Here is a 144,179-nt window from a genome sequence, read left to right on the forward strand (position 1 = left end):
CGTTCGTTAGGGAAACTGAAACACAGAACCAACCAAGAGTTTGCCAAGGAAGAACGTAAAGGGCCTCCCTTAAACACACGTGTCCACATTGCAACGGACTATTATCGTGTTAAGATACGGAAACTAAGCTTTGTTGAATGATGACTCACTGAAATAGACCTTTGGATATAGGCGCATGTCATCTGCACGCGCGTCAGAAATGCGAGACTGCATATACTACAATACACTTAACACTACTTGGTTGCGCCTGAACTGTGATGCAGTTCAATTTACTTGGTAGCCCTTCCAAAGCCTTCCTTTTGAAAAACTTAGAGACTTCCCGGAAATTCTGCGCGTTAGCTCTTCGCTGACAGCTTCGAATGCTGTCAATAGACTCTTTTTTAGAGCCTTATCTGTACTTTACTCTCTTACCTCGGTTCTACGGCATAAGTATAACGCGAAGATAAAAGGACCTTGGAACCCCGCAGGGACTATCACAACATATCTCGAGAGCCTACGTCTTTAAACTAAGCCCAGTTTTTACACCCTCCGTTTGAAATTTCCAGCCAAAAGGATTACTTTTCAACTAACGCTGAATGTTCGCGCCGCTTACGCGTAACTGCCATCTGATTTTGTTTTAAATACTGCCGTGCCAGTTGTGCAAGTGCTACCACGCAAAAAAAAAAAAAAAAGAAAAAATGAGGAAAATTTTTAACTCCTCCAAATTTGCCTTCCGAGTAGTGCTCTGGGTGTAGCAAAAGGCTGAATAAATGTGGTACGCAAGGCCCATGACCAGAAGACGACTCAGCGCCATGCGGCATGCTCCCTCGCGCAGATCCCTGCCCCCGTTGTAATTGTAAGCAGAGCCCCCGGCAAAGGAGCACCATGGACACCAGCGACGAGGCCATCCTCGAGATGCTGCGGCAGCGGATGCTCGCCAACAGCAACTTCCTCCAGTACATGGAGATCGTCATCGAGAGCCTCCGCTCCGGGGCGGAGTTCGAGCGCATGCCACGCCTCATGGCACACACCGGTAATGCTCTACGAAGTATTCAGCATTAAGAACACGTATTCGAGACATGTGATGCTCGTTAGAGACACGGCAGTGGTTTACGCAAGTTATGCTGGCCAGTCCAACTGTACAATTAAGCCCTCTGAGTATGAAAAAATATGGGCGTCGCCTAGTCGACTATATGCTGATGCCATAACTTCTGTAACAATTATGTTCTCCAGACTCTGAGTTTAGATTTCGGCAGTGAAACACGCAAAGTAGCGTTATCGTAAAAGCGTATTTACAGTAAATTTAATAATAATATCGATAATAATGGCCGAGAAGGCGATGGTGAATTTTAATCGCACAAGGACTACTTTGACCAAACAGCAGCATGCCGCAAACTGATTTTCTTTAAGTAAGGTAGGGCCAAAAACCCATTTTCCAAGCACTTAGCACACCAGAGATTCCGAGCGCCAGGCCAGGGCTAAACTTGTGCCCACAAGACAGCCGGTGGGGGCCTGGCGGCAATGGGAATCGAACCGCGCACCTCCAGCATACGACGCCGATAGATGTTCATGCCTGAAGGGCACAGCCGCGGTCTTCAAACATTAAAAGGGAGAAAAAAAAAGCCGTAGCCTATACGGAGAGTTTCTCAGAAGCATTTTGTTTAGTTTCAATTAAAGCAGCTAGAACAGTTACTGAGCGCCGGGAATATGAGAGATCTGCAAAGAAAGACGAGAAGAAAGAAGAATAGGGAACCCCTTCTCGAGGTGCGCAGTAGCTTATGTGAGAACGTACGCTACGGAACAACCAGGCATCGGGAAAATAGCAATGAGTGACACTACTCTCAAACGGCCTTTCGCTGCTTTGGTCTGTCGCAGGCGGAACTAACCCTCTGCAGGTGAAGACGCTCGACTACCACATCCCGGCCAACACCCGCCACCACCGCACCGACAAGTTCCTGCTCACCCAGAGCAGCGATGCCACGCTCGTGGTGCGCCGTGGTTCTCCAGTCACCATCAGCATCCAGTTCGACCGGCAATACGACGGGAGCAGGGACCAGGTCTTCCTCATCCTCAACACAGGTGCCAGCATTCACTTAATTGTAGGAAAAGCCAGCGGAACAAGAACGAAAGACATTTTTTGGAGGGAAGGCGGTTTTAGAGACATTTTTGTTTCTTTTCTGCATTCGTCTCCCTCTCAACTGCGCTGTCAGTTTTACACTCAACGTGGAGCACCAGCAGTAGTCGAATTCTCGCTTTCGATCAGCAGAACTTCCACTGGCGCTTTCAAGAAAGAGGGATAGGTAGGACGGTTTATAAAGCATGCCGATCCTTCGCTTCTTCACGGTCTGGTGGCCGTTAATGAGCATTTAGCAGGTACGGCTTTCGTATTTTACTGTCGCTAGATATTCTTCAGATCTCTCGCTGCATCCGCCTGTGCTGTACGCTGCTGGTCGACGCACCTATATCATGATATAAGTGACAGTACGCACTGAACGAGAAGAATGTGTCGCCTAAAGCGACTGCGAAAACTGCACACGTTAAGCAGTTATGACACGAATTCATGCGACTGTTAAAAGCTGATTTCCGGTGCATCATTTTGTTTGGGGAGAAATAAGTTGAATACCTTGGGAAGAAGTCACTACCGGTTCTACTTTTTTTCATAATTGAATGTTTCCGCTGCGTCCTGATTTCCCCCCGAGGCCCGGGAATGCGCGCGTTTAGACGTTTGCCGAAATCGCTTCACGAGTGAATGCATGATGTATTTTGAAGCGAATAAGACAGGGCGCATCATATGTGGCTCCAACAGTTGCGCCTGCGCGCAGGTCTGGAGCCAACCGAGTCGGACGGCAGCCGTGTGCGCCTCGAGGTGCCCACCACCCGCGGCTCGTTTTTCTCCATCGACAACTCACCGTACAGCATCTGCCTGGTGCTTACCGAGAAGAACAGCGTCACAGTCAAGGTGATGCTGCCACCGTGCGCCGCGGTGGGCCTCTGGCGCCTCGAGGTCGAGACACGGCTGCGAGGCTCCAGCGACCCGTCAGACAAGTGCCTCTTCAAGGTCAAGGAGACCTTCTACGTGCTCTTCAACCCCTGGTGCCCGGGTAAGTGACCGTACCAACACTGTTCTTGCCAATGTCTTCCTGTGCGCAATTAAGCCATCGACCAAGAGAAGCGTACCTCACATGGGAAAAACGTAGAAAGAGAAGACGGCAACATTTGAATGTGAAAGTTGAAATGAGTCGCATGTACGGAACAAATGACAACGAGCTTTCGATATTAACATCGAGACCTTATATTAACATCGGAGATCGATATTAACATCGGAGTAAGTCAGTGAAGCAGCAATTAAAACGTATCCGAGCAGAGGCCGGCCAAAAAGAGGCAGCTTCGTCGTTATTAATTTCAGTAACGAATGTACGGCCTTAGCAGGAAGGGCGTATCCGCGGCAAAGCCTGCAATAAAAAAAAAAAAAAAAAAAAAACTGACGTATGAGGGGTGTCCTGCTGGACGCGCCTTTGCTGAGACCAGTCACTTTATAGGGAGGCAGAGCTTGCTTTGTCATTACATGTCTACATAATTGGCATTGAGAGAGACATTCTGTTGTGAGCGTTTTCTTAGAAGACAGAAACTAGTGAGCTGGCGCGGCTCGGCGAAGAAGCTCAAATCATTCTCTACTTTTTGAGCCCTAGTTTGTCAGTAGGAGCATCAAGCTATTTGAACACTTTGGTCCTTGTCTTAAAACTAAGCAGCAAACTTTCATATGGGCGGAAATTCTGAAAAAAGAGTATTGCATATCATGGAGGCACTACGTATTTTAAATAAATGAACCGTCTTTCTGCCCAGTGAGTCGGCGTAGCGAATTTTCAGGAAACGGCCAGTAGATAGAGGCGCACATTTCCCGTACCGCATTACAGCTGGACCTTGTTTTATATGTAGAGTCGCACAGTTCTAGAAAATGAGCCCCTTTGTAGACGAGACCTTTCTGTTCTCTCTTCTTTTTCAGAGGACCTTGTGTACATGCCACAGGAAGAACTCCTCAAGGAATATATCTTTAACGAAACAGGAAAGCTATATCAGGGCAATTACGACTACCCTACTGGAAAACGATGGTTCTTCGGGCAGGTAAGAAAAATATTCATGGATCTATATTTCCCTTCCGGGCACACGTGCGTCTAAAAAAAAAAAAAAAAGTGGGAAGGCCAAAGTGGGGCATCAGTCTAGTCTCGCTCTCACCTCTCAAATCCTTTGTGCTTGTCTCAGTTTACCGACGTCGTCCTGCCTACGTGCAACTACCTGTTCGAGCTTGGAAATGTGAGCGTCAGCGACCGCAGCTCTCCCATCAAGGTCGCCAGAGCACTTGCAGCGCTGGTAAGAAATGACCACTTGCGGAATGCGCACAAAGATTCAGATAACCGACAACGGAGGCTGAGGTTAAAGAAAAAAAAAATAAGTGTACGGTTACCTTCGGCGCACAGACTTGCTACTGCAGACTTGAGAAAACTAAGTTCTGTACTAAACTCTGCTTTTTCATCTTGGCAAGGCCTGTATAAAGGATAATTTGTCGCAGCTAATTTTCCTAAATCTAAGAATAATGATCCCCACTGCCTTATGCTACCCGAAATGGTCAATATATTCGACCTCACATTTTCGCAGTGTAGTTGTGAATATCAAGTATCCTTGGCGGAAAACAGTCTGGCTCTGTCAGCATTTACTGTAAATGTACGCGTTTATCGTTGGGCTATTGTGCATTTATTCCCCGTCTGCATTTATTTTCTTGTTTAATACATAATTCAAGGTAGACTTTGTGCAGTAAACTGGTGCGGTCGACGTTCTTAACTATCCAGCCCTTCTCGGGGTGGGCGCTCTCAGTCAGCACGAACAAGGTGTCATGGTAAGGTTATTATTATGTCACTTAGAGAGTAACTGGCCCACGCTTCCGCTATTAAATTCTTTTGTATGGTATGTGCCGGATGTATAAACGGTTACTGTCTTTGTGTGCAAGGAAGAAAGTAAACATTGCTACGTGAAAGTAGGCGAAGGTTTGCTATCTGTTTCTGAAAGGCGGTTGTGCACTCGTTCCCCGTGGCGTACCAGGTTGACTCGAAAGACGAGAACGGCGTCCTGGTCGGCTCATGGGACAACAACTACGGCGACGGTGTGTCCCCTACTGCGTGGACTTCGAGCGTGACCATCCTCGAGCAGTACATGCACACCGGCGGTGCGCCCGTCAAGTACGGCCAATGCTGGGTCTACTCTGGGCTGGTGACAACACGTACGTGCAGCTCTCTGGAACAAGTTGAAAAGTATACGCAATTCAGAAAGCTCCCATGACTTCACGAAAGAGTTACTGTAGACATGTTGCATTTCAGCTAGTTGGAGATCACACCGCTAATTTATCGCTTAACGCTATTACTTTTGCGACTAGTAGCTAGTACTGTTACACAAAAACAAACCACTTGATGAATACAAAGTACGCCTAACCATGGCCACATGTAGTTTTGCCAGGTTCAGTAGACGTATTATCCATGCTGTCCTCTTTCTGAATGAAAGAGTGATAGGACATTGTCTCCTCTCACAACCAGCACATCGTGCATGAAGCCAATGCAGTGCAATGACGCTCTAGTTAAAAGACGCTTAGTCATTTCATTTGCATGGTACAAGGTGAAAGAAAAGTCTAAGAAATGATTCATATTTATACGCCGGTTCTTAACTGCGACGCGAGTAAGGTAAAACTCGCTTGTTCCGCTGTGACAACAATGAGAAGCAGAAAACTTCTCACCCGTGCAAAGACAGACTGGTGAATGTTTCAAAGGCTCAGGTCCCAACAGCTTGGCAGTACATTTCTGTTTACCGCCACGCCAGTGTGCAGAGCCCTGGGCATCCCTTGCCGGTCCATCACGAATTTCTCCTCGGCCCACGACACCGACGGCAACCTGCTCATCGAGCGCTTCTTCGACGAAAATGACAACATCATAGCCGGGAAAAGCGAGGATTCAATCTGGTATGACTACGAACATTAGCATTCAGGCTTTGCGAGTTGCCCCTGTTACGAGCAGTTATCTTTTTCTTTTTTTTTTCTTTTTTTTTTTGAAATGTATAAGCTCTTGGTCATTGTCAATGATGAGATCAGACGAGTCTGCAAACAGAATGCAGATGTGACTGAGTAACGACTGCACGTTTCAAGGTTCCCTTTGGCAGTTAATTTGGTCAAAAGTGTTGCTACAGCCATAGCAATATATCGATTAAAATTTACCTTTTATATAGCTAATATTTAAATACGCTTCAAGAACCAACTGCACCCCTTTTGCCCTGGTCTCTCTGTCTCTTCCTCTCTTTCTTTTTTTTTTATATTTCAAAGCCTGTCTTCTAGAATGAGCCTGAATGGTTTGGATTTGAAAATTCTTCCTTAGGAACTTCCACTTGTGGAACGAACTCTGGATGATGCGCCCTGATCTTCCCGGGGACTACGGTGGCTGGCAAGTCATTGACGCTACGCCACAGACAATCAGCGATGGTAAGCAGGATGGTTTCGCTTGCCAAAGAGTTTTACCTTGGCGTACCCGCAGTGTGTACACAGCATACAGCTACCGCATGCCGCGCATGAACAGATGGTGGCTGGCGGCAGCAGTGTACACCACGTGGTGCGTGATAACGCTACATTATCTAATATCCCTAAGAGACCATACAGTGCGATCAAATTGGTTACTCTACACCTTTTTAATTCTGGAGTTCAACTTCGTAAATCTGAGCTGCGTACTGCGACAAAAAAAAAAAAAAAAAAAAAAAAAAGAACAGCTTCACCATTGCGAAACGACGCCACTGACCTGGCATTGCTGCTAGCTTGCGCAGAATCAGACTGGAACAAATGCGTAGTGCTGTAAAGAGTCCTTTTACGCTGGTTCTCTCTTCGCCCAGGGCTATTCCGGGTGGGACCGTGCCCTGTCTCCGCAATCTACAACGGGCATCTAGAGCTGGATTACGACACCCGCTTTGTCTACGCCGAGGTTAATGCCGACCTGGTGAGCTGGAAGCGCGACCGGGCTACCGGACAGTTCAGGCAGTCGACAGTCAGGAACTACAACGAGGCTGAAGCGTAAGCAAGCGCACGTGCAGCATGCTCGGCGATGTATGCCTTCATTATTTTGCTACAGTGGCATAGCAGGCGACATTATAAGCTTCGAAGAAAGGAAGAGAGGTTATGGCGATGAAAGATTACCTACAAGAGGACCAAAACTTTTAGGCTGCTATCTGTTGGCTCAAGAAACTTCAATTTAGCATATTTACCTACGCCAGAAGGGAGACGCATGTTAACTGGGGCTTTCGAAGTCATTTAAAAGTTGACTCAAAAATGTATTCATAAATACATTTTTCGTCCAAAGGATACCCTGCATCTAAGCTGGATAAGTTTTGTATATTTTTTCTGAGTACGTTCAATTTGTGACTCGAGAAAGGAAGATAAATAAGGCTGCTTTATGAAAACCTAATTATGAAATCACCAATGACTTCCACTCTTCCTTTATGCCGCATACATGAGCGTGTGAGAGAAGCATAATTCTATAATTTGCGATTTAGTGTGCGCCGAAATGCCTTGACACGAAGAAAAATAATATTTAAACAAAGGGAGTTTGCAAACTGTATTTGTTTATTCTCTCGCAAAGTACTCTCGCACCTAAAAAGCGCTTATAAAAAGGTTGTAATTTGCGTACTCGGCTCTCAAAAATGTTGAGCTTATCTCCGAAAAAATTTGGGGACACTTATAAGCTCCTCTTAAGGCTATGGTGAAATAGCGTTATGGGACTATCAGTGTCCTTGGACTCTCTTTGCATATCACTTCGCAAGTGCGGACACTATTTTACCCTTTTTTTTACCACAAGACAGACAAGGTCGACCTTTAACCCACTCTAACGAAGGTGTCTCAATGGCCTAAAAGTAGTGCGTGTGTCTCGCGACCCGCAGGTCATAGGTGCGATCTCCATGCAATTACCCCAATCTTCTTCTCAGCGCAAATAACTTGCTTCACACACTTACATGATGTCTTAATCACGTTTCAGTCATGTTGCGACCTTATACTTACAATTTATCTGATGTGTTAATCAACTTTGATTCCGTGTGATGTCATGACCCTCTCGACCGCTAAAATGACGCCATAAACTGCTCCGATTTTTCTTCTGCACAGTACCGTCTTTACTCTATCCGGTTAATATTTTATTGGAGTTACGCATGTGGTCTTTGCGCAGCGCGGGAATGCTAATTTACACAAAGAAGATTGGAGAGATGACCGAGCACACAGCTGAGGATGCGGAAGACTTGACCAAGCTTTACAAGGGCGTTAAAGGTAAGGCGACCTGAGCAAAAGTGATTTTCTGTAGTTTCCTAGGAATTGCACCACCTTTCCTCTCGCACACTTTGACTGAAGAAAGGTACTCGCCGAGTCACTAACGCTTATTCTGGTCATTAAAGGTGTACATGCCAATTGTAAGCATATTAAACTTCAATCCGAGCCCACTACAAATACAAAGTACTGCAGAATAACACACAGGGCTGGTAGTGTGTTTGCAAGGGCCGTCGAACACAGGAGTGCAAGTAGGAGCAAAAAAAGCTTGTTGATTTCACAGTCATGTAATCACTTCTGGGCTCACACGAAAGGACTGCATGTTTCATGCTCGCCTCCTCGCCGTGTGTCAGAAATTTTGATCTAGGGCAGTGCCCTTCCAGGACCACTAGACTATTCTCACAGTCGTCTTCTTGGTCAAAATCATCAAAAAGAGATACTGTTTCTATTTTTTTCTCCAAAACCATGCCGAATATTCACTCTAGTAAAGCGTAAAACGATACGTTCTTAAGTAAGTGGTGTTTAGCAACCAAAAAGCTATAATCAGCGTGGAAAAACGTAGGTGCCGAAAGTGTGGCCTGGCGTCTCACTACTTCAAGTAAAGTTTATGTCGAGTTTGTCACGGGAGGAAAGGACACCAACTTCCTGGTTCTGTTTGCCCGCCATCCTATATGCGTATATATACACTCACCTGTGTGAGTGCAAATAAGCTAGGTTTTCCTTGTTGTGAAACAAACGTCTTTCACTCGATTCGCTACAGTGAAGCCGAACAAGTCTTTGATGGGCCTGTCGGGTGCACCGCCTCCGGAGGATGTCGAGCTGAAGATGGAGGAGATCTCTTCGGTGCTGGCCGGTCAGCCGGTACGCCTGGCCGTCACCTGCACCAACCAGTCCAAGGTGCCACGCAAGGTGGCCCTTACGCTGTCCGCCCACTCCGTCTTCTACACCGGCGGAGAGTACAAGCTGCTCAAGAAGCAAGCCTTCAACGTCGAAGTGCCGCCAGGAAAAAGTAAGGCCGCCGGCACTGCCGTCGTTATTCACCTCGCGTTTCAAAGGAAAAATAGGAGAAAACACGTAATCGTACAAGGCGCCTCTAATGTGAAGGAATATAGTTTCATTCGTTCGGGAACTAGCGACGTTTTGGGGCACAAATTCAACATTTAAAAGCATATACATCCGTGCATATTTTCTTTAAAAAATTGACACTGACGAGCTCATCAATGTGACAAATAGTAGACAAGACAGTCAAAGCGATAGGAGCGATCGCGCTTGCTCTTTTAAGTAAAAAAACGCCGAAATCTCGAGCGCTTTTGTGTGTTTGTGTGTGAGTCTGCAAAAAGAGTTGTCAAACAGGTCAGCGCCGATTCAGAAAGAAAGTCAAAGAACAAAACACCTGCTTCCAGCAGCACAATCACACCAAATTGCAAGCCTTCAACGTTAAAAGTTGCATCATGCTTTCAGTAAGACGTGTTATCGGTCCCAAGAATTTCCCATGCATGCAAAACTGTACAAGAGCGAAGGAATTTACCGGAAGTGACGTGAGACAAGCGGCCGTCTTCTGCGCAGCCGAGACGGTGTGCCTGACGGTGACGGCCGACGAATACCAACTCAAGTTGGCTCCTCAGAACGTCGTCAAGCTGTTTGCCCACGGCACGTATGAGGGCAGCGGCCAGGGCACCTGGTACCGCCAGACCAGGATCACCATCGCCAACCCTACCATCAATATCGAGGTGAGCACCTCCTGCGCGCTGTGATCCCCGCAATCATTCCCAACTGATTGATTCTGTTTTTCTGTTCCGACAGGGCTATCCTCAGAACTAGTAGAAAAACAACAAATTGTAGCGCGGCGCAGGCGTAGTTCAATGCAGAAGTGATGTTTTAATCAGTTATCACCTGCGCATCATACTTCCTACTCAGACGAAATGAGCATGTAAAATCAGTTGATTTTAGGACCATGTTGCGAACGACGGTTCCACATGGCGAGCAAAAATTGCCCATTTTTTTGGCGACCTCTTTCAACATGTGTACAACTGCTAGGCAGAACAGCTTTATTCCTGGGTGCTGAGCAAAGATTTCCTGTGCATCTTTTATTCCATGAAAACATGCCTCGGACGGTGACTGGTTCTAAAACATTTGGAAGTAGTATAATGACTGAACTCAGGCAAGAGTAGCTTTCTTGCAAGCGTGCGTTGTTATAGCTACAAATGTTTCCTTAAGATCGATCCTTTATATCCTTCTAGCGAAAGAATTCTTTACAGATCGACAAAAACTTTAAAACAGCAAAAAAAAAAAATACTAACTAAAAAATAAACGGTGGGACGTTTTTAGTTGTAACATTACCTGAGGATACTGTTCCTTCTGCGAAAAGGCACGTTCCTTGTTGCTAAATTGTTGCAGCTGGCGTCTGCGTAGCTGTACTATTACCTGAATCAAACTACAATTTGTGCCCTACCACTGCGTGTCCCAGGTCCACGGACCGACCCATGTGTCCAGACCGATGGAGTACTGCCTGTCGTTCGACAATCCGCTCAATGTGCCCTTGACCGGCTGCAGCGTGACCTTGGACATCCCCGGAATCATGCAAAAGTCCGAGGTCATCCCTGTGCCGTAAGTACAACGTCTCCCTGCATAAGCCTTTCCTTTCTTTATTTCATTCGTCAGCCTACTCTACTCGCATCTACTTGCGGGCATGCTGAAGCAAAACAACACAACGAGAGTAGTATTCCGGCCAAAAAAAAATTAAATAAAGCGCTTGTTTAAGCACTGGCTGCAAGAGACAGAACTTTTGAAAGGCTGGCGACCACTTGTTTCTTGAAACGAACGGTGACGTGCTGAACCTGAACTCTTTTTTTTTTTTTTCTCGCTCCGGGAAAACGAGGGAAGCGCCATTAGGCACTGAACATGTCTATCAAACTAGGGATGATTGTTCCGACTGTTAAGCGTGAACTACCCTGGACAGTCCACTTTTTCATGTTGAGCTCGGTCTCCCCTTTCCCACAACCACAGGTGGAAAGTATAGGCAGGGCTCAAACTGCGAAAACGCGCACAGTACGTTAATAGAAATTATGGTTGTCGTAATTTCCTGTAATATGGAAATGAACGGGCTTTTGAACTAAATGACATTTTTGTTTTTTGTTTTTTTTTTTGTTTTTCCTGCAGGGATGTGCCTGCCAAGGGAAAGTTCGAGCACAAGTGCAGAATAATTCCGAAACGGCCAGGAGAAAAGTCTATCCTCGCTGTGTTTAACAGCAAGGAATTGACCGACATTCGTGGAAACAAGGTGGTTGAAGTGAAGTAGCCTATCGTTAGGTACAAGATCCCATCGACCGAAACAGCAAGTCCTGGAGCAACAAGACGTCCTCTTATCGGCCCGTTAAACTTCGAACACAACAATAAAAGAACCTGGGAGCATCATCAGGTGTCTGTTATTGCGAACTCCTCAGTTGAAACGGCTTACTAAGCTTCTTGCCTGAGGGAGGGTGCACGAATACGTCCGGTCGGATCGAAGACACCTTATAGAACATGAAGCCTACACGTCCAACTGTTTCGCCCAGTGGTCAACCGAAAGATCTTACACCACGCATTCTACTTGTTTGTCTTCTAAAATATACCTTTGGTCTTTTTCTTTACCTTGACAATGCGCATCCCTTGTTTAATTTTCCTGCTAAGCAAACGCTGCCGAAGTGAGTGGTAAGACACGAATCTCAACTTTCGAGAAAACCCTAACACTGACTGCACTTTGTGATCAAAACAGCCACATATCAAATCTGACTCCATCGCGTTCCGCTTCTCTGTTCCGTAGACACTAAATAGTTAGTTCCTCCCATTGGTACGTCATGTCACGTAGCCAGCTTTGCAGACTTCGCGTGTGGCAACATTTCTAACCAACACCGACGCGGTGCAGAGATTCGTGCCTAGCTCTCTGCCTTTTGTTGTCCCCCCTCCCCTAACACTCGTTTGTACGCCGTCTGCGCGCCCTGCAAGAGACCGTAAGACACTTACTCGCACACGGCGGCCGCGGGAGTCATAAATTAATAACCGGCAGCGAGGGGCCCCACTGACATAACCCCCCCCCCCCCCTTTTGCGAACAGCGCCCACGCATCGTGCGTCCTTACCCGTCGTTAATAAACGAAATTAAAATTAATGCCTGTCATCACGCCTGCTGGTCCCCTTCTACGACGCGACGGAGCTACCACAATTATATACACTATTTCGCTTTTTTTTGTTCCGTTTGTGGTATATCGCAGCCGTCTGAATAGGACATCTGCAGGAGCAGCTAAGCTGCATGCCATATAGGCTCAGCAGCACATAATTTCACCCTCCGTGGAGAACAATACCTAGTTTCACTTCTCTTTCTTAAGTATAGTACTCGTTTCGAGTGCTGCAAAAACTTTACTGACAGACGAAGACCTCATTTCGCGTACGTCTACACTTCCTGCACTTAGCTAACCGCATGTCACATAAAAAATTGCTATTGAAAAGTAGCCTATATCTAAGTTTCCTCGTAGTTTGTTCCAAATTACGTCAGCAGCGTGCACATTGCTTCTTTTACTGTACACAATGTTCATAATCGGAAGGCTAAATCGACAGCTGTAAAAATTTCTTGTCGGACAAAGTGAATGGTCAAAGGAGGATGAAGGAAGTCGGATGTTATAATTTATTGCGCGAATTGCCACACAAGCAAGTTTGTAATCCCTCACAGAAAAAAAAAAAAAAAAGAAATGGTGCGATATCTACGTAACGAAACAGTGGAGTAAAGCTACCTATGAGTTGGCTGCGGGTGATTATACGGAGAGCTTTCTTTTCTAACATGAATACTTGATGATACGCATTCAAATCATCAGTCGAGTCAATCGCATAAAAGTACCCCTTGCCAGCTAGTTAACACGACTTTCCTTGCTGCTTTATTTTATTTTTTCTTGCCCATCGCCTCCTACACTTTCATATCTGCTCTCGCCCCTCGCTGCTCCAGTTTCTTCGATTTGATGTTTATTTGTGGTCAGTGAAACACGTGTGTTTTAAAAAAAGGACCCCAAATATAGGGGGTGATTAATTTTAGAGTTCACAGATGTGCGTCTACAATCCTAAGAAAGGGACAACCGTTCACTCTGTGCAGGCGGGTTCTAACAACAAGGCGGGCATAATTAGACGATTAGACGAATATTGACCAACATTTACCCATCCGCATTCCATTTTTTGCCTTAAGGGGCAAATATGTATCGTGAAATTGAATGCCGTCAACACAGTATTTGATTCCTCTTTTTAAATATTCTTAATCGGCAATGTGCGCGAAATATCGAACGTCAAAAACACGCACTTGAAATCTTACTGAGTCGGCTTTCACGCATGGAACATTTGTAAAATGGCGACACCTGCATTTCTTATGCGACAGGTTGGATATTGTAGAAAGAGTTATGGTTTTGGAAGCAATACCACGCGCAGCGAGCCCATTTTATACACGTGCAACACGTAAAAGCTAACTCAACGAGCTTTCATATTTATATTTTCGACGTCCGATATTTCGAACCACACTGCCCATTAAGAAAATTTAAAACGCTGTTTCACCTTTGTTGTGGACGGCCTTTAATCATCGCAGTATAATGCTGCCCCTTCAAATGAAAAAAAAAAAACTAATTAGTTTTAGTTAATTATCCGCCTAATCAATAAATATGCTTTATCCCGGAAATATTATTCGCTTCGCTGTACAATCCACTCGCTCAGACAGCACCGGCGTATCCCTCGCAGGATTTAAAACAAGTGTATTTAAACGTAAAAAAAATAATAAAATAAAAAATTTGGCATGTTAAAACTGGAAAGATAACCAGATTTCAAAGAATTTTGTTGCACACGTTAAAAGCAAAGCTTTCTCTTCCCGTCAAATCCGTTAAACTGCAAGGACATATCAATATTCCTCAGTGCATATCAATACTTGAAGTAAAGAGCTACAGCTGGATCGAGGGGCTTTCACGCTTTCGGCCCGTCATTCCGTTGGATATATAAGAAATGCTCCTTAAGTAACTCGTTAAAGCATGGCACCTGTTTTTCTTTAAGGTTGTTTTGAGAGACAACATCGTCTCAGCGCTATTACTATAAAATTAAGCACAGCAGAATCATGCGATGAAGGCCACGGACCAGTCACGGCTGCAACGATAAAGCAAGCCCTGCCAGATGCCCCTCGCTATTATTTTGATTCGTTACAGGTGATGTGGGGCCCAGTCTTTGCGGTGTGGCTTCAGCCGCAGTTAAAGTGTATTTTCCGCTCTATCTCATTGAATTCCTTGAAGGTGTGCACGCAGCATAAATACATGCGCCGATACGTATATTTCTGGGCATTCTGAATTAAAATCAACGTTTTATTCTAGCACAATCCTTATGCTTGTCATCCTTATGCGAAAAAAGATTCGGGGAGTTACTTAAGCTCCGCCTAAAAATACACTACGCGATAGTACCCTGAGGTCTCCTTTAAATACATCCATTAAGGTACCACTCCGCTTGAAAGGCCACCGGTTATACATATAAACCTCCGCTAGCTCCTAATCCGTACAAGCGAGCCTTGTGTGTCCTAGTCGGTTATGGGCTCCAATCCCACCTGAAAGCTAAGAGTCTTAAAATGTTTGTTTAAGCGAAACAAGTTTCTGTATAACGTTAAGCCATTTAGGACGGGTTGCGACTTTATTTCCGCTTTGAAATTGTCGCGCTAGATAGGGTAACTGTGCTTTCATGACCCTGTCCACCAGTCACGATTTTTGCGACAGGATGATGGATGCCGAAGGAGTAACGCTTTAGAGCCTTGCCGGTGTGGCGCAGTGGTTCGGACGCTCGGCTACTGTTCCCAAAGATGCGGGATCAAATCCCGGCCTTCACGGCCGCATTTCAATTGAAACGGAAAGCAAGGCGCCCGTGTGCTGTGCGATGTCAGCGCACGTTAAAGAACCCCAGGTAGTCGAAATTTCCGGAGTCCTCCACTACGGCGTCTCTTATAGCCTGAGCTGCTTTGGGACGTCAGACCCCACAAACCAAGCCAAACCTATCCGCTCTGGAATACAGACATCAGAGTGAACAATTTGTTACGCCCGTGCGTCAGGTCGCACAGTAAAACAAGGCGATCTGTCGCGAAGGTCGTAATCTCTGTGACCCGTTTTATTCCGCCCCCCCCCCTCTTGTCTTTTTTTTTTTTTTTTTTTTACTGTCTTTACATCGAGAGTTCAAGATATTGTACAATCATTATGTCATCTTAACTGCGCGCCATTATACCCACTGCAGGCCTTCGCCCTGCAGTGGGTATAATCAGGCTGATGATGATGATGATGATGATAATGGCTGAAACCTGTACAGTGAAATATATCGAAAATGGAGGTTCAAGAGCGGGGGCGTTTTAATACATAGCCCCGACTAGGGCGAGCATGTGGTAGGAAACAAGACAATTAATAATGGCTCCCGTAATTATAGCTACCTGCCTTATTTCCTGCACCAGCCTTCGCAAAAACGAGAACAACGCTAAAAAATGCCCTTCGCGCTTACCCGATGCGCATGAACGAGTTTGAAACAAACTACAGAAGACACTATCACGAAAGAGCTGTGGATTAATGAGGCCATATTATAGGACAAATTAGCAACAGCTTGCTAAAAATTATTTATGTTGCACCCGTACTCGTGGCCCGGTCTTTTGCGTTGTCATTTTCTTTTTTCGGCGCAAACGCAATTGCATCAATAACAAGCTTACAAGGTGCCGTTCTCAAGCGGCCTTTATATGCCCCTGTCAATTAGCTCTCAATGATAGCTTTATTGTTAGGGGGCACAAAGGAAAAAGTAAAAGTAATAGCGTAGTTAGCGCACGTGAGGCGGGTGCCGGGGCAAAATAAATGATTCAACTACCGCGACACGAAACTAGAGCGCGAGTAACAGTTCGCCGAAAAATGGGTCGCCGTACGACTTGCTCGCGCACAAGAGAAAGTGCAAGCTCCGTTCGCGACAGGGCGCTCTTTCGACAGGTTGTTACACTGAATGGCGAACGCCTATCGCGGGCCATCCATTGTCTCCGAATTGAGCTGCTGCCGAGCCATAGCGAAGAGGAAGAAAAAAGAGGGAACGAAGGAAAAAGAGTATGTGGAGACGGCCCGCACCAATCAGCGTCCTCGTTGCTTGCCATTTATTGGTGCCCCTTGCGAGTGCAAATGAACAGCTAACACTTTGCCACAGCAAGGTGAGAAATAACAAGCGCGGCTGTTAATAGCGTTAAATAAAAGCATGTTGTCACGTTAAATCTTCGGGTGAAACCCGACCGCCGCTGCACAGTCTGTCTCAGTGCAGGACCAGGTGCGCGGAGCGTGAAGGAAGCTATCCCAGGCCCGCGCCTCTATTGGGTGCGCAGATAGGATGTGTTACAATCTCATGGCCCAGAAAAACAGTTGCTGTCACTTCGCGGGAAGACATGCGAGCTCCGACGCGGCGCGCGTGACGCGCCGCTCTTTGTGGGGCCGTCAGAGTGATCTACGGCCGCCTCGTCGTCTTCAATCAAGTGACGATTCAGCGTCGGCGCGCAGCGCTTCAATGGGCGGCCGAAGAAATTCAATACGGCCAGACACCAATTGAGCGAAGCGCCCGCTGTGGATGCAAAAAATCGCCGCAGAAAATACAAAACTTTGCGTTCCTGCTTCTCGACCTGATATCCTCTCGGAATGAGCATTTTTGAGAATGCAAAAATAAACAAACATGTTTTCGATCAACAGGCCGGCACCCGTAACAGCAGCAGCTGCAGGCGGCCGGCCGCCTCCGCGGAAACAAGAACCGCCGAAAGCGATGCATCCTCCTTTCCCTATAGCGCGCCGAGGCGAAATATATTTCGCCGAAACGTCAACGCCTTCGACGAATTCAGAACGCGAGACGACGCCGATCGACGGCGAATAGATCGTCTCCGGGGGAGCGATCGGAAGGACCCACTGCCGAGACTGCACGGAGGAATGAAACCGACTAGCAGCTGAGAGGCTCCAAACTCTGCGGTGTTACGCGGGCACTGATTCCACCACTAGCCTCGGCTGGACTGTCCACAGCCACTGCCACCATCACCCGCGCTCCGTGCCAATAATGGCCTCGCGATAGACATGATAAACCCTTCCGAAGACACTGTGAGCGAAAGCGTCCTGCGATGCTCCGTGTACCTAGACTGCCTGCCGTGCTTGCGGGCTTCCTGTGCTGGTTGTGGGGGTTCACCGCGGTCTCGGGTACGTATCATGTGTTTGCACCAGACACAGGCCAGACAATCCTGCAATCAGTGATTATCTGGTCGCCACTCCGCTGTGCACGCAGCCGCCGCTCGACCTTCGTTTTCCGACCTTCTTTACCACGAGGCGCGCCACACAAGTAGGACTACTATTATTATTATCGTGTCAAACCAGTGCATAATGCGGGGCATTTGTTTCGCCACTTCCCAACAGCCAGAAAGCAGAGTAACCTATGAACAGCTTACGCTGCCTGACAACCAGGTAAAAGAAAAAAGGGATGAACAGGTCGAAGCAGAAAACAGAGCAGCGAAGTGCGTCATTAAGCTTAATTAGGTGAACACTGCCTTGGTACAAATGAGAAGCGTACTTTGCATTTTCCTTGAATAGCTTCCTGCATAATCAAGCTATGTTTTATGCCTAAGTTGGATGGAAAGGAATAAATGTCGTGTTTCCTCGTACCTGTCTCCTATATGCATGTCAAAGCCGAGTCTTATATTTTCTTGCAGTACATTGCTTATAAGCGCATCCAAGCTCTTGTTTTTGATTGTTAACCGTCCATGCAAGGTGTGCTTGTGGCATAAAAAAAAAAGAAAATTTCCGCCTCTCAGCCATGCTCATCGGTCGCAGATCATGGTACCAGCGCCATAAACGGTAGGGACTTGAATATATCTTTTAGTTACTATTTCCTTTACAGCACTCAGTTTTCTTTTCTTTTTTCTTTTTTTTATACGGACACCGTGCGTTTTTTTTTTTTTTTTTAATAGAAATCGGCACCGTTTTGTTGGCAAGGTGACAAATCACAAAAGCAATCAGACTCGCGCAGTGAAGGGTGGTGTCTGAAAGTAGTTTTCATGAAAACTACACTGTGACATCGCGGTTTCTGCCCGCTTCCACCTGTGTCTTAAATAACTAACGTAACGTCTCAAGGGTCACAAAACGTACTTCGCATTCGTCGCATGCAGAGTTAACCACAGCTGTTTTAAGTACCTTCGTGATAATCTTGCCATCGACCTAGCTTTTGCCAGGACAATACTCGTCACGACGTGGTTCGCGTGGTAGGTCTTGATAACTAAATACAATAAGTGCGGGCAGTAAGGCTACTTCCTCGTCGCGTCGTATGGTCGAACTCTTGCAACCAAGCGCTCTGATGTCGCAGGTATGCTGTCGCTCAACGCAGCGTCCGCCTTCTGGCGAGAATTTGGGAGCATTATAGCTCATTTGCAGCAATGCTAGAGGGGATATTAACGACAAAGAATTTTTTTTTTTATATATATATACGCAAGCGGCTTTCTTGCGTAAACAGCCTTCTGTTCTAGACTATCATGTCTTGGCCTGTCATTTTATTGGCTATCGTGCCCCGTCGCCTCTGAGGCGCCGACAGTAAACCAATTCCTGCAACTAAAGAAAGAAAGAAAGAAAAAAAAAAGAATTGCCTAGCTTTTCGCTCACTTAATGTAAACTTAACCGCATCAATCTATGCATCAAATATGGTGAGGCGACCAAACGTGAAGTATAATAATATGCCTCTGCCCGTGCCACGCCTGTCTATACAAGGAGAATTTCGTGTACTCCGCGTCTCGATGGGATACAAGCTAGTAGTGATTGCGCAGCTAGTTCATGCACAAGTACGTAAATCGCTGGAGCGTGGGGGCCAGATTAAGAGCGAAATAAAAGAACAAAACAAAACAATGACGATTGTAAAGGCGTGCCAGGATACTTACAACCTGTCGCAATCCTTTTGCAGGTCAAGGTGGAGGGAACATCGTGAGTAACCTTAACTTGTTCATGGAGGAAAACGCTGGCGCACACCACACAGAGATGTTCAAGATCCTCCGCGGGAACACGCCGTCGCTCGTGGTGCGACGGGGTTTCAGCTTCCGACTCGCCGTCACCAGTCCGGCTTCAGCACTCACCATCATCCTCAGCCTAGGTATCGTACAGGCAGTCATACGCCATCACCATGAATCTTTCTTTTTTTGTTGTTGTTGCATGTCGTAAAAATTGTTCGAACAGAGCACGCCGCAACTGCTTGCGTTAATGCACGTGCACCGGAAACTTCTACTTCAACGGATATAGCTATTGGCAAATCGCGCCCTACCGGTATGACATTTTGGCCAAAAACGCCTGTCTAAAAAAGCCGCATGTGCAATACCGCACTCGATTTTGTTTTTGTTTTATCTCGTTTTCTGTTTACCTGCCTTGCATCCCCTGAATCCATTTAGTTTCAATACTAGTCCGTGTGCTGGCATTGCAGATAAGCCGGCAAAATTTGTAGCGCATTAATATAGAGCCTTTTTTTTTTTCACCACTCAGTAAGACTCGCTCTTTCTCCGCGGTTTTTACTGGCTGAAAAGGAAAAATAGGCTTCAAAAGCTGGGTTTCAAACATTAACGACGGCTGATCGTGGCCCACCTTACAACAAAATCAGTTTTCCCCCAACAAGCACAAAAAGAATATCGACTCCCACCTTCCTCCCTTCTCTTACGGCGCGGTTCATGTGTCCTCAGAGCAAGTGTGACAGATACTGCGCCTTTCCCTTCCTGTGAACCAATTATTATTGTTAGTAGTAGTAAGCACGGATGGGGCGTCTTTCTCCGGTCGTTCCTACGCTGTATTTAGAAGCCTGTCAACTGAAAAGCCCAGCAGCTAGTATTGCCATGGCACCAGCTTCCAGCGTCACAAGACAGACATCCATTTCTATATTGCTTGCTCGTGCTGCAAACGCGGGCTGCCACTGGGATCTTCAAGGACTTCGGTGAGCACTGCGGCGCCGCTCGAGCGTTCCCCTTGCAACGTGCGCAGGCGATAACCCGCAGGCCGGAGACGGCAGCCTGGTGCAGTTGGCAGTGCCCACGAACCCGGAGGCCGTATCCTCGCACCCCGCTCCGGGACAGATGCAGTGGACGCTGGCGCTCAAGCAACAGGACGGACAGTCGCGCCTTATGGAGATAGGCATTCCGGTCACGGCAGGCGTGGGCCGCTGGCTGCTTACCATTGGAGCTGACGGGCAGCACATCCGGGTCAGAGAGTCCGTCTACATCTTGTTCAACCCCTGGCACAATGGTGAGCGCTCACTCTTCTCGGATACAAGGGCCTGCGAAGCTTCCTTCTGCCGTGTGGAGCACGGCAAACACAATGCAGAAGTATACCACATCCACAGCGCTTCCTCTGTCCTCAGGCCCGGTACTTAGGACGTCCTTTAGTTAGCAGACTGTGAGGCATTATAAGACGCTGTTATGCAGACATTGAGGGGAATGGTATAAGCTTGCGATGCATGGCAGAAATAGTAATGCTGAAATTTGTCTTCCGCTCACAAAGAAATAGGTCAAACAGCCTTTGAAAAGCAATGGGGCGCGTTTTTGAAAAGCAATAGCTAGAAAACTACAAGCCTGCCGAGGGAAAACCTGGAAATATATTGATTGCTATCGCGATGTTAAACAGTATGTGAAAAGGTTTGCATAAAAAACTGTTTCCTAGAAAATGCCCGCAATTTTTGAGTATGATGCGTTTCCTATATACAAAGCACCCGGTCGCTCGTGTATAGAATAGGTGGCTCAGGTGAGAGGCTAATGGGCCTTTTTAGCCTGCGCAGTGAATCCTTAGGTCTCCTGCAGAGATAACGAGCAAGAAGCAGGAGAAAAACGAGGGAAGTACATCAAGCTATGTGCTGTTATCAACGATCGAATGTGCAGCGTCACCTTGCAAGGCTTAAAGGCTACTTATACCTCTCAAAGAAAAAGAAAATCGTGGGGCTTCATTCAGCTTCTTCTAAATATAATCATGGAAATCCCGTTCGCTCCTATTTTTCTCCTTTCCATTTAGTGTAATTCATATTGCTTTTCCTCGCTCAGCGTACGATGCTCTTTATCCAAAATCCCCATCTCTCCGCGTGCTGCCCTTCCACGGGCTCTGCCACCCTCCGTCTGTGCCTCTACGCGCGTTGGGGAGGTGTAAGTCAACGGATAAACTGCTCTCATGTTGTCATTGCTGTCACTACATTACTGCAATTATAATGATTTAGCTTCCCGAGTTTTTGCTGTCATTAGCAGCATTCCTCTCATCCTTATTTGTGATTGTAAACAAATCAGTAAGATTTGTGCATACGGCTTCGCCAAAACGAACCCTGTGAAAACTTCCGGAATTATCTGCTCGATGCTCGTCGGCGCATATGTAGCAGTGTGTGTCGGCTCTCTTTTTCCTTCGCTTATTACCTGATTTAAACATCGGAAGGATATTTCAAGCAGCTGAGAGGGAATTTCAAAGTAAAAAAAAAAATTATAGGGGGCACTTTGGACCGCTAAAGTGCAATGAGGCGAAAGCCTCTATGGCGCGATGGTCCGAAGCCCTCCAATACGGCACCTCTTTCTCCCTTTTTTTTCACTCCCACCTTCCTCCTTTTCCTCACGGCTCGGCTAAGGTGACCGTGGAGAATTGTGACAGGTACTGCGCCTTTTCTTTTCTGTAAACCAATTTGAAACGCCGCTGACGCCTGTATCTGCTTCTGTATGCTGTGTGGTGCGGCGTTCGAGGAAGCGCCAGATGAAAGGCGCCGCACGTACGCTTGGATCAAACGCTCAGCGGAGTCAGCTTCGTATATGCGTGAATCGCCTGGTGTCGTCATTACCAGATGTGACGTCATCATGGCGTCAGTTCTGGCTGTTAGACATGACTGAATGTGACGTCATGAGGGCGTCACATTCGGTCATGACGTCACGACTTGTCATGACGTCAGCAGGTGAGGACGTCGTAGTCAGTCATCTTTGTCATTATCATCATCATTGTCACTATCACTAACTACCACTAACTATCATTAGCGGTCAATATCTACCATTAACTAGCGGCGGCGGTCTCTATGGCGAGCGCGCTGGCATGACGCTAGACAAGGAGCACTAAGATAAGTTTCTCACGTGCCCGGCGCGGCTGTCAGGATGATTGACAGCTTTAGTGAGACGGGACGCCGAACGCTGGCCGTGAGTACGAGGCATTCAAGGTTTTCGCCTTAATAGTAAGACCACGAACGAGTCAGGAATTTTCTCCTGCTCAAGTTAGTAGAACCGTGTAAGATGACCTATGCTATATTGAAAAACAGGTAGCATCTCTGTTTATTCTACAGAAAGTGCAAATTCAGACTTCTATTTCACCTTCATTCTTCAAAAAGCGACTACGTGCTGCAATTCTTTCTTCTGCGAAATGCGTCTGGTCCGTTTGTGCCCACTTCGTCATCGTCCGTGTCACATAGACTGCTGTTCAGTCGCGCGTAACCAATTATATTTTTACTCTTGATTACGTCTAAGATTCACCAGTGATAGGGCATTCGTCGTAAGCAACTAAAAATGCAGCACCTAGTAGAGTGCACATGGTACAGCAATTGAAATAAAACAGCATTGCCTCAATAGTTCGACTCTTCTCAAGGAAACACACACTGCTTGCATGTAGCGTGATTGCGCGACAGGCAGAGAAGTTAACGCATTATGCGTTCCAAATTCAGTAAATGTAACACGTAAACCCGCCTTGTTCAAACCTTAACCGGTGAGCACTAGGGGCGCGCCATAAACATCTATGTTCCGTGCAGCAAGCGCCTCGCATGGAAGATGCCTCTTTCCCCACCCGTCGTACCCAGATTCGAACCAAAGGCGGTTCTAAAGTCCGCCCGCACTGTTGCCAGAGCACGAAGGTGTTCGTTGAAAAACCAAACAGAGCACAGATTCGGAGCTAACCGGCTGCATTTGTATTTATTCACCGTACACCGCCACCCGTAGCTCACTTTTATGGCAAGAAGAGCTTCAAACAACGACAAAACAATTGCATAAGCAGTTTAAGAAACACTTAATTAAAAAAGGAGCGCGCATTCAAAAGAAAAGACGTACAGTTATAAACAAAAGGGCGCAGGTTGCGAGTTTGCAACAAAAAAATTCTTACCGCCGTCAAACAAAGGAAGTTTATGAAAAACATTAAAACTAGAGGTGACAGGCGATCTCCAATATCTGGAATCAGTGTCGACTTATTGGCTAGTGAAGCAATCAAAGAATAAATTCTTTTCCGCAAACCTATATCCCGTAAACTTTTATCCCCGAGTGTACAGCCTCGTCCACTTCTAGCTAGAACACGGTCACTGCTTTCAAGGTGTCATTGCATCCGACCCGGCCACGCAGTAATCTAAAGTGGCTGGCCATGTGAAGCAGCACATCCGTGTCTCTGTGTGCTTGCATCGCTTTGCATCGATATCTGCCTGCGTCAGATACAATGTTGCTTTAAAAGCAGTGACCGTGTTCTAGCTAGAAGTGGACGACCCTGTACCTCCATTACACTCCCGAGTGCTCGGGATTGAAAACAGTGACGCCAAAAGTTGGTGCCGGACATGAATATTGAAGAAAGAGCACTTTGTGAGCATTTTTAAGCACTTAATGGTTAACGCCTATTTAATGATCAATGTTGTAAAACAAATCTGGCGACAACGTTTCCAGGTGGCCCATTTCAGTCAAACGTTCACTACGCGCGAAAGAACTAAGAAAAGGGGTATTTAAACACCTTGGAATTCCACGAAAGCTGCAATTTTCTCTGGCTCTTGATAGAGAGCATGGGTGCTGTTAATATGCTTAGCAAAAGCAGTTCCGTCTTTTTTTTTTTTTTTTTTTTTTTAGTTTGTTTAGCTAAGTTAGAAGATCTGTTGCAATCAACGTCGCGGCTCAAGGGTTTTCAGCTCTGCGTTCGCCTCTGTCGAAAGAGCCCGTTATCATAATTCCGCTTACATTATTAGCGAGTGGCTCAAGTAAACGCACGCGGGCAAGATTAGTTTCACTGTGTAAAACTGCTGCCCTCATCCTACTCACGCCTTTATGATGAGGGCAGTCCTGTAAAGTGGTTTTCGCCATTTTCGCTTGTATATTTTTTTCGAAGGTTGCTTTGAAGCTTTGTTTTGCTTTTGCCTTGTATTCTCAGCTCAGCATTTTGACGGTACTTCAAAAGATGCATTGGCAACGTCTTAAAAAAAAAAAAAGCGAAAACAAAATCATCCGACGTTTTGTCCAGCACGAAAGTGATAAAAGTAAACTTTACAGGAGACATGGTATTCATGGAAAACGATCATCAAAGGAGCTTCTACGTTATGCAAGACCGAGGTATCATTTTTCACGGGCAGTTTAATGGACCAGTGGCGAAGGAATGGTACTACGGGCAGGTGAGCCAAGCCTAGATGCACTTCCGCTCTCATCTGTATATAGTTAGCACTTCAAACTGTGCTCCATTTATTATGATCTTTACAATGCCTTGCAGTAAGCACATGCGTGGTGCGATTGTATTACGGGAAATAGGTTAGCTCATTGCTTCTGGATTTTGTGGACAAAAGACAGGAATTCAAATGTCTAATCATTCATAACTGAGCAAAACTTCTGCATTCAAGTCGCAATGAAAACGTTTGTGTTTGTTCTTACTTTCTGTCGAGGTAAGACTTTAGAGAGTCTTATTTTCACCAGACCTAGGGCGTAGCACTAAAGGGGCACACTCGGATACAATTCAAGAATGAAGCGACAAATGCCCTTCAAAAGAGGCAATAGAGAAAAGGGAGTTGATCTAACGTTACAACGTCGTACTTAATCAGTTTTTCCCGTTAGCTCGACATTGTAAGGTACTGGCAGATGCATGAGAATAAACCACGGATTGACACGATAAACCGCCGCGTCATGGCAATAAGCCGACATAATTGGTTGGAAGGAGAAGCAGGGGGGGGGGGGGGGGTACTCTTTTGAGGGGCATTTGCCGTTTCGTTTCAACAGTGCATAGACCTCTCCCTATTTGCAAAAAAATATGACGTCAGAGCGGCACGTGACGACCGGGGCGCGCCGAAGGAAAACCGGCTTGGTGGGCAAAAGCGTCCTTTTCAGCCGTCGCTCCCTGCTGCAAGGAGCGGAGGGAAGCTGCCCTCTGTTGAGCACTTTTTTGCTTCATAATCGTATGTTAGCCATATTCAGATCAAGCACAATATGCAGCAGTCCTTAGTTACGTACCCAGTAGCAATTTTACCTTGAAAAAGGGGACAGTCTCGGGAAGCATGCATGCAATTATTTTTGTTCCATGAACTGGCATGGCCGCTTGCGGACGACCTGAAGCCCTACCAAACGCTTGAAACTCATAGCATGCTGGAAAACGAGTCAATACAGGCATATTGCAGGCATCAATTTATTTCTTTGTTGTTGTTTTTTTTTCTGAAAATGTTCACAAAAGCGACTGCTGAGCCCCACGAAGCGCGGGCAGTTGTGAGTGAAAACAGCAGCGCACGCGCGAGCTTCGTGCTTCGCTGGATGATTTCGCTCCCAAGTACAGGCACTTTTAGTTTGTGTTAAGTTTGGACAGACAAAGAAAGAAAAATATTTCCGCCTAGTTGTGTAACTTAGTCAGCTAAACTGTGTTACAAGGGAGTTAGCAATACAACGCGAATGAGTCCCGCTGTATAGAAAGTTACAAAGTGCGATTTGTACCACATAATAATATTTATGCAAGGCGTACAAATATTCATAAGTGCTCTTAAATGATTCCAATAAAACACTTTTCGCTTGGAACACGATAGCCTTTGAACGCGATATATATAACGATTCCGTCTAGGGATGCGGTTGTACTTGCGCGATCATGCCGCTGGCATGACCTTGGCAGCCGTCTTTTGAGAGAGCTAGCTCCTTCAACATGGCCTGCTGAACTGGAATAAATTCAATGCCGAGCAAGAATATCTAAAAGAGCTGCCATTGATCGCATGCCGTCCGGAGCTTTAAGAACGCGATTGGTCAGCATTCCGCTTGATTCGTTCAGAAGGGTAATAAAGCAAACTAAGCGGCGCTTGTTCATTTTCCCAGAAATACGTGAACGCACGAGTACACCAAAAAAACGTGCTTACTCTCAAGAACAATATCGATGCCTGCCAGCGCATGACGTTTGTCGCTTCGCTCTTTGCACAGCTGAAAACACATTTGGGCCACTTCTAGAATGGAAAGAACACGTGCCGTTGGTCATCTTCGATCCAATATCGCATCACACCACGCGAGAGCTTGACGGTACTGAGAAAAACACAGCGAGTTGTCCCCAAACAAGACCAAATCCTCCGCACCAGCAGCGGAATGTTTTGCCCACCCGGCCAAGCCACGTGGCGGCCGCCCCCTTCGCCCCTCCTCCGATACGTCATTCGTGACGTAGGCCAGGAGCGATCTATTGTGTACTGCACGTAGCATCCCGGTGGCCAAAATTACGCGCACGACGATTTCTTTGCACGAATGATCCTCTGACGCCACCAATAGTAGAATTTTTTCTTCTTTTTTTTTTTCTTTTCCACGCATGCCGTCGTTAAAACCTGGCGTAGAGAGCTTGAAGAAAAAAAAAAAAAAAACAGACTTTGCTCACCCTGGATCTTGCTCTTGTTCCGTTTCAGTTTGAGAAGTCGTCTCTTCCCACTGCCGAATTTCTTTTCAAAATTGCCGAACTCCCCGCATCGGAGAGGGGTAACCCCATAGCCGTGTCTCGGAAGCTGGCCTCCGGGGTGAGCGCCTTTCCTTTCACCTGGTTACAGTGTGAACGGCGACTTGATATTGCAGTTAACAGCACTTGGAAATCAAACGATACATACGGGCTGCATGCGAGGTTGCACCAACATGGCGCAACCTTGCGTGCAAGGGAGCGCGGTTATACTGGTTCCTTTACCTTGACTGTAACTTAGCCATTTGTACTGCATTCTTCATTTAGCATGCCTTGATTACCACAACTCTTGATTTGTGCTGGTTCGTTTGTTAATGTCAGCAAACATATAAAGACGCGCCGAGAGCAGTAGGTGAGGGTGCTTTCTGGGTGAAATATCGATGTGCACAAACCAGAATGCATGCGCAAAAACGTAAAATGTAAATTTGTTTTGCAAAGTAGACAGACTCTATGCTTAATAACTACCTCTTTGTTATTATTTGTTTTAATAAAGCTATTAATTCTTACTGTTATTTGCCTTCTAAAGAGAAAAATATGCCTCTAGCTTACTTCTATCATCTACACGAAATTTCGATGTGTGTGGATGTGTTCATGGATAGTGTATCACAAGAACGTCATGTAATCGTGGAGATTGGGGAATAAATGCCAGCTATTTTACAAAATTTGCGGCTTCGAGACTTCGAGACTTGCAGTGTTTGTGGTCTCAACTATAGTGATACGAAATGAATATGTTGTACCGATATAGTTAGTGTAATACTAACAGCAGACGAACAAAATCGATTAGCACATAATAATACGTTTAAAGGGATGAAGAGACGAGTTGAAAATTTCGCAAAAAATAATAATAATAAACGGCAGGGAAACCTAGTTGATCGAGTCGCGAGACCGATACTCGGTGCTCTAAGAAGACAAAAGGGACCACTAATGTGCAAACGAAGGCTAAACTACAGTTCGTGAAACGTGAGATGCCATGAGAGGGGTGTCCATTAGCTTATATAATGCATAGACTGCAGGTAATTTGAATATAAATTGGTTAATACGTGATATTGCCGTAAGTCCCGCGATCATTTGGGAGAGCTGCACGGTGTTTTCGCATTGCAGCGATTTCTCTGCACAATCCTTGAGTAGGTGTTTTTCTGCAGGCGCATCTTTAAAACGCAATATAAATATATATATATATATATATATATATATATATATATATATATATATAAGCCGATCAATTAAGGGGAAATGAGGGTGCTCGTTATAATACATGAAGGAGAGAAGCCAACAGTCGGCGAGGCCAAGGAAAGCGTAGGGAATGTTACGTTGTCTTTTTTTTTTTTTTTCCGAACCCACGACCTCCGAATGTCGCGTCCGGTGCTCTGCTACTTTGTGTTCAATTATCTTTCCCCTAAGCAAGATTACATTACTAATTTCTGTGATTATCCAAAGCAAATATTAAAAAAAAAAAAAAGACAACGTAACATCCCCTACGCTTTCCTTGGCCTCGCCGACTGTTGGCTTCTCTCCTTCATATATACATATATATATATATATATATATATATATATATATATATATATATATATATATATATATATATATATATATATATATATATATATATATATATATATATATATATATATATATATTTGCACTGGTCAAGGATGACTACTGCTTCTGCTTCTCCCCTATGTTCAAGACTTCACCCCCCCCCCCCCCCCCCCGTCTCCTCTACGCCGTTAGAAATTTAAACCCTTTCCGTTTTTTCAATTCCTGGGAAATTTCACTAACTGCCGGCGCACACTAAATCAGAAATTATTTCCTGTACGCGGAACATTTGGTTTCGCCTCATACAAGCGCTCTGCAGCATCTGCCTCAGTCATGTCATGGGTTCTGGCGCGACACGAAGATTAGAAAGCGTACTCTTGGAGCGCAGGTCAACTCTAAGGACAACAACGGAGTGGTCCAAGGGAAGTGGAGCCCACCCTACGACAACGGCGTTCATCCGTTCGCCTGGAGTTCAACCTCCGCCATCCTCAACCAATACATGGAAATGGGCGGAAACACGGTGAACTACGGCCAGTGCTTCGTGTTCGCTGCGGTCCTCAACACCCGTAAGGCGGTGCACTTGTCGCCACTCGCAAAATATTCTCTCCACGTGAGAGGATTTCTAAGGCCCTAACAGACGGTCTTCACCGAAAGCTTCTGTGAGATCAGGAGACTGCGGCTCGCTAATTGATAAGAAAAAGAACCATGTTCAATCGTTTTGCGCAGAGACCGCTTGACTTAGCCCAACACTTTTAGCCCCTTCTGCAAACTTTGCGTAATGTATTCGGTAGAGCGCATTGTGCCGAAATAGATATCTGAGATGTCGCTTAACACACTAGTACTGCAAGAACTTGTTTTCACCAGTTCAATGTACAATGCGAGGATTTTGCGCTAGAAGAGAAGGCTCATTGCTCTACTCCGCTGTGTTTACTACCGTTGCCACTGTTACAGTTGTTGGCGCATTTTATACCGTTCCTGCTGTTATTATTGTTTTTTTTTTGTTTCCTGAAATACTATTGCCGTTAACGCCTAAAATATTGTTTTAGACACTCTGCTTTCTGCTCCTTATTGCTTTCATGCTCTTGGTTTGAAATGAAGGACATCATCAATACTTATAAGATATAAATCGTTTGAATATGAATTAATATATTTCAAGAGTCTGGGAAGGTAACATCAGATTACGTTAGGCAGTGAGGTATTGAAACCACTAAGCGAATAGTGTAAATGTAGTGACCGTACATCCCGGCTGTGAGAATCGCTAGGATGAAAATAACCGGATGATCTGCATATCGCAGGTACTGCCTTGATCATGAATAACAGCTTACAAGTATTCCTCAAGAAAAAAAATATAATAGTGTTTGTTCCTATCCAGTAGGATAGCGACATTCACGAAATGAATCCAGAAAACGCATCTGACTAGCAAAAGCAAATTAGTAAAAGACTGGAAGAGAGGAGAGAGAGCCAGGAAACAAACACGACTGAATGATGTCCGAGATAAATAAATTAAGAACGGAAAATGAACATGACAAGGCATGTAATTCGACAGATGATGGTCTACTTGGGCAACAGCGCAATAGATTCTTAGAGAAGGTAAACATAGCAAGGGTTGGCCGCATCAGGAAGGCAGATGAGATTAGGATGTTTGGGGAGATATAGCGAGAGTAACTAATATCATTGGCAGGTACTGCAGTGGATGTAGATAGGCAGATGGTGGTGATGAGAGAGATGAATTTGGCCCCAAATTAGCATCAGATATATGGTTTCTTGGAAGATGGCCGTTTTTCCACTGTGGTCTCGATGCTGATGGTGTTTGCGTGACGCCGTTTCCAGTACTTCGCGCCATGGGGATACCCTCCCGGGTCGTGACTAACTTCCCGTCAGTGCACACGGATAACGGAGGACAGAACCTAGACATCAGGTTCCCGGGGAACGGTGGGAAACCACACTATGCTGGCAGCGTCTGGTGAGTTGAGCTTCCTGTCGTTTTCTCAGGCATCTGACGTAGCGTGAGTGCTCGGCTGCTTTTGCGACTACTTTCTATACGTGACGAAACTTGGCTGAAACGAGCGCAGACGAAGTAAACGTGAAAATCTCACGTGGCGCCAAATTCGTGCGCCGCTGAAACAAGCCAGCGACAGACAAGGCTTGAAGGCGCCCTGAATGTGGCGGGAGAGCTGACTGGCGCTATTTACGCCCTCTCGTCAAAAGAGTTGGCGCGTAACTTATTTTTGCGATAGCCTACATGTGGCGGCGAACAAAACTTTGCACAGAACACGGTTCAATAACACATCGCTGCGCGAGACGTGCCCGGGCATCGCTTGTTCTCAGCTGCGACATTGGGCAGCTGTAACCGAGCAATTCTGTCGGATAAAACTGCTCGTCGTGAAATACTGCGCCCGAAACAGTTTGCGTTTCCAACTTGGCTGCTCTCGATCTCGGTTCCAGCTGTGTTCAAGGGACAGCTAACATATTCTCTCCTCCTCTACCCTCGCCCTTCCCCCCTCCCCTTATTCGCGCTCTTATACAGCCTTACGGAAGGAAGGGCGAAGGAAGAAAAAAGGTGGGGGGTTTACTAAAGCCCACTCGTTCGTTCTCGTTCTTCAGCGACAAAAACGCGTTTTCCGCCCTTATTCGGCCCCGATCTTCGGCTGAAACATCGCTAGCACGTGACTGCTATGCGGTTTCTTGTACCTGCACTGCATAGCACTGCAGCACAAGGCGAGTAGCGAAGCCGCAATCGCGAAAAATAAAAAAAAAGAAGAAAAAGTTTTTTCATGACGCAGCAACGGGCATGCGATTGTCATCTCTTTCATGACTTGCAACATCGGCGGTGGCTTCACTGAGGGTAACACGCTTAGTCAGCGGCACTTTATCTTCATATCAGGACGCTGTCGAGGAATTAAGTGCTTCAGAAATTGCTTTGAAACATCTCGGCGACCGTTTTAGTAAAGTGCTACGTAAGCTCGTTGTTGAGGAGAGCTTTTGCAGACCTAACAGAGGCCAGGGAGCAAATTTCAGCCAGTTACAAAAGGCTCGTCAGAATCGACACGTCTCTCTCTTCCTAACAACTCTCTAGCCTAACTAACGCTCAATGGGAGCGAAGAAGCTAGAGTCACGATATTTTCCTTTTGTTGTTTGTCTCATTTGTGATGGTCTTGCCTCTTGTCTCTAGAAAATGCACCCCGTGATCATCTGCTACTTATTGAGCCCACGTCCAGACGACGTAGCTAGGCTGTTACACTCTGCTCCTTGTGTTGACATGCTGTGCTGAAGTCCGCGCGCTCGACCATGGACGCTTAGGCAAAGGGGGTGCTCTATGACGGCATCCACTGAGCGGTAAAGCTGCTGTATAAAGGAAGGAAAAGTTCATTTGCGACCCATTTGTAAGAACATCTCAATTCTAGGGATGAGTTACGTGGCTGATATATTTGTGCTTTAATCGTTAACGTTCCCATTTCAGGGCTACATTCACAGCCCCATAAATTGCAATGGGTTATTGATGGCAATTCTATTGTGTGCCAAAGCAGCGCACGCGTTATGAGGCATGGCGTAGTGAAGGACACAGATGGATTACAGTGGACAACCCAGTGTTCTTTAACATGCATACGCAGTATTAATATATACACTCGCATTTTTAAACATGAAATGCTGTTATAGATCCATATTCTGGCATTCTCAGTCGTGACCTGTCCAGAAACTGCGTATAAGTTTAAGCTTCGACTGGGGTCTAAATCAATGACAGCAATGACACCCAAGAAATAATAGGAACAATTAATATGAGATTTATGACGCGGTAGCGGCCTGTAGTCCTCTGGGATGCTTCTGCACTGAGAAATTCATTCTGCGAAGCCTGAAGAATAAATTATTCGGAGGAAATTAACTTTATCGGGATGCGAAACTCTGGAAAGTTTTCTTCCCGCGAAGCCCGCGTACGAGCTGAGAACGTTGAAGCCATAAACGTGCGTGCACCCGGACGCAAATTCAGCACTAAAAAATGGATCAAAGACAACGGGCAGTATATACTGCTCGCGCGCCATCTGCTGGGCAAGCGGCTTACATTACATAATAGGGGTTCCAGTGGACGCCTCATGCCGCGCCACTATACAGCAAAGAAAATATGAAACTCCAAAATGCACATTGTTATTCGCCTAATCATTACTTACGTAATAGTAACCTATACAATAACACACATACTCCTTAGCATTCAGTTCAGTTCAGTCGTTCAGTCGTGTCCGACTCTTCGTGACCCTATGGACCATGTCACGCCACGCATACGGATTAGCATACTGTGGTAAATTACAACTTTAGGCAAAAGGCCATACGACACATTCACAGGTGTGCTTTAATTAAGCCTGCTAGTTCCAAAGCCATACAAGCGTACCTTACGTACCCTAGTTGGTATCACGTCTTACTGCAGCACAGGGGTCATGGTCCGAATCCCGCCTAAAGGTCTTCAAGTTTTCTTCGGGGGAATTCAATTGCTTTATAACATTAAGTAATTTCAGACATGCGGCGACTTGTAATTCGCATTACATGTGATGTAATAACCACTTTCATTTCACTCGTGACGTCACATTTAATGAGTGCTGTCGGATGTTTTAAATTCCTGTGCGAGGTCATGTGTCTCACATGTCCCCTTCGTGGATCACTGCCTTGTCGTGGCGGAGGGGCTTGCGAAACTCGATGAAGTCGTGAGCTCTGCTGTGTAGGGCCACCCAAGATAGACAGGTCACGGCAGAGAGTTCTGACAAAATGTGATTCACTGGAGAAGGTAATGGCAACCCACTCCAGCATTTCCTGCCAAGAAAACCCTATGGCCAGTCACAATACCATTAACGATATGGCGCCGGAAGATGAGCCCCCCAGGTTGGAAGGCGTCCCACATGTTACTGGGGATGAACAAAGGGCGATTCCTAGTAGCTCCAGGACGAATGAAGCGGCTGGGCTAAAGCCAAAAGGACGCTCAGTTGTGGATGTGTCGGGAAGCGACCGGAAAGTCCGATGTTGCAAGGAGATGTATCACATAGCAACATGGAATGTAAGATCTATGACGCAAGGTAAACTGGATATCGTCAAGCGAGAAATGGACAGATTGAACATTGATATCTTGGGTATCAGCGAGCTCAAGTGGACCGGAATGGGAGAATTTAACTCCGGCGACCATTATGTCTTTTATTGTGGGCACGAATCCAAGAGAAGGAATGGGGTCGCTCTCATAGTAAACAGAAGAATGGGCAAAGCAGTGCTAGGGTACAACCCCAAAAACGACCGAATGATTTCACTTCGGATCCAAGGTCACCCTTTCAACATAACAGTTATCCAAGTCTATGCACCGACCACTACTGCTGAAGAAGCTGACGTTGAGAGATTTTATGCGGACCTACAATGCCTTTTAGACCGCACCCCATCATCAGACGTCGTTTTTCTCATAGGAGATTGGAATGCCAAGGTAGGGAGTGAAGAAATATCCGGAATTACAGGCAAGTTCGGTCTTGGTGAGCCAAATGAAGCTGGGCAGAGGCTAGTAGGGTTTTGTCAAGAAAACAACCTGAGCATAGCGAATACTCATTTTCAATGGCACAAGAGGCACCTGTACACATGGACTTCACCGGACGGTCTGTACAGAAATCAGATCGATTATATTATTTGCCGGCAGAGATGGAGAAGCGCTATACAAGCAGTAAAAACAAGGCTTGGGGCCGATTGTGGCACCGATCATCAGCTTCTTGTTGCCAAGATTAAGCTTCGATTGAGGAAAACGCAGAAAACTAGAAGGCCTTTCAGGTATAATCTGGATCAAGTTCCATTAGAATATGCTGTGGAAGTGAGGAATCGATTTCAAGAATTAGATCTAGAAGACAAAGAGCCCGAAGAGATGTGGTCTGATGTTCGTGATATACTACAAGAAGTTGCTACTAAGGTAGTTCCAAAGCAAAAGAAATGCAAGAAAGCAAACTGGTTATCTGAAGAGGCTTTGCAAATAGCTGAGGAAAGGAGGATGGCAAAAGTTATGGGGGAAAGAGAAAGATACAAGGTTCTCAATGCGGATTTTCAGAAAATAGCAAGGAGAGATAAGAATGCCTTCCTGAACATACAGTGCCAAGTAGTTGAGGACAACAGCCAATTAAGGAACACAAGAGCTCTGTATAAGACTATCAAAGATATCAAAGGAAGCTTCTGTGCTAAGATGGGCGTGATAAAGGACAAACGAGGCAAGGACCTCACTGAAGCCGCAGAGATAAAGAAGAGGTGGCAGGAATACACAGAAGAACTGTACAAGAAGGACTCGAATGTGCAAACCCAACATAAGACGGTTGTGATAACTGATCTTGAGCCGGGCATCCTGAAGAGTGAAGTTGAATGGGCCTTAACCAGCCTTGCTAAGAACAAAGCTAGCGGAATTGATAGCATTCCAGCTGAGTTGCTTCAAAACCTCAACCATGACGCTGTTAACATTCTGCATACATTATGTCAGAAGATTTGGACAACCCTGCAGTGGCCACAGGATTGGAGGAGGTCAGTTTACATCCCCATTCCAAAGAAAGGCAGTGCCAAGGATTGTTCCAACTACCGCACGATCGCGCTTATTTCGCATGCTAGCAAGGTGATGTTGAAAATCCTCCAAGGTAGGCTGCAGCAGTATGTGGATCGGGAGCTTCCGGACGTGCAAGCTGGGTTTCGCAAGGGCAGAGGAACTAGAGACCAAGTTGCCAACCTTCGCTGGATCATGGAAAAAGCAAGAGAGTTCCAGAAACCCATCTACTTCTGCTTTATTGATTATGCGAAAGCATTTGACTGCGTAGATCACAGCAGATTGTGGCAAGCTCTCCAAGAGAGGGGAGTTCCAATTCACCTCATCTGTCTCCCCAGGAACCTGTATGAAGGGCAAGAGGCCACAGTCAGAACTGGGCATGATCTTACTGATTGGTTTCCGATTGAGAAAGGAATGAGGCAAGGCTGCATACTGTCGCCCTGCCTATTTAACCTATATGCAGAGTGCATCATGAGGAAGGCCGGTCTGGACGAGTCTTCAGCTGGAGTGAAGATTGCTGGAAAACGTATCAACAACCTTAGATATGCGGATGATACCACTTTAATTGCAGAAAGTGAATCGGAACTCAAAAGACTTCTGATGCGCGTACAAGAAGAGAGTGGGAAGTTTGGGCTTAAACTGAACATTAAAAAGACAAAGATCATGGCTTCTTGCCCTATCAAGTCCTGGAGCATCAAGGGACAAGAAGTGGAAGCTGTGACAGATTTTCTCTTCTTGGGCTCCAAGATTACCTCGGAAGGAGACTGCAGCCATGAAATTAGGAGACGCCTGCTTCTGGGAAAGAGAGCAATGGTTAGCCTTGACCGCCTAGTAAAGAGCAGAGACATTAGTCTGCCAACCAAGATCCGTATAACTCGTGCTATGGTCTTTCCAGTTGTGATGTATGGATGCGAGAGTTGGACTGTGAAAAAGGCTGACCGCCGAAGAATTGACGCGTTTGAATTGTGGTGCTGGCGAAGACTCTTGAGAGTTCCTTGGATTGCCAGAAGATCAAATCAGTCAATATTGTCGACCATAAACCCTGACTGCTCATTGGAGGGTCAAATTCTAAAGTTAAAGCTCAGCTTCTTTGGTCATCTGATGAGAAGAGAGGAGTCGCTGGAGAAAGATTTGATGTTGGGAAAGGTTGAGGGTTGCCGGAGAAGGGGTAGGCAGCGAATGCGATGGTTAGATGGCATCCTCGAGGCACTGCAGATGAAGTTATGTGATGTTAGGAAGATAGTGAGAGACCGGAAAGCGTGGCGTGACATGGTCAATAGGGTCACGAAGAGTCGGACACGACTGAACGGCTCAACTGACTGCGAGGTCATGTGGTTGTGACGTTATGGACTTTTGACCGATCAGGATTTTGAGCTCGTGGCCAAATATACGCCATCACCGTGCTTTCTGCGACATGATATCTTAACGCTGTCTCGTTGGAAAGTTACATCACACATACAGGGTGTTTCACATAGCTTGAACCAGGGATTAAAAAAAAGCGCTTAGTGAAACCAACGGCGTATCATTTTACGTTATGTAGCGCTCCTCAGAGTATCTTTTACATTCCGCTCTATTAGTTAAATAATGAAGATAAATTTTAAACTATATATTTTTCATTTTGAGGACAAGCGGGCTTTATCAAGTTGTGGAGGAGATTGGGAAACATTTCCAGTTTTTTTCTACCAACGTGCCTATGACGCGGTCGTTTTTCCCGGCATTTGGTGAAAGCCCGCGAAATACGAAAAACAAATGTTACGTGACTGCGCCAGGGGCAGCAAACTTCCATAAAAGCCAATTGCCCCCATTTTAAGAAGCTAGCGCCAATGCCTTTCATAGCGGCTGGAGGAAAAACTATCGAAGCGTCGAAAAAAAAAAAAAAACTTTGCCTACCAGCGCGATTTGAGCATTTCCTGATGCCGGCATTTCAGTCAACTCGGTCCCCGTTGTATCTTGCCGCGCCGCATGCGTGAACAGGGAGTCATTCCTTGATAAACATCAGTTTCTTTGTGCGCTGAAGTAGACGAAACCGAAACTAGCCGGAGTTCCCTACCCCTGACCAAGGTAGATGGGCCGTACCCTGACTGCGCCCCCAACCACGCGCGTGGTGACCATGGCCAAGTGAGCGACCACCACTCATTTTGCGGGCTGCACCATGCCACAAATATAAAAATAGGCGGGTCTGCCTTGAATTGAGCGACTTGAGCACTTTTTCTTGCTTTTTTGTTTAATCAGTGTGATATAGCTTGATAAAATCGCCGTCCGAGATTAATGTAGTTGGCTCGCCTATCGCTTATCGCTGATTGTGGCTCGGGTTTTCTGTGCTCCGGTAGAATGCGCTGACGCAGTTTTGAAACTGTGTTGGTAGTGGCGTCCGTCGGGGCAGCTCATTTCGAAGCGGGGACCATGAACGCTTCGCTAATTCAAAACACGTTTGGCAGTGCTGCAATACGGAAGCCGAGGACCGCAGTCACGTGGTGTATTTTTTATTATTATTTTGCGGGCTCTCTCTAAATGCTAGAAAAAAAACACGTAGGAGGTAGGTTAATAGAAGAAACTGGGTCGGTACAACTTAATGAAGTTCACTTGGCCTTAAATTAAATAATAAAGGTTTCGCATAATTCATCTGAGTTAATTAGCTAATTGAGCGTAATATAAGAATACTTTGAGGAGCACTACATGTCGGCCAACCTTATGTCTTTGGTCTCAGCCAGCTATAAGCTTGGTTTTTTTTTTAACTCCTTTGTTCGAGTTACGTGAAACCCTGTATATTCTCATGAAGGGTAGGGAAAATGGCTGGTGTGTTGAGGGCGGAGATGGTCGGGTCCTCAGTCCGGGACTCCATTGGCTGAAGCCGCTGCCCGAACTCTCGTAACCAAGTCCTTTGGGTCGCGAGGTCATAACTGGACCCAATTCGGCTATGTTGGGTTTTCTTTGCGCAAATTTTTCCCAAGCGCTATATGTTGGGTTCGAACCAAAAGAGTACCGCAAACGAACAGCTCGTCGATAGCTCGACGATCGCACTTTTTTTGTCTTTATTCCAATGATTAGCGCAGAGTTCAAACAAGCATTAGCAGCATACATTATCCCACGCATTCTATAGGCCACGAGTATACATCCTTCTCTGACAGAGTTTGTCAACGAGCAATCTTGAGTGAGTCAATTGCCATGCTTTTCCTTTGTCCGATAGCACGCGCGCCGCCCCCAGTGCCATGCAGCCTATAGAAGCTACGCATATAGGTGTACTCATGATATTCTGAGGGCGCTCATAGTAACTGCTGAATGAGTTGAAACCTATTGAAGCCACCACTGAAATGGGTGTAAATCATTACCGTCATATAATTTGTCATCAGGCACCTTTTATTAGTGAAATGTCATCCCGGAATCCGCAAGCGTGTTCAAGAACTGAAATATTACGCGGGTTCAACGCCGGAGCGGAGCAGCGCGCGACATATTGACACGGCCGCACGCGTCGTTAAGGTGAAGAATGAAAGCGGCCAAAGCGCACAATATTGCACATTGCCTGGCTGAGACGGATCCAAATATTGCGGCCAGCAGCATTCGGAATGCACATATTCAAGACCTTCAAAACATTTTCCACTGAAAACTACTATTGTCGACGATGTAGATAGCAAATTACACATCTCACCTCCTGCACACAACCTCTGCTACGCAACGTAATGCAGCCTTCGCGGCCGGCATTGAACTGGCGACCCAGGACTCAGTAGCCGAAAATAATATCCCCTGAGACACATTAGCGGATTGTGACAGAGAATGCCAGGCTTTTACCCCTGATAGGACGTTTACAGAGGCACAACATTGAAAATATGAGGGAGGTAGATTGGAATGGAATGAACATGACATACCAATGAACGAGTCTCACACATTGTTCAAGCCATCATGACAACAGCAAAAAAAAAAAAATGAGGCCACCAAATGGCTCCGGGAGGTTGTTAATTTCTATGATGACAACCAAGACAGTCAGCTATGCTAAACCGTACCTCCAGCTTGCACATGCGCGCGCGAAGTCGCTCGCAGTGGCTTAGAACTCTGTCGATGATGCGCCGGGCAAATCTGAGCTCACATTCTTCATTTCACACCAAGATAGCCGTTGATCTCACCGCTTTGCCACTTCTATCCGAGACCTCTATCGATCCATGGCGCTTGCATTGCCCCAGAAAAGGCCTGAAATCATAATTTGTTACCCTTGAGAGCCTTCTTCCGGATGGTAAGCAATCAGGCGCGCACTGTCGACGACTTTCGGTGCCACAGTAATTTGCGTTAGCTGTGCCGACAAACAAACGATCGACTATATGCCCTTCCGAGCACCCACACACACGCGGGAAGCAAAGAGACCCTCCTAAGCACTAGTGTTCTCATCGCATCCGCTAGAAGCCATTTTTCCTGTCGTATTTCAACAACTTTTCACGGCGACTTTCCAGGGAGCTTTGGACGTCTTAGGAGAACAATTCCCTTCTGGAAGAGTAGTGTGATGTGTTTTTTTTTTTTTTTGAGGTTATGCGGATTAATCGGCCACATCATAAATATAAAGCTAACACCACCTGTTCTTACACAATTTTTACTACCGCCCGATCTGGCTAAAGATCCGAAACACAAATAAAAGCGCTGCTTCAAAAGATGCCGCAAAACACAATTAAATCGAAGATTATATGTGAGATTTGCTGTCCTGAACCACGGGCGAGGAGGAAAGAAGCGGTGCACCGAGGGAAGGGTTCCTTCTGCCTCTCACTGGCTGGCGCGGCAGCCAAGCAGCTGGTTGCAATTAATGCAGCACATTTGGTTTGAGAACGAACCAGCTGCATATGCACGTCTAGTGCCCCGAGATGATATTCGATAGCATAGCAGGCTGGGTGCTTTAACGTGAAACAAAGCGCGTGCCTACTTTATCCATCAATCGTAGGGATTTCGTATATTAAACAAGCGCTCACACTTTTTTCTCTTTTCCGTGCAGTTATGCTATATGAGTTTAGGGAAAGCGCTGGCTAAGTGTTTCACGGCATCTCCAATGGTCGTGCGGTCCCGAATGACGAACGTTCAAGCAAGAGCTTGATGCTCCCGTATTTATAAGGTCGTAAGCAAATTATCGGGGGTAGAAATATAAGCCCTATGCTAAAGTTATATGTTATGCTGTAGTTGATAATGTTGGTTTTTGGACGTAAAAACGAGATGTGGAAGCAAAATATCGACAGCACTTACTCATGCTTTGTCGAGCATAGTAAATGCACCTCTTTTCTCACTATTTAATGTATGCACTACAGGTTAAGAATAACAAACAGAGACGCGTTTCCTTACCTTAAATAAATTCTTAATGAATACTTAGTGAAAAATCATCGCTGGTTATGATACATAAAACATGGGCTCAATCATTTCCACGCTCGTGATCAGACGGGAAGCCATAGAACGTACTTAAACTCGGCATTGTATCTGATCGCGAGTGGTATAGACTGCCATTACTACCATTTATGCGCAGCTCTACCTAAAAACTGGAGACCAACAGGTCGGTTATTCACTGATTCCGGTTTTGAGAGTGTGTGAACACAGTGCCATGCAACTCTTGGTTATCATTTCAGGCAGCTGTATGTTTCCAATAAAGAATAATGACGTCAGCCCGCATGCCTGGCCCGAAGTTCACGTCTTTTCCCGTGCTTTCCCACAGGAACTACCACGTTTGGAATGAAGGCTGGATGCGGAGGCCAGATCTGCCTGGTGGCTACGATGGCTGGCAAGTGCTGGATGGCACGCCTCAAGGCCTGAGCATCCGTAAGCACTAGCTGCCTTACCGTGCCTTGAACAGCTGTTCAGAATCAAGGGGGCAGTCCATTGTGCTCCATGCAACTTAAAAAATACTAATGAGGCTGGAAGGGTGGAAGGGTGGAATTTAAAGTACCAGCTCAAGAAATATTGGGAAAAAAAGTTGTAACGCTACTAATTATCTACGACTAGCTGCCTCTCTAGAGGTGGCTTTTATGCTGTTCTTACTTTGCTTGCAGAAAAAAAGCTCGCTCTTCAGTAATGACTTCATTAGGATTTCATTCTGCACTCTAAAATAACGCAAAAGGGAATATATATATATATATATTCCCTCCCGGTGCTCACGTATGGTTCTGCATCCCATCAACACCGCCATTTAGACCAGCAAGTTTACTGTCAAATACCGCGGACCCTATATCTGTGCTCCACCAGACTTCTCCCGTCAATTACCAAGTTGAACCGCTAGCCGCTCCCACCTATCTTCGCCACCGTGGACTTGAGATCGTGGACGTCGACCGTGTGAAGCCTTATTACGATCCCGCTATTCTTTCGTCTCCTTGAGTCGCCTGGATGGCTTCTCTTTTATGCGCGGGCCAGATTGTAAAGAAGTTCCGATTATGCAGACAGATCGCTGAGAAAGAGGAAGCGCTTTCGCCGACTAGCTGTCTACGAGCCTACAAGTTAAGCCACCACCGTTCCGGTCCTGCTCGCTACCAGTGCCTGGATCCTCGCTTAACACTATATATATACAAATTTCGCTATTTATTTATACCACCTGAATAAGCGAATGCAGTTTTATCGTCATTATACGTTGGAAAATCCACGTAATTAGCTTACATTACGTATCGTATGCGCTTACCATCACTTTCGCAATAAACCTAAAACTTTATTGCATTTCTTCGTTGAGGTAGCCAGTAACTATGAAATGTCCCAAGTACGAAACTTTACTGCGACACTTTCATTGCTTAGGCATTACAAGGCCATAACCAAAGGCGCCGAACACGTACAGCCAACGCATCGCAAGTGCGCGGCGAGCGTGGTGTTGCTCTGCGCACGTGATCCACAGCGCATACGAGTACGGCCAGGTAGTTTTCAGCGTTCTGAAATTGCTCCAATCCTCGAAGCCACCGCCATGGATTTCCATCTGCGGTTTAATAGACGCGCTCTGCCAATTATCGTGTTTGGTGCATCGGTCGGTTTTCTGCCAACATGCCGCGCCAATTTTCTCGGACGTGGCAGGTGTTTTAGACTCGTGGCCGGACACCAAGGATTGAAAACTTGCGCCCAGTTACGGCACTATTCGACACCAATCGTATTCCATTGCCCGATGTGGTCGAATAGCTGGCGTATATCGTGGCACCGGTGTCCCGATGATGCAGAGTCCCGGCTCTTCGAGGTGGGCCCCTTTCCGGTGCGTGGCGTGCTCGAGGACAAGATCGACATGCCATACGACGGCAACGTCGCGCGCGCCGCAGTCAAGGCCGTCTATCGCTACTTCGCTGCGGACCCGAGCGATCCCTCTGGCTGGCGTCTCTTCAAAGTGCTGGAAAACCAGTAAGGCGCATGGTGGCTGTAGCCCCGTCCTCTCGTCGTGCAACCACCGGGCAGTTGTCGCAATGCTAATTCTGGTGACGGAATTTCTAAGTTGCATAGGTGTGAGGATTTAGAGAATAGATAAAGTCACCCACACATTCCTCTTCAGAGGGCGAAGACATCAATACAGCAGGCACTGATGTATATCCCGATCGGCGTAGTGCTCCCAGCCGTCACCACCAAGATCTTGGACAAGGCCAGCGCAGCAAAGCAACCTACGTCACGACTGCCTGACAACCCATGAAAGGTCAACATTTAAATGAAGCTGCTAGCGCGGATCTGAGTCGAGTGGCCACTTTACTCGCATCCATGATCGCAGTTTTATCGGTCAACCTTTCATACCCCATTCCACAGTCGTGACGTTCGCTGCTGGGAAAGAAGGTGATGCATCGGCCTTGTTTGCAGTGCCGGGCCCTGCATAGGCCCGTTGCACTTCCAACATAATCCAATTTTGTAGCGATGTTTCATGCTGGCTGGGTAAGAGACCGTAGATGGCGACAAATCTCGAAAACCCCCAAAAGAGAGCGCCGTTTGAGCGGCCTAAAACTATACATGGTGCCTCCATGCCAGCGCTTGAGGTGGACAACCTCGTGGCCGCGAAAGCCGAAGATTCAGCTTTTAGGAATTATACTGCTACGGCGCAAAATTAAGTATATGGAATAAAGTGGAGCTGTTGTAATTATACTAAACACAAAATGTGGACACGGAGCCACCCTATAGGCGCAGACAAGCGAGTGTATCACTGTGCTTGCCATCCAGTGCCCGCCATCCGGTGCCCGCTGCCGAAAAGCGTAGATACATGGGCGCTCCAGTTCTGCATTTAAAGCTTAGTACTCGCGAATGGCCGCAGTGAGAGGCCGCTACGTGGCCTCAATGTTACAAGTAGCTATAGTGTCATAACAGGGCGTTTCACTGCATGGGTACGGTAACTGTGTGTTAAATATACACGGATAATGCTGCTGCTATCGAACAACGGGAGATCATTGGCCAGCGCACGTTTGGAAAATTTTGGCTTCCTTTCCGTACTTCTCGATTTTGCATAGACAGCTTTCATTCTGAAATCTGCATGCTATACTTCTAAAACAAGAAAAACTATTATTTCTAGATTGATTTCACCGAAACTAATCCAGGAGTGTTGCTTTGCTGGGCTCATCGGTCCACTGTGACTTGTGTAGCAGTGCTAAGAGAATACGGAAGGGACGACGTCAGAGACAGAGGGAGTAGAGCAGACTCTTCCCCTCAGCGTCTGCCGTCGTCTCTTCCGTATTCTACTCGCATTGCTGCACAAGTTACAAGTTGATAGTAACTGTTTGAATATTATCAGGCCAGCTAGCGTTAGCACCATTCGCAGCTTAATAAAGGCAACTCTAAGTACATTATTTTTCAAAAAGAAAAGTGCATTTTCCTGGCCTCTGAGTCTTTCCCTCTGTGCTATGCATTTATATAGGGCTGTAAGTTGCGATTAAACGGGCTCGCTTTCTGCGCTGCTCGGCTGACCGCAGTATACCGTGCCCAACCACTTATTTTGGTGCGAAAGCTCTACGCTAATGCAGTCGTTCTACTCCGAGCAAGAAAAAATTGCCGTCGACGCTCTTGTGGCCCAGCCTAGTTACCGTAGCAACAGGGACGTCTAGGCTTAGTCTAAGCCTAACTTGATACGACATAATGTCTCACGCTGTTACCACGGAGAAGGACAATGACGTCAGCTGAATATGGTGGTGCTTGCGAGCGACGTTTTAGGGCGTTAAAGTTTGCGCCCATCCCTGCTTTGCATATCCTAGATGTGATAACTCGGTGTTCGCGCATGATTTCAGGTGCGGCAGGCTAGTCGCCACGGAGGCGATAGGGACGGGCATGATGCAGGACATCACTCACACCTACAAGGCACGACGTAAGTCGATTGCGACGGATGCCTGGCGATGTATACAAAGACGCAAAAACCCCGATCTTTTGAATCCCAATACGCTTACTGCCGCAACTTTCGGCACCTGAACGTTTATTCTTGAGCAAAAACTCTACCACTGCAGAACAGCGCATAGCGAGATAAGCTTACAGCGAGGTCCCGCACACATTAGGAACATTTCAAAGCTACGTTGCATGCCTTTATTTCATGAACTTCGTTGCTTTAATCATGTACCTAACGGTCGTTTTCGAACATTAAGAAAAGCCCACAACGACTTTAAAGCGCCACGAGAATGCGCAGTGCTGAAAGCAATACGCGATGTGACACGACGCACTTAGCTAGGACGTTCCATTCGTGTGACTGGTTTCTTTGCGAGTCATCTAAAGAGGTAGTGAGGGTGAATTATGTTGACCTGTGTCGGTATGCTACAGCATTCTAACGAGAAATCGAGCCTCACTGACGAAAAGTGAGTCTTTAGAGGCTAGAAAGTACAAAAAGAAAACAAAATGCAGCTGTCACCAAAACTGGGCAATTTTGCAAGTAAGCCACGTGCGTAGAATTTTTCGTCATAGTTCCCGGCGGCCACACCACGCAACTGCCATTCACTTTGAAACAGCGGTCGGTGCAGACGTCGTGAGTTTTAATGGAGGGGCGAAAAAAAAAAGCTGAATTTCAATTTTTTCAGCCATGAATAATTCTTTTGCCACCGGACAAGCGTCAACACAGCCAGACAACCCGATAATAAAATTTTACTTATATCAATGATTGGATAGAGTTGTCATCACCCTTTCTTTAATTTTGTGTGTTGATAGCAAGGAGTGCACGTACGTAATATTAATGCACGCATATTTTCTAATGCTTTTACCAAGCTAGTGGCATTCGACTCTTTTATGTTCGAATTATTTTTACGACGATAGATGTATGGCTACACTTCTGAAGTTTCGCGTCGGACTTAAACTCCTTAGGGTCCCGCCATGAATCTCCGAAGGAGAAAAGAACGACGGTTCTAATCTGGTAGCTAATGAACTACTAATAAGGCGTATGCAAATTTAAGAAAGTATGTAGAATGAAATAAGAAAAAAGAGAAACGCAAAGGTTAGACCAGCGTGGCAACCACCATGCCCGCTGAAGCGAGGCCGATGACGTCGGGCGAGTCACCAGCTATTCCTAAGCGGTTCGTCTACAGCAGCATGCATTATTGCAGCACACCACATACTTTCCATCTGCATTTCGTGACAAAGACAAAATTTAAGGACCATGGATTCTTACCGGTGAACACGCTGCATAGTCATTTCACCTTGCATCCGTGCAGCGAAGTGCCTTAAGGACACGTTATTAAGGCCCGATACTTCAGTTGTACACGCATCGCCAGTCGTGGCTAAATCGCAGCGTTACTCGCAAAAATTGCTCGGGACTTCAGCGACTAAAGTAGTGAAAGGCGAAAGCATTCTCTACACAACGTCTAGAAACGTCTAAGTTTAGATCAATAATTAGTCATTATTAGTCATATTTACTCTTTAATTATTTATTTAAAAATTAGTAACTGATCATCGATTGCCATATGGCCATGTAAGGCACGCATTGGCGCATACTGTGGTGGTGCTCTGTGATTGGTCGAGACCTCTATGACGTCATCCCGTCTCGACAAATCAGAGCCGCCGCAAAAGCGGGACACATTTTGTCCATGACAACGATAAGGCATTAAAGGCTTTCGCCTTAAAAAATATGAAGTAGCCTGACATTAAATCCGTTGCTAAGTGATATGCGGCGCGCGTTTCCGCAGCGATCAGTATGGCGCGCCACGCCAAGGAGGAGCCGGTAGCGGTGAAAGTACGCCACGAGAAAAAGGTGCCCGTGGGTCAACCCATCGGCATAAGCTGCGCCGTCACCAACAACCAGCACAAGCCGTGTCATGCCACGCTCACCATCACCGTTACGTCGGTCACCTACAACAACGAGTTTCCGGAGACCATCACCACCGCGGCCTACAACGTCACCCTGCCGGCCGGTGGCCAAGGTGGGCAGAATCGAGCGAGGTCTTATGTCTGCACAGGGACCAACCCCTTTCGCTGAACCCGTGTGGCGGTAGTTGCTGTGCTTACGCCAGCACGGCGACATACATGGGACGTTTACTCAAATTAAGCTAAGTAAATACTTGTATAGATGTCATGTGAGGTAGGAGCTATAGCGGTTATTGACTGTTTACCTGCTGGTGCAGCTTGGTCATTCTGAAGCTCGTGGCTGCGATCCCGAGCGCAGCGGTCAAATTACGGTATGGGCGGAAAGCGAAAATTCCAGCGTATTTGATGCTTGCGCAATACAAACCAACCCCTGAAAACAGACTCTGATATCTGATACGTTACAGCGTTTTCAACTGGCACGAACCAAGCAGCAGTAATATAAAAGCCTCCTCGAGAACTTCCTTTCTGAAACCCCCTTGCTGGCACGTCGTCAATTTTCATTTGCTAACGCTTTTTTCAGAGAAAGCGTTCCACATCACCGTCCGACCGCAAGACTACATTAAGACGCTCCGCGGAGAGTGCATGATCTCGATAGAGGCAACCGTCTCGTACGAAAAGGACATCGCCTATTCGCAAAGCGTCCTGATTGTCCAACTGCCCAAACTCCACGTTGATGTAAGTCTTTCTTCAAAGCTTCTATCGTGGCCCGGTTGTGAACACATAAAAGCAAGAACAACTGAGCGAAGCACGAACTGCATTGAATCATAATAGAACGACCGACACGGAACACCAAGCGAAATCGCACACGGCAGCGTCGACACAGAGCCGACGTGGAAAGTTCAATGCGGGTTCTCATTCTGTTTGGAAAAACCGCGGGAGATTAACTAGTGCATCCCCTTTTTGCAGTTTTTAAACTGCGAGGGAGATCCCAACCATAAGCAGTAGGCAGAACTATTTATACATTAAGACCCGATAACTGAAGGCGCCGATCGCAGGTGCATCCTGCGGTATCATATTTCTGCCGTGCTAACTAAAACATTTCTACTTCCCTTTGTCACTTTTTACTCGGAAGTCACTAGGATTTCTGTAATAGTTCTGTATCGCCAGTGTAATTCTCTGTCAAACTGATCGGATAACCACGCACTTTCGGAAGCGCGGTTTTCTCTTGGAACCTGTTTCGAGACTCCGCACAGGAAATTCCCGATGTGTTAAACTGAATGCTAACCTGAATCCTCATTTGATGTCATGATACCGGTTGCATTTTGAACATATGAAAAACCTTGTTTTACAATAACCTTTCTTTTTGTTTTCAACTCAAATGCGATGCTTCTTGTAAATAAAAATATAGACTCCTTAATTTACTCCATCTCCGGAAGAGCGTAGCGTAAACCAATCGTTCTGGCAGCGCTTCGCTCGCTAGGCGCCACAATTATAACACAGCCGCTGAGCGAGATAAATACTGAAGAAAACTGCACTGACTGGATTTAACTTGTTCATTTTCTTTCGGCAGAGCTGAACTGAAATGCTCAATGCCGTATGTCTCAGCCTGCGTAGTGAAAATGTTAGAAAACATACTTCGTCGAAAAAAAAAAAACAAAAAAAAAACCTATCTTCGCTTATTGGCGACGTTTTTCTTTTTTTTTTAGTAACTCTTTATTCTGACGTGTGCGCCAGCGTTAAATATGTGAGCTTCCTGGTATTCCGTAAGAAGTCGAAGAAGACGACAGCCAGTTTACCCCCTTTCAGCAGGCATATGAGATAGGGACTGAGTGAGGGTGGTTTCAACGTCGGTGCAGCCCCGAAATATATTTATCAGAATAACTGGGGCATCATTATCAGTTGTACATGCTTCCCTGGCTCTGGCGGGTATACACTGGGTTGACGACGAGGTGCACCAGTTGACTTGGCGCTCTCAGTGAGTTGTTCTGACGGGGGACAACACGAGAAGGTGTTTTTCTATGAAGGGTGATGAATCGTGGCTATTGCGGCTGAATGAAACAACAACTGTGCAAACAAGTCGGCCCTTCAGGCAGCTCATTTGGTTCAGCGTGCAACGGCTGTATGCAGCCGTAGAAGCGGCACCTTTTGCACGCATGACCAGATGGTCGACAGTTCAGCCACTCCCGTGGGCCTGTCCGAGCGGAATAATAACGCGTTTGGTGCGCTTTTTCTCTTTCCGCTTGACAGGTGGCGCCAATCGGGCCAAACGGAGAAGTCCACTACAATGTGTCCATGAAGAATCCACTGGCGATTCCGCTCACGAAATGCCAGCTTTCGGTAGAACTGCCAGGTTCTACTCGATTCCTGAAGCCCATTTCTGTCGGGTAAGCATTGACAGGGATTTTCCGACAGGAATTGTCGACAAAATCACGAGCTTACGAAACGCTGCCGAGCACTTCCGCCGAACATGAAACCAACTGCACTGCTACTAGTGGTAATCGTAGTAATGATTGTAGTAATAACTTTGATTCGGCAAAACTTGCAGTACACCTATGATCGGGCCCATTTATGGAGTTATCATATAATAATAATAATAATAATAATAATAATAATAATAATAATAATAATAATAATAATAATAATAATAATAATAATAATAATAATAATAATAATAATAATAATAATAATAATAAGGTAGGACAATGAGTAGACGGGAGATGTTTGGAGCAGAGCACGGCTGTTAAGTTTGGTTTTTACAAATTGTAGGGATATTATCGAGTCACTCAAAGCCCAAATGATGCAATTCATTTGTCCCATACTCCGCAGCAAGTGTGCCGCTGCTGAAGGCACGAGCGGTGACAAGAAGGTTGACGAAGATAGTAAAATAACCTGATATATTTCCTCAACATCTTGACTATTAGCAAGGTCATTCCTCATTATTCACGTGATGTATAATATGCGAAACGTGGCAGGATACTATGTATAGATTAATAGGAGTCATTCCTTCGGCTAAATAGCGTATCTATCTTGTATGTAACCCATAAAAATGACCTAAAACAACTTCGTCCGTGCTTCTATGACCACAGGAGGTCACATCTTGCGGTAGAGAAGACAAAAAATGTTGCTCCTTGTGGATTGAAATCAAGGGCATGCAGGTTATGATGTTTTAAAATTTGTATTCGCGGGGCTTACACAGACAAAAACAAAAAAGAAACAGATCGAGGCAGGTGGCGCATCGCATGTTCTTTTCACTCATTTAACCGGGCTGGTTGGTGCGCCTCGTCGCAGGTCCGTCGGTGCCTACGGTCATTTCTTCAAGAGTGGCAGCATGTTCAAAACCTCGGAGTACACCCACGAGTTCAACGCAGCCTTCACCTGTCACGAGATGCCCGTTGTGAGCGGGTACCGCAGCCTACAAACTCCCTCGTGACCGCGCCTCGCTGGACCGCATCCGACGCAAATAAAACAGCATGTTCAGCGACAAATCCCCGCACTCTTCTTATCTGATTTCCCGCATACGTTCCATCTAGAGCTACGTTTGCGGATAGAATTATGTGTCCGCTCTTCGTGCAATAATTCTTCACACTTAGTGTCAATCCAGGCGCGAACTCAAATTGACAACAATGAAGGATAGCCATGATTTGAAAGGCTTGCAGTGCATGCATGCCTGCATAGGTAGGGGTGGGATAGTCATACACGTTATCCAAACGGAGTTTGGCAGAAACGGAAGAATTATAAATGTGAAAATCATCGATAAAATATCATCTTGAGCTCCGTTGGAGGAAATGCATATCTGTGCCTTGTGTTTCGCGAAGGTATCCGCCTTTTAAAGCGACAACGCCAGGGGCCTCGTTCTCCAGAAAATATGGCGTCGGCGTTGTGAGAGAAAAAACATAAGCATGGCTTTGGCAGGTAGTGGTTGGCAGGTGACACGGCCGTACCCTAAGTGGCCGTCCGGTTGGGGGACGTCACCAGACCCCATGACATGGTCGAGTTGGTAGGTGCTGCTAACTCGGGCTTCGCCTCTGAGATCGAAGGATGAGGTCGCAATCTACCCTTCCAGAACCCTTGGATCCCTAGCTAGGGACACGCTGCCCCAAGGCCACGCAGACACGTCCGTACCGTGTCCTCGTTGGAGGCAGTGGAAGGGGATAGGAGTCATGGGGCCCGATGGAGAAGAGAGTTAGAAGGGGGGAGTAGCACCACAGCGCACTGAACAGAGCGTAGCGGTACTAAGAGAGGAGTGAGAGCAGGAAGGCAAGGAATAGGATAGGCATAGTGTTCTTTTGAAAGATGCGTGAGGGATACAGTAGACCAGCAGATAATGGAAAAAATCGCGTTTATTTTGGCGCCGCTGACATCCCCCGATGCGAAGTGGGTTGGACCAATGGTACAGGGGTTATCCTCTCCGGAAACGCCGTACTTGATGCAGCGGACGATTCTTCATTTTGGCCGGACAGTAAGCGTCATTTCATGTTGTAAAGTTGAAATTGTTCATTCATTCCTATATTTACGTAGGCGTTGGTTGTACGAGAAAGTGTAAAGAGGCAGAATCAATTAACAAGAGAGTAAAATGGGGAGCAGGCAAAAATCGGGATAAAATTCTTGATTCTGTACCTTCAGGTGTCTCCTTAGAAGCTCGCCGTATAGTTTAGTGGAAAAGATGAACAAAGACAGCAAATGAAGCGCCGAGCACTGATGTCATTTTGCTTCGCGCAAAAAAAAAAAGAAAAGAAAAAAAGAAGAAAAGTCAAGCGTAACTCAAGCGCAAGCGTAACTTCTCTAGGTGCCTCATAAACCACTCTTTCATGCGTCCCTAACTCGGGCGTAAAAAACGCGGCATGAATTGGGATGCGATTGCTGGAACAGTGAACTAAGCAACAGATGTGTTCTAGACTATGCCGTCGCGTGCTCAATATCTTAAGCTTTCAGTATCTACGGAAACGCTAGTTCTTGTTTGCTTGCCTCCACGTTTTCTTCGAAGCCGTTTTTCTCTCGTCTTTTCATAAGGTGTCACTTCAGCACTTATAGCAGTCGGGTTTATGATTCCATTCATAAAACTGACCTCGAAAAGCATTGAGCTCACACAAAGATTCGTTTTCGAATCTCGTAATTTACCCCGAGAACAGAATTCGGATCCTGCCTATAAAGGACTACTCTCGGCCCTATCTTGCTTTAACCGGACCTACTGATGCTAGTGGCGCATATACTGACTGGATAGAAGCATCTCAGCCCGGAGTTGAAAGTATTAAATTTTGTAACAAATCATAGAGAGGAATTCTCTAACTGGTGAGTACGCCATCCGAGAATCAAGTTGCCAGAAGAAAAAAAAATCAGTTAATATAAAAGAGTCATGGATTCCGACTGTGAATGCATGCCGATAAAAAACGTACGAAATTCGAAACGAACGAAATTCAGAGTAACGGGGCAACCGAAAATTTCGCTTTGTGAAGCTGTGCCGAGGATACGTACTAGCCGTCAGTTGCATATAGAAGAAGAAAGGGACGCCTTCTACCAGAGTAAGCAGTATTTTTTTTTTAATTTGGGCCGCTAGAAAAATAAGGACTATACTGGAGCGGAAAACATACACGGGTTCCGGTAGACTCCGTTAAATTTATTCTCGAGTTGAATTTTAGTAAAGCGTACAGCGTATGCCACATGGAATGACAATAAGCTACATCTGAAGGAACGTATTATTCAGTGCTTTAAGTATAGGTACCTTCGAAAGGGCTCTCTTGAGCTTCGAGCACATATGCAGAGGAAAATAACGAAGATTGGAGAGAGAGAGAGAGCAGCTGGCGGCCTGTTTTACACATTTTTTTATCCAAACGGGACAAATCAATTTTACATGCGTGTTTTTTTTTTTTTTTTTTTTTTGTACTCTGTAAACACAAAGTGATCCCCAGGCTCTAACAGTTTGCTCGATGATATGTGACGTAAACGAAGCGTCGGCACCTATAAGGTATGTAATATTTTTGGCTGAGGCCAAATGTAGCGTTTATGAACAGTCTGAAAAGGCTGGTGCGACGGATTTTTATGAACGTAAATGAAATGTGAATAAAAAATATGCAAATAAATGTGTTTTAAATGTACTTTTTAGAAGCAGTGCGAGCTTTAGGTGCTTTAAATACACCTTATAAAAGAAGTGTGAAATTTCAATTACGCTTTATACATAAAGTGAACCAAGTGGGGTAAATATGCATTATCTTTGCTCCGCGCATAAACGAAACCAAAATTAACAAATGTAATATAAGAATAACAACGTTGATCTGCTTGATAGGCGAGAAGTATAGCCTCTCAAGTGCTTTATAATATCGCGGGAGCATACCAGGGATTCGGTCAGTGAGCCCCTTAACACGGTGGGAACCGGCGAAATCGGTGAGATTTGGAAAGGGTGCCAAATACACCAGTTCCAGCTTTTGTTTAGAGTTATCAACTCTCTATTTTTCACCTGTGTGGGACTTTAGAAATCATGTTAGTGATGCACAATAACTGTTTCGCCCATCGATGACAAGAATAAAAAACAGTAGCCTCGTTCGTATTCATACCGCCCTTATACATTCGAGCACAAGGGGGTTTCAGATCTCTCCTAAATACTGGTGGAGAGCCTCAGACCACCGAGACCCCCTGACATTAAGTCGTTGTATTAGTACTTTTACAGACTACAGTTCACAAGCGGTTTGAAGCAGTCGGTAAATGGGTGGCACTGGGAGAAAGCAGCACGAAATAATCGCATATTTGGAATGGCTTTAAGTATCTTTAGATCCCCCAGCTGCAGTATTATTCAGATTTGTAATGTAGCCAAGTGGCTGCATTACAAACATTCCCTCTCACCCTACCATCTTATTGGTGGCCCTCCGGATCAGCTCAGGTGGTAGAGCGACTCTCCAGTACAGGTGGTGGTCCTGCTTTCGAACCCCGTGCCAGGACGAAATTTTCTTTAGCTACGAAATGTCTGTGAAAGCTGATAGCTAGCTTATCATTGTGGCCATACGGTTGCGCACGGAAGGCTACTAACCAGTAAATACTCCTCATTATAAATCTACTCCACCTTGCAGGGTTCCCCCAAATCATTGGACGAATCTTATTAAGATTTCGTTTCACAATCTTGCTGAGCAGATCTCGTTACCACCAAACAAAACAAGCAATTTGCTCAATGTATAGGTTTTCAAGCTTTGTTGTTAGCGGCAAATAAATAAATATGACGTTGTACATTCGGCTGAATCAGGGCATGGTGTGTGAAATGGGTCCTTCAAGAGCCTTACCACGGGTTCGTAATGTAAAATTAGACTGAGGACGGCTCCACCCATCTAGTGCTCTCGTTAAAAGCTTACTCCCTGTCCTTTTAATACTCTGTTAATGTTTGTCATGCAGAAAAGGAGAAAAAAGAGGGAATTTATTGTACAGCAAAACTCATGTAACAGCATTTCCACCCTTGGGCTCAGCATCCTTACTGGAATGTTTGGGATGCCACAATTCACTAACAAGTACTGCATGTAAACTACTGGAACACTTAATTTTAAAACATATAACAACATTCCTGGAAGATCAACGCATTATATCACCATTTCAGCACGGCTTCCGTAAAAACCTATCCACCGTCACTCAACTAGTAGAACTAATACATGATGCTTCCCTTAGCATCGACCACCAAAAGCAAATAGACCTGATTTTACTAGATTTCTCTAAAGCATTCGATCGTGTATCGCATAACAAATTAATTCTAAAGTTAGAATCCACACTAGGCAAAGGAACAATCATTAACTGGATCAAAAGCTATTTATCTGACCGGTTACAATTTGTAGAGCTTAACAGTGAAAAGCCCACAATAACTGAAGTCACGTCAGGTGTACCCCAGGGCAGCGTTCTAGCTCCTATTTTATTTCTAATCTTCATAAATGATTTACCTGCTAGCGTTCGTGTTAATATGAGGCTTTTTGCTGATGATTGTATATTATACCATGAAATAAATTCGCCAATTGATCATGTAGCACTTAATGATGCACTAAAATCAGTACGTGAATGGTGCGCTAAATGGCAGATGAGCATTAATACTGAAAAATCAGCCGTGTTACGAATTACCAGGAAACATAGTGTGTCCGAATTTTCATACACACTAAACAACATTCCGCTTCCCACAGTTACACAGCATAAATACCTAGGCCTAATTATATCAAATAATCTTAAATGGGACACTCACGTGAACTTCATTACATCATCAGCACTAAAACGACTTTTTTTTCTTAAGAGGCGCCTCCGAGACGCCCCATCAGACATTAAATTACTTTCGTATAATACTTTTGTCAGACCCGTACTTGAATACGCAAATGTAGCCTGGTTTCCGTTTACAGATAAACTAATAAAAAAACTAGAGGGCGTCCAGAGGAAAGCTGCTAGATTCATCTATAACAAGTACAGACAAACGGACTCACCCACAAAACTAATAAACAAAGCTGGAATACTCACGTTACAAAACCGCGCCAGGCTTGCACGGCAGAAACTGCTTTACCAACTCATTCATTAAATGGTAAACATAGATACTTCGAGGTATATTGCAAAACCAGACACAAGAGCAACACGACATAGACATTCACAAACACTGGAAGAATATCGCTTTAACACAGACTGTTTTAAACATACATTTTTCCCGACAGCAATTAGAGAATGGAACAACCTACCATCATGTATAACACGCTCATCTTTAGAAACTTTTTTGCAGTCTTATGAAGCCCACCTACTCGTTTTACAATGTCAGTTATAATCATAGTTCAAACTCATTCAGTGCTCTATGTTAATGTCAAGTGTGCTTCGTTGTGGTGTGTTTTCAGGCATTTTTTTAGTTACTCTCATATTATTTGTAATCCGTTATTATCAAATACTTGCTATTAACTGTACTACTGTTTCAAACCGTTGTAACGCTGTATATTTTTGTACTTTTGTTGTGTATTTCCAAATTTGTGTGCCCTTCCTGCAATAATCCCGATTGGGATTGGCAGTATTTCCAAATAAATAAATAAATTCGAAAAATAAAAGCGGTATAGTTAATGGCCGCTGAGAATCCTGATAAAATATTTGTGTCGACACGTGACTTTTACTCGCAGAATCGACCGCTAGAACACACTTCTCTTTCAATTTTTTGTCTGTTCTGGTTTTTGAAAGTGCTCTTATCATACAGAATGTTGTGTGTGTGTGTGTGTGTGTGGGGGGGGGGGTGTATATATATATATATATAAATATATATATATATATATATATATATATATATATATATATATATATATATATATATATATATATATATATATATATATATATTCGTTCGCTGTAAGACATTAAAAGCTATGGACACAGTTTGTGTATGCTATTGGCCTCAATTAGGTAGAGTTCTATTTCTGTGTGAGTTCACGTTTCAACATTATAAACTTATTTATGACCGAAAGGACTATCACGTTAGTCTCCACTAGTCTACTGCGAAATATACGCTCATTACAGGCTATTTAGTGTGAACAAAGAAAAGCACCAAAGCCCTAGCAATGAAGAGCAACCCTGGCTAGTTCAGCTAAAATTAGCCACCAGCTGTATCCCCTCTAGGGACCTGCCGTAATGGCTCATTGGTTTGGTGTTCTGCTGCTGATCGGTTGGCCGCGGGTTCGACTCTGTCAGCGGCGGTCATATTTCGATGCAGGCGAAATACAAAAAGACGCGCGTGCTGCGCAGTGTCAGCGCACATTAAACAACCCTAGGTAGTATACTAATTTTCAAACCCTGCACAACATCATCTGTCATAACCCATGTGTCGCTTCGCGACGTTATACGAGTACATTCCACAATCCACGGTTTGCTCTCTACCCTTGGCTGTATTTCTATTTATGATCCTATATGTTCCTGCAGCAAGTATATGAACTTTAATAACTGTTTTGATTTGTTCATGCTTTTAAAAATAAAGGGACATGGCTGCAGTTGGCAACATTGAACCATTCCTTGAGTTTGTGAAGACCAAACTGCACATGCCTGAAGACCTCGAAGCTATGGCGGCTGTCTTGGAATTCATGCGCGGAAGTACCACTCTAATGGGCCATACCACAGGTGAGTGTGAGGACCGTGGTTTTGGGCTGCAGCTATCTGGGGTGAGGATTCTATCAGCTTAAAGGCAGGACGTCATCACAAGAGTAAGGAAAAGGTTATATTCTTTGTAACAATTAACACAAGAACGACAGTGGCTGTAAGAGCAAAGCCAGCAATTCCAGGACAAAGCGCATTGGCAGTTGCATCCCCAGAGACTGAGGTGAAACGAAGCTCTGCGCGCGCGTACGCTAAGAAGCCAAGTAGGGATCCTCGATTTGCGCAGCCCATTTAATCTGCCGCAGGAGCTCTACCTATAAGAAATGAATAAATCTTCAAGTTCTCTTTAAGAGGCTGTAACTATCTCATAACTGGGTTGATTCCCAGTCATGCCACCCAGCAAGAAGTAAAAAAAGACCTTGAAAAAATTAACCATACCGCAATAAGCTTTCGCAGTATTCCTAAACTCAGGTATTTCTTGTTTCCCTAGATTCCAACATTTGAAAGCATCGCGACACGCCTTGAAATGTCGCAACAGCCGCTCTTCACAGCAGTCTCGGACCTTACTGCTATCCTCAGAGGTGGTGCGGTTTCGTGCGAGCACAGATCACCCCTTCTGATCGTCAGCTACTTTGTTATGCATACTGACGTCATATAGGATATCTCGTGAATGGAGGAGACGTTGCTTTGACGCTGTTCTTGGGCGCTACACATCATGTAGAGCAGCCATGACTTCTCTTAGATATCCACGGCCACCTACTGAACATGATAACTTGCCTTTGTTATAGGAAGCCTCAGGTTTCCTCAGATTGTGGGTGGTTAAGGGGTGGAGTGCTGAGTAAAACGATTTGCATGGCTTCCAAGTAGTTGCTGAAGCCCTAACGAAAGAAAAATATTGACGAGCACCTGGGAGCTTGGCAGTGGTGGAAAAAAAAAATAGCTGCGTCGAAAATGTCAGTAGTTGACTCAAATTTACGCAGATAAGCTACAAGTGATAGCTCCACTTTTTTATGGTGAAAAAAAAAATAGCTGCTTTTAAAAATGTCAGTAGTTGACTCAAATTTACGCAGATAGCTATAAGTGATAGCTCCCTTTTTTTTTTTTTTTGCGTTAATAACAGGTGCCCCGTAATGCGTCTTTAGTTACAGGGACACTTATTCTGGTAATCTCATTCTGGGCCATCAAAACAAAACCTGCCTGCGCGCGAATGTGATAAGCTCTCAGTATCAAGCGCAACTGAAAGCAGCGATTGCGCGATCAGAGAGGATCACACGCGCTTCGGTAACAGCTCGGCTAATTATTATGCTTTTACGCCTTTACTTTAAAGGACCCCTTGAAATTGTGGAGATCAACATGCACGAAAAAAGCAACGCAAAGACGAACCACACGGAATCGTACAAGACAGTCCACGGAGAGTTTCCCAGCAACGTCCTGCGACGTGGAAACGTATTCAAAGTTGGAGTTCGCTTCAACCAATTCTTCGAGCTGGGAAGAGTGCCCCTGCGCGCGATCTTCACGCTAGGTAACGAGCATCTAACATCTCACTAACAGCCTTGGAAGTATGCCTTAGAAGTAGGTGCGAGCGAACATTGAAAAGCTATCAATAGCGAACAGAATATTCTCTTACTTGATTATTGGAACGAATCAAATAGTGCATATTGGAAATTATTCGAATCAAATTGTACACTCAGTCACGTTTGGACGTTAAACCCATAAACCAAACAGAATCAAGTCGGAAATGTTATGAACATTTTAATACTATAAAGACTTATACTAAATTCGTCTTACGGTTCCTTGGTGGAGATTAGTGTTGCGTTCTTTAACAGCTATTGACTCCACAAGTTTGCACCGTAACGCAAAACCGCCACTGGCGCTTTATTGTCTCAGACTATTGCTTCGTTTGCACAATTATTCCCAAAACTGACGAATATTAGTCTAGGTATTCCATTCATATTTGAATTTGTCCTATTACTATTCGATTCGTGTCCTATTTGGTAGGGAAGCCCACTATTCGTATTTGATTCGGCAGAAGTGCTATACGTATTAGATTCATTTCGTAGAAAGTATTATCCGTACGTCCCTACATAATTATATAGAATAACCGGTTTCGGTAAATAACAAAAGGTTATTTGCCGCTAAAGATTAATTGATACTTTTATGCCTTTTGCCAGTGTTCACAATTGAATTTACACCCGCGCATTGCGGTAAAATGAACGAAGCATTACAAGAGCTATTTGGAGGCTTGCACCATGCGAAAGCAGCAGGATACTTTAGGCACACAATTTCACTTTTAATCCGTTCAGTGCAGCACCTGAAACAGTCTACAAGATGTGCGACGTGAAACTGCCCCTTTTTATGAGCCCTAACGGAGAAGGTATTTTAATAGACGTTCACGAGAGGCGTACAGAATTAGTATACGGTGTCCTTTTTAGGGTGCACACGAAACGATAACGAGGAAAGTTGGAGATGCCGACGAGACAGAAGAGCGTCAAAACTGTTTCCGAAAAATGTGTTACTCCAATGCGTTTCCGAGACCTATACGTTCTTCTTACGCGTCGTCCAACGTGCGCGTTTTCATTCTCTCTCCAGAGTTCGTCAAATAATGGAGACAAGTGTCTCACGGCGGGCTTTCCTTGATGTGCGCGCGAGAAGCGGTGATTTACAGCTTCGAACGCATCATTTGCGAGGCTTCCACATTTGTTGCAAGCGTGCCGCGTGAATCCAGGAAATGCGAAGCCCTGTCTCTCACTCCTGCCGCAGGAACGAGACCCTCGGAAGGTGACGGCACGCTGGTGACGCTCACCGCTCCCGACGCGGTCGACAAAGAGGGCAGAGCGCACGAGACGGTCGATCGCTGGACCATGTCTGTGAGCTTCCACAACAATGACATAATGCTACTCAAATTTCGAAGCCCGGTCAAGGTGCCCGTTGGGCGTTGGTCGTTATGCTTCAGTCTGGGTGACGGCAACATCTACCCTGCCAAGGCGCCAATATACATCATCTGCAATCCGTGGCTGCCAGGTAGTAACGTTGCATAGTCCCCTTCGAACGCCCTGCTTGCATATTGTGCGAAATTGAGTTGCGCCCTGAATGGTGGCAACGAGGATAAGAATAATCCACTGCAGACACTTGTCCCTACCCATGTGTTTGCTGCTGCTAGGAAGAGTACAGTAGCCCCCCCCCCCCCCTCCCCCCTCCCCTTTTAGCGCATCAGTGATAAAATCTTTATACTTCATCCAGGTTCATCTAAAAATCCGCCGCATAACCGAATGGCAACTTGCACAGAAGCACTTCTTGCAAATAGAATGTTGAACTGAGCGATCAGCAGGAGCAGCGTGTGGCCGGTGCCATTAACTTCAGCCGTTGTTTTAATGGGCTTCATTTGTAACAAGCTAGATCATAAAATGAAGGAAACGAGAAAATTACGGGCGCGCAACTCTAGGCCTCATCGGACCGAGGTGCGTCCTGCGAGACCACAGCTAGTTTCTTTGGGAAAACCGAATGCTTCGAAATGTGAGACTATGGGCTATTATATTATCGCAGTAAGCAGAATCAAATCGGAAAAGCACAGGGGTAATGACTATAAACTAAATATCTTCTTGGACTGCAGGCCAACGATATACTACAAATCCCAATATGCTATAAAAAGCGTGGTCTTTAAAACGAAGGGATAAAATATGAAGCAAAACACCAATAAATTTCAAAGCTCTGAGATTCCTCTTCCAGAGGACCCTGTGTACATGAAAGACGACGCCCAAAGACACTTCTACACCATGAAGGAGACAGGAGCCTACTACTACGGGACTGAAAAGAACTTCGGCCAGCGGCAGTGGAACTACGGCCAGGTACGCAACCTGTCCGGCAAGCTCCTTTCCTTACGTTTGAGATTTCTATAGGAAGGCTTCTAGCGTACAACTATACTCATGAGTGAGGACAATGGTGTTCTGATGAAGCTCCATTGCCGCACAGCCTCGTGGAATTTGGGCTGCATGAAGTGGGTTTTGCTATAACTCCCCTAATCGGAAGCATCCCAAGGCGAAACTTACAATAGATGAAGCTCCATCACGAACGGGAGGCAGCACCGGCACTCCAGTACACCCATTCGTGCTTCCGAGAATATTCGGGCGTTTCTAACAACACGTCCAATTGCATACGCTGTTAAAGCACCCAATCCATTTAAAAGCGTTGTGAAAGTTATGCAAATTGCGATGAGGTTTCATCGCCTGATTTACCAACGCCTGTTTTAGCTTCAAAGATGCTAGGCAGTGGGGTATAAAATGGTGCAGTCTAACATAAATGTCTCAGCAAACGACAACTGATTTCGCCCTTCACGCAGTTTGAGAAAGTGACATTGGCAACCATTGAGTTCCTGCTGAAGGCAGTGGATGCCGACGGAGCACAACGGTCCGACAGCGTGAACTTGGTCCGAGCCCTATGCGCCGCGGTGAGTGGGGTCACACGATGCGCATCTACACGCAGCAGCGGGTCTCAAACCTGGAGGGCTTACTATCCGCCCTCACTTGCGCAGATCAACGTGCAAGATGACCAGGGCCTACTTACAGGCCGCTGGTCGAGCGACTACAGCGGCGGCACCAGTCCCGGCGTCTGGAGCTCTACGATGCCCATACTCAATAAGTACATGGAGAACGGGGGAAACAGCGTTAAGTACGGCCAGTGCTTCGTGTTTGCCTCGGCCCTGGTCACTGGTGAGGATGTGAACGCTCAGTCCGGTTCCGATACTTTCTCATGGGATGAAAAAGTGTGCTAACCAACTTACGAACGGTACACAGGTGCCAGTTGCGCGCTGATATGCAATTTCTTTTAAAACGTGTTACCAGCAGATTTGATTCCCCGGCCACAAGGACGGCGTCATGGGAGGCCGGGGAGGCGGGCGCGGTGAACATGACTTTCGCCTTTTAAGAAGTGGAAAAAAACCCTGGCGCAAAAAGTAACACACACAAGAGAGAGAGAGAGAGAGAGAGAGAGACAAGGGGACAACGGACAGGCGCCTGTCCATTGTCCCCTTGTCTCTCTCGTTTATGTGTGTTACTTTTTGCGCCAGGGTTTTTTTCCACTTCTTAAAAGATGTTAGACCAACTAGCCTGGCAACGTGCTTTATTGAACAACTTTCGCATGACTGCGAAATTCGCGCGCGCAATAAAAAATAATGACCTCCATTGCATAACAAAGGCAGGAACGTTTGCGACGCGTCAGAGAACTACCTTGCACCTTTCGCCGTCTGGCGACAGATGTGATCGATGAGCACGATAACGATGCTTCAGAAAAAAAAAATAATAATCGTAGCGCTTCGTTTGGCAGCCTGTCGAGATTTTTTCCTGCTGCGCGCTGTAGTATATGTATTCGCAGAAGTACGAACGTCTCTCAGAAGTGTGATAAAACTAAAAAAACGAAGCGGTAAACGCCTCTCAAAGGCGGCCGTCCTCTGAGGGGGGTTTGCACTTTGTTCTTGAGTTGCAACCGCCACTTATGATGCGCTGTCCAGCGAGCGCTAGCATGTGGGTGATGGGCGTCATTGTGACTCCCGGAAACTGGCGAAGTAATTACGAGTCACGAAATACTCGCGTCGGCATAGTCGGCTGCACGCGCCCCTTCCACGTGAAAGTGCTCAGTCATCTACAGCATAGCGTAAAGCCTCGGGCTCCTTCATTTCAGAGCCAACTACACACATTGCTTTGCAATGGGCCCCTTTTAAGCGCCTCTGTTTGCTTACCGGTTACGATGTGGTTCTGCTGATCGGAGCGACGCCTTACATTTCAGCGCGAGCTTGACGAGCTTTCACGGCTACCGAACCCGTGTCGCTCGTGTTATCAGAGGGCGAACGTGTCACGTGACATCAGTTCCACCCGAGCAACAGCTCGCCGCTCCAGCAATCCTCGCCAGGCGCTGCATAGATATTCTTGGACAATTGAGCAACCGAGTGGCGTGGGCATTCGGTCGTTCTTTCGCGCGGACCATACCCTCGAGGTTTTCAAATAAGGCGCGAAGTGGCCAGAAAATGTCGCATTACAAAATTTAAAACCAATTACGAAATTTTAAAACCAAATATAGCTAAACGACCAGCTTCTAATTTCTAGTTATAGCGAGGCGCCTAATCGTAATGGTTGAAAAGAAAATTATTAGCCTTTAGCTAACCAGCTTACCAGTCAAGATGCATTGCCTGTCTTCTCACATTAACCTTCACTACTGTTAAGAAGCCGCGAAAGCGCCCTTGAATATTGAAAAAAAAATTATTTTTAAAGATTACTAGCGGGCTTTATTGAAACACGCGGTACATGCATTAATGTATTAACTCTTGCCTTTATGTCGCAGTCTTGCGGGCGTTGGGCATCCCAAGCCGCAGTGTGAGCAACTTCCCTTCGGCTCACGTTGAAGGAGACGATATGTCGCTGGATTACTACTTCGATGAAAAGAACAAGCCCATCGAAGGAGCTGACATGGAATGGTATGCGTTACTACTTTATTTTCCGCCTGCCTCATTCACCCTCACGCCGAGGAAAGCCCTCCGAATATTTGGGTCATTTATATAGGCAGCCGCTCAGCATGCAGGAGACTGATGGAGGGAACGCATGCGCGAACGTTATGAACCGAAATCATTCACTGACCTGTACTTAGCACGAAATTTATTTCAGAGGGAGAAATAGAGGAGGAAAGGAAGCATGCGTTATTCCGGTTAGATGTTTCCATCGCTTCGGAGGGTTGGGTCGCGACAACGATGGCTGAAGTGTCAACTACACCGATACCGACATACAGTTCTTATACAGCGCTAGAGTTTGAGGCACTGTACAATGCTGTTACATGGCCCCCGAACATCTTCCTCGGCACGTGTTTCATCTTTCTCCGAAAGAGAGGCTTGGAAGTTCGAACGTCCAATTCTACATTTTCTAGGAACTTTCACGTTTGGACCGAGGCTTGGATGTCCCGACCAGACCTACCGACGGGATATGACGGATGGCAAGCTGTCGACAGCACGCCCCAAGTGGTCAGTGAAGGTGAGCTTGAATGACAGCGAGAGTTTCCGAAGACGTGAGTATAGCGTTCGCATCGACTCCTCCCAGACTTCTGGGAAGACCCCACTCCACTTTTGAGAGCCCATCTCACGAATTTCGCTTCAGAGCTCGCCGACATTGATACAGCAACGGTAGCGCGGTGCGGACCGCCCTGCCGATTGAATTGGCCAGCGTGGTTTAAGCTACGCATCTTTCACGGCTGCACGAATGGGAACAAAAACAGGCTGCATGCGGGAACTGAAATGAACGGGCAGTAGCGCTTCAAAAGGACGGATTTCCGGCTGCTGAAGGCCGATGTGCTCTAAAGGCTGCATTCACATCCCACAGTGTTGTCATTATACGGAACTATCTGCGCTAATAAGCGAAGTCACGATGCATCGTATACAGACTCCGCGAAATGAGGACGGCGAAGCTTCACTGCCAATGCCAGCGGCTCAGCTTTCTGTGAGCGCTTCATTTCTTGCAAACATATTTTGCCCTTACGTCAACGGCGCCTGCCCTTACTCTCTTTCTATACTTATGAAACATTTAGCTCCCGTTTGCACAGTGTACTTCCTTCGATATGGTGCTTTTCAGGACATAGTAGAGAGTATTTTTAGCATACAATAGCCCGTCACTACCGAAAAGAAATTAGGTTTTGTTGTCAGATTTATTGCGTGCACGCAGTGTCCCTAAATGTTTCCTGCACCAGACAGACAGAAAAGAAAGCGGGTGGGTTCCGGTAATCCCGTTGCTCTGATTGCAGGCGGGCAGCAATTGCGTGTTCTATTAAACTCTAGGGTATAAATCTTCTTATGTATCGAAGTGCATGATGCAAACATTCTAGTGAATAAAGTGACAATAATCGTAACGGAAAAAAGGCATCAAGAGGGCTCTCTGCAACACCCGAAGTATTCGCTGCATAACTGATTATTGACATTTATCCCCCCCCCCCCCCCCAATAAAGAAAAAAAGGAAAAGTAATAATGACGATCAGGGGATCTCTAGTCATAAAACGCACAGCGTTGCACGCGATGCAGAGCTACGCGATGCGAGTCACTTCAAAGTGAATATATAACGTACCACAATGAGGGGACAGAGGAAACAGACAGGCTACCCACGAAGGCTCCACTAGCCGCGTGTTGTGGTTCGCTACGTATTTCCTCGTACTATATCAGTCCATCCAGGTAGGTGATCACTGAGTGAAGCACTGCGTAAATTTAAACCGTAAGTTTACTGTATGAGTGGCAGGAATGTAAAAACAAAATCCGTTGTACATCAGCAGGGGGGGGGGGGGGGGGGGGGGGGCTGAATACCCTGGGCTGAATGTCTTTCAATTCAAGTGGTTATTGCGTAAGATTGTTGCATCTTCCCCAGTTGAAGCAAAAAAAGCTATAAATATAAAGCGAATCTATTTAGGCATGTACCAAGTGGGACCGTACCCGGTGAAGGCTATTCGAGAGAACAGGACCGACTTGAAGCACGATGGCAAGTACCTGAGTGCCAGCGTCAAGGCTGTCTACAGGTACCACAAGAAGGACCCTTCGCACCCCAAGGGATGGAAGCTCGTTTACGAGAAAAACAACATGTAAGCACGCCCTCGTTATAAACTGCAGCACTTCTAAGCTGGTGCTTGCCGCTGTATGGAGAATCAATAACATCACTTTAGTTGGTGTGCAGGAGACAAATCTGTAACAAATCATTATGCAGCAATTCCTTGAGCCAGCAATGGAGGCCTGAAGGAATATAGCCTTTGGCGGGATTCCAAGGTCAGGTTAACGTCAAATTACTCTCATTGAAATTGCAACTGGTTAAGTAGACTAGTGTTATTGCGGGTTCTATGTATACTTTGGAGAATTTTCTGAAAGTACCACTTCATCACTGAGAACAGAATAAAGTCAATATCAGGAAATAGAAAGTCGATGGAATGGACCTCTCGTTCAGGCTGAATTGTATTCAAATTACAGGTGCGGGCGTCTGATTCTGACAGAGAAGTTTAATCCGAGTGGAGGCCGCCTGCAGCCGGATGACATTACCCACACTTACAAGGGACCAGGTAAGGAGCGTCAGGAAAGCAACGCAGTCACCCTCCCTTCCATTCGTTACAGCCGCCAAAGTTCACTGCGACTTCTTCCGCTCGAAAGTAACTCGACGGAGGGTTGGAATGTTTCTCGAGGCATTCTCATTTCTGTTAGTGATTACTTTAGTGTTGCTAGCTAGCTTTAAATGCGCGTATGTTGTATTCCCTTGTTATCCAGCCCAGCAAACAAGGGCGGCAGATTGCAGCCGCTGTGACACGAATGCGGTGCTATGCAAAAGAATATGCGAATGCCACGCATCCCATGGGTCCTGAGCGCCGATAGCTTTGGTCCGCAGGATATATGTACGCAACAGCGCGCAAGGCCTCTCTCCGAGGATATATATACTGCCAGTGTCGCAGCTCAAAAATGAAAAACCTGCAATGAGAAGTCCCATAACCCGCTAAAAACTGCTGAATTCGATGTTTGCACCAAGATGTTAATTTGCGCAATTTATTTTGTTATTTGGTCTGTAAACAGTACCACTAATGTTATAAATATATAATAAAGCACTTTTTTCTCTTTTGACAAGAAACTTCGGATGAGTTCTGTAAATTTAAATTAATGTTGCAAAAGCACTTATTTCTTTCCTGCTAACTGCAGGTACTGGGGCGTTCTTAAAGTTCATATTATTGTCGCGAACGAATGCATATAAGGAAGTGATATTTGGGCGTGATTTTAATATTTTTCTTTATTACACTCTCTTAATATACGTTCAAAGGCAAGAAGACTTTATTGTACCATTCTAGCCTTCGCACGAGTTTAGCCTTCTGGCTTTTAAGGTCCCTGTTTTACTGAACGATGTCTCGAATTTCCTCTTTCAAGGCTTTGAGATCTTCAAAATCTTATCTTGCTACTTTGAGCTCCTCCAGTGCTGATCTAATATCCGTAAGCTCTTCTTTTAATTCACTGCAACATGAACATGGATTCTGCAAGGCCTCCTCAGGAGACTTCGAGTTGCTGCGCGTTTTTGCCATTCTAAGTTCAAGCAGATTTAAAGCAGGAACATGCACACTGAAGAGCAGTCATTTGGCAACAGTGTACATGTATGTCTTGAATTTCCTGCAAAAGCAGATATCTTTAGGTAGTTGCCCTGGGTGCACTGCCGCCGAAATGTTGCCACTGCATGTCCGATCATGGCTTATAAAGCCAGCAGCTGCTGTAATTGCTGGTTCTATGCTAGATTATACAGCACTGCTGCGGACGTACAACTTCATGTGCTATCTTTATGGCTAAATTTGCAAGCCGTTCGTACTTTGAGCAGCATTTACTCTGCCATAGAAGTCCGGCTCGAATAATTAAGATGGAATGGGTCAACCTTGTTCACATTAGGTTCCCTGTTTACATCTGCTGCTGTTTGACTGAACATGCGTTCAACCAGAGCAGCATCAGCACGAGGAGGGGAAACTCGGCCTGCTCGAAGTATTTTTTCTCTAAACCCTCCCCGCTTCTTCACTTAGTCACACAGTGCAGCTGTGCGCCCACAGTTGTTTCATCTGACCAGAGTGGGCTTTTCCATCGCGATTGAATGGCGCCGGTTATTTCTCGTTGCACTCATCGATTCAATAACGGGCACCTAGACTGTGACTACACAAAGAGTGTTTGTTTGCATTTGGGACCTCCAATACCCTGTCTCGAAATATATGGTCCCACACTAAACTCATTCAGGCACTTGAAAGGTCCCGGTCCGCTGGATCGCATGCTTGGCAACAGCGTACTCTACAATTACATGACAAAATGCCGCATAAATCAATAAAAGGAGTATTGTGCGTGCTCCTATATTCGCCACCATGTCACCTTATTGACTGCAAGCGCTCACGGGGAATTTATTTTGCAGAAATGAAAATGATTTTAAAGAACTTATGCTATTCTTAACGAAATATGTAGGCCCACCGAAAACTGCCAGAAAACAAAAAACAAAGCCAAAAGGACCTAAAAACAGCTAAATAACCCGTTTCCCGCGAAACAACATTTTCGTTCCAATGTAAAAACCCGCCAAATTTAGCTCGAAAGCCGCTAACATGGCAACACTGCTTACTACTTGGCCGGAGAATTTGGAAGCTCTACAGGCGATGCGGGCTTTTTCTCGCTTCTTAAGCGGCACGGGACTTGACTGGCGTTTGTGATGCATGTTACCGTGCCTCCGTACATTTTCATACGTCTTCTCTCCACATCATTACCCTCACAATCCCCTTTCTTGTCCTCTTCTTTTTCCCGAGTGCCGAGTAGCAAGCGAGATCTTCAACTTACCGACCTATCTGCCTTTCCAAGCATAGACTCATCTATCTATCTGTCTCTCTATACCAGCGCGCAAACACCTACAGCCTCTGTGAAGCGCGCATCGTAATGTCTCTGGCGCGGCTCGCAGCGGCCCAGCCACGTGGCGCGACCATGGACGTGGTGCAGGTGCGACTGGAGCACGACAAGCAGGTGGCAGCCGGTCAGCCTGCGCGAGTCCTTTGCGTGCTTACCAACAACGACATGGAGGACCATCGAGTTGGCCTCGTGCTCACCGCCTACTCTGCACCATACAGCAACTCCAGTCCCAGCGTTCTGATCAACATGCAGCGGGACTTCTGCTTGCAGCCGACAGCATGTGAGACTTGTGTAATATGCAACAAGTAAAATGGCGGCGACTGTATAGCCCAGAATGTTTACTGTGCGTCTACTGGTGGTCGCTTCGTGAACATGAGCGCACGCGCGAGAGCTTTAAAGAAGTCGAATATAGTCCTCGCGTGCTTTTCTTTTTTCTTTTTTTTTTTTACAAAAATGGTTAGATTTATTTTTTTCGTCTTTCGCATTTCTCGGCCCGACGACGCTGGTTCGAGTGCCACTGACGCTGCTCGCACAGTTAGCAGGTCAATACGAAGGAAGAACAAAATTTAATTCCCACCCGCAAGGCCCGTTTAACCGACGCCACTATGCCTTAAGATATAGCAGAATATTTGCACTTGACTGAGCTGATCATGCGAGCACACAGCAAGGTTTGCACAGTTGCAAGTGGCTGACGAATCCGCATCAATATCTAAATGAATGATCATTCATATAGCCGGTAAACAAGGGATAGTTTTACCATTTATGGGGTTAATAAATGAGCCTTTTCGCCACAACCACGATCAGAACAACTAACATCAGACTATGCAGACGCAATCACTCTTCGGCAAGTTCACCTTGGCACAAACTTTCGCCCATAGCGTAAAATTAGCCTCGATGTGCTAACACGCTTGGAACGGGTGGCTTCCTCGTTGCGTGCCCAAGCATTTTATTGAATGCCAAATGGTACTTTATCGCATTTTCCTCCCTTTGCTCGGAACGCAGCTGACACGCTGGAAATGCTAATCTCCCCCGAGGCATATGTGTCCAAGTTGTGCCCGGAGGGCATCATTCTCCTGGAGGCAATCGCTACCTACGGGGATGATTTCACCACTGCTAGAAGCAACGTGACCATTCAGATGCCGCAGCTTGACATACAGGTGAGCGCTGACCGGACGCTGAAAATAATTCAATTCGCAGGAGTGCGAAAGTTGGATGAATTGGATGTATCGTCCACTCGTCTGTTGTTTTTCCTCTCACCAATTTCTTACATGTGACGGCAGAGGGTAAATCTTCTGTTTATTGTTTTGTACGAACTCGCAGATAATTTAAATTCATTAGCATTAGAGTACCCAGTGTCGCAAAAGCTGCCCAGTGGGAAGGATGCTAAAAGCAGGTAAGATGACAGTCTCCCCACGTTTGCGGGAGAGGAGGAGACAGTTGGAACGTCATGAAAGAAGAAGAGAGAAAGAGGGTACGAGGCAACAGATAATGAGAAGGTCACTTCGGTCTCTGTGGGACATTTTGCTTTTGCGTTTTTGAGCTCTACCTGAGTGTAGTTACCCCTGACGGTAACATCTAATTCTTCCTTTGAAGCAGACCGAAAGAAAATTTCCCACGTCTCCGATTCGACTTGTATTGGTATTTATGCCTGGTTTGTATCGAAGTGCTTCCACGAGGGTTCGCGGTTAAGAAAGCCAGGAAAGTTCTGCGAGCAGTGGACTATGTGTCGTGCAAACAAATGATGTGCTAGATGAAAATGAAGTGTTGCGGCACTTGGTTTGGTTATTCCTAACAGATCGTACGCCAGGAGGCCCCCATTGGCTCCTTGACATACAAGCTGACAATGAAGAACCCACTCAATCTAGCCCTCACCGGCTGCGAATTGACCGTTGAGCTGCCGGGGTCCACCGCTTTCTTGGAAAAAATTGCACTAAAGTAAGTACGCGCGCACGACTGGAGCGCGTAAAGTTTGCGGGATTTACAACATTATGATCAAACGAAGCCAAACTTTAAGCAACGGAATGTTTTATGCTTATTGCGCTCTTCCTGCTCCGGAAGTTAAAGAAAGATCCTATTTAAGATTGCGAACAGCACACCAAAATGAACACGGCATAAGACTATATGCTCGGTTCTTCGCGCTATAACGCACTGTCCCATAAATGAAGGGTTTGTACTGGCTGCCCAAGTTCCTTCTGGGTATGTAATCTCACAGCTCCATTTCGTGGTGTCACATTGACCACGCAAGCGGAGTGACAGCAAGGCGATATATGCAAGCAACCTCTCTTTTTGTTAAAAAGTACAATGAGCTGAACCCCTCGATTCAGTCGCACGTTCTAGGTTCAATAGAAATTGTCTCCCAATTCCTAGCATAAAAATCACAGCAGATGACACGACGACCTCGGACTGACATTGGGTCGGATTGAGTCAAGAAAGCGACATTATTCAACCATGCAAGCCATTTGCTTACGGCCAACCACGATCTTGCAAGTCGCCCTGTCGATTATAATATATGTGCAAAGAGTATCAAGCGAAAACAAAAGCGAATATACAATGAGATTTCGCATAATTGACAATGGCACCGACGTCAGCGGTGGCACAATAAACGTTTCACAATACTTTAAAAAAAGCCGCTGCGTAACTGAGAATAGACACGGAAATGGCTAAACTTTCTTCCATCGGAATTAGCATACCGGCCCTAGCTACCTGAAGTTTGGTGTTCGGTTCTGAACGTGTGGTTGCAGGTTCGAACCTGGCCAAATGATCCTCACATCGATGGAGACGAAATATAAGAACGTCCGCGCACAATAATGTTGATCGAATGTTTTAGGGGAATCCCCCAAGGGGAAGTATATAGTTTGTAATAAGGGAGTAATTACTCATTGACGTCCACCCAAAGCGCAGCCATACGGCTACAGAGGAAAGCTGTACAGCTTTCGTAGAAACTTCTTAGTTAAAAAAAAAATTCGTCCTATCAAGCCACCCCGGACAAGGACGAAATTTTATTTAACTATGTTTCTGAGAAACGGTATAGCTTTCCTCTGTAGCCGTATGGCTGCGCTTGGGTGGATGCAATGAGTAATTACTCCCTTATTACAAATCTGCTCCACCTTGGGGGATTCCCCTAAAACGTTCGATCAACGCCGTTGCCACTTCGAGTTATTGATCAGTTCGCTCTCGCCCTACCATCCGATCTGCTGACCGTCCTGGTTAGCTCAGTTGGTACAGCGATTGCCCCAGAGAGGCGGTGGTCCCGGGTTCAATCCCCGAAAAAAGGAAGAATTTTTCCCTTTAACTACGGAGTTTCTGAGAAAGCTGTATACCTTTACTTTGCGGCCGTATTGCTGCGCTTGGGTGGACGTCAGTGAATAATTTCCCCTGTCGCACAGAAAGGTCTGTGCCCACAGAGTCGCGAGCAGCCTAAATCGATCTAAAGCCGACCACTAAAGCACCTCGAATAACCCACAGCGGGAGCGGGGCACTATCATGAATCAACCTCAGAGAAAGTAAAACGGACCACAAAGTAGTAACTGTGGAGAGTGGAAAGACGGTCCACCCGCAGTATGTCTTTTGTTATGATACATGATTTGTTTTCGTCCCCTGGGCCTCTTTGCATCGCACTCTGAGACCTTAGTTTCCCGATTCGTTAAAATTCGTGTCTTTATCGCCTTCAAGCCATATGGCGTTCTAACTCTACCACTTTTTCCTACTCTCCAGGAATGTGCCCCCACGTGGAACGTTCGAAAAGGAAGGTGTCCTCTTCGTCACATCCCCAGACACCCGGCGCATCGTGGCGACTTTTATGTCCAAGCAGCTCCCTATTGTGAACGCCGCCAAGGATTTCTAGTTACGTACACAGTGGAGTGACTGGCAAAAGAAGGCACGGCAATAATGTTGTATCAAGCATGGTTTCACAATACCGCAGTTTTACTACCGCCTGTAAATGCGGTGGAGAAAAAAAAAGAAAAGAACGTAATAAACGACTCTTGCATGGATGGCACTTCTCTTTACATTTGCAGAAGAGATAAGGATCATCATCATCATCATCAGCCTGACTACCCCCGATGCAGGGAAGAGGCTTCACACATACCTCGCCAGTTAACTCGGCCTGTTCTGTGCCAGCTGTGGCCACAAAATCCCCGCACAATTTCTAACCTCATACGCCCACCTGACTTTCTTGCCAGCTCCAACTACGCTCGCCTTGTCTTGGAATCTAATTCTCTGCGACCATCGGTTATCTTTGCCTTCACATTACATGCCCTGTCTACGCTCACTCGTTATTCTTTATTTCCACTAGAATAGCCTGGGGGCAGTGTGTCTGACTCGGCATCCAAGGACCCCGGGTTCGAGTCTCATCTCACAGAAGCCACTCGATTGGCGGCCATGTCATGTAGTCTGGTTACGTCACACAACCTCCCGACCGATCTGAGCCTGGTAATGTCACGTGCCGGAGGCGTGCGCGTGATTTTTCTCTCACAACGCCAACCCGGCATGTTCGGCAGAACGAGGCTATAACGCTGGCACACTAAAAATTGCAATTGAAAAAAATGCGTTATAAGATTGATATCGACGGTTGCTGATTGGGGTGAAAATGAAATGATTTTGAATGGCTCAGCAAGAATGGAAACAACTTAAATGCATCAAACAAAGAGTAGAGTAAATTTACTCGGCAATATTTATCAAATGACCTTAAAGGGACACTCAAGAATATATTTACGGTCATTTTCAAATGTGACAGCATAAGTACTCAAGCCAAATCTAAAATCTCTGCGTGGGCCCTATAACTAACGAATGCTTTTTTAATCGCTGCTTGCAAAACTGATTAGGGCTACAAAGTATCGCGCGTTCTTAGCCGCCTGCCTTCCCGTTGACGTAGGGTGCCAAGAAGCGTGTGCGTCGAAGCGCACTAAACTGGGCTATACAGAGGCTCCCTCTCCTTTGGAGCGCCCCAATGACGCGCCTGTGAGGGGACGCAACTGAGCGTAGCTACGACCTGTTTTCTATATTCTTGGTTTACTTGCGCACCGGAGGTTGCTGAGCTCATGCAGTAGAGGAGGAGCCTGAATTTTGATTGATGATATCTTCAGTGATCGTTAAACTTGCCCAAAAGATTTTACGCTGAGGAAACTGTTAGAATACCGACCGCCCCCAGGATTTCTGGCCATAGCAACTATCTTTTCGTTGTCCCTTTAAGCGAGAAAAGAAACGAACGACAATTTAGATGAAAAAGATGAAGAGAAGATGATTATAACAGAAGCAGCAACTAGCAGACTTAATGCTAACGCGTTGCCCGTCGCATAATAATAATTAAACACCCTCTCAAGATTCAGTTACCAAGTAAAACTAATTGCTGGGCTAGTTGGTGCATTGCTCTTAAAAGGAAATATTAACAGAGTTATTCTTTCTCTTAATCTTTCTGTTAATCTTTCCTTTTAAGAAAATTCCAGTTACCATTTCATTTGGCGCTACATCAGCATGACCGCAGCATCAGAAGAAAGCAACCAGTAGTCAATCAGAAATCGAAAGTAAATCGGAGCCATTCATTGACTACAACCATCAGCACTTGTCGCACGCACCGGCTCCAAGTATACCCTGCCGGCTCATGTCAGCCAATGCTAGAGTACGGTCGCCAATTGTCCATTGGTTCGGTCGCTTCCCACTGGTACTTGAAATCCGCGACATCGTCACTCAACATGCCAGAACACCAAACGGATCCGAAAAAAAAAAAAAAATGAGGGCGCACCGAAGTTTGGCGTTCGACTAAAGAGCGTTAGTCAGTCTTTCCTGTCAACTTGCACATGACACACACCTAAGTAAACGATGTTACTACTCATAAATGAAGATGTTCCAACTGGCCCAGTCTCAAGCACTTCTTGATGTTACTAAACTCGTTACAGTCCTCCTTTAATCACTGCTGCTTACAATGCTCCGATGAAATGGCGTCCCTCTGCGACCTCTAGTTCGGGCGCCACGGCCCTCCGAAGGTCGCCCTTTTTACAGTTTCGAGGACCAAAGGTCATCGGCACGAATCTCTCACACACGCTGAGTCTTTACTGGACTATAGTAATTCTGTGCTCCATATTGTATCAAATCGTCTGCCACTGCTCCGAACCCTACGCTAAACCGGTGGGCCGCAATTTTGACAGCAATGGTAGCTCTAAGCGGCCAAATATTTGCCCCCGTCCGGCTACGACAGCATGGAGGCTAACTGCTGGCTTGGTGGCCGCGCGCTCGAGGGGGGAACCTTTGGTGGCGTCACAATGGGGAACTACAGCCTAACATGAAAACACGCACAAGGGAGACAAGCGAGTCACAACATGGCCACCTAGTTATGTGATATACGTAACTATAGCTGCACGATAACGTCATAACATGGCTACCTTAGTGTGATATACATGATGACGTCACAACGTACCTGCCCATGGCGGCAACCCTTGTTGGTGACAACATCACAACATGGCTACCCGGGTTGTGTGATTACATACCTCTATTATGCGATGACGGCACAACGTTTTACGTGAGGTGGGCACGTCACTACAACGGAAGCACTTAGCACTAAAGAGGACGCATCATCTTATTTACAAATTTGGTAGTTTCGGCAGGGTTAAACAAAAATCCAAGTGCATTGTCCTTTTTTGCCCCACTAACAATTTTGCTTTTGACATGTGTGTTCCCATTTACGAACTTTCGACTTTTTTTTTTCTTGTGTATCTTTCATTGTCTCTTCTGCGTCTTCTTGCGAGTCATAATATTTCTTGGTAGTTACTGGCTTCAAAGCACATTTCCAACAGCGGAATTGTTCCCTCTGACGAAGGCCGGACCGATATAAATAATATCAGAACCAGACTGAATAGAATGCTTGCTTGCAGTCTGTGAAGGCTACATTTCGTGGTTGGTTATACTCTGATTGATACCTGATTGATGGTGCGAATATGGTCTTTTCTAGGGTAGCTTTTATGAACACCTGCTCGGTCCTTGGTTGATTGAATTCTAAGGTTGTCCCGATTCTATCAGCGATTTCCTTAGTAAATATCCTGTAAAAAGAGGGCCGGTAAGCTTATAGAACGCACACCACATCGCTATTGCCCCGTAACGCGTCAAAGATAAACGAGTTCCTAGAGCCCCTTCAAATGTTTGATCGCCCAGTCTATTCGAAACAGATCACAAATCTAGAGGCATAGTCGCTGAAAGGTCCTTCAAAAACATTTAAATGTGTGCCCGCAGAAAGAAAACGCTAAATCTGCAACGACCGTGAACACAGGGCTCACGTTGTTTTCGTCCCATTTCAGTGTGAGTTAACGTTAACACAAAGGGAGCAGTGCACTGATTCTGCTTGCGAGCTCGTTCTCCCCCAATTTTTAGTCCTTCAGCCAGCAGTAGGTGCGATAGTGCGCTTAGACCACGGAGGATGTCAATGGCCGTAATCAACATGCATTCGTCCTACAGGATTTCCGCGATATCAGTTCCGGGGTCCGATGCGCAGTTTTTGCTCTCCACGTTCTAGCCAGTCGGAGAGCCGGAAGGGGGTCCCTCGTTCTTCCGCGAGCCGCCCAGGGAGCCGCACCCACATCCCCGAAGCTGCGTCGTTCCGTCTCCGCGAAATCTGAGATGCGTATATGCTCCAAAATGTGCAACTGAACGCACACTGGACACCGATATTTGTGCCGGAAGCGAAGTAAGCAGAAAAGAAGAAATCATGAAGAAGCAGGAGTGCGTGTACTGTTCGGCAGCAAAAAGTGCATTTATTGACTAGAAAAGTTGATCTAAGAACCACATTCTTTTTCCCTTCTGTCGGTCCTAGAGTGGCCTATGAACACCGAGAAGGACTTCGTACTTAATATCAGGAGGTGGATGGCAGTGGAGCCTATAGCTTCTGAGATCCGCGCTTTAAGTCTTTCTTGGGGCCAGTGCCGTTTGATTCAGAAAAAAGTGCCGTGAACGATTCAAATCTTTATTTGTTGTTTTTCGACAGCCGCCGACATGCAACCTTATCATTGCGATTCTAACGCACGGATCTATCTTGTATCCTTTGTTTGCTAATGCTCGTTATCGCGAGATGCTGCTTCTTTGTCATGCAAGATGCGCCGAGATGTATCTCGAAGACTCCAGTCACTCGTGAGTGCTTCTGCAATGTTCCAGGGCATTCGAGTCACCCTTCGCGGCTTTATCTAGATGCTTCCTCGCCGCCTATAAATTGAGCGTTTGTCGGTGTGACGGAGTTTCGATTTGACGACCAGCGATCACGTTTGCTGCTTTCGCCACCGCCGAGTTGTTCAGATAATTTTTAGGGGGCAAGTCAGCCCAATGAAGAGCAATTTCAGAGCTGCTACGCCTGTGGGTTCTTTTGGGATCACGGCATTGTCACCGCCACGTGACAATAGCCGACTGCGATATATATATTTGATTTTCTGATCTTCGCTAGCTTACTCTAGGTTTCGGTGGGAGCAGCCCTTATGTTGTTGGAAGGTGGTAATCTATTGCCCCAGGCTAGCTCACATTTGTCTCCAATGAAAGAAAACAGAGTACCGCAGAAGCAGCACGAGCCTTGCCACAGTCATTTTTGAGGAGGTGCACACCATGGAGGGCCGCCAAACAGCACTAACCGCCAGCTTTGTACGAACCTTTATTGACCGCGCCTCTGTTGACAGTCGTTTCTAAGCTGTCTCCTCGAAAGGAAACATAAAATATAAACTTCAAATTCGGCACTGTGCTTACAGGAGGAGCTTCCGCGCTTGTGATTACTTTATCGATTACTCACAATCAGATTCTCGTGAACACCCAGGTATGGGGCATTTCTAGCAGGTAAATAATGAAGCGAAAAAAAAAAAAGCCACCTCTTGCCTCGGCATAGTTCGCCGACGGCACATATTTCCAACCCGATGTGCAGATGTATCCACACAGCGACATCTTTCCGTGAGTAAATTTCACCGGCAGCGTACGATGTCATTTCATACATGCTGCGACTGTGCGCGCGGCGTCACTGCGAAGTAGTGAATATGCAGTGCACGTAGCGGTGTGGGCAGAGAACTAATGCACCGCTGGATGCCTTTTGGTGAGGGGACACACGACTAGAAAAGAAAACATTTGCGGACCTGAGTGTTTCTCAGTGTTGGCGATGAGTCACGCTCGTACGTGGAAATGCGCCACATGATCGCGCGCGACGAGGGCAAGCTTCATCCCTGTGCGTGCAGCAGGTCCATGACTTGTGGAAAATATATAAGCACGCGGATACCTGTGCCGCAGTGAATACGACGGAGATCCTTGTGCTGTCGCATATAGATGGCGCAGTTTTTTAAACAGTGTTAAGTAGGCTTAGTTAAAAAAAAAAGAGCCGCTAAGTAAAACTACTGGGATGACAGGGGCGGGAAGGGAACAAGTGAGGCATGTCTGTACTCTTTCGAGAACAGAAAGAAGATATAGTATGCAAAAATTTGCTTCATTTATTTAAATTTACGCTTTTAAGACGAAATGGTAGCTACGGTTTACCCATGGTTTGCCTCTTGAGAGGCACGTGACATTTCTCCCCAGCGGCCACGTTCTGACTAGCCACGGCATCTTTGTTGGCATATCTCGCATACCACGAGCGCCTTTTTAAATACAACCTTCTCGCTGCGCGTCCGGCGGCATGCTTTCTTTCGCGCGAATTTATTGCTGCAATAGCCGAGGCCTGGACAAGTCTGCATGGGCCTGTAATTATGCCGGCTAAATTCGTCGAACTCGGCTGGGCACTGGATTAACAGGTCTCTCGAGCTCTTCCCCGGGAGATGGGGCAGTATGCGAATGACTGAAGCGCCACGGTGCGGACGGCTGGTTGCGCTTTCTCAAGCAACCACCTGGCTGTTCTCGCTATCTCGCCTCACACCTTTCGCCAGTGGGGTCCCTGTGGCTCATTCGCAGTCATTTCGCATACTCTGAAATTTTGCACAATTTCTAGGAAAGAGTTTCTGAATGTAATTTCTTTGTATATTGTATAACTGCGCCACAACAATCAATATATTCGCAGGTCTTCCCTCCCAGGCTTGTAGTTTTCTGTATACTTATTCAGTTTTAAATACGCCTGAGCGCAAAACAAATTTCCGAAGCAAAATCATGCAGCCCATCTGAAGCTTAGAACAAACTTATCAGTATGTTCGTAAGAATATTTTACTATACTCCACGATTGACTCACAATTATTACCAGACGAGCCCGCGATTGATTTCTACGAGAAGTTTAATTTCTTGGTGCGAGCACAGGAAAGACCTTTAAAAGCAAATTTTCGCCACGTATCAGTATATTGGATTCCCGATCAGCATGTGCGTGACTGTACCTTGCAGTATCCCACAGTTACCTCACGATTAAAATGTGTTTCAGAATGCTAGACTTGTACTTTCTCGACATCACAAACAGCCGCACGTCGATCATCTTTGGCAGATGAAGCTGTACAGAAGGACGGCGTTCAGTTCGCCTTGCTTCAGATACTAGAGAAACGTTTGGTAGAGCTTTTCGGCCGCTTTGCATGAAAAAATAATCTTAATTACTTGTGACATATGCGTCGTTTAATGTAATCAGGTTATTTACAAATAGATTGTATTTGCTTACCAAAGGTGGTATTAAAGGACGCGTATTCTGTTTGCTGACCTCACAGAATACGAAGGAAACAACTTGCTCCCGCAAACTCGGAAAGCGCTTTCGTGACAACTCAGCGCGGTCTCATCATTAGTTGACAGACGCCGGCTGGTAATCACGAGCACACGCGTCGAATAGCTGGCGTGAGCTGAGGAAATTCGGCCTCGCAAACGCCGACAGAGCAGAAGCAAACAGGAAGTTCAAAGAGAGCATCACGGTTTGACTTTGTAACTTATTTACAATACAGAAATCCCAACGTTGAGTAGTGTATTTTGGGAAAAACAAAAATAGAAGGGGGAGTTTGCAGAGCGGGAGAGAGAACGTAAATAAATCGAATGAGAGCGGCCACTCGTCTATCAGGTGGTGGCCATTATTCACTGCCAGACCGTGTCTTTTCGGTAGTTTGCGGCCGAATCGCGCCCACAGCCTCGGTCAGCCCCATTGACGGCCCGGGAAGCGAGCCGCTATGCCTGGGACAGCAGCCCCGGCCGAGCCGGCGTCCACCGCCGGCTGCGTGACAGATACACAGCAATGCATTCGACTCGCCTCGCCTGCTCCTGGCGCCTTTCGCCCCGGCCGCGCACAACACTCTGACCGAGAGTGCCGTCAGACAGCGTGTGTCTTTTCTGCCCTTGCTCCCCGGAGAAAATTGAGGGGCAGCACCGGCGTTCCGCTCTGCTCCGTACAAGAACGGATGTGGCGCTCCATGGAACGGCGCCGACTTTACAAAAGAAATGCTTTGCCCCACGAAACTCGGCTGCGCCAACGATGTGATGTCCGAATTAGAGTTGACACCGCGACTGCGCCTTGCCTTTGAGACGCCAAAAGTAAGGGCGCGGAGTCCTGACTGACCTCGCGTGGCTCCAAGAAACTAGACACGTCCCAAGATTGCGGCCGGCTTTCGTTTATTTTGCCGTCCGAACGGCGAGATAAATTGATCCAAGCTGCGGCGCCCGTCGCCGCGTCGTAAAGTGCGCCAAAAGTTGGTTACTCGACAGTTTACAAACCGATTCTAAAGCTTGCCTATAGCTACGTTCGAGCCAAGTCACCCAAGTTGATTTGGTCCCGGTATCCTACATGCGTGTATAACTTCATACAGTCGTGTGTTTGTAATTTACTCCCAATCTGTGTGCTAAATATGCAAACATACTAATTTTACGAATGAAATGACGTCGTGGCTATTTTGCTATTATGAAGGCGTGAGAGTGTTTTGTAAAGCGACAAAGGCATTCCGCCCAGTAGCCTCCGAAGCGTTGGTGCAGATGTCACGACACTCGCGGCCCATTATACTGTCTAGAAAAATCTGAAAATATGTGTATATGTGTTTTTGGAACCCTCCATTTCATAAAATTATGAATTGATCAAAGGCTAGAAATTCGTGTACGCCTACCACTCCCTCGCTCAGTGAATTTCAGCTAAAAAAAAAAAAAAAAACTACGCCCAATGAATACACCCGTAGCTGTTTCTGCAACGAAAATCAGCTAGAGTATTCTTTGCTATACTTTTCCAGTGCGTGGAACCAGAAAAAAAAAATTATTTTCAGACATCACATTCTAGGCGCATCGCACTTCGCGAGCTCGATATTTAGCGTGTTGGAAGCGATCTTCTTTTCTTGGCACGAAGTGACGCTAGTCACGCTACCATTCTGGTCAGCAGGAGTACCAAATGTAGCCGGCATCTTTGATTTGCTGAAAACAGCTCGAATCGCTGTGAAAAAAGTTTGAAATTCAAATTCGCATGAAAGTTTGCAGACGCTGCGTGCCGCAATGTTCGCAACGCGTGGCGGAAATCTACAAGCACACGCTGCCGTGAGTATTGCTATATAGGTATACCTGCAAGTCCGCATCGCATTAAAGAGAAGCGTGGAGTGGGCCACTCCAATGATATCGTAACACAGCCTCGCAGCTCAGAGTTCATGAAGGACGCATACCAATTAATTTGTAATAATACTGCCTACGTTAGGCCACAATAGGCTCTGAGAGGTTTGTGTACCAAGCTAAAAATATAGAGACAGCTGTTTCACAGTAATTAGTGTTTTTATTACAAAATAGAACACCGGCTGAAGCTGGATTATATCATCCAGACGAGGCCTTCATCTTCTTCGACTCAAATCCAGGAGTCAGCTTCATATCACGAAGATTCGGTCTAGCAGCCAGCACTAATATGGCCTCCGTATCCATGGTTGGCGGCACGTACCTTCAAATTACCGAACACGTGACCACTCCTCACGGTCATCGTCCCGTGGGCAGTGGTCGTCTTGCGACCACAACGAATATTATGCAGGCGCTCGCCGTCAGCACGAACGCTCGCTCGTGCAGGAACCACATGCTCCGCCGAAAATGGAAAGTGCCTCAAGTCTTTCTCAGGATACGACTTTCAGCACTTGCTGATGTGTATAATCTTCCCTTCTTCACCTGATGAGCTGGATTGTATAGGCAAGTTACTAGATGTTCACAACGCTTCGTGTATGTTGTCATGACCTTCTTACGCTTGTACCCATTAACCGACCAGCGTCATCCGCCCTTCTTTTCCACCGGCGACCACGGCGCGACATCAGCAGCTCCGGGCCTTGGTGGCGAAATCGGAGCGGGTGCACCGTGGGATTGGCCGCTGGGTCGGTGGCTTGACGGAGGAGTCGGGCGAGCTCCAAGAAGTGGCTTTCACGATGACAGTGCGACCAGCCACCGTGGGCTGGCTGCGGGCAACGATGGTCTTGTGCCTGCCGCCGACTCCGACGCCGTCTCCGTCCAGCTGCCCATGCCGACCGACGCACTCCTCAGGTGGCACCGAGGCAGGATGACGTAGACGCCGCAGGTGCACCAGGATGGGAACAGCGGTCTTTGTCGCCGTATGGTGCAGTCGAGCGGTGGCTTGGTTGATAAACAGCTGCGCAAGGTAATCGCATGCACCACGATGGTGCTGCAGGCCAGACACGTACTTCATTGCAGCAGGGGATCCAACGCCGACTCCCAGGAAATTAGGTCCTGCTAGCCTGTGTTCAGAACTGTTGGCTCGAGCTTCGCGCCAGGCTCCTGATGGAAGGACCCAGGAATTCCGTGAAACGTAGGCATCGCCATCTTCGAAGAACGCTGGCACCGCCGGATTACGTGAACACATGAGGCGAAACATTACCGCGTCGCTTTTCTGACTGACGAGCATGGATCTCTTTCGGTCCATAGCGTCTAACGTTGAGGCAGGCAGGGGCCAGGACCGTCAGGGAAGGACAGGATGCTTTCACCAAGTTGTTCTAGCGGCGTAACGTCTGGATGACCAGCGCAGAGCGTTGTTCGAATGAGCGCGTTCCGCGTGGCTCGGGGTGAAACGAGCTCTTCATTTTTTTTCTTCCTCGGTCTCACGCGGTGCGTTGCATCAATTTCTCTACATTTAACGCGATAACGCTAAAATAGATTCTGAGTGAAATACGCTACCCATGGCCCTGGAGGCATGTTTACATGGCTTGATTAAAGCGAGGCTTTATATCTGTATACAGGGTATGGTTCCTAAATGTGGTAGCTTACGACTGTATGCAAGTCAGTATATGGTTTGGATAATAGTGGTGAAATTAAATGTTTAATTATTAAGTGAGTAGTAAAGTGCCTGTGCCTGAACACGGTTCCGCTCGAGGAACCGGCAAACTGGAACCACTATTGCTTTCTTGTCATTCCCCTGAGGAGGCGTACACCATTCCTTTTTATCACAGCACTAAAATGCGTTCACTGTGATACTCGCTAGTGGGTAAATGTTTTGGCTTGCATTGAACAAAAACGAATGAAAGAAGAAATAAATGTGTTGGGAATTTTAAAACGAAATCTAACTAGGGGGGTGGCGGGGAGTTGGGGGAGAGGTGCAGTTGTGGGATTCTTTTTTTCTTTTTTTTCTCTCACTGATATCATGGCAAAAAGATCGGGAAAAGCAGGGAGGTACGCTGAAGCTGACACTTGTGTGGTGAAGGCTGCCTGCATTTGCTGTGTGCTTCGAACATTGGATCTGCGCAATAGTAGCAGCGAAGACACCTCAGGCATCGTGAGTTGTTATGGAGAATGTTGTCCGATCAAAGATATTCGGCTACCCCGCCGGGCGTTCCACAGACACAGGGATGGAACGCCTGGCGGGGTCAGCTTCGTATACGCGTGAAACTCCTGGTGACGACACCATCAATCATGACGCCATGACCAGATGTGACGTCATTATCGCTTCCGGTTATTATACATGACCGGATATGACGTCATGACGATTTCTAATCCGATCGTAACAGCACGGTCGATGACGTCACCATGTGACGGCTATGGACGTTTCGAAACGTCTAACCATTACTATCGGTTAGTGATAGTTAACCATGACTTGCACTTTCTGAGTACTAGTTAATGTTTGATTAGTATTAAACACCCCTTAACAAGTAAGTGATGGTTAGTGATAGTTACGATGAACCTCTAAATGCATGGGTCTCTATGGGCATCTGCAATGCTGGCGGAGGTTGGCGAAGGGCTGCGCAGCTGGTCTTGGCTGTGACGTCACTCAGTCGCGGTATAGACCCTCCCTATTCACTTTCAGGTTTAGCACGCGGCCGTTGCGGCAACCTTGTTTTGCGGAGACGCCATAACGTTGGGCGCTTCGAAACTAAAAGCATACAGAAAATGCTTCCGACGTGTTGGCGCCGGTCTACGAGCGTCCTTCCTGCTGCGCGCCACTCATTTGTCGCAGATTCGAGACGCCGTTTGAAGCGCCGTCCAACCAGAGCTCGGATTTCACTGACGCCGTAACCTGATTCGCCGTAGGCCCTCTCTCTCTCTTTCTTTCTCCCTCTCTCAGGTGGCGTTGTGCGTGCCATGGTTGCCAGTAAAGCAGCAATGTCGTCACGTGTATAAGCTCTATACCGCATGTGGCATACGGCATACGACATGCGGAACACGGGAAGCTCGACTCTGACCCTCGTAGTGAAGCTTTTCGCTTCAAAATTCTAAAAACAGAAATACCTCACGTTGCCATTTGACGAACAAATCAAATATTCCCGGAGAATGACGTGCAGCCTTATGGTAAGGAAGTTGATCCCGATTGAACACGTAGATTTTCGGTACAAGTATATAGTTCCCACAACAGCTCGGCACACAGCATTAGGCATGTTCGTCTACAGCAAGAACATGACTACTTCACACACGCCTTCAGCACTTGTAGCTAACCAGCATGAACGCCAGAATCGCACATCCAAATTCTTTAAGAAAAGCTCTCACAGCAAAGAAACGCAGAAAGCAAGCACGGGCTAAATAGGCACTGCTCTACTGTGCCGGCAACAGGCTCTCATGAGTCATGACAGTGTGGTGCAAATGTTGCAACAGACAACCGCACACGGTAGTCTCATGGAAAGCAGCGGAAAAGAAGCAATCAAACCAGCTAACATCTTGTTTAGCGTTCACAGCGCGTTTCATTGACCTAGTTTGACAAAAGGTAGATTGCATGCCCACAAACACGCGTCTGTTCCTTGCGTCCGTCACTGTGGAGTCAGACGCGTTGAGAACGCAGCATCCATTTCGGTAGCAATTGAGCCGATTGTCGAATAGCACGCCTGTTTGCGTGACGTGGCGCTGAAGTCAGAAAAGACTGCTGAGGCCATCTTGTCTAGGCGGGGAAGGCGCGAAAGCTCTCGCAAAGGAGCGGTAGTGTGAGCCAGATGCGGCAAGAAGCGCCACAAATGGTTTGCCATGCCCAGAACGCTACATAATACCGCTACATTGCTCGGTGACTTCTTTTTTTTTTTTTTTTTCACAGCATTTTTCTTAGCTTGATCGGGTTGTACGCCTGCCTCACTTAGAACATGACCCAAAAAGGTAAGCCTTTTAACGCCGAAGACGCACGGGATTTGTTTAACGTTAGATTGGATTCTACCAACCTGGTCAAGGATTTAGCAAGTCTAGAATCACGTTGTTGCTGGTTGTTTCCAAGGACTAAAATATCCATTACGTTGACGACTTCAGGAAAGTCTGCCAGGATTTCGGATATTCTTTTTTGGAAATTGCAGCGCTGAAGTAACTCCGAAAGGTAAGTTGGTGAAACAGTACCACCCGAATGGAGTAATGAAGATAGTAAATTCCTCCGAAGCCTTGCTTACGCGTACTTGATAGAAACCAGAACTTACAAAAAAGTTTTTCACCAGCTGTATAGAACCCAGAGCTTGATCCACTCTGGGGAGGGGGTGAACTTCTTTCGTAGAACGCACTTATTCAGTTGTGTAAGGTCTAGAGAGATCCTGACATCCCCACTCGGCTTTAGCACTGGTAGTATACTGGCACACCACCCCGTAGGCCCGTCAACCTTGCGAATAACGCCCATTTCCTCATTATTGTCCAGATAAAGGCGGACACGTTCCCTGAGTGGAATCGGAACTCTGCGTGGTGCAGCTATAACATACGGCACTGCGTCTGGGCGAAGCCTTATCCGATACTCTCCTGACATGGCGCCCAGGTTACTGCAAACTTCGGGGCCCGGAATGCTACTCGTAGGCCCCTCCTGCGCGACTGAGTCGACGAACTTCATAGCTTCTAGTGGCTCAGGAGCGGGCAAACCGAGAAGAGCATGTCGTAGCGAGCGGACCACATAACATGCTTGACGAGAACGTTTCCTTTTCCAAGCAATTTTTTTCCTCGAATTGGCCCAAAATATTGAGGCGTGAACCACTCGCGGCTGTCAAAACCTCGTCGGCTCTCGTTACGTTCACGGCGAAAACTGGAGAGGATGACGGAACAACAGTAAATTCGGCCCCAGTAGCAACCTTTGTAAAACTTGAACGGAGTTATCACATACCTGAACGTACCGCGCTTTTACACCTGGCGCTCCAATCTCTCCCACAAAAATTTGTCGCGTGTCCGCTTCCACGGAAAAAACTCGTACCTTGGGTTTGTTGCCGGTCGAAGTCTTTTAAGGTGAAAGCCTTTAATTGCTCATACTGTTGTGGTCAAAAGTGTGTCCCGCTTTTGCGGCGGCTGTCACGTGGCGTTCCTTGGCGTGCAGTAAAGTGTGTGATTGCCGATGGCAGGAACGCTAGACAAGATGAGACTTCTCGAGAAAAGGCACAGTATCTGTCACACTTTCTCCAACAAGTGTGCGTTTGGATTGTACGCATAATAGCATAATAGGCTGCACTGAGACGTTATAAAAAACTAGTTTCCAAAACCTATCACTTGATCTTACGTAGGGTGAATAATCTGATTACCTGAAAAGGAAAATAAAAAGCCAACAGCAGCAGGGAAATGTGCAATGTTTTCGGAATGTGTAAAACAATGAAAAGCCAAATTTATTTCCTGTATTTAAACGTCCTGCCAGGCATTTCGGGGTGGTTTGTAAAGGTCACACAAGGAAGCGGCCAAAACACCACCATGTCCTTGCTGTACGCGTAGATTTGCGAAAGTTGAATTTTTATTCTTATTTTGCCGTTCTGTAAGCTTTCATGGGCACCTGTACATCACATTGTATTAAGCCCTGAATTTGTTTCTGCTGCTGCCGCCTCTGTTTTATTTTCCTAGTCATGAAACACCGGGTTCTCAGTACTGAGAAATCCATCCCCAAGAAAACATCCTTTCATTTTTCGCCCTACTCGTCTGCTTCCACCACATTTCTTCTTTTCGAGGCATAACTTACATACCCTTCCAGTGATGGGTGTCATGCCCAGCTGAAGAGAAGTCACGTCAAAACGTTGACTTGTGCACTGAGGTTAGCTTTGAACCTTTGTTTACTTTTCTTTGATACTGTGTACTTTATTCTGCTGATAGCTATACCTGATCAACATAATTCTAATTATTTCATTCTGCTATTCAAGAAACGCCTGCACGTTTGTTTCCTAGCTATGATTGCAAGTGCTTTAGCAGCAGCTAACATAACCCAATTCTGAACAAATCTGCGTCTCTTAAACACTAAGCACTATACCTCTCAGGTGGATGTGAAAACTTTTATTGTCCGGAAGAGCTGACACCGGAGTTCCGGTACCGCTCGCAAGCGTCCAGGGAGCCTGATGTCACTCTAAGTGGCAGGGGTTAGTAGACGAAGCGGTTCGCCGCTTCGGTTGCCAGACGAACAATGTTGGCCTGTGTCACCGGGTCTTCGCTATCAAGCCTGGCCTCCCATGCTTCTGTGGCTTTGAATAAATTGTATCCCAGGGAGTGGCTGCATTCCCAGAGGATATGTTTTAGAGTTCCTATATCTTTAATGAATTTGCAGAATTGATCCTCCGGATTTCCAATTTGCGTGAGGTATCTGCATCTGGGAAACATGTGGTTCTTGGCTTGCAGGTGGCGCCAGGTGACTGCCTCCGTGGACGTGAGGGACCTATCTGGGGGTGGATATTTCCTCCGTCCTAACTTGTAGTGCTCGATGACTTTGTTGTAGGTCGCGAGCGTCTCGGCCTTAAAGTTAGGTTGACGCCGGCGTCCACCCCGGATAATGAGCGCTCGGGAAAGGGCGTTGGCCGCTTCGTGAGCGGGGGCCCAGGTTAGGGTGATCCTTCTGTCTATGTCGCTTTTCGTTAATATGTTCCACGCGTAGTGATATTTTGCCTTAGCAGAAATTCCTTTTTGCCGATTCGCTGTCACTGTTGATCGCCTTCGCGTCCGTACTAACGCACGCTAGGGCGATCGCCGCTTTCTCCGCTGCCGTAGCGTCTACTGCGCTTGTATATATCTTGCCTTGCTCTATTCCGGACGCGTCGACTACCCCTGAGAAGGAGTTCCCGTCATCGTCAAAAGCGGCGTCTGTGTAGGCAACCGTCTCGGGTGGTATTCTGCTTAGTTTTGTTACCAAGTGCTTGGCTCTGGGCTGGTGTCTTTCCTCATCGTGTTGTGGGTGTATGTTCTTGGGTATCGGTGAGATCGTGAGGGCTTTCCTAATTTTGAACTCAATGTGGAACGTCTGGTATTTAGGGCCTCTGTTCCCTTGTGGTCCTACCCAGCTTAGAATTTCCTGTCCTGTCTCAGTTAGACTTACTGCGTTCGAGTTGCGCCGTTCACGTTGCTTCCGCTCACTCCTCCCATGTCTTATGCACCCCCATTCACTCTAGTGGCTCGGTTGAGGTCGAGGTTGGGAGTCCCAGTGCTCGTTTGGTGCATTTCGTTATTATGGCATCTAATTTGTTTTTGTCTGCTTTTTTATGTTAAGGAATGGGGTTGAGTAGCGGATCCGACTCAAGATGAAGGCCTGGACAAGCCTCAACTTGTTCTTCTCATTTAGCCCTCTACCTCTGGCCGGGATTCTTCTAATGATGCCTACCACTTGGTTTGCATGCTCGTCTAGCTTAGCTGAGTCGTGGGATTGTTTCCTGTTTTGCGTATGAGCATGCCCAAAATTCGGATCTCATCTACTTGCGCAATTTCTTTCCCGTTCAATTCTATCGAGATTATGGGAGGAGACGCGTTGGCTGTCCTCGTCCGAGACCTGATGATTAGTAGTTCCGACTTCGTCGGGGAGCAGCTCAGCCCCTTACTTTTGGCATGGAGGTCTATGATGTCGGCTTCCCGCTGGAGCCTTTCCTCGATGGACGCATCGCGGCCCTCATTGAGCCAAACGTAGACGTCGTCTGCGTAGACGCTCGTTTTTAGCCCTTCGATGCTTCCTAATTTGCGCAGGAGGTCTTTCATAACTAGATTAAATAGGAAGGAGGATAAGATGGCCCCTTGTGGGGCGCCCCTGTTTCCTAATTTAGTCTCTTCCGAGCTGAGGCTCTGCATGTGTAGAGTTGCTGTTCTGTCTTTGAAAAATGATTTGACGTAATCAAAGGTCATCTTCCCTACTCTAATATCTCACTGGCCGTCAAGGATGGCCGAGTGGCTTACATTATCATACGCTTTGGTTAAGTCTATGTCCAATATACCTTTCAGTATCCAAGCAATGTCGATGGTAGAAACGTTTGTTTCATATATACAAGAGCGCTTGTAATGCAGTTAGTATCAGTGTCGCCAGCACTACATAAAACTGCAGTGTGATTGCACTCAACTGTCCAGCACTCTTGCCTCCAATGTTAGGCATTCATGTCGAGCTGTCATCTGGAACATCAACCACAAAAGAAGCTGGACACTCCAGTCGGGCTACGACTTCGAGCAGTGAAGCCATCGAAAAGCTCAACCAGCAAGTTTGGCACTAGTGTCAGGCAACGATGTCGGGGAGAGAAGCCATCAGAGAGGTTGAAACAACACCGTCCGGAATACAGAGTCTGTCCTGAAACTAATGAGGCTAGTTGTGGCTTTGCGCGTGTATTAGCTCATTTGGGAAACTTGTTTCGGGTAATAGGGGGGAACCTTCAACTTCACAGTGTGACGAGTTCAATTAGCTTCGAACAGGCGAAGCGAGTGGACGGGCTTGAGCATGCAAACCTGTTCCGTAACGGCATCGAGGAAACTGAAGCAAACGTCATAACAGCGATGCACGGTGAAGTTTCGAAAAAAATACGAGAGACTTCAGCTACTAGAGTAATGAAAGGCGAGCGCCTGAGAAGTCTCACCTTGTCTAGCGTTCCTGCCATCTGCACAACTGAACGCGCGCCAAGGAACGCCACGCGACAGGAGAGATGGCGTACCATCCAAACGCACACTTGTCGGAGAAAGTGTAACAGATACTGCGCCTTTCCTCCAGAAGTCTCATCTTGTCTAGCGTTCCTGCCATCTGTAATACCAAACTCGAACGCCCGCCAAGGAACGCCACGCGACAGCCGCCGCAAAAGCAGGACACACTTTGTCCAACCACAGTATGAGCCATTAAAACCTTTCGCCTTAACAACAAAAAATTAACTGTTTACATGTGAGATGCTTACGTCTTCCGTAACGATTGCGTTAATACTTCTCAATTTGCGTTGCCTCCGTTGCAAGGAGGGAAAAAAATCACAATGCCACAGCCTACGATATCAAGGGAAGATATATACTTTCCATCGGTTGCAATTCGCCTGGTAAGAAAAGCCGTACGACCCTACCACAGTGATCCCACATGATGAAATTCAGTTTCTTTGCGGCCGAAGTTAGCATTAACAATATACAATAACACTTCTTCAAACGACGAGTATGATTACATTTCTGTGTTACTGTTCTGAGCCGATATCTTGAAAGCAGCCATTTTCCCAATTCCGCCGACGGGTACACAGTAGCAGCCCGTTGCAAATGGGAGGAACTGCTTCTGCACGTCGGAGTAGAAAGACTTGAGTATGTCCCAAAAGTCCCTGAGCAAAAGAAACACACCACCGATAGATGTTTGCTCAAGAAAACACTTGTAAACAGCCATTGAAATAGGCATTAGGGCTCCATCAGTTTTTAAAGGCGATGATAACTACGACCTTTTTCCAACTTTTCGTTTACCGAATTGTTCCCCCTATAAGTAATCTGCCCAATACTGGGTTTTACAAAAAAAAAAAAAAAAAAATAGGCACTAGAAGTATTCGTTTCCACCAAAGGTGTGTAGCTGTTAATGGACATCTGAAACTTCGCAGAGCCTTAGCACTGAAGGTTTTAGAATATTTTGAAGCAGTGATTAATCAAAATTAGAGCATGTCTCCTTTTGCGAGATCATAAATATAGGAAAGCGCTTCGTTTGAACACTGCTTGATAGGAAAATTTTTTTAGAAAGAACAACACTATTGCTAGTTTCCTGCGCATTGTCTAATATAACGTGGCACATATTGCTTCGACCAGCTTCAAATCCCTAAGCAAAAAGGTGGACCGATTATTTAGTTCAAATAATTTTTAACGAGTGCACACATAGTTATTTAATGCACAATACATTATGGATGACAGTAAAAAGGTATACACTTCATGAAAATAAGTCATACATGCCGATGTACTGTGCTAAGCTAATATATGACCACATGACTAACTACTCGCTTTGTCAATTGCGCGCCATAATTAAAGTTAATTATAAAATTGTGATCAAAATTTACCATAATGCTACAGAATCAAGTCATATATTGTCGGATAGCTTATATCGAGTATAATTAAAAACAGCAATTGCGGGTCTTCACTACTGACTGATAATTAGTTCATTGTGATTAATTATCTAACTTTACGTCACCACGTCAAGCCATATCGCTGAAAAGGTTTTGATGAGTACCATCCAAAACCAAACGCTTAACACCCCAAAAGCCATGTAAAACCGAGCTCAGTTCAGTTCGGTTCAGTCGTTCAGTCGTGTCCGACTCTTCGTGACCCTATGGACCATGTTACGGCACGCTTTCTGGTCTCTCACTATCTTCCTAACATCACATAACTTCATCTGCAGTGCTCGAGGATGCCATCTAACCATCGCGCTCGCTGCCCTACCCCTTCTCCGGCGACCCTCAACCTTTCCCAACATCAAATCTTTCTCCAGCGACCCCTGTCTTCTCATCAGATGACCAAAGTAGCTGAGCTTTAACTTTAGCATTTGACCCTCCAATGAGCCGTCAGGGTTTATGGTCGACAATATCGACTGATTTGATCTTCTGCCAGTCCAAGGAACTCTCAAGAGTCTTCGCCAGCACCACAATTCGAACGCGTCAATTCTTCGGCGGTCAGCCTTTTTCATAGACCAACTCTCGCATCCATACATCATAACTGGAAAGACCATAGCACGAGTTATACGGATCTTGGTTGGCAGACTAATGTCTCTGCTCTTTACTAGGCAGTCAAGACTAACCATTGCTCTCTTTCCCAGAAGCAGGCGTCTCCTAATTTCATGGCTGCAGTCTCCTTCCGAGGTAATCTTGGAGCCCAAGAAGGGAAAATCTGTCACAGCTTCCACTTCTTGTCCCTTGATGCTCCAGGACTTGATATGGCAAGAGGCCATGATCTTTGTCGTTTTAATGTTCAGTTTAAGCCCAAACTTCTCACTCTCTTCTTGTACGCGCATCAGAAGTCTCTTGAGTTCCACTTCACTTTCTGCCATTAAAGTGGTATCATCCGCATATCTAAGGTTGTTGATACGTTTTCCAGCAATCTTCACTCCAGCTGAAGACTCGTCCAGACCGGCCTTCCTCATGATGCACTCTGCATATAGGTTAAATAGGCAGGGCGACAGTATGCAGCCTTGCCTCACTCCTTTCTCAATCGGAAACCAATCAATAAGACCATGCCCAGTTCTGACTGTGGCCTCTTGTCCTTCATACAGGTTCCTGAGGAGACAGATGAGGTGAAGTGGAACTCCCATCTCTCGGAGAGCTTGCCACAATCTGCTGTGATCTACGCAGTCAAACGCTTTCGCATAATCAATAAAGGAGAAGTAGATGGGTTTTTTAACTCTCTAGCTTTTTCCATGATCCAGCGAAGGTTGGCAATTTGGTCTCTAGTTCCTATGCCCTTGCGAAACCCAACTTGCACGTCCGGAAGCTCCCGATCCACATACTGCTGCTGCCTACCTTGGAGGATTTTCAACATCACCTTGCTAGCATGCAAAATAAGCGCGATCGTGCGGTAGTTGGAACAATCTTTGGCAATGCCTTTCTTTGGAATAGGGATGTAAACTGACCTCCTCCAATCCTGTGGCCACTGCAGGGTTGTCCAAATCTTCTGACATAATGTATGCAGAATGTTAACAGCGTCATGGTTGAGGTTTTGAAGCAACTCAGCTGGAATGCCATCAATTCCGCTAGCTTTGTTCTTAGCAAGGCTGGCTAAGGCCCATTCAACTTCACTCTTCAGGATGCCCGGCTCGAGATCAGTAATCACAACCGTCTTATGTTGGGTTTGCACATTCGGGTCCTTCTTGTACAGTTCTTCTGTGTATTCCTGCCACCTCTTCTTTATCTCTGAGGCTTCAGTGAGGTCCTTGCCTCGTGTTTCCTTTATCACGCCCAGCTTAGCACAGAAGCTTCCTTTGATATCTGATTGTCTTATACAGAGCTCTTGTGTTCCTTAATTGGCTGTTGTCCTCAACTGCTCGGCACTGTATGTTCAGGAAGGCATTTTAATCTCTCCTTGCTATTTTCTGAAAATCCTCATTGAGAACCTTGTATCTTCTTTTTCCCCCATAACTTTTGCCATCCTCCTTTCCTCAGCTATTTGCAAAGCCTCTTCAGATAACCAGTTTGCTTTCTTGCATTTCTTTTGCTTTGGAACTACCTTAGTAGCAACTTCTTGTATTATATCACGAACATCAGTCCACATCTCTTCGAGCTCTCTGTCTTCTAGATCTAATTCTTGAAATCGATTCCTCACTTCCACAGCATATTCTAATGGAATTTGATCCAGATCATACCTGAAAGGCCTTCTAGTTTTCTGCGTTTTCCTCAATCGAAGCTTAATTTTGGCAACAAGAAGCTGATGATCGGTGCCACAATCGGCCCCAGGCCTTGTTTTTACTGCTTGTATAGCGCTTCTCCATCTCTGCCGGCAAAGAATATAATCGATCTGATTCCTGTACAGACCGTCCGGTGAAGTCCATGTGTACAGGCGCCTCTTGTGCTGTTGAAACTGAGTATTCGCTATGGTTAGGTATTCGCTAGGTTCTTTCTCTTCAATTATTTATCTTGTTCTTCAAAAGCAAAAGAACGTGTGCTCCAGCTGACAGCAGCGTGGCGGGCCGGAGCACAGGCAAGGCTTTGTTTCATCATAGCAAGAATGGTGATGCAGTAGCCGTGCCTCCATTGCTTATCGATCACTCGCCACTGATGGACAACCTGTATAGATCACAATTAAGCACGTTTAACCTTCCACCAAGCAGCGCAACGAGTTTCACGTCAGCTGTGGAGGTATCTCATTTCGTCGCGCTGAGTGGTCATATCTTTGTGGAAGGCTGCACGAACGCGCTCCAATTGCGACGTCCGAGCTCTTCTTCTCTGACCTTGTAGGTCACTGCTCAGGCGGCGAGCCGTCGCACTATTTTGAGATGTCCTCTATCCAACTTGTAATGCTGAGTCTCTCTCTGGAACAAACGAGAGCATGTGGATATTCGCTGTTAAGGCGTATTGCAGTTGAGGCTTGGCGATGGACCCTGCGGATAATGGAGGCGTCCACCACATCAATCCGCGCCTGATCTGTGGGCCTCGCTTTTGAACGTATTGGCTGCACTTGTCTGCGATCTTGTCACAGCTTGCTAGACGTACTGAGTAGGTGCTCTAGTATAAGGCGAAGGCCAATCAAAATGGGCGATACGGTAAGCACTATCGTAGCATTAACAGGGCTTGCTCGTCTAGCGCGTTTGGCAGCAAGCACAAGAGACAAAGAGCAGCTGTAAATTGTCGTTTAATACTCGCTCCAAGTTAAAATCGCGCGCAGATGAAAAGAATTTAGGTGATCTAGGGATGATGCTTTTAGATCTCGTTTCGTAATGTCCTTGCCCACGAACTCAGAGGATGTTGTTACCTGATAATTGCTTCTTCTTTTTCAAAGCTGTCGTACACGGGTGACTTTTCGTAGTTCGTCCAGATCCAGCTTCGGACAGCCGCAAACGAGCATTTCCACTTCTTCAGGGCGAAGCATCTGCCAATCAACGCAACGCAACCACGAATCGTGAGCTCTGAGATAATATATTTTTCTCTTTCGTTGTGTTACTTATAATGAGCGCTTTCGAAGTGCAAACGCTGTGGAATCCCAGATAGAAGGCTTTAAATGGCTGAGTGATGGCCTTGTTGAGAACCAAGTCCACGTACAGGTCTACGTATTCTGTGCAAGAAGAGGCAAGTCGTAGTGCCGCTTATACACCAATAATTTTCCTGCGCTCGAAGGTGCGTTTGTGTACCAGTTCATTCAAATGTACGTTAGCTGATTTCCTTTTCTCTCTTCAAATCTATAAGCGGTTTATCATAAAACAGGTTATGACATGGTTGTTTACGTCTAGTGGTAGTTTCTGATACCTATTTCTCTTAATGCAGACAGCTGGGCCTGTCGGTAGCTTTGAGCGCAATGAGACGAGGTACTAGCGTGGCGACACAAAGACCAGAACGAGCAGACCGAGGACGGTCAAACATTCGTCTGCCAGTCCTCAATCCTGACATCATTGCGCTCTTACCATTTCTGAGTGCTGTGCTTAACGTTTAGCGTACATTGAAAGCGCCTCACGTGGCCTCAATTACTAGCCGTAATTCTATTGCATTGCCGTTCATTGCAAGCAGGAGCTCCACTGGGAAATAAATGTGCCGCTGTTCGCATAACTGTCAAAAGACGGCCGAAAAGAAGTGGGAAAGCCAATAATTGCGACAAAAGTCGCAGTTCACTTAAAAAATATTTAGTGATAAAAGTCATCGAAAGCAGTTGAAAAGTATAAAAGGAGAGGCGCCTCCATGGGCGTGTCACTCGTCTTTTGCCACAGGTGGAGATCAAATTCGAGGTAAAGGTATCAGCTTCTGATACCGTCGAATTCCCAACAGTGATTAGCTGCCCTTATAGATTCTCTGTCTGTCTTTCTCTCTCTCTCTCTCTTTCAATAATTTTGGGGACGATGGATTGCTCACCTGCTCTATTTTCGCTTGTAACTGGAATGTCCTTACCACCGTACTTGAGTGTGTGAGTTTTTACTTCTATATACTCTGCGACGGATACCTTTCATGAGAAAAAAAGAAACAGTCGCGCCTGCATAGTTCAAACGCACGCAAAAGATGGAAGAGCGAGAACGAATTATGCAAATGCTAGTTTTCTAGAGTTTTCAGTACATGAAAGTTCATACAGAAGTCCTCTTCAACGTTGCCTTCGTATGCCAGCAGCTCGTTCAAACCCACAGCGACGTCCTGGACGCAGAAAGTGAACAAGATGGAGGCGTACACAGAAATAGCGCCTTGTTTTTTTCTCGTAAGGTCATGTGACATATGAGTCGTGCGCAAATATAACCAAACACATATTACGGCAACAAGAACTGGGGCGATGTTGACAAAACCTCTGCGTAAGCGCAAACCATGATTGACCGGGGAGTTTTTAGTTACAACCAGCGGATATTTTTCACAAAATGGACAGTCTATCATCCAGCATAAGCGAATCACGCCACGATGAGAGGAATGGCTCCTTGCGCCTGTGTTACATGGCTACTACGGGCTCTTGCGCTCATGTCGGCCGTGAGTGGCCACCAGAGTTAAAAGATTGCAGTACAAAATAGCGCATCGAAAAAAAAAAAGGTGCCCTCAACTTCATCCTCCAGCTAGGTTATCTCATTGCGGAACACATGCGTGTTGTTCAAAGTTCTGATGTCATCCATATACGCAAGGAAAGCACTGAGAAGAATGCCACTAAAGAAGCCTTTGTGCACTCTTTTAATTATACCGCACCCACGTGGCAGCAGAGATGACGTAGCGTATACCGCATATACCCCTCATCTGTTATCGGCGTCTGAGCTCAAGCATTTGTTTCTTACTTCTTTTACTATGCATTCGTGACCGTATTCTAGGCGAGGTTCTCCTGGTGGATGCAAGCATCGAAGATGTTATAGCATAGGCATAGACATACTCGCAGACATTTTGTGCAAGTGACGAGCCAACCAGACACACAAATGCAACCACAAACAAAGAAAAAGATGGCGGCCATTGCAAGACCTGCAAGAGCGCAAAAGAACACGCACGAGAAAGGAGGCTACGAGAGCATTCTCTAAAGAAACTGAGAACGCGCCATAAAGAAAGGTGCCCTATGCATTCAAAAGTTATGTAAAAAAAAAAAAAAACGTTTCCAAGAAGCATATTTCTGGTCATACCAAGAGGATATAAAGCATTCATTCAATAATAAAATTTCTCTCTCCTATGACGCCTTTTTTAAAAAAATGTTTGCTTAAGAGTTGACCGTGTTTGTATTACTCTGTCCGTCCCTTTCACATCGAACATTCATTACACCTATCTTAATTAATGTGTAAGCATTAGGTAGATATTTTTAAGGAGTTTGTCTCCAGAACTTTGTCGGCAGGATTAGGTCGAAGTGAGAACAGATAGGAAAAGCGAATGGTTGTAGTCGATAGACGATCGAAAAATGTCGTCAGAGAAGATATTTGGTGCAATCGGAGTCATTAATAACGTAATTATAGCCAATTCAGTCAAATATACGTTGAAATCGTGAAACGGGTTGATTTTGATGTCCAAAGTGATCGCGTGGTACCTCACTTCCGGCAACGTGACCTATGAGGACATCGGAATAGTGACGTAGTTATGTCGACATCGGATATGGCGTCAGTGCGCGATGTCATAAACCCGGAAATGGACGTGTTTGGATATGAAAGAGCTTAATATAATGAGAGAAAAGGGTCAGAGAGTGTTTAAATCGTGTTAACTAATCAAACGAAGTACAATTAAAGCAAACGTAAGAGAAAAAGGGGTCCAAAACTACGTAACGAGTATATAAGATACAAAAGACGCGGTTGCTACAGTAGCTGCCGCCGTGTCGTCATGGCGCAGCCTAGCAACGCGCGACCTGCTTACGCATTCCTTCAAAGCAGGTGGCCGCATTCATCTCAAATGCTTTTCAGTTTGAACCAGCGAGCTGTATGAGTAGTGTGCCCATCTCGCAATCCGATGGTCCCGTAATTCCCATTCCATCCAATTGAATTTTCCCCTTTTCAGCTAATTTACTTTCCTCAGGTTACGGAAACATATTCGTGAGAAATTTGGCGTCAATTCGTAGACTCTTGACTAGTTCCTGAATTTATATCGTCCATTTAAAATAGTTATTTCTTCCCTGTGTAGACGGACGAACGAACGGAAGGACAGAAGAAGGTAGAAATGTACCCGTCGAATGTATTCCTGCTTTAGAAAAAGAGGCCATTGTTTGATGTCGATGAAACCTACACTCTTCCTGTAGCCACTGCGAAGAAGGCCCGGCAAGCTCCTAGGCTGATCTGTTTTGTCCTCTTTAGTGCAGCTAACGTTTGATCTTTTATTCGCGTTCTTTTTTTCTTTTTTTCTTTTTTGCTTCACTCACCAGAAAGTTTCGAGACTTGGAACATTGTTCAGGCATATGGCACACTCTCTCCGAAGGCACAGATAAACTATACAACACCTCGATTTAATGGCATGACGCATGACTTTATAACTAGTTGCTTATAACTATGCGCGCCTTTTGGTCGAAAGTCTTCAAGCCACTTTGCTTGCTTTTTTACGGTATAGTTTAGTTCGGTTCATGAGCTTTAATGATGACCCACAGCACCCCTGGCTACGACTGATTGGTTTAGTTTGTTTATGAGATTTAAAGTCGCAATTCCACTCAAAGACGCCGTAGTGGAAATCTCCTGAAATGTCGACCACGTGGGGTGCACTGACACCGCACAGTACACGAGTACCTTTCTTTTCGCTTCCATCGAAAAGCGGCCACCGCGATCGGGATTCGATCCCGCATACTTGCTTACAGCAGTAGAGCGCCTTAACCACTGCGCCACCATGACGGGGTGCGGCTCTGGCTATGAGGGACGCCGTATCAGTGGAGAGCTTCAGGTAAATTCGACCAGCTGGAGTTCTTTAACGTGAACTGATATCGTACAGTACACAACTGTCCTACATTTCGCCCAGAAAACATTTGGATGTCGGTACCTGCCTCACGTGCAAACTCCCAGAGGGATAGCAGCTTGAGTCGCGCCCGTGCGTCGTTGCTCGATGTAGTCCAAGCATTGATTGTGGTGAAATGGCTTGGAAGCTATTTTCTTTTGATAACCAGGGCAGTCCTACAACACGTGTTTTCTGCAAGAGTGGAAGCGTGGGCGAGTTGGTGATGGTTCGATTGGTGCATAGCGCTAAAAAGACAAGGACACAGCGAGACGTATTTCCAAACCATATCCCGTAGGCGCACTGGAGCAGAAGACGCTCTCAGCTAGTTAAACGGCGATTGTTGCTGAAAGGTATCTCTGAACGCAACCTAAAGGTAACATACCCACTGTAAACGGCGATTATTGCTGAAAGATGTCCCTGATCGCAACCTAAAGGTACCATACACTCACTAAAGGCAGGAAATAATTACGGGGAAGAAAATTGCTTAGTGTAACCGTTGCCATATCGATTGTTACTGAAAGGTATCTGTGAACGCAACCAAAAGGTAACATACACTCACTGAAGGCAGGAAATAACGTGAAGGCAATCGCAAAAAAATATTAAAAAGAAATGCAACACGGGAGACAGATGTTCAAGTGGAATCACTGCAGAGATGGGTTGGTGTTAATGCATTGCGCCACAAAACAACGGGAACAGTGGACTTTAAATGCGTTCTTGTTCGTTTAGACAATATTTCTACTATTTGTCGCCAGGTGGCGCTGCTCAGAGGAATCACGCGCCAGAACGTCGTCTGCTCGAGTGCTCCTACAGGATATGGTTTGCTAATTCGCGTCCCCTGCCCCCCTCTCCACTGAATAGGACTTCGAGTCAGCTCCATTTAATTAACATTACTCTCTCACATTCTGCCTTTATAGAAGAGCGGCTGGCGCGGACATGGTTAAACAAGGCCTTTTCCGTTCAGTAGTCAGGCGACCTAACCACTCAGAAATCGGGACGGGTATAGACGGCACTTAAACTTCTTCAGAGCGAAATGGTATCAGCGGGATGAGTTCAAGTGTTTTTCTCAGTTAAGTTTCGAAGCCGCTCTCCACGCTGTCACCCGCCGTGCTCGTCCAGAGGGCGACGGTCTGTTCCTCTCACCCGCCGTGCTCGGTTGCGCTGACCGGCGGTCTGTTGAGTTGTACCTGCTGGGCACCTTGGAGTACTACCCGGAGTCGAACCAGGTAACTGGTCTCTCCTCTTTGAAATTACCCCTGACAGCTCGTTAAATAGACTCCCTAAACAAAGCCCCTATCATTGCGCCAATAGGGACGCAGTAAACTCTCTGGGCGGGGCCAATAGGCTCCAGCACAGTTCCTCCTCACTCCCGTCATCCTGTACGCACAACATCACGCGTGCACATTCCAGAGTTCAAATCTGCCGCCGTGGTCACGTACGTCCTTGCCGGACAGCCCGAGTCCCGTGGGAATGAGCTTCCTGGCCTCCGCGGCTCCTTTACTCAAGAGCCCAGCGCTCGCACACACACAAACACACCTCCACACACCGTGGATGATCTGTGGTTCGGAATAGTGCTGCTCGCCTTGCCGACGCGGGACATCCGGAGTCGTCTTGCGGGCGGGGTTGCGTCGGCGACTTGAAATCCGCGCCAGCCAGGCGATCCGCGATCCAGGGTCACGGGAAATGAACGAAAAGTCACGCACCGCGCTCCGGCTCTCAAGTGCACGCCCCGCAGCTGCGCTCTCGACGAGCAGGCGCCAGACCAGAAGCCGACGGTGTGGTATGTCGCGTTGATGAGCACAACATTCTCCCTCTCTTGAGATGCGTAACTTCGCGTTGATGCCAGAGCCAAAATGCACGGGTCAAAAAGCAACCCTTTGGCCTTCGCGTGAGAGAAAAAATTATTGGGGCTGCCTGTTCGAAATAGCCCCATTTCTTGTATGATATTTTCGAGAGACCCTATTGTTACCCGAGAAAAATAGACTTTGCTTGGAACTTCATCTAGAACGACATCGACTGAGCTTGTAGCCGATTTAGACTAAAACGTATGGCTAATGGGAAAACTGACTGGCCATAGGGTTTTCTTGGCAGGAAATACTGGAGTGGGTTGCCATTACCTTCCCCAGTGAACGACTGGACTGAACTGAATGGGAAAACTGCAACCCTCAAGTAAAGGGCCAGAGTAGGGGTTTTCCCTCGACACGGCAAGCAGTTCACCGTTTAGCAGCTAGCGAATTATTTCCACAAAACGAACGCTGCTTCTGGAAACGATGCACAGAAACGCAAAAAGCCTAGTATTTATACTACTTCAGGTTAACACGGGTTAATACTATATCACGAGTCAAGAAAAATGCGATAGACAAATGAATTATCGTCTTAGCCTGGCGCAAAACAAAAAGCCCCTCATTACAAAACCACTCTCAAAACTTTTATCACGAAACACGAGAAACAACAAGTGCAAAATTTGTGAAATTGGTATTATGCGCTCCACCTTCTACACAATCGAACGCTGTTCTAAGAGTTTTTGAATACAATACAAATTACCAATAACATGCCGGCGGGGTACTTTTAAACATTCAAAAGCTGCCTGTCTTATAGGTTGCCAGGAAGAGTTCCTTAGTTCACGCAAATAGCCGTGCAGAAGGTGTCGCTTGTCACATTCGAGACCAATGTCAGTAGCTATCAACGACATCGAAAAAATATGGCGCTCGATATAGTTTTCAGAGGTAAAAGCGGTTGATAAATATTGGCTTTACTGCTGGCAGGCATCCTGCCGGCACCCTTACTGTACTGTCTCAGTGGCAGTCAGCAACTATGGCAACTATGACTGTCGGATGAAGACTGTAGCACGTCTAAAGTTTCTATTCTCTTCCAATGACGTAATCGAGATCATGTTGATATAAGCACACACGGTACGTCCGATATTGATTATGCACAAATTAGTCAAAAACGTATCACCAAGTTCCTCATCGTATTCCTTCAAGCAGATATTTCTTGACATTGTCGAAATGGAGCAAAGTTATCAAAGATAGTCATTCAGTGGAGCATTCAATGGCTGGTCGCCAAGCTCTTCTTGGTCTCCTTTGAGACTGCCGCGGCCAGATGGCGGGAGCGCACGCGGTGCATCAACAGTATCACCCTTGTTCGAGAAGGCTGGAAGCTCGCCGCCATGTACTCCCTCTTCATTCATGCCAACGCGGCTAGGTGGCATAAGCGCACGCGGTGCATCAACAACACGGCCTGCCTTGGAGACGACTGGAAGCTCGTCGCCATGTACTCCCTCTCCATTCATGCCACCGCGGCTAGGTGGCATAAGCGCACGCGGTGCATCAACAACACGGCCTGTGTTGGAGACGACTGGAAGCTCGCCGCCATGCACACCCTCTTCATTCATGCCACCGCGGCTAGGTGGCATAAGCGCACGCGGTGCATCAACAACAAGGCCTGTCTTGGAGACGACTTGAAGCTCACCGCCATGTACTCCCCCTTCATTAATGCCACCGCGGCTAGGTGGCATACGCGCACGCGGTGCATCAACACGGCCTGTCTTGCAGACGACTGGAAGCTCACCGCCATGTACTCCCTCTTCATTCATGCCACCGCGGCTAGGTGGCATACGCGCACGCGGTGCATCAACAACACGGCCTGTCTTGGAGACGACTGGAAGCTCGCCGCCATGTACTCCCTCTTTATTAATGCTACCGCGGCTAGGTGGCATAAGCGCACGCGGTGCATCAACAACAAGGCCTGTCTTGGAGACGACTTGAAGCTCGCCGCCATGCACTCCCTCTTCATTCATGCCACCGCGGCTAGGTGGCATACGCGCACGCAGTGCATCAACAACACGGCCTGTCTCGCCGACGACTGGAAGCTCACCGCCATGTACTCCCTCTTCATTAATGCCACCGCGGCTAGGTGGCATAAGCGCACGCGGTGCATCAACAACACGGCCTGTCTTGGAGACGACTGGAAGCTCGCCGCCATGCACACCCTCTTCATTCATGCCACCGCGGCTAGGTGGCATAAGCGCACGCGGTGCATCAACAACAAGGCCTGTCTTGGAGACGACTTGAAGCTCGCCGCCATGCACTCCCTCTTCATTCATGCCACCGCGGCTAGGTGGCATACGCGCACGCGGTGCATCAACAACACGGCCTGTCTTGCAGACGACTGGAAGCTCACCGCCATGTACTCCCTCTTGATTAATGCCACCGCGGCTAGGTGGCATAAGCGCACGCGGTGCATCAACAACACGGCCTGTCTTGCAGACGACTGGAAGCTCGCCGCCATGTACTCCCTCTTCATTCATGCCACCGCGGCTAGGTGGCATAAGCGCACGCGGTGCATCAACAACACGGCCTGTCTTGCAGACGACTGGAAGCTCGCCGCCATGTACTCCATCTTTATTAATGCTACCGCGGCTAGGTGGCATAAGCGCACGCGGTGCATCAACAACACGGCCTGTCTTGGAGACGACTGGAAGCTCGCCATCATATACCAGTTCATTGACGCCACCGCGGTCAGATGGCAGAAGCACACGCGGTGCATCAATAGGGCGACCTTTGCTGAAGAAGGCTGGAAGCTCGCCGTCATGCACTCCCTCTTCATTGACGCCACCGCGGTCAGATGGCAGGAGAGCACGCGGTGCAACAACAAGGCGACCCTTGCTGAAGAAGGCTAGAAGCTCCGCGCCATGCACTCCCTCTTCATGGACGCCATCGCGGCCAGGTGGCAGAAGCGCATGCGGTGCATAAACAGGGCGACCCTTGCTGTATATGACTGGAAGCTCCACTCCAAGAACTCTCTCTTCGTGGACAAAACCGCGGACAGATGAAAGAAGCGCACGCGGTGCATCAACAGGGCGACCCTTGCTGAAGAAGGCTAGAAGCTCCGCGCCATGCACTTCCTCTTCATGGACGCCACCGCAGCCAGAAGAAAGAAGCGCACGCGGTGCATCAACAGGGCGACCCTTGCTGAAGAAGGCTAGAAGCTCCGCGCCATGCACTTCCTCTTCATGGACGCCACCGCAGCCAGATGAAAGAAGCGCTCGCGGTGCATCAACAGGGCGACCATTGCTGTACATGACTGGAAACTCCACGCCATGAACTCCCTCTTCGTGGACACCACCGCGGACAGATGAAAGAAGCGCACGCGGTGCATCAACAGGGCGACCATTGCTGTACATGACTGGAAGCTCCACGCCATGAACTCCCTCTTCGTGGACACCACCGCGGCCAGATGAAAGAAGCGCACGCGGTGCATCAACAGGGCGACCCTTGCTGAAGAAGGCCAGAAGCTCCTCGCAATGTACTCCCTCTTCATTGAAGCCATCGTCACCGCGGCCAGGTGGCAGCAGCGTACGCGGTGCATGAAGATGGCGACCCTTGTCGAAGGCTGGAAAGTCGGCCTTATCTACGTCCTCTTGATTGACGCCACCACGGGCACATGGTAGAAGCGCTCGCGGTGCATCGACAGGGCGACCGTTGCTGGAGAAGGCCGGAAGCTCGCCGCCTCGTACTCCCTCTTCATTGTCGCCACCGAGGCCAGATGGCGGTTGGCATATGTTGGGTGCTGCAAGGTCGCAATCATTAGCAATATCAGGATTGAGTGCCTGGGTCTGGACAGACTCCCGAACGCGCTTCAGCTCACCCAAAAGAAGTGAAACTCCTGCTTCCGTTGTTTTGAGGAAGAGTGCCTCGATGTAGGCGGCCAGCTCAAGGAAGTGGTTCCAAGGCGAACGTGCTTTCATCTCAGAATTGTGCGACCAGTGCTGCGCCACCCAAATACGGAAGAGAACAGCAGCTTCCTATAGAGAAGAGACGCTCCCTTTGCAGCGGCTGGACCTCGAACTCGCTCGCTGCATTTGGTTCCAGATGGAAGAACTGTTCCGCTATACCTGCAGTCGAAGTCCTTTCCGGTGATCACCTGCGTTCAGTTTCCGTGGAAGGAGGTAGAGAAGCGTGACTTCACTGACCTGGAACGAGAATTGAGTGTCGAGTGAGGACTTCGTTCGGTGTCGGATGGCTGAAGATAAGACGCAAGCCTTGCATGAGCCCTAAACAATATTTACCGGGCGCTCCTTCTTGGCTACGTGGCAGACGCCGAGCTCAGTTCGTGAGCGAACGTGTCGCGCGGTATCACGAGAGTGCGAGCTTTCCTCATTTTTTTCTTCGTCGCCTTGCTATCGGCGGGGCGTGGCTTTTTTTTTCTCCTTTCTGCGCCGGAAACCATTTTATGTCCTGGTTTATAAAAAAAGTGCTATTGTACTGGGTACATGGTAGAAGAACAAATGGTAGCGTAACTCCCATAGAAGCCTGCGTGTCGACTCTGAGCGAGGCTTTAGTTTCCCAGCGCCCCCTGCGAACTGTGAGGCACAACAAACACGTGACGTTGCTTGTGACGTCACAGTGCTGTACTTTTGGCGGGGAATTTGATTGTCTTTTTACTTATGAACGAAAAACAAGGCCAACAACGACGGAGACAGAACGATGCTCGGATAAGGCAGAAAAATGGACACCGTAACTGTTCAGTCAACTTTACTTGACATGGATTTCTACTGTCAAGTTTTACGTTAACTGAAATGTTACGGCATCTTTAACCACCTTATCATAGCATCGTTCTGCCTCCGTCGTCGTTAGCCTAGTCTTTCGTCGCGCGTCATGTAAACGCATTTCGGGGCTTATTTCTTCGGGCACGTTTGCGAACAAGGGCCTTCAAGTGAATTCGGCAAGCACATGGATAGAACCACATGGCTTGAGGCATTTCACTAAGGGCATAAATGAGTGAAGCTGTGCTGCATAGAAAGCCAGGCTTTATTAATTCACGATTACTTACATAGACGCTTCACGACAATGAAAAATAAGTGTAGGAGAGCGACCACCGCTCATTCGTCCCGGTCTTCATGAAATCCTCGTGATAACAAAATGACCTGAGCGTAGGTCTCCAAACGAGACGCGGTGAGATTATAAAAGGGTAAAAGATCTTGCTAACAATGTACATATCAGCGTCAAAGAACAACAAAAACAAACGAACGGAATAACTAACGCTAGCGCTAGAACGCCAACCTGTAAGAGCTTAGGTAAGCAATTCAAATTGGGATTGCTAGTATTTAGAAGTTATTGCGTCTGAGAAGTGAAAATATCTACGATATAGCTTCGCTCCAATAAATCTCGCCCTGTTCATGATTCCCATATTTTACTCGCGCTTCATTTGCCACTGAAAGGAGTCAATGTGAGGTTACAAATTTACAACTTAACCATTTAACATGTTCATGAGAAAGATCCCATTGACAATAGGAACATCACTGTAATAACAGCTCAAGCACGTTCAGCGAACGTTGGTGCGGTAATACGACGCAGTAAGCAAAACACGCAGCAAAGGGAGCGGAACGGAAGGCTTTGAGCAAGGCGACACGCGTCTTGGGGGCAATAAAATCTCAGCTTCACCGCTCAATTAAAACATGCAGCGATACGCCGCTCATGCAGACGTGTATCCGTAAAACAAGCCACCACTTTTGCGACGTGCCTGGGAGGCCGAACCGAGCCGCCGAGCTGTGACACAGCATTGTCCCATCGTCCGGAAATGCGCACATGCAGCGGCAATGTTTCTCATCGAGCACACACAGTCTTCGCCTTGCTGTAAAGCTCTACCACAACCAGCAGAATGAAATACTGACTGTTTGGTACAGATAACCCACTCTGTACGCAGCACGCAACGATGAACGTTGAACCGGGGCCGATTACGCACCCATCCGCGGATGAAAAAAGCTTTGGTCTGAGCCATTTCTGAGCTTTTGGCAACTACGCAGCGGATAATAAGTGGCCGAGAGAGGCCGTTAGAAACAAGTTAAAATATTATTAAAAATGTGACACGTTTTTTCTTACGCAAGAAACAAAAACTGCATTCATTCCTGAGCGCGAATATTATGTTTGCTTTCTAGTTCTTTGGAATTCTGGCAGATCTTATTTTCTGTGTGCTAGTAATTTGCCTCACAGTTCGCAGGAGCCCTCATCATCGAGTTGATGCCGCTGGAAGTAGGCAGCTGCACGCGTTTTCTTCCAAGTTGCGCGACCAGTTGTACATTGACCTTGCTCGGTATGCTTAAAACTTCATATAGAACGAACCATTGACACCGCAGCTGATAGCTCAGTCGCTAGGGTGACTGCTTATCCCGAAGGCGTGGGTTTGATCCTATAACCGAAGCGGCTGCGATTCGAGGGGGGCAAATCGCAAGAGGCCGTATGCTGCGAGATGCCAGTGCTTGTCAAACAACCCCCAGGTGGTCAAAATTATCCGAGTCCTCAATTACGGTGCCTTTTTTTTTTTATAGCCAATGTCACTTCAGTATTTTAACTCAAAATGCTATACAAGCCAACGGACCACTTGATAATTAGTGCCTGATTTCTTAGCGACTAGCGAGCGCGTTTGCTGCTCTCGCTGCCGCAGAGTTGCACAGTACTTTACCAGCGCAAGTCAGTCCAGTAAAGTGTTGATTTCAGCGCTACAACGGGTGTCTGTTCTTCAGTGCCCACGGCATTGCCACCAACGCGTGACAGTATGAAGCATTCCTTCAGCCATATGCCCTTCTATATATATCGCCCTAGATTTCACTTTGCGCATCGGGAGCAAATCATGCCACTTTATCCTCACGTTGTGCATAAATAGTCACATGTTCTGCAGACTGCTCGATTTAAATCGCAAGCGGGAAAACCTTGATGAGGTAATTACATTCATGGCTCTGTCTATGTGGTATAAAACCACTACCTTTGACATTCGTCTGCACTGTGAACGACGGGTCCGCATAGACAGACTCCGAAACACTCTACCTTTATTCTACCCTTGGCATCTTTCCGTTAAATGCCATCGCCATTATACTCAAATATATGGTATTCATCATTGGGTTTTTGCCGGTCATGTCTCTGCCATCCTTTATTGCAAGACCTAGAGCAGTGTTCGACGGGAGACTAAAACTTCGATTTGTCGTTTTAATTTGCTAGCTTTCGTTTGCTCGCCTGAACAATTCAGCAAGGCTGCCGTGAGCTCTACGCATATATATTCAGTACAAGCGCAGACTTATAACGGAAAGAACAGAGTTAGAACCTATAACGGAAATTGGGTGTGGGAGACACGATAGAAGGGGAGAACGCTGGCAGATAATTTTGTCGCGTATGGACCAAGTTGCAGGCGCAACTTCAAGCCCCAAAATGGCACACTGCCTACTCCTTGCCCCTCTTTTTTAATTAAAAAAGAACTTGAGCTTAAAAAAAAGCGACGCAATGAGACTGGTCGCACCAGCCTTACCGGCATCACTTCTGCAGGTCGTCTATAGTTAACTTGCAGATCCCGACGTACGAATTCTCAATGTTGTGCGGGACGACGGGAGGGTTGAGCAGTTTCTTGTAGCACGCCGTAGGAAAGTGGAGGTCCAGAATGATTGAGTTATAGACGGCGAGCCCCATTAGGTGCGAAATGTAAGGAATACAAGTTCGCTCTACGTACTCCGCTACAGTTCGCGAGAACTTTTTGCTAGTGATGAGGTAGGCCTGTACCAGGCAGCACACAAGTAACCAAGGTTCATAGTGCTTAAAGTATATTCACAAGGCAGGCAAGAAAGACGAGACGAGCACTACAATCGAGATGAACAATCAAGCTAAACTCGGTACCGACCATGTTTCTCAAGAACGCATCCCACTTTGCGCACAGTAAAGGATATAACGCCTATGAGCTTGTACTCTAGTAGATTCCCGAGCTGCGTAGTGCTGAAAGTGGAGCACCTTGCTTTGTTGTTGCATACAAACACGGCTGCAAATATCAGTGAAACGACGTGTGGTAAGTGAGCAGCATGAATTAATTGCGTAAATTTCGTGCTAACGTACCGCCAGATATATCACTCACCGTAGTCAGGGCTGAATATCTGCCTGATAAGCAGCAGAAACCACTCCTTTGTGACCCTTCCCATATCCAGCCCTGGATCGCCCACAAAAGTAACTGAGTTTTTTTATTCAAATCCCTCTGTTTCCGGGCAATCTGAGGCAGCGATAGTGTTGTACCTAGTTATTCTCTGGCATCATAAAATTCTTTGTGAACGGTGTTCAGTCGAAAGCACAAAAAGAAGGTAACATAGTGGCTTGCTCACCGCGTTGAGGGAGTCCGACACGAGATGAGACCGTCGAAAGTTCAGGTTGAGAAAGAACAAATCAATATCCAGCGCCTCGTGGTTAAGTCCGCGGTTCAGCAGGCTCCTCGGCGGAGGATATATTTCAATTCAGAATTTGAAATATTGCAAAAATAACAATAAAAAACATGGGGGTAAAGCATGGCTTGAACCCTGTGATAGAGCGAAAGCTGTGAGAGTTGCAGCGATATCCTCTCTAACACAGACTTTTCAATCCGCGGCTTTTTTTTTTTTTTTTTTTTTTTCATACTTGTGTGAACAGGAAGGCGAATTATACAGGGTCTTGAATATTTGGGAGCTGGGATTTAAAAAATTCCTATGCAAAATCTACTACCCCATTCGAGCTGAAATAACGTTCACAAAATAGCAAAATATAGTCTACGTTATCTGATAAGTGATTCAACATTGGCACTTGCCTAGATTTCCCGAAATCGAGAAAAAACTGCTCTCACTTATCAGATAACGTAGACTATATTTTGCTACTTTGTGAACGTTATTTCAGCTCGAATGGGGTAGTAGATTTTGCATAGGAATATTTTAAATCCCAGCCCCCAAATATTCAAAACCCTGTACTTTTAGATGAGCACCATGGAATGGTGGACACTTACAGAAAAACAGGTCAAGGTCATGTTTTCATATTTTTTCTCTTGTAAAGTGCACATCGGTGTATAAGGAAGGAAAGGAGCAGTATCTGCCAGACTTGGAGGAAGGGAGGAAGGTGGAAGTGGTAGCGGAAAGTGTGAAAGAGTTCCCATAGTGAAGGGCTACTGAGTAATTTCGGCTACCAGGGGGCTTTATTGTGCGCGGACATCGCACCAACAGAGGGCTGTCTCTCCATTTCATCTAGGTTTTGGAGAAAGAAAGGCGGAGTATACTTTTATGTGGACACCACGGAATCGTGGACACCCACATTTATTAGGTCAAGGTCACCTGAAGGGGCAAATTTAGTGCCACGCTACGACCGCCTTTACCTAGCGTAGTGAACATTTCGCTTCAAAACTTCCATGCTTTCTGTCCTCTTCTAAAGTGAAGTGAAGGTGATAGTTTTACCTCCTGCCCCCCTGTTCAGCCTCCTCTCCCTCCTTCAATTGTAAGGACCACCGGCCTAACGTCCTCCCTGACCAGATGTGATTCAAGAAATATGCGGGAAAAGTCCCCTGTGGGCTTTCTCCACGTCGCAACATGATAGAGAAGAGAAGCGTGCCTATCAGGAAGCGTGTGTATAATCGTGTAGAATCTCGTTCATTTTAGCGTACGGGAACAGTTAGCGAGAGGAACGTAAAAAGAACGCCGTGTGCCTAGACTAAAGCAGGCCTAGCCGGGTTTTACCATGATTTAGTACAGCTGTCTCTGCGAACGAGTACACGATGTTCTAGATCTATTAGTGTGCTTTCCCTTGCGTTTAATATCATCTGTTCCGAAACTGGCTGTAAGATGGATTTCTTGGCTACGATGCTCAGTATAAAAGGGTACCGGCAGTACAACAACCTGCAGGAAAGTATAAACCTGTTAGGCGGAATTGTAACACCATGCGAAAATTTGAGCCCACAACACACGGATCATGGTCACTGTTTAATCGTTCTCCACGGTGGAATGAGTGATTCATTTTTAGTTGTCCTCTCTGACAGAGCATCATTTGGGCCTTTATGTAACAAGTGCGGAATGTTTTCAGGCGTAAAATCTGAAAGCAACAGGTGGCCCCTAATGGCTGTCTTTTTTTGTTCTTTTTTTTTTGCCCATGTCACCCTACCTATAACGTCTTTGTTTTCCAAGGACCTCAAAAACTACCTGCAGTATATAATGATATCAAGAAAAAAGTTTTATATGTGTAAAAATGCCGAAAATAATTTACTTGGTGTGCTTGCCGGGAGACATGCCACCGTTAGTACTCAGACATCAGGTCGATATGGTCTAAGGCACTGTTGTAGAATTCGGTGTAGTTCAAAATGTTAGGATTCTTCTTCTTTGCAGCATGTGAAACATTGAAAGCAGCCAATAGATTATGCCACGATGACCAAATGGAAATATCAGTGCGATGGTGTCTGTTCCTTAGGATTTATCTTACGACTTGCGCGTTCCTGTTGCACCGCTCCCTATGCTGCCACATTGCTCGAAAGACATTAAGACGTCTGGGTGATATCCGAAGCATGACTGCGAAAACTCTATAAAAGTGCCTGTTTTCTCTTTTCGGCGTGAGTGTAATCCAATTGCTACGAGCGCAGCAGTTTGAGTGCAAGATTAGCATAAAGAAAACTGTGCTTCCTGAGATGGTCACGGCTGCATGCATTTTCCCTGTGTTATTGTCCACCCCGGCATGAATGCGACTAGCCTCGTCCCTACTGAAATATTCTTCGTATATTAGTTCAAAAGCAAAAACTCCGGAAGGTCAGAGCGTCGAAGACTCGTCTAAATCTTGTGCCGTCGCTCTGATTGGCTACGCTGCTATGTGAGGTCACAACCACGTGGCACCGCGCGGGTAATTCAAACTGAACCTGTTACAGCGGCACCAGCGCGGGAGTTTTCTCGACAGATATTTCAAGTTCGCCAGCCAACAGAGAGAGAGCGATGGAGCCTATGGCTGACCAATGACTGACCATGACCTCCTGTAGTGCTTTCAAGCCAGAGAACATCGCATTGGATACGAACCGGTCGGGTTCAAACCTGTGCACTCGGATTCAGTAGCCGAGCGTCTATAGCCACTGAGTCACCGCGGCTAGTGCTTTAGCTCTTTATGATCAGGTTTATGTACGGTTCAACATATCTGTCATTTGACACAGCGGCTCTTAGATGGCGCCACATGTACAGCTGAAACTGCAGTACACCAAGCCCATAGCCACATAAAGTTAATGCAAACCCACTTTCCCACGATAATAGAATTTGAGCCGAAATTCTCTGCCCTTTTACCAAGAGTTGTCGCCTCTAGAAAGTTGACTCTTCCTGAAAATCATCTTTATAAACTTAAATATACATACTAAACAAAACGCACAATGTAGTACCCATATCTTAGTTCGTATCTTCATCACTGTTTTTATTACGTCCAGCCATTAAAGGTTTCAAAGTCGCTGGAGGACATCAGGTTTCGCCGGTTACTGTTCTGCATGTCATGTACCATCGATTTCCGCCGACTAGCTCAGTAGGTCAAGATTGAGACCGCTATCGCACACCATATGCACCTTTCTGAGTGCGCGTCCTTCCCTTCAATTCTATTCGCTATCTCTCGCGGGAACTATTTAGCTTTCTTGACTTGGCGGGCATAAGTAATCGGACTCGCTATTTCGAAACAACTCGTGCGAAATCGATCAAAATGCATAAAGCACTTCTCAAAGGCGTTGTAAAGTCAGCATCTCCTTGAGCAAGCAAGCACGCGTTGGAACACGCTTTACAGGCATGCAGTGAGATGTTTAACTGTTGCCCCCAAAAAATCATTAATACAAATGAAGTCCCATAATTGCGTTTATGACTATTTCTGAATAGTATTTATAACGTGTTAAGATTCCTTTACTCGTCTAAAAATCAGTTGTGTGCATGTTTGCGAAATTCAGGGCACCAACATTTTTTTAACTTGAACAATTTCGAACAAGAACTTATAAAGCAAAAAAATAATGAAAGTTACAATAAAGCAATTGATATCAGCTCTACATGGTAACTAAGAAGGTTTGTAAGCCTGCGATTAACATACATATGTTCAGCAGTTGCCGCTTTTCTCAAAGGCTATGTTCCCCTGAGTCCCTGAGTTCAATGAGGAAGATCGGCATACCAGAACCGAGGGGCGGCCAAAAAACAAACATGTGAATTAAAGTGTACGCACTGATAAGGGCCACCACTCTCGTGGCGCAGTGAATCCACCACCTACTCTTACTGATAGAAGGCAGTTTGTGCCCGTTTGCGGCAGGAAATTCTCCGATGGTGATGAACTGCAACAGGCGCTTGACTATGCCCGAAGCCTCTCCGGTGAAGAGCTTAAAAATAGGACGTCTTAACAAAAAATAAAAAATTTCAGTGGCTGAGGGATTATCGTTACGCATAGTTTTGTAAAGAAAGTGCACAGTCTTTTCGCATCGAAAGACGGCAAACTGGAACCAATTATCGCTGTTTTGTTATTCCCTAAGAGGCGGAGTTTAGGCGTACCCCATTTCTTTTTATTCTAGTAGTAAAATGCGTTCACTGTGATACTTGCTAGTGGGCAAATGATTTGGCTTGCATTGAAGAAAAACGAATGAAAGAACAAATAAATGTGTAGAATATTTTAAAACGAAATCTAACTGGGGGGGAGAGGGCAGTTGTGGCATTTTTTTTTCTTTATTTCTCTCACTGTTATCATGGCACTAGGATCGGGAAAAGCAGAGAGGTACGCTGAAGCTGAAACTTGTGTCGTGGAGGCTGCCTGTATTTGCTGTGTGCTCCGAGCATTGGGTCTGCGCAATAGTAGCAGCGCAGACACCTCAGGCGTCGTGCACTATTATGGTGAATGTTGTCCGATTAATCATATTCGGCTACAAGCCGCGGTATAAAATAAGCATGAATTCAAGGGATGTTTGTGGTGTAGGACTGAGCATTGTTCAGGTCGCAATAACATTTTTTTTTAAAAACCAGCTGCAGTTTAGCTTGTGGTTAAACCTGAAGTTACGCGAGAGCTATCTGCATGGCCACGCTTAGGGTCGGCTTGAACGTAAAGACCTGGCTTTTGCACGGAGTAGTTTATTCTATGGTTTTAGCTTTACTTATGGCATAGGAAACACTTTTGACCACTAAGTGAGATGAGGCGAAAGCCTCTATCGTGCGGTGGTTCGAAGCCTTTCACTACGGCACCTCTTTCTCTCTGTTTTCACTCCCACCTTCGAGATGACGCGATAGCGTAAGCTACAAGCCAACATATAAAGCCCCGGTTTAACCGAGCCTTATAAACGTGCCTATATGTGGCCTAGCTGGATAACTTGATTGCAAGGGTCCCGGCAGGCTGATTCTGATATCCCACTCCCATATGAAAGGAGAGGCCCGAGTGGGCGACTCCTGCCAAACGTAATGTCAGGTAGCTCTACGTCCAGTTAGTGCTCGGCCATGTCAGCTGCAAGCTACCGCCTCACACGACTTCTTCTTTCTTCGCTCTTCGGACAAGCACGGACCGGCGCGATGAAATAGTGAGACTGTGGCCAATGTAGCTGTCGCTACAAAACAAGAAACGGCGACATTTATTCAGACGTTTAGATTGACAAAACCCTTTTCTGCAGCTCATGCTTCTCTTTTCGTGAAACCTATTTCACGTTATTCTCTTTAAGTTTGTAGATTGCTCACAATATCTATCCTCTTCATAATTCTATGAAGATATGAGTAATTAGTAAAAATTAGCGGACGCCCAAGCTTCGCCTGAAGAGTAATTACTTCGGAAATGGGGCACAGTTAACACGACCTAATATAGGCGTGATTATGCTGTTGCTAGTCTAGTAATTATCTTGGTAGTAAATCAGTTAACGTCTCCACAGCATCACGCCCTGCTCAGGCACACTCGAGCATATGAATGTCAATAAAGTTTATTATAAACGTTGATTTTGCAGGCACTGCCTGTAGATTATTTAAGCGAATTTTAGCGGTGTACTTCGTTTTTTTCTCAAAAAAAAAAAAAAAAAAACTGCTAGTGACCTCAGCCGAAGTTGTCTTCGCAAGGAACAATAAATCATTGCATCGCGTAGAACAATAAAGAAAAACTTATAGCACAAGGCAGCACATTTTATGACCAGCGTATTTATCGTAGTACCCAGAGCTCCTTTATTTGGCGTGAAAAAAAAAAAGGGGGGGGGGGGGGGGGGGGTAAAAGAAACAATAATGCCTGATGCATGTTTGCAATGCTTGATACTTGTTTTAAAAACTGCTTTCTTCCTAGACGAGTAATTGACCCTTATATTGTTCGGTAGGAATTTCAAATGCAGCCGTCCTCATTGGTTTGGTGACAGCAGACGCTGCGACGAGAATTTCAATTTCAAATTCGCCTGAACGTTTGCGGACAGCATGACGCAATCGGTTAACGAGGAACATGGCGGAAACTGCAAGCAGAGGGCGATGCGGGCTTTACTATAGTTTTTGCAAACCCGCTTCGCATTATATAAATTGAGGTATACTTAAGCTCCGCCTTTAAGGGTATGACGCGATAAAGGTAATGGCTAGTTTACCAACTTTCCTTAAGTGTCCTTGTTCACGTACGCGGGCTTCGCTACTACTCCGATCTGTAACCCCTTAATTTCTTCCTCTAATATCTGAAACATGCGGTCTGTCGTAGAATGATTAGGGAAAGTCCATCCGACATGGATATGAGCCCCATTGACTAAGCAGTACGAACGAGGTGCCTACGTAACCTAGGGGCAGCGCGTGTTCTGATCTCACCGATTTTGAAGCTCCTGTCAGATCAGTCGCGTCGTTGGTCACGTGACCTTAGACAACCCTACGCCCAATCAGTGGCCATGTCATGCCAGCCACCAACAACCACCTTCCTGATTTTTCGCTAAAAACTACAACGCAAGCGCAGACGCCAGGTATTGAGAACGGGACCTTTAAGGTTGTCGCGTTAAAAAGTGCGGTGCAGGCCAGTTCTTATCGAAATACTACGTAGCCGCAAGCGAACACATCGGTGTTTTATTACGATAGCAATACTGCGCCAGGTTTCGAGCCGTCGCGTAGGCCCGCGGAGGACATGCTTGACCTTGAACAGCCGAGGAGGAGGAGAAGCAGACAAAAAAGAAGGCTGGTAGCTTACGCTCTCGCGTCATACTCTTAAAGGATGAGCTTGAGTGTCCCCAATACTGTAGCACCTTACACTGATAGGGCGTAATAGGAGAATAATGTAGCAGGCAAAAGAAGCTTATGCCATTGCTATCGCAATTCAACTAGGATTAACCAGAGTTAGAATACAACTAATTTTTGTTTTCGGCGAAAAGATAAGTGACGTAATATTGAATCGCAGTTCACAGCAAAGGGTTTGTACCCACTCAGGATAGGCCATTATTCAACCCGCTAAGGCAGTAGACCGACAGGTATTATATTTGTAAGCAAATGCCGGTTCAAGATAAACTATATCCTCCACACGGCCCATTCATGGTCAGTTTCAACCGAAGCCCGGAAAGTTGGCTTCGGGTTGGTTCTCCCGCTGGGCACAGTGGGAAGGGAGCGGTCCAGCGACCACCATCAAGGTGGGCTCCGTGTTTACAATTGGCCGCACATTCCGCCAAATTAAAGAACACGTGATCACTCCTCGCATTGATCGCCCTGAGCGAAGCGGTCACCTTGCAACCACAACGCAGGCGCTCGCTGTCGGCACAAACGAACCCAAATTCATTCGCCTTGGGCCCGTATTGCGAGTTTGCGCCGTTGTCGAAGTGTCGCTATATCACGTGACCTCGAGTAATCTGATTGGTCGATCAGCGGGATCAGCCGCCGGATCGGTGGCTGGACACAGGAGTCGAACCATCTTCAAGAAGTGGCTTTCGCGATGATGGTGCGACCAGCCATCATGGGCTGGCTGCGGTCAACGGTGGTGGTGTGCCTCCCGCCGACTGCGATGTTGGCTCAGTCCAGCTGTCCATGCCCACCGGCGGGCACCTCAGCTGGCACCGAGGCAGGGACGGTGCGACCAGCCACCATGGGCTGGACGCGGGCAACGATCGTGTGCCTCCAGCCGACTGAGACAGCGCCTATGTCCAGCTGTCCATGCTGACCGGCGGGCTCCTTAGCTGGCACAGTGCAGGATTAGACGACGCAGAGACATCGGGATGAGAACAGCTAGTGGGCTTTGCCTTTAGAAGGGGGAGCCGACAGGGACAAGGTCGAGAACCAGGTGGACGAGGTAGAAATACGCGCCACGATGGCGCTGCAGGCCATACGCAGTAAAAAATTAGAGGGTTTCTAAGATGTCCCTTAAGAGGAGAATGGCGAAAGCCTACCCTTCCTATCTTATAATTTGCCTCCCACACTCTAAAAAAAAAAGGTGTGATCTTAGTCTTTTTGGGGGGTAAACTGCTTGTCGCTGAGCTAACACCTTTTTGGGGTAAGGTTACGCTGTGTCTTGGAAGACTAAGTATTTATACCATTGCATGTAGTGTAACATTACGCTTCTGGTAGCATAAACTTGCACCTTCACAAGCAGTGTAACTGTATTCTACCTAGGCATAACGTTGCACCTTTAATAAAGGCCTATGTTTTAGTCTGTCGATGGCATAAGCATACCCTTGCATCAAAGGTGCAAGTTTGCACCTTGACAACGTAAGCTTATCCTGTATGTACAGGTGCAAAGTTAACATTTTAGAGTATAAATTTATATTACGACAAAGAGCGCAAAGCTTTGCACCTTTATGGTGCAAGCTTATACCACCAGGAGAAGGATAACGTTGCCCTCCAAGCAGTTTAAAGTAATGCCATATTACATAGGGTATCTAAGCATCATCTTGTGGTATATATATATGCTATCCACACAAGAGTACTATTACCAATCTGCATCGTAAACTTGGTCACTGGAAGCAGGAATAAAGCTAACCAATACATTTCAAGATTTTCTGGAAGGAAAGATTATGTTGAAACATTGCAATATCTTTGTGTCGTCTGGAGTGTGACAGTGAGCAATGTTTCAGGTGAGGTAGGCTGTGTCATGTTGTATTCAAGCCGTAAGTTATGTTGCAGAGTGAACAAAAAGAATTTACAGAACAATCGGTTAAGATAACATACCATGGTGTTTATTTTACCTCATTATACACCGAAGTTGCAGCAAGGGACTGGATAATCTTCTCCGCACAGTCGGGGCAGGGATGTACCACGTATTTGACCTGCATAGAAAAGAGAACTTGTAATCAGTTACTCACGAAGAAAGTCTCACAAAACATGCTTATGGAGTAATTAATTCACATATAAAAATAACACTGCACAAAGGGCAAGTAAAAAGGAAGACAGATGGAAATAGTGCACCAGTACAGGCTTCCAAGTGTTTATATAATGAGAATTGTGAAATCACACAATATATAGATCAATGAAAATTCTCCAAATCTGAGCTTTACCTGTGCCACTAACACACACATAGACAACTAGCACATTGCAATCTCAGAAAAAATTGACAATATGCTCAATAAGACACAATATACAATGAGACATATTCTTGTTAGGAGCAGGGTCAAGCCATAGGCATCACTGATGTTGGACTACCCAGAGGGTTATTTAAAGAAATATGAATGAAAACATATTGATAAAATAGAAGCTAGCCTAATAAAGGCAAAAGATGTGATTTAAAAAACCCCTCCCTCTACTCGTTCATATGTGCAGTTCTCCTTTTTTTTATCATTAGCTTTTTATGTTAAACTTTGTTTTATCACCTTCACTTTCACCTTTGTTGTTTGCTGGTTTCCACTCCAACACCCAAACATTATAGTTTGCTTTCACACCTGACCATACCAGTGGTCTTGTTTCTAGTCACTATGGTCTCACCCTCCTAGAAAACACTGTCTCTGGTCCTTCATGACATTATCTTATGTTGCCTATAGTGTTAATGTTTTCCTGAGACTACACTGTCTTTAGTCATCTGATCATCCATCACAAGTGACAACTGCAAATCTCTTCTTCTTTTTTTTTTTTTGGGGGGGGGGGGGGGAGGAGGGGGGGGAGGTTCTTTTGTTCTTGCATTCGTTGTCATTTCTCATGAATATAACGAATGAAGCTTGTTCCTGCAGAGCTTGCTCCTGCAGGGGTATGTCTAAGGCCATTCTATTGTTTCTGCCTTTAGTGCAGTTTACATTCCTGGAAAAAGGCATGAATATACCACAGAGGCTATGCCTTATAAAATGCGGGATACCACTTCTGAAAGATGGAACATTTCATGCTAAAAGAGCAATGATAGCAAGGCACATCCAAAGCACCTTCTGCACATGTGCATTACTGCAGTGATGTCACAGATGCAGAATTATGTAAAGCATGACAATAAAATGCAACTTTTACATAAGTTCATTGCTAGTTTCACACCACACATCAGCTTATGCCGATGCCAAAAACTTCTCGAGACTGCCGTTTCACTTCAAAACTACATTATCTTGCTCAGGAGGCAAAAAACAATACACTTCAATACCCCTATAATTCCTTGAACAAACCACAAAGCTTGAGATTCTATGTATTGCTGTTTCATGTAATGCTCGCAGCACATGCAGCAGGAATAAAACTTCTCATAAACTGCAATTTGCCAGAACTGTCAACTGCTTATCTCTTTAGATGCCTAACTAATGAAATTGTAAATGCTGACCAATATTATACAAGAATGATTATTAAAAAGTGTTTACAACAAATTTCTCGAAGATTATGTTCTTTACCTTTACAGATTGCAAATCATAAACTATGAAGAGACACCCGTGCAGTCTCTGCCGGTGGGTTGTGCAGCAATGTGGACTTTGGGTACCTGGTACAGCTTCAGGATTAGACTTAATTATCTATTCTTTTTGTTTATAAGAGGCAATATGAAAACTGCAAAATTGAAGGCTATTAATGAGTGAGCCTAGGCCTAAAACCCTCCTAATCATCTATGTGGTCTAACATAATGAGCATCAAAAATATTCCTTTAAAAGCTTTGTAAGTTGGTTTTTCCACATTACATAACTAAAAAAGGGTGTTGCTGACATTTCTTATTCAGATAATATAGACATATTTTGTGTTTTTGATGATGCAGAAGAAGCTAACATGATTCTGGCAACAATACCAAGTGCAGCAACATTTTTTACATGCAATGTGGGAAAGCAAGACAATAGTTTTCAAATACGCCTTTCCTTGTTCAGTATTTTGAACTACATTGCTCTTTCAGAAAATTTAAGAACTGGGCTCACCTATAATATTGGGGACCCTCATTTCTGGTATATAATACTGTCCCCTAAAATTAAAATGCAAAAGTTAAGTCAATTTTGGTTGATTAGCCATTCAACCATTATCCTCTACCACAGACATGTCCACTGTGCTGCACAATCCAGTTCTAATTGTACTGCAAATTTCATTTCATTCATTCTCCCTTTATAGGCCCATAGACATGACATAAGGGGTGGGGGCATATATATATATATATATTTGTTAAATGGTAGTGGTGGAACACAAGTAAAATACGCTGAGTACAAATGGCACAAAACAATATAAAGAACACAAAAGAAACAATAAAGCTGAAAGTGCTAAAATACCGTCCATTACATATCACCTGCAGTACTTCATTTTTAGTTTCATTCTATTCTGGACATACCTAGCAACATAAGAGCATGTGAGTTGTTGAAAATTACACCCATCAGAGAACATAACCTTACTGCTGAGAACCAAGTGCAAACAATTTAAATATTAGGTTTTGAAGAAAAAAAGAAAAGAGGCATACATTAACAGCTCACTCAATAAAAAGAAGTCAACATGTTCAGATCGATTACATACTGAAAAAATTCCTCCCTTGCTAACTTGCTCAATAGCACTGAATGGTTCCAAAATCAATGTAATGCCAGGGCTATTGCTCCTCAGCATCGAAAAATATGCTCTTTGATAGACATAAAGCAACAATGAACAGACCACAATGCCACAGCTATGTCGAAAAATACATACCACACAAATCTTGCCGTAAGTAGTCGTCCAGCGCTGAAGAAAGCAGGTTGATCTTTAGAAGCAGGAGTAACAGCACTTCTACACCGTATTCCTCCTACTGGCAGGTACACTGCAGCAAAGGTATCATTCATAACATTAGCATGATACTTGTAACTAGTACATACATAACTATAGTACAAAAAATAATGGCACCACACATGCCACAACAATGACTCAAATATTTTGACAATGAGCTTAAAAGCTACAACTCCTGTTCCTAGATATATCTGTAACAATATCTGCCACCTCTTTACAGTCGAAATAACTGCTTAAATAAACTAGAATAGCAGATTTATGACAAACTGCTAGCACAATGACAATACACATTAACTTCAATGAGGGAATGTCTCAGTACCAGTGAATTGTAGTAATGAGTATAACACAATGTCTGACAACAGAAACTACAGAAGGAAAAGAATGTGTTGTTATTGGTCAGGCATAGCCTCCTTTCTATGGGTCAGGAGGCTGAAAAGTTCAGAATGGAAATAGCTGAGTAGAAACTATAGCAAATCCCCAAATGAAAAATATTAGCGATATAAAAATTTTCCTTAGCTCGCTAACGAAAATTAGCACATTTAATCAAAATAGCTGTTTGGGCCAGTTGGTTCATACTTACACCCTAAAAAACCAGCGAAAAAAAAGAAAACAGGTACAAAGGAACACAAAACGTATTTCAGTGCCCGTCCTGTCATTTTTTGTTCCTTTGTCCCCGTAATTATTATTTTTTTTTGCGCTGGTCTTTTTATGTACCGATTACAAAAAGAAAGTCAGTCTTAAAGCAGAGAAGGGGTGACACATGGTTTGCTTCAATGCTGAAGACATCTGATCACCAGCTAACCCAGATTTTTCACTTGTTAAGTGATTTGATCGAGTCCAATATTTATTATCAGTTTTTAACATAAGTGATCAGCAAGTTAAATAACACCATTTACTCGCACACGCCCTCAAACACAATGAAACTCAATTGATAAGTCACTGTCTGGGCGTGCACCATATTGCACGGCATGAGCGAAAATGGCAACACGCAAGGAGACACACACATGGCACGCGACATAAATATTCTCCGACGAGAATCCCAAGCAGTATACATTGAGGCAGATGTCAGTGATCAGCAATATGTGCCACAAAAGTGCGCGTGTCAATTTAAACGCCCCTTTCTGGACGGAAACAATGCTTTGGACTTACCAGCACGGATAGCAGAGACCAGTTTCAAATTCTTTGAAGAGACGACAGTCTACGTTCTTGCGCAGACGAGACGAAGGACTTGAGCCTGCAGCGAAAAAAAAAAAAAAAAAGCGTGAGAAATGTCTTTCCTGCACATTGCGTCACTGCGACAGTATACATGTACACGAATCGGCTCGGTCCCACCTCTGGTCTCGACGCCATCAGCTCAAAACTGCGGGGTTAAATCGGCGTTCTGAAAGCGTGACTTTAGGATATCAAGCGCGCTGCCTTCGAACGTACAAGTTGCTGGCAAAAGAACCGTAAACTTAACCCATCACCCTGCATGCTCTCCCGCATTTATGGCAACGTTCCCGTAAAGCAGCAACAACAGACGATCAAAATCGATTGTAGACAGCGAGCAAAAATAATGCGGCATGCAAACACGTCAATGCGTATCACCGGGACTGCATTAGCGCTCGTCGACGCATACTTTCGACCGCGGGATATGCTTGTGAGCGTCGTAGACGACTAAAAATGCACCATTAGCATCCCGCAAAAAGGTCGTGACCATCTAAAAATTTTGGGATGCGCCGCTCCTCCAGTCTGAACTGAGGGAGTGGTATGCTCAGGTTGGGATCCAAGACGTCGTGCTCAGAGGCCGTTTCACAGACAAACAAGCAGCGTCGCGGACGTAAGCAATAACAAAACATGTTCAGGCCAAGTTAAATAGCAGAGAAAAACACGTAAAACGAAATGTAAAACGTCACTTACATGCGCGGCTGAAATTTGGCGCCAAGGATCCGTTGGAACGCCACCACCGCGACGACCAGCCATCCGCCGTTTCATTCCGAAGTTCACACTTTCACGAAGTCGTTTCATAGTGAGGCATCGATGAGCGCACTCGATGAAATAATCGCTGAGAGCAACCGAACTTTTCTAAAAACACAGATGAGTACCAACGACAAAGAGCACGAACGCTGACTAGTGCGGCAATCGCCGTCGTCGTCTTCTCGGACTAGCAGAGTCGCAGGGAACGCAGGCAGGCTCAAGCAACTACGAACACGTGACGCTGCGTTGAGAATAAAAGCAACAAAACTAAAAAGCAACTGCTTCGCTTCTCGTCTCACCACCACTCCCCCCTCACCTCCCCTTTCTCCCTGTTTTGCAGCGTACACACTTGTCTGTCCGCCCTTGTTCTGAGTTCGGCCTTGCTCTCTCCACGGTCAAGCTCGCGTAGGAGTCAAAAGACGGGACGGGTGTCAGGGGGGGGGGGGGGGGGGGGGGGTGAAGGGGGGAGGCACCGCTTTTTGTAAGAAGATAAGATGCTCCCAACTTTCGACGATTCCCCACCTCCTCCGGGGAAAAACGAGGGGTCCTTTTGTGGTAGCTCTTGAAAGGACATCGGGCGGGAAGTAGGAACACAGCCGCACCCAGCTTGAAACCGGTTACCATCATAAAAAAAAAAAAAGAAGAAACAAGCGGCAAACTTTTTTTTGCTTGAGCTGCAGGGACGAAATGGTGTAAAGTCATGCGAGAGAGACTAACGTCTTCCGTGCGGGTGATTGCGCAGGGTATATTTAAGCCATGCGGTTTCAGATAGCATAAATCCCGAAGTTACCCTCCTTTTACATTCTTTTTTTTTAGAGTGCATCGTTAGCCTCTTGTCGGCATTCGTTGCAGTGCTCATTGCCGCGGAACCTTCAAATCTGTATTTGTTGTTTTTTTAACAGCCGCCGGCACGCGGCTTTATCACTCGGATTCTGGATCGCGTATCAGTTCCCTATTCTTTGTTTGTTAATGCTCGATGTCGCGAGTCACACCTTTATCAGTTTCTTTGTAGCGCAAGATGCACCGAGATCTGTCTCGAAGGTTCCGGCCACTCGTGTGTCTTTCTGCAATGTTCCAGCCTGTGCTGGTAGCTGTTTGCGACGTTATCTAGGTTTTTCTGAGCAGCCTTTAAATTGAGCGTTGACGAGTGCGACGGGCATTTTTTGTTCGACGATCGACGAGCACATTTGTTGCCATCGCCGCCGGCGAGTGGCTTAGTTCTTTTGCGGGCGCAAGTCAGCCCAATAAAGAGTTAATATCAGTACCATCAAGCCTGAGTCTTCCTTTGGTGACAACGGCCTTGTCACCACTACGTGAAAATACTGCTTTACAGGAAAAAGAAGGCGTAGTATCTATCACACCTTCTCCGGCAAGTGTGAGTTTGGACCGCACACCATCGCTTCTGTCGCGTGGCGTTGCTTGGGGCGCGTTCAAGTGTGGCATTGCAGATGGCAGGGAAGCATCCCGCCTCGGCCAGTCAGAAAGCCGCAAAAGGGGGGCACACTTTGTCCCCGACAGCCTGAGGCAGTAAAGGCTTTCGCCTTAATAGCCACCATGCACTGGGTTCGGGTTGTCGTAGCGGCGTCCGGCCACTGTCAGCTTGAGCGTCCAAAGGAGCGGAGATGCATCGTCAAGCAGCGAGGCCCGTGTGCAAGCCTAGAGCGAAAGACGGGTGTCTTGCGGGTGTCTTGGGCTTACAGTCACATGACTGAAACCATATTCAACAGCAAAACGTTCAAACTCAGTGCATGAAAATTGTTGTCCATTATCTGTCACTACCATCTCCGGGATGCCATGACGAGCAAAAATGCTCTTCATCCTCTCTGTAACTGTTTCAGCTGTAGTTAATGGGAGCAGCGCAATTTTCGCGTAGCCGTGCAGATGATCGACCAGCACCAAATAGTGGCGATGGTGGATAACACACAAGTCAACACCAACTCTCCCCCATGCAAAATTCTGAGTAGCAGTGGGCATCAACGGCTCTGAATTCTGAACAGCACATTGCGCGCAAGTTTCGCATTCTTTCACCAGCTGTGTATGTTGTTCGCTAAGGCCTGGCCACCAAATCAAGTCTTTAGCAATAGCTCGGCTTCTAGAAATGCCTTGATGCCCATCGTGCAACTTTTCTAGCATTTCTTTTCTGGGGGACCCAGGCACTACGAGTTTTTTAAAAGCAACTCGTTGCCTTCAACTATAGGGAACCTGCACTGCATAGGTAGCGCTGTAATTGTACCGCAGCGTCACTCATAAATGCTGCTGTTAGCCGCTTTTCTTGGCGATAAACGACCGAGCATGTTCAGCAGCCTTACAGATAGGCGTGTGACAGATAACGTCCTTGCCCAGGCGCTCTGGGTGTAGCCCAGTTATCTGACACACGTAACGCAAAGCTTCGACAGAGCGTGCAATATGATCCCTGTAAACTCATGCAGGTGGCCTAAAAACGCCCTAAAAAGCCGCCTCAGAAGTATTTGCTCTTCTCGCTAGGATATGTGTTACGGCGTGGCGATGGACACAGCACACTTCTTGCTGGTTGCTTATAAAGGCGCGCTCTTGCCAACAATGGACGAAATGGAAAGGAAGCCTCGGTTTTTCTGGCCAGCCTTGGCGACACAACAATCGGAGGGCTTTGCAAACTGCATCGGTTTCTTGAGCCTTTCTCTCTCTTTACAAAAAATTATCACCGGTTTCAAGTCCCTTAATGCACGACTTTGCATAGGATTCGCATGCCTCCGGTGATTGGCGCTCGCGAAAGAGCCTCCGCAGTGACCAAGTGTTTTCCCGGAACATCGACTATCTCAAAACGATAGCGCATGAGCCGCAATCTGAGCCGCTGAATTATTGGCGGGACAATATCAACGGGCATTTTTCCTAGTAAGGAAACAAGTGGCTTATGGTCCGCTTCGAAGCCTACGTCCAGACCTCTGAGGTATTCGTCGAATCTTTCGACAGCCGAAGTCAGGGTTAACGCTTCCTTTTCTATTTGCGCATCGCGCTCCTTAGTTTTCGTGAGGGAACGCGAGACGAACGCTACCGGGCGTCGCTCACTGTTACGTTACGTTTGGGAAACTGCGTCCAGGCTGAAAGAAGAATCGTGGGAAGGCCGGGGTCGTACAAAGCCAAGCATTTCGCGGAGCAGATAAGAGATTTACACTTTGTAACGCAGCGTTCTACGCAGGGCCAACACCACCTAGAGAAACGAAGCCGCAGTGCTCCCGTCGTGACGTCAACAATCGAGGCCGCCGGGCGAAGCAGATCTGCGTGCAAAACAAATGTCGACAGAGCTTACAGCAAGACATAAACCAATGGTTTATACGAGGATCTTATTGGATTGTTGAACGAGTGTCAGAATGCTGTGGCGAAAATGTGGCACACGAATTGAGAATGGGTTGCATTTAATTCAGTTTGATTAAAGATGAATTAACTAAGAAGGATGAGTTTCCCCTGAGTTGTACGAATGATAAAATAATTTTAATTAGCGCAAATTAAGATCAAAAAATGTTAAACTGGATTGAACTAAGAGTGGATTAGAGTAGATTAGGTTAGAACAATGATGGAATGTATTAAACAACAGTGCAGCACGACATGTTTACTTTCATTAGAGAATAAATGTTTTGCATTTGAAAAACAATGCATAAAGATTAAGAGAAAATAAGGTCGGTTTATGTCGAATTAAGGTTGAACAACATATGATTACTTTGGTTCTTTGTAGATTGAAGTCAGAAATATTTCACTGTATCACTTAACTCAGCAGCATAACTCAATGACGTTCTGAGTGATAAGCAATGCTCTCACATTGCCATTAAAGCTATAAGATGGTAGAATAACGGTTTTAGCATTTCTTTTTCAAGCTACTTGTAGCCAGCCATTTTTCGTTCGTCCAGGGAAAAACAGATTTTGTGTAGAAAGTTCGTGCTACACCAAAGAATATACATCAAAACAAATTTAAATGTGAGGCCATCCTCGCAGGCACGCGATTGGTAAAGGTCCTCGTTGGTCCTAATGATAATCCTCCCGAATCATGACACCTTCACCCACGTGACATAGGTAGGCCTACAATAATTTTTTCGGCCTGTGAATAAAAAAGAATGCTGATATGTTCAAGAAAATGTTCCTGCAAGATGCTTCAAGCAGCTGACAAAATACCACTAAGATGCAGCATGCACGTTGTACCTCTGTCTTCATCATTAAAAAAAAAATGAAAGATGGCTTAGCTCTGCTATGCCTGGATATACGTAGCGAAAAGCAGTGTCTACCTCGGGATCAGAAGAAGTTAATTTTTCCAGTCTTCTGCGCCGTTCGCTAGCAGCTAAACTCTCCTTGACTTCCATGACGAGCGCGTCTAAGTTCACCGGCGCTCTGTAATTCGTTTACAGGAAAGGAAAGGCGCAGCATCTGTCACTCGCGGAAGGTAAGAAGCGCCGCCCGGCGGCATTGGAGCGCACTCGTTCCCGCTTGGTCCTCATAGCTGACGGCAGATGGGTGACGTCACATGCTCTGTGGTGCGGCGTTCGAAGAAGCGCCAAATGAAAGGAGCCGCACAGACAGGGATGGAACGCCCGGCGGGTTCAGCTTCGTATACGCGTGAATCTCCTGGTGACGTCACCACCAGACATGACGTCATTATCACTTCCGGTTATTATACATGACTGGATGTGACATCATGGTGATTTCTAATCCGATCAGGACATCACGGTCGATGACGTCACCATGTGACGGCTATGGACGTCTCGAAACGTCTAACCATTGCTATTGGATAGTGATAGTTAACCATGACTTACACTTTCTGAGTACTAGTTAATGTATAATTACTGTTACTTAAACACCCCTTAACTAGTAGGTGATGGTTAGTGATAGTTACGATGACCTCTAAATGCATGGGCCCCTATGGGCATCTGCAACGCTGGCGTAGCTTGGCGAGGGGCACCGCAGCTGGCCTTGGCTGTGACGTCACTCGGTCGCGGTATAGACCCTATTCACTATCAGGTTTAGCAGTACTGGCAACCTTGTTTTGCGGAGACGCCATAACGTTGGGCGCTTCGAAACTAAAAGCATACAGAAAATGCTTCCGACGCGCCGGCACCGGTCTACGAGCGTCCTTCCTGCTGCGCGCCGCTCATTTGTCGGAGATTCAAGACGCCGTTTAGAACGCCGTCCGCCGTCCAACCAGAGCTCGGATTTCACTGACGCGTACTCTGATTCGCCATAGGCCCTCTCTCTCTCTTTCTCCCTCTCTCAGGTGGCGTTGTGCGTGCCATGGTTGCCGGTAAAGCAGCAATGACGTCACGTGAATAAGCTCTATACCGCATATGGCATACGGCATCGACATGCGGCACACGCGAAGCTCGACTCTGACTCTCATAGTGAAGCTTTTCGTTTCAAAATTCTAAAAACAGAAATACCTCACACTGTAATGCGACGAACAGATCAAATACTCTCGGAGAATGACGTGCAGCCTTGTGGTAAGGAAGTTGATCCCGATGGAACGCGTAGACTTTCGGTACAAATATATAGTTTCCACACAACTCAGCACACAGCATTATGCATGTTCGTCTACAGCAAAAACATGACTACTACTGGAAAAATTGTACGAGATTTGTACAAGACTGCTGTACACCAACGTGAACGTACAGCCTAGGTGAACGTACAGCCTAGGAGAACGTACAACCTAGGTGAACGTACACCCAACGTGGCCGTACAGCCTACGTGAAGTGTACGACATACATGACATGCATGACTGCGTAATCCCATCACAAAACTAAACGAGTATATATGCAGAGCTGTATGTTAAGAGCTGCCACTGGTCTGTGGGCCAGATGTTTCATGTCCTATTTTCTTCTGCTCCTTGAGGTCTGCTGCATGCCAAAATTTAATCAGTTTATCACCACCTGATTTGCCCGTCCCCTTCGCAGGTTGATTGGGAAGTTGCGCTTTCTTGTCATGTATTTGACATCGTCGATCAAGTGCAAACCTTAATATGTAGCAGGAGTGTAATGTCACACAATTTATGTTTGGAGACTCTTCAGTCTGCGTTACAATTCTTGTATTTGCATCAATATGTTTTGAAAATATGTATCATAGTACTGTTGCATGACAGGTGTGTAAAAAATTAGAGCAGTGCGGAATCTGCATTGGAGTAATATGAAAGCACGGATGCTGCTGTTTGTTGCTTAATTCACTTCTTGTTTACCCATTTTAGTCTTTGGTACTTTCAAATTGCGTGCCAACACCCTCCTATGCCCCTTTCCGGCTCTACTTCCGGTTGCGTGTCACATCCTTGAAGTCACCCTAATTGACTGATTTGACTATTTTAGTCTTTGGTACTTTCAAATTGCACGCCCAATCCCTTCCTATGCCCTTTTTTTGGCTCAACTTCAGGTAGCGTGGCGTCAGCTTGACTGGTTTAATTAACATGTATTTGATACATCTCGGCCGCACCCTAATTGACTGACTTAACTATATTTTAGTATTTGATACATTCAAATGTGGCGCCAAGCCATTGGATCACGGTAGACAAGCGGAGTTATGAACAGCGTTTAACAATCTGGGGGTGGCACAGTGGTAAAGCGCTTGGCTGGGGATCCAAGGGATAGAGGTTAGATTCCCGGTGGAGACAAATTTTTTTTTTTTTGAGGAGTCGCACACCTCTTAAGCGTTGCTAGGCAATGCTGGCAGAGCTTGGCAAGGAGGCTGCACAGCTGGCCTTGGCTGTGACGTCACACGCATGCGCAGAACTAGGCTATGTGAAGCCACGCGAAGCTGCAATCTGATATGCGTAGACAAGCTTTCGCTTCAAAAGGTACGGCATGCAAAAACCTGTGCGTGGTTACCGACCCGCACACAGCGTGAGGATTGTTCGAGACTCAGGACTCAAAAGATGCAAGACAGCAGTGTGATCTTAGAGGACGAGAGACATTGACATAGGAATGCTACCATGCTATAGTGATACTCTGCATGGTTGCAAGGCTCCTACACCACTCCTCATGTTTGTGTTGCATATAATACTAATATCCCAGCTTTAGGCCTTGTGCAAGGCCTCAATCAGTGTTTGCTGCAGTTGTGACAAAATGTTTTGCCATATGATGCCCTCCATGAGATATGCCTCATGTGTAAAGCATGCATGCTTGGAAAAGACACATGTGGTCACCTGGATTGGCTTTATTCATGCCATGTCTTCGCATGGCTGACACACTGTGGTCACAAAACATCTGCTTTCGGTCCACCAGGTTGGAGCTTGGATATAGGTTCCCTTGTTCTGCTGCTCTTGACCTGTTGGGTTCGGGCCTGGATACAGGTTTTCACTGTGCGACGTCTGCAAAATGCAAAAAAAAGCAGGACTATATCCCTGATCCAAAAATTCAGCTCATGTCTTTCCAAACATTTTGGGAAAGGGACAAGTAGGTGCTATACTATTATTTGACAATTCAATTCAAAAAGTTTCGATTCTGAACTACAGAAATCTGAGGAACTGACACGAGCATACAGACTGTTCAGCATCAGACCCCCACAAAATTTAATACCTCAGTCGAACAGATATTTCAAGGGCCTTCGAACCATATCCTATCGATCAATCAGATAAATGAAGGGGAAATGAGGGTATTCGTTATAATACATGAAGAAAAGAAGCCAACAGTCGGCGAGGCCAAGGAAATCACTGGGGATTGTACTTTGTTTTGTTTTTTTCAATTTTTGCTTCGGTAATCACACAAATTAGTAATGTAATCTGTTTAGGGGAAAGATAAACACAAAGTAGAAGCAAAAACAATGTGCCGATGGTGGGGACCGAACCCACGACCTTCAAATATCGCGTCCGGTGCTCTTCCAACTGAGCTACATCGGCCGCTGTTCCACCTGCTACTTTCTTACGTATTAATGTTGTCTCTATACGAACCTTGAGAGTGTTCACCAGTGCCGCCCTCAACCATAGCGGTGGACGTGGAATGTCCTGTGTTAACGCCAGTGTCACATAGAATGTGATCAAGAGCGAGGGCGAAAGCTGTGCTAGAACCCTCTTATGCTACCTATGGCTTCAAGACTTCCAGAACCGAGACCCCCGTAGGCGACAAGCAGATAAATGAAGGGGAAATGAGGGTACTCATTATAATACATGAAGAAAAGAAGCCAACAGTCGGCGAGGCCAAGGAAAGCACTGGGGATTGTACTTTATGGGTTCGGTCCCCATCATCGGCACATTGTTTTTCCTTCTACTTTGCATTTATCTTTCCCCTAAACAGATTACATTACTAATTTGTGTTGTTGTTGTGTTGTGTTTTATGGCGCATAAGCAACTCAGGCTATCATGCGCCAAGCACAAGGTATATTATGGTTTTTTTTTAAAAGGAATGAAGTGTTAAGATATCATAGTTTGTTCAGGAAGGATGTTTCTTCTAAGAAACTAAAAACACATGAAATGTCTACAATTGCATTCTCTCCTAGAAGTGATGGATGGAATGGTATCTGTTTGGTGTAAAATAGAGTGAAATGCTTTTTCCGTAGCTTTTCGAGTTTTTTACATGAAATTAAAATGTGGTTTATCGTCAGTCCATGTCCACAGTCTTCACATATGGGTTCATCTTCTTTTTTGAGAATGTAACTATGAGTAAGATGCGTGTGTCCTATTCGAAGGCGACATAATATTACCTCCATGAAGCGTTTCTGGTGACTGCATGACTTCCATTCTTCGACAACTGGTTTCACGACGTGTAGTTTGTTGTTTATTTCATTTTTCCATGAGGCTTGCCATTTTTCCCTGAGCTTTTTTTGTATGAATTTCAAAACATCTTTGCGTGGTACATTTACTTTTTCTATTTTTGCTTTTCGGGCAGCTGCTGCACATTCGTCAGCTGTCTCGTTACCTACGATTCCGACATGGCTAGGTACCCAGCAGAATTTAATTTTGTAACCTCGTGTTTCGGCTGATGTTATACAATGTATTATTTTTCCCACTACAGGTTCTGTTGCATTTTTAGAGTGTAATGCTGTGATTAAGCTGAGGGAGTCAGTGTAGATTATACTCTTTTCAATATTGCATTTTATTATTTTTTCCACAGCTATGGATATGGCATAACTTTCTGCAGTGAACACTGATGCACAATTGGGCAACCTAACTGTTTTCTGGCGATTGTTTTCTACGACACCACTACCAACATATGAGGTAGTTTTAGAACCGTCGGTATAAAATGTATTGTGGTCTTTGTATTTTTCCTCTAATGTCAGGAATTCTTGTAATATGTGTTCGTGTGGAGTTTGTTGTTTGTCAAACTGTGTTAAAGTAAGGTCGCATACACAGGGAAATTTATACCAAGGGGGTAATGGATCAGGGCATTGTGCAATGTCGGGGAGTGTATCGAGTATTTTTATTTCTTCGCACATCTGTTCGAAGCGGAGGAGGAGGGGTCTGACTGCTTGCGGTTTGTTGTTGAACAGGGTTCTGGACGGGCACTTTGTTACTATGGGGTAGCAGAGGTGTGTTGGTAGCGAACGGATCTTAAGAATGTATGAACAAGTTAGCATAATTCTTCTGTCCTCAAGAGATGGTTCGTTGGTTTCTACATACAGACTTCGCACAGGCGACGTCCTGTATGCCCCGGTCGAAAGACGCAGACCTAGGTTGTGGACTGGGTCTAGTCGTTTTAGGTATGAGGGTCTTGCGGAACCGTAGACTATGCAACCGTAGTCCAAGCTCGAACGTACAACTGAACGATAAATCTGCAGAAGGCATGTCCTGTCGGCTCCCCAGCGTTTACGTGACAGCACTTTGAGTATATTTAAAGATTGGGAGGCTTTCTTTTTAAGGGTGTTTATGTGGGGGAGGAAAGTAAGCTTTCTGTCGAAAGTAATGCCTAGAAAATTATGTTCGTGTTTTACTGGGAGAGCAATGTCATTGAGGTAAACTGTAGGGTCCACTTGCAAACCTCGTCTAAGTGAGAATAAAACGGCTATTGATTTCTGTGCAGAGAACCTGAAACCATTTCTATCTGCCCATGTCGCTAGTTTATTCACTGTTAATTGAATTTGTCTCTCACACGTTGATACATTAGAGGATGTACATGCTATTTGTAGGTCATCGACATAGACTGAATGCATGATGGTCGTTGGGATTATTTTTACTATGGAGTTCATTTTTACTATAAACAGCGTGGTACTCAAGATGCACCCCTGAGGGACACCATTCTCCTGAGTGAAACGTTTTGACAGAGTAGCACCGAGACGAACTTGGAAAGAACGGTCGGACAAAAACTCTTTCAAGCATTTTAACATTCTGCCGCGGATGCCAAGGTCTCCCAGGTCACGTAGGATTCCATACCTCCACGTCGTGTCATAAGCTTTTTCTAAATCAAAAAATACGGCAAGGCAGTGTTGTCTGCGTATAAATGCTTCTCGTACCGTATTTTCCAAGCGCACAAGATGATCAGTTGTCGAACATCCTTTTCTAAATCCACATTGGCGGGTGTCGAGAAGTTTGCGAGATTCAAGTGTAAACATGAGCCTGATATTTAGAACACTTTCAAACGATTTAGCGATACAACTCGTTAGTGCTATGGGCCTATAACTGCTTGGGGATGTTGGTGGCTTTCCATGTTTCAGTAACGGAACAATAATGGCTTTCTTCCAGGCCTGCGGTATTTCTCCTGACATCCATACCTTGTTAAAAAATTTTAAGAGTGCTTCAACTGAGGATTCAGAAAGATGGGCTAGCATTTGATAGTGTATTTCATCTGGGCCTGGTGCTGTACGTTTGCCGGAAGAGAGAACTGTGTTTATTTCTTGTAGTGTAAGGGGACTGTTGTATGATTCGTGAACGCTGCCAGTAGTAGGTAATTTCTGTCTTTCTGCTTGGCTTTTATACTTTAAAAATGATTCTGAATAATGTGATGAGCTAGATACCATGAAAAAATGTTCACCTAAAATGTCCGCTTGCTCTTGAATGCTTGTCTGGGTATTTGGGTCTGTAAGGAGAGGAACTGTAAACGGGGAGTACTTGCCATTTAATTTATTTACTTGTGCCCACATATCCTTGGATGTTATATGACTGTTTATAGAAGAGATGTAATGCTGCCATGAAGCTTTTTCAGCAGTACGACGCACATAGCGGGCTTTAGCTCTAGCCTTTTTGAAAATTAGGAGATTTTCTTGTGTGGGGTACCTGCGAAATATACTCCACGCCTTATTTTGTTTTTTCTTTGCCTCCCTGCAGTCTTTTGTCCACCACACTTTACAGTTCTGTCTCACAACTCCAGATGATTGAGGGATGGCTTGGCGTGCGGCGGCTAAAATACAAGAGGTAAATCTTTCATTTAACTCGTCGACATTAAAATCTTCGGCAAATAGTTTTCTCAAGTCGGCTTTCTCTTTAAAAAGCTTCCAGTCTGCTAAATGCAGCTTCCAACATCTTGGTTTAGTTTGAATTATAGATGGTGATGATGTTAGACTGATTGTTGTAGGTAGGTGATCACTTCCATGCAGATTATCTAAGACATCCCATTTAAAATCGCTAAGAACCGATGATGAGCAGAAAGATAAATCAATAAAACTCATTTTACCGGAGCTCGGGGAGCAGTAAGTGGGTTTTCCGGTGTTAAGTAAGCAGATATTATTGCACAGAATAAAGTCTTCTAAAATTTGGCCCCTCGTGTCAGTTTTTTCACTGCCCCAGAAAGAAGAGTGGGCGTTAAAATCGCCAACTACTACGCATGGATCTGGCAGTTGGCTGAAAAGGTCTTCGATATCATGGAGTGTTATTTTTAAGTGTGGCTCTATATAAATACTGCAAATTGTGATTGTTTTATACGTGATAAGTGTGGCAGCTACTGCTTCTAGCCGAGTTTTGAGCCTATGTTCACGAGATGCAATATTGTTTTTAACTATGATGGCAACACCGCCCGAGAGCCTGCATGCCTGCTCTCGATCACGGCGGAAGACTTTGTATTTTTTAAGAATATTCACATGTAGAGGACTCAGGTTTGTTTCCTGCAGACATAAGGCCACAGGTGAATATGTTGCTAAAATGTCTTTTATGTCGCTTAAGTTATTAAGCAGTCCCCTGCAATTCCAGTTTATTACAAAAGCCATCTTAAGCTACATGAGTAAAATAGAGACTACGTTGTTTTTGGCCCCGTGATTCGGGGCTTGTCCTTTTTTGCACGCTCTAAGGAGTCCCGCCGTCTTGACGGCACAGGACTACCCTGTGTTGTCGTGTCCATCGCGTCTTCAGACACGCTGGATGACCGCGGACAACACACCGGAACGCTTGAAGTAGGCCTCCCCGTGTGAGAAGAGGCCTTGGGCCCCGCAGACCTGGAAGGTCGCGAGGCCTGCTTTGGGGGTGGTGGAGCAGCGCCAGCTGCAGCCACCGTGGGCGCGGATGGCTCCACACCAGGGTCACTACCCGTGACCTGGGCGGGTGCCGAAGCACGCTGTGACGCTGCGCCCTGTTGCGTCACAACGGAGTAAGTTGGGCTTTGGACCAGTGAAAGCCGCTTTCTCGCCTCTCCGAATGTAATGTTCTCAGTGACTTTTAAGGTTACAATTTCTTTTTCTTTCTTCCATGTTGGGCAGGATCTTGAGTATGCTGGGTGGTTGCCCTCACAGTTTACGCAAAGGTTTGGTTCAGTTTGGCAGTTGTCAGTGGCATGTTCATTTGAAGCACATTTTGCGCAGGTGAGTCGGCCTCGGCAGCTCTGGGAGCTGTGGCCATATCTCTGGCAGTTATAACAGCGACGTGGGTTAGGTATGTACAGTCTGAGTTGCAGCTTTGTGTATCCTACTTCAACGGAGTCTGGAAGGGTGCTCAGCGCAAATGTCAAGACGATGTGCTTAGTTTGGATCTCTTTGTTGTCTCGCCTGATCTTGATTCGGTAAACGTTGATGACATTTTGGTCCTTGAGTCCTTCGAGCAATTCTTCTTCGGTCAGAAACTTGAGGTCATTATCTGAAATGACCCCACGAACTGTATTGAGTGAGCGGTGTGGTGAGATTGTGACAGGGACATCACCGAATGATGTAACAGCTGCTAGCTTTTCGCACTGGTGGTTGTACAGCACTTCTAAGAGGAGGTCACCATTTGGTAGCTTTTTGACTTTGTAGCCTGGACCTATTGTGTCTGTGAGAGTCTTTGTCACAAGGAACGGTGAGACTTGACGGGCAGTTTTTTCTGCTTGTTCAGAGTGAATGACATGAAAGCGGGGGAAGCTGTTTACATTTTTAGTGAAAAACTTGTTCGTCACATCGGTGCGCCCTCTCTTGGCGGGAGGGCGATCAGTTGCGGAAAGGGAAGAAGCCATAAAATTTATTTTATTGTTCGGTTATGGTACCAGCCACCCACCATGGAGTCCAACAAGGGGACGGGACAGGTGCCTAAAAAAAGCCCTGCCCACGCCAGCTGTATACCTTAACTATAACCTAATATGGCTCAACTCAGGGTAGTCAGCCACACAAGGTTAACCCTCGCCGCCGGGAAGTAAGGAAAAAACCAAGAAGAGAGTAGAGGACAGGAGAGTTGTAGGATAGATGACAGGAAAGTGAAAGATGGAGAGGAGGACAGGAAAAGGCGACTGCCGATTTCCCCCGGGTGGGTCAGCCCGGAGGTGCCGTCTATGGGAAGCGTGGGCCAAAGTGGTGTGTTGCCTCCGCCGAGGGGCCTTAAAGGTCCAAACACTCGGCATCGGCTCAACCACCAGGATCCCCTTTTCCCCAGACACGACGATGCCACGCACGGCTAAGCGTGGGTGCTCGGGGTCCGTGGTGTCGCACAAAACACACAAACACCTGCTTTAACAGGTGCCCCCTGCGGGGATTTCTAATTTGTGTGATTACCAAAGTAAAAATTAAAAAAGAACACACAAAGTACAATCCCCAGTGCTTTCCTTGGCCTCGCCGACTGCTGGCTTCTTTTCTTCACCTATCAATCAATGACATTTGTACACCGCTTCATGAAAAGCTACAATAACTACAAAGTCAAGAGGGCAGTGCAAAACTGGAGATTTAAACAGCCTTCGAGAAGTAGAAGTTTGCACTCTTGGATATGGCTCAGCATACACGGCTAAAGAATAAAACCAAACCTGAAAGATTATGCAATCCTACATATATGATCATATGAAGATGCACCTCGACTCAACCTTCTGCCTCTGCTCCAGAGTGAAGGAAACAGCTGTTCCTCTACTCAAGGCTTGGTTAGAATTCATGACGGCCTCTGAGAGTTCCTTCCAACAAAGTCTTCTTGAGAAATACCATGCGGAAAGAATGCATGGAGACCTTGACTGAAACCTTTACTCCCAGCGATCCTCAAGGCATTTTTTTTTTAGAAATGAAGCTTTACTTTAATCGCTCCTCGAGTGCAGGAGAAAACTCAAGTTTTCTCACGAATTTCGAAGTTGCAATGACGCTAATATAGGGCCACTTCGACCTCCACTTGCAAACATGAGGCATTGTAGCGTTCACACGCTGTGCGGACTTCATTCTACTGCATACAAAGCCTTTCATTAAAGCGGATACAATAAGATTCACAGACCCACTCTTTGAAGCATTGGCTCAGTGGGAACCTCAATCTGACTCGAAAATACTGAAACATTGTTTCAAGTACGACCAAGACAAGTCTCCCGAAGTCCATGCAGCTAACGATGAGTATGGATAGCTGTTGTCAGGTGCAGCTTTTAATGCTGTAGTTGATCACCGCATTATACTGCTGTGGTATAGGCATATTTCAAGTTGTCACCGGATGCCTCAGCAACATTTCAGAGCGTGCCGAGTGCCAAATTGCAGCAAGCATTTGACGGCTAACAGCAAACAAAGCATGTGCAGGGGTTTCTATGAACCACTGTGAACAGTGGTGCAATTGTAGGGAATGGCATATTGTAAACAGGAAGAGGGAGGTACCGGAGGTGCAGTTGTGCCATGGAACACCTGTGCTGCACACATCGATGGCTTGCTGATTGCCTCGGAGCATAATGTTTTAGACGCACGGTGCTGTGGGGAGGGGGGGTCAATTCTGTCTTCAGAGTGGCTCAGGGATATTCGCAGTCAAGTACATTTACAATTACAGCTCCTAGCTTGCTTGGAAACAAGCGGCATTTGATTCTGGAAAGCCAAATTTCTTGGCTGGGGTGCACGCGCTGCAATATGCTTCTTTGTACTTGTGCTCAACGCTCACCGCCGAGCACTTCGAGTGCAAACACGCAACTAGGTCACTAGATTTCACAGCAATTCTAGCACTTCTCAATGCCTAAATCCTGTTCTCACAAGCTTTATGTCAATGACAGAAAATGTTGCCAGACGTGAATTGTTTTCAGCCATTTTTCACAGCTGCCTTGTTCATGCAGTTTGCAAAACATATTTTTGTTCTGTTGTGGCCAAAGAAAGACACAAACGCAGGCAGCCAGGAACGTGAGTTTTATTCACGAATGCCTTTGCTTATATAGCCCTTGTCTTCCGCATGTGCCTAAATTGACATCTGATATTGCGCAAAATAAGGGCTATATAGGCCGAGGCGTTGGTGAATGAAACTCACTTCCATTCCCAGCTGCCTGCGTTTGTGTCTTTCATCGGCCACAACAGAGCAGTTTTACTAGGCTGGGACTTTTTTTTATGCAATAAAGCAACTCAGGCTATGAGTAGTGAAGTGCTCCAGAAATTCCAATCACCTGGGGTTCTTTAATGTGCATTGATGTTGCATAGCAAACGGGTGCCTTACTTTTCGTCGCCATCAAAAAGCGGCTGCCGCAACCTATTAGGCTGCGACTCTTGAGGCAGCTTGTTGATGTTGTTCAGAAGGACTTCACATTAGAAAATGACCAGGTTACACATAGTGGCATGTACTTTCCAGGCCAAATTTTGGCCTTTGTCTTGTCCTTGTAAGCCATGTGTGCTCCTGTAAGCTATGTGTGCTGCCTAGAGTGGAGGGATATTTCTAGAGGATACGAAGTCACAAGAAATGCTGAAAAGCATTCAAGAATTTCAACTGAACCTTGTGTAGAGAAGACTGTTTTCTTCACTTTATAGAGCTGAGGTAGTGTCAAGTCGAGACATGTTTGTGAATTCGACCCCAAGGGCAAAATTTGAATTAAAAACTATTCCACAGGCATAACAGACTCATACCCTAATGTCAAGTCCTCTGAACGTTCAGAAGCAACCTCTATATTCACAGGCTAACAGAACATGTTTCCCAGGATGCATGAAAAGGCAGCTGTGAAAAACAGCTGAAAACACTTTAATGTCAGGAAATCTCACTGCCGCTGTGATACAGTTCAAGTAGAACATGACATATGCATTGTGAAATGTGAAATTTAGTGACCAAATTTGTTTATTAAGGTTTGGTTTGAAGTTGCTGCTACACTTGCTCTTTGACCTTGCAGGGCTCACGGGCAAAGGGAGAAAACATGCATGCTGCTTTGCAACGTATGCACCCAAACAAACAAATTGAACTCCCTGATTGGTTTACAAACAAAGCTGGGAGCCACAATGGTCACTGTGCTTGAAAAGCCATGCCTTCTGCCTACCGTGAATGTGTCTCCACAAAACGAGTGAACCAGCCACTTAGACAGCACCGCGAGTCTGAAGACGTCTGTACTACCCTGATATGACAACTAAGCCATTGATGCCTCTAGCACAAATGTTCATTGTTCCAAAGGCTCAACTGCGCTGCTAGTGGGCCCCCAGCTTCCTTTATACGTATGTGCTAAGACCAAAAATGGGAAGACTGCCCAATAGGGGGTGATGAAGAGGCCATGTTTGCTGTTTCAATGTCCGAAAGAAGGGGGGGGGGGGCTGCCACTTTCATGCAATGTCTGATGAGTCCTAATCTAAACATCCTGAGCATACACACATGCAGCAGCAAGCGTGCAATACATGTCTAAAGGTGTACGCCGAGATATCTACACGCCGTCACCGAGTGTTCTCGCTATGTCTCCATAGCTAAAGCAAAACTGATCTGCGTGCCCACAACCACAGTTTTCTCTCAGCACCATCGGAGTGCTGTAAGGCTTCAATGCAAAACCATTACTAGCCCTTTTACACGTAATGTCGTCTGCGACCGTTGTTGGCTGTGATGGTTCTGAAAGAAGAGCAATCACGCCATTGTTGTGCATAGAGCAGCTTGGTAAGATGAGGCATGCGGCTGAGCTCAATACAGGAGGATCAGATGGCGTGACATTTGGAAAAACCCTTTAACGTGAAGTGCACCGAGCAGCTGCCCTTAGCTCAGATCGAAAGCGAAGCCAGCAAAGCATCTATATCTACTGTGACTGCATTAGCTGTGCACGGCTGCCTACAAGAAACGCAGTACATCAACTGTGTGTGCAGCCAGCCACACCTACTCTCGCTCAGTAAAGTCTGCTTTGATTGATTTCCTGCTTAGCCAATGATGCCAATGGTGCTAGTGGGGCCTCTGATGGAGATGCTGGCAATGAAGACGTGGCTGCTGATTCCGCAGTGCCGGTTTTGCAAAAGCCATTCTTTGCAGGCAGAAGCCCCTTATCGGAACATTTAGGGCAGTGATCGTGCAATCAGAAAGTTCGGTCAAAAATCTGGTTTTCTGGAAAATCAAAGGGTTGGAAAGTATGTACGCAACATGCCTTTCCCCACAAGTGTGTCCCTGTCTCTGGAAGTCACCATGCAGAGCAAACTTGCTCTTAGTCCTCAAATGTGTATCATAGCTCTGCATTAAGTAGGTTCTGAAACATTGCTCCCATATAGTGACAATTTGAAATGTGCAGCACCACAGAAGTATGTGATGATCAATTACAGCATTGCAGTTTGTGATAGGCCATGGTTATGCATACTTGGTGTCAAAAGCTGGGATGTCAGGAGGGTAGCCAAAGCTGTATCCACGAAACAATATGCCAGAAGTTCTGGGTTGAACAGGGTTGACCTGGGCCGTCACTCAGCCAATGCTTCACAAAACAGATGTGTGCATACTCACTGCATCCACTTTTGTGAAAAGCTGGATAAACTCGCAGAACAAAGCACAAATAGCGAGCAAATGATATAATGTCCCGTGTTTACAAGTTGAGTGGCAGTCGATGAGCCCTCAAGGTCACCTAACTGCCAACAAATGAAAAGCAGGCATTGAGGGCTGCATGGAGTTGAAGTTCAAGTGAAAGTATTTTTTGTGAAGTGCCAATTTCCTGTCACGATACTCAATCTCACAAGCTGTACGCTGCCCTGCGAATGGCACAGGAGCCCTGGCCCATTCAGGATCATACAGATTATAATAGGTAATTGTGCTCCTACATGCCTCTTGCTCCTTGAACTGACCAGGGTGAAAATGGGGGCACAATTATCTACAAAGGCTCTTTGCAAAACTCAAGAGTATCAGCTATCCTGCATAGCGCAATTCCTGTGGGAAAATATTTTTGCAGGTCCTGGGTGCACAGTCACGTCACACATGGATGACGTAGCCTATACGACACATATATGTATCTCCTAGATTTTTTTTAACAGATGCGCACTGCTCAGTCAAGACGAGATGCGCGGGAATGTAGTGAGCACTGATTCTGTGCGTTTGCAATTTTTTGCTTCCGTTCTGTTTCTTTCGATAGCTTAGTGTACAGCTTGTATGGGTATGCAAAGCGACGCGGGGACTCTGGAGTTGAGTCGGCTTTTTCGCATCATGTCACCGGGATGGTGCGTTTGCTCTCCGCAGTGTAATGAATATGTGCAAGAGTACTTGCCGTATGTGGGGCTGCATATATTCAGTACCAGAGCTTGAGTTATTTGCGAACGCGCCCATACACATGCAGTTTTGTAGTGGCGCAAAAAATTATTGTCAAGACAGAGTATCTTCTGAACGGTGCATAAACATTGATGTTTGGATTAAGCCATGAAATAGTATACAAGATGTTTCACATAAGGTTTCGTTTATGGGGTTTAATGCCCCAAAGTGATTCAGGCTTGTATCACATAGCGGGGTACAAAACCTGCCCCAGTGCACGGGCACAGAAGCAGCCAAATCTTCAGTGCTCCCTCCACTGCCACTCAGGCTATCGCAGCGCACACCTCACTGGTACGGAAAAAAAGGAGCAAGCGGCAAGCGTGTATACTGCTCTGTGCTTTGCCAAGGGCAGCTCCAGGCGGTCACTCGTTTGAAACAGCGCGACCTGCGCTGGCCAAACACCCCCCCCCCCCGCCCTTATTTTTTTATCCTCTCCGCACTACTAAGTAAAAAAAAAAAGGAAGAAGCATACATGCTGCTGTGCGCTTAGCTCGGAGAACAGCTAGACCCCCCTCCCACTACCTCCACTCCCCCTTCCCACCCACCCACAATTTATTGAGCGCCCCGGGCAGCTTGAAGCAGTCACTCGTTTTAAAGCACTTTGACAGCCAACCTCCCAGTACCCTTTCGTCCTTCCCGCATAGACGAGAAAGACCTTGCAGCCCTTTTCTCACTCCTTCCCAGTAGAATGAAAAAGGAAAAAAAAAAAAAACCGCCACGCAGGATATGCAGGAATAATACAGACACGTCACTTTTGTGTCAACAAGGTATGAGTTGCTTTGGCCTGAGCAGAAGATAGGGAGGACTAAAGCCGCGTTCAGACTACGTGCGCAACGCACGTATCGTTCGTAAGGATCGTAAGCGCAAGCGCAAAAAACGTAACGTGTCTGTTCAGACTGCTGTCGTATTGAGCGTAAAATGCGCAACGTACGCAGCAAGCGTGGGCGTAAATGTAGGAGGACCCGCGACTTTTACTACTATTACAGATACGTCTGTTACGCGCGACCAATGCGCACAGCCGTTTCGGTTTTCCCTTTCCGGTCACGGGGCTTCCGGTCCTTTCAGATTTCGCGCGCAAACCCGCAAACCACTAGTAGGCGGCATCATCCAACGCTCCTACTCTGCTGCAGTGTCTCGGCTCGCCGGTGTTATTGGTGTTTTGTCGGTGATTGTGTCTGTGTCGGTGATTGTGTCCGTCCGCAGCTTGATCATGTGCAGTGCGGAATCTTCGCTGTGGAATTATCAGCCTCTCATAAAAAAAGTTCGGCAGAGGCTGGCTCTCTACTGTCTCTACTACGAGTAGCTGAAATCGCACAGAGAGAAGTGCAAAACGATGCCTGGCTGCAAATTGTCAGTGCGCTGAGTCAAAGTAGTAAGTGGTTTATCAATCCGTTTTTTCATGCGCGAACAAGCTCTCAACAAGCAAATGTTTCCTCTAGTTTAGAAAAGTGAGGTTATGGAGGCGGGGGATATGCCCGCTTCATCCCCGTGCATTCTCGCAGCCCATCGGCTCCGTTGACAAGTGAGGAAACAGTTGGCCTGCAGCGAAAGGCCGATTCGGGGAGACATTGCGGTCGGGCCGCAGAACGGAGCTGGTGCGGACTCGTCGAAGTTTGAAAGAAGCTCACCGTAAAAGAGAAAAAGAAAACAGCATTTTCTGAGGGGGGACGAGGTTCCGCTGACGTTTCCGAGTCTGCCGCGCGCCCCGGCTCATTGTTTGGAGTCAGTAGTACGGCCTTTGAGTCACCGCCCCGGCCCGTCTCCAAGATTGCTCCGGGGCACTGGTAAAATCGCAAGCAGGGATGCAGGCGGACCGTACGCCTGTTTTGGTGCGAGAGAGTGCGATCACGGGACACCGAGCAGGAGTGCGCAGTACGTCGACAAGAGAGCGGGCGCGTGAAATGTGCGAAGGAGTGAGCGGTGCGTCAACACGGTGAGCGGACGTTTGAAAACTGTGTGCGAACGTGCGTGTGTGAAACGAAGTGTATTTATAATCGAGTTGTTAATTGTTAATATACCCATTGTTCTTTTTCGTATTTTATTTGTGTGTCCAGTCTTTTCTTTCACATCTCATTTTGAGCTTGAAGAGCCCAGACCTCCGCTATCAGCCGCTTGCAAACCAGCGCCATGTTGAGAGCGCTGATTGGCCGGTCGTAAAGAACGCATCTTACCGAACGGCCCAGTGTGAACATGCGCGGTCGCAAGCTACGTAAACGGGAGTTCCAGCCACTATGCGCACTGCGATAAATACGATACTTACGACGGATGCGCACGTAGTCTGAACGCGGCTTAAAGATTTGACTGCTTCTGTGCACAGTGTGTTAGAGCACAGGGCTCAATCGGCCACCTTTGTACCTTAAGTTAAACCCGTTAAATAAAACAACTATAGTGCTAAAAAATTGTTCAATAACTAAGCCACATCTTGTATAAATTCACAGCTTAATTTCAAACATAAACATTTATGTGCCCTTAGAAGATGCTCTCAGTCTTGACAGCTATTTCTTTTCACCACTACAAAACTGCAAGTGTGTGGTGTGCATGTGTGCAAATAACTCATGCACTATAAATATGTTTGCAGCCCCTAATAGGGTCAGTACCCTTGCACATTTTCGTTACAATGAGGAAAACAAACGCACGATCCCACTGCGAAGAAGCACACTCATGACACAGTTCTTGTGTCGCTCGAATATCAGCAACCCTGCCAAACCACCAGAAGAAAAAGAACGAAAGCTAAGCAAAAATTGCGAACACACAGAATCAGTGCTCACTCCACATTCCCCCGCATCGTGCCTTTTGACTGAGTAGCGCTTTTCTCTCAAGAAAAAAAAGAATACAAACTCCACGAGTAATGTGTAGGTGACATATAGTAGGCTATGTCAATGAAGTATTATGTGATTGTGCACTGAGGACCTGCAAAAATGTTCTCCCAATCCCCGTTGCGGCAGAAGTTGGGTGCAATGCTGAATATTTCTGTATTAAGTCTCATGTTATACACGAATCTTGGGAGGAGCATGCCTTCTCTATTGAAAACCAGAAGGGAAGGGAGGGGGGTTATGAATGGTACCTGTAAGGTTAAGGTGCTCTTAAGCGCTTAATCCCTTTAATAGAGAGAGCAAACCAAGGCAGAGTGGGGCAGGTAATGGATGTGGTCATTGTCACAAGAAATGTCTCCCGGCAGCACCCTATTTCTGCCCCCAAAACAGGTTTTACCGCCACAGTGAAGGGGTTTTCGCTGAGGAGAGAAGCACTGCAGAAGTATTCTGCCAGAACAACCCCATACCGCCATTTACATTTGCTGAAACTTGTGAGTTCTCCCTCCTCACTCACAAATCATGAGGATGTGCTTTGGTCTACTCTCCATGGAAGGGGTATGGTATCGGTTACTTTTAAGCCACAAAACAATACTTTTCACAAACACGCACATATTTCAAGGTGGAAGCAAGGCCACCTGCTTCTTGCCACATTTGTTATCATCAGCAGCTGCATTTCAATGAGGACAGAAGCCAGCAACACTTTCCTCAGTAGTTTGTAGTACCTCCGCCGCCAATACAGCTAGCCGAGAAGTAATAACTGCTTGACGCGATTCCACATGCACAAATTACATCAGCTTAACACTTAAAAGTACAGATAACACTGAATTTTCCCATCCAATTAAACGCTCAACCACTTCCTTCTCAGTTGCTGCAGTGCTGCTGGCATCCCGGTACGTGGCATCCCAGACATGGCGGTATGGTGAAAATCTGCAACCAGTATGCACTCAAGAACTCTGATCACATGTGGCCGACCTGCCACTACTCAGAATACTGTCAATCATTTTCAAATGAAAGATGGTAGTACTTATGTGAGAGCAGTGCAATGTCAAGACTACTGAAACCTATATCGACTGCATTGCCCCTACTGTACTCTGCTAATTTAACTTGCAGTCAGAGGAATATAACTAGCCCAACAACTGCAGCAACCACAGTGAAGGTGCATGAGCCTTCACTTCAAGGTGTACTATCCTCACATCTTATAAAATCAG

General features: G+C 46.1%; 4 protein-coding genes and 1 pseudogene across 5 annotated transcripts in view; 3 read left to right on the forward strand and 2 right to left on the reverse strand.

Moving 5' to 3' along the window:
• Positions 1-864: 864 nt before the first annotated feature.
• Positions 865-11,712, forward strand: LOC146205955 (hemocyte protein-glutamine gamma-glutamyltransferase-like). Its single transcript, XM_084586975.1, has 14 exons — positions 865-1,012; positions 1,855-2,058; positions 2,802-3,080; positions 3,983-4,101; positions 4,240-4,347; positions 5,074-5,251; positions 5,842-5,980; positions 6,390-6,493; positions 6,895-7,072; positions 8,217-8,314; positions 9,072-9,320; positions 9,878-10,041; positions 10,779-10,918; positions 11,471-11,712. The coding sequence occupies exons 1-14, from the start codon at positions 865-867 to the stop codon at positions 11,607-11,609; spliced, it is 2,247 nt and encodes a 748-aa protein (XP_084443101.1). The 3' UTR covers positions 11,610-11,712.
• Positions 11,713-17,457: 5,745 nt separating this feature from the next.
• Positions 17,458-49,656, forward strand: LOC146205956 (hemocyte protein-glutamine gamma-glutamyltransferase-like). The gene is made up of 14 exons (XM_084608245.1): positions 17,458-17,533; positions 19,278-19,463; positions 20,336-20,596; positions 24,592-24,710; positions 26,946-27,053; positions 28,917-29,094; positions 30,359-30,491; positions 40,735-40,838; positions 42,209-42,383; positions 44,237-44,313; positions 46,109-46,342; positions 46,807-46,961; positions 48,474-48,610; positions 49,515-49,656. Exons 1-14 carry the CDS (start codon positions 17,458-17,460, stop codon positions 49,654-49,656), a joined length of 2,085 nt encoding a protein of 694 aa, XP_084464371.1.
• Positions 49,657-56,176: 6,520 nt separating this feature from the next.
• LOC146205957 (hemocyte protein-glutamine gamma-glutamyltransferase-like) lies at positions 56,177-71,603 on the forward strand. Its single transcript, XM_084586977.1, has 14 exons — positions 56,177-56,312; positions 57,616-57,810; positions 59,049-59,309; positions 60,015-60,133; positions 60,625-60,732; positions 60,817-60,994; positions 62,619-62,751; positions 63,195-63,298; positions 64,715-64,883; positions 65,263-65,351; positions 67,742-67,969; positions 68,692-68,846; positions 69,485-69,624; positions 71,404-71,603. The coding sequence occupies exons 1-14, from the start codon at positions 56,177-56,179 to the stop codon at positions 71,531-71,533; spliced, it is 2,145 nt and encodes a 714-aa protein (XP_084443103.1). The 3' UTR covers positions 71,534-71,603.
• Positions 71,604-89,326: 17,723 nt separating this feature from the next.
• Positions 89,327-115,710, reverse strand: LOC146205958 (putative E3 ubiquitin-protein ligase HECTD2; annotated as a pseudogene).
• Positions 115,711-128,604: 12,894 nt separating this feature from the next.
• The window catches only part of LOC146205959 (uncharacterized), a 23,592-nt gene continuing 8,017 nt past the window's right edge, over positions 128,605-144,179 (reverse strand). For both annotated transcript variants that reach the window (XM_084586979.1, XM_084586978.1), the window contains exon 4: positions 128,605-128,764. The gene's annotated coding sequence lies outside the window, so the exon portion shown is untranslated. The remainder of the gene's footprint in view (positions 128,765-144,179) is intronic.

Source organism: Amblyomma maculatum, chromosome 1 (assembly GCF_055883805.1).
Source record: "Amblyomma maculatum isolate TAMU_Amacu chromosome 1, ASM5588380v1, whole genome shotgun sequence".
NCBI classification, from domain to species: Eukaryota; Metazoa; Arthropoda; class Arachnida; order Ixodida; family Ixodidae; genus Amblyomma; species Amblyomma maculatum.

Bases quoted from the DNA above. Each gene is read 5' to 3' on its own strand.
- LOC146205955 (XM_084586975.1), top strand. From the start codon at position 865: ATGGACACCAGCGACGAGGCCATCCTCGAGATGCTGCGGCAGCGGATG. The intron at 4,348-5,073 runs GTAAGAAATGAC...GTGGCGTACCAG, and splicing joins CCAGAGCACTTGCAGCGCTG to GTTGACTCGAAAGACGAGAA. The intron at 9,321-9,877 runs GTAAGGCCGCCG...TCTTCTGCGCAG, and splicing joins CGAAGTGCCGCCAGGAAAAA to CCGAGACGGTGTGCCTGACG.
- LOC146205956 (XM_084608245.1), top strand. From the start codon at position 17,458: ATGCTCCGTGTACCTAGACTGCCTGCCGTGCTTGCGGGCTTCCTGTGC. The intron at 40,839-42,208 runs GTAAGCACTAGC...CCGATGATGCAG, and splicing joins GCCTCAAGGCCTGAGCATCC to AGTCCCGGCTCTTCGAGGTG. The intron at 46,343-46,806 runs GTGGGCAGAATC...CGCTTTTTTCAG, and splicing joins CCTGCCGGCCGGTGGCCAAG to AGAAAGCGTTCCACATCACC.
- LOC146205957 (XM_084586977.1), top strand. From the start codon at position 56,177: ATGGCTGCAGTTGGCAACATTGAACCATTCCTTGAGTTTGTGAAGACC. The intron at 56,313-57,615 runs GTGAGTGTGAGG...TTTACTTTAAAG, and splicing joins TCTAATGGGCCATACCACAG to GACCCCTTGAAATTGTGGAG. The intron at 62,752-63,194 runs GTATGCGTTACT...TACATTTTCTAG, and splicing joins GAAGGAGCTGACATGGAATG to GAACTTTCACGTTTGGACCG.